The sequence below is a fragment of the Quercus lobata genome, chromosome 5, assembly GCF_001633185.2.
Source record: "Quercus lobata isolate SW786 chromosome 5, ValleyOak3.0 Primary Assembly, whole genome shotgun sequence".
Classification (NCBI taxonomy): Eukaryota; Viridiplantae; Streptophyta; class Magnoliopsida; order Fagales; family Fagaceae; genus Quercus; species Quercus lobata.
Window position 1 is genome coordinate 37641474 of NC_044908.1, and position 133857 is coordinate 37775330.

The window sequence follows — 133857 nt, forward strand, 5'->3', positions numbered from 1 at the left end:
ATAGTGTCCTCTTGAGGAATGGCCTTTTGATCTTATTACCAGAGATATGGGTTCAGAGTTAAGGTACGAGCTTAGGAAGGTGTTAGGCACCCAAAATTGCCCAACCCTAAGGTTAGCTTCATATCATTGTATCTTATGTCTTAACCCTATTAAAGGCACACTCAATACTTGTATCTAACTCACACACCCACTAGCATACATCTATCAAATCAACATGGCATCAAACATCTCTAACCATCTATCTATCATGTTCACAAACAAAGCCTACCATACATCTAACATACATGTCACTAACTCCATGTTATTTATCCAATGCAGCAAGTAAATCACATTAGAAACACAAGCATAGAAAGATCTAAGCAACATGTTCATACTCATTATCAAAGCAAGATCATATCACAAATGCATGAACATTACAAATGCATGACTTACCTTTACCTACCTTGTAGCAACTCAGCACCTATGGCATTATGCATGAGCATATGAATGCATGTTCGTGGCATTCAAGTAATAAAACACATGATGAACCCTAATTCTAACATGTGATAGCAAAGAAGTAAACAAACATGTGAAATAGAGACTTTGAAAGCATAAAAACATAGAAAAACAAAACAGATAAATAAAAATTAGAGTTTTTGGGCAAATTCATGAGCACATACAAACTCCCCTGCGTGCACATAATCAAGCCTACGTGCGCAGGCAAGATTATGCGTATGAAGTTTTCAACCCAAAAACCCTAAAAACAAAACAAATAGGGCAAAACTCTTAAACACAAATTCTAGCAACTTAACATGCTTTTAAAACATACAACTATCTAAACCTAAACTAGATAAACATATTAAAGCATGCTACAACAAGAAAATAAAGCAAACAGAAAGATTAAAGAGCAGAAAAGAAAAGAAAGGAAAAAGAAAAGTTTAAAACCAATACCTCAAAGAAAAGTTCTTCAAGCTTGATTTTTGACCATTCCTCTCAGTTAAATCTATTCATAATTCAATAAAATAGTGATTAGTAATCTTAAACTCAAAGATCAAGGCCAGAAATGCCCTAATCAAAAGAAAATTGACTTGAGAATTTTTTGTGAAAAACTCCCTCTTTGATTCATTATTTCTAGTGAATCTTAGTGTTTTACTGTGGTATTTCTGTGTGTTTTGAAAATATACCATGTAAGGCTACTTATAGTGTGAAAATAGGGGTTTGGAATGATTCTCAGACGATGTGGGATTCGTTCCAAATCTCAACATTAATGCAGAAAACTTGTCTTATATAGTTTTTGGAATTCGCTATGCGTGCGCAAGATCGGGCCTACGCGTGCAAGCTGATTCTTACGTGCGCATAGTAAGGGTTTCCTAGGCCTTATCTTTCCAAAAATAGATTTATTTGCTCATTGAAAGTTATATTTTTCATTTTAACATTTCTTAAGTCAATTTAACATCTGATTGGGCCTTAAACCAACTTTGGGTCTTAAAATTCAACATCATTAGGGAACGAGGGCCTAAGTCATAAAGGGTATAAATGTGGTGACTACAAGCGTTGGGCCATGGAGTAGAGTCTCATTGCTAGGGGGCTACTGTGGACTTGAGGAGGATCACCTCACTTTGGGCTCACCTTGACAGGCTCTGTCCCGATGATGTAAGTTAAGCACATATTGCTTTCACTATTTGCATGCTTCTTAAGGTTCTCTTTCTAACCCCATGTGTTGTTATAGATCATGTGGAGTCCTTGGGCCGGAGCTACCCGTATAGCGGACTTGGGCTTGGAGGCTACTGCCATACTTGCTTCTAGTCTCTCTCAACCTCTTAAGGTCTATGGATTGAGGGTGATCTACTTGGTAGAGAGGGTGTGCTACCAGCTAGCGAGAGAGGACGTGCTTCGGGTCCTCATGGACCCTTTCTTGTTCATGCTTGCTCCTCATTCCATGACAGATGTGGAGTACGATCTATGGAGGTCGAGCATCCCCTTCACGAATTAGGTCACGAATCAGCTAGATTATGACGAGTTCAGTGGGACTCACCTCATGCCTTCCCTCATCGTTTCTGTATGTGTCTGTGGTCTCTTATTTCCTTTAATCAGTCATCATTAGCTTTCTTGTACATTAGTAACACTCAAATGGAACACTTGTGTCAGGAAGGCCCTGCTGCTGGTGCTCTTATTGATCCTCCCCATTTGCCATGATCGGTTTATGCCTATGGCCCTAACGGCTTTACTCGAAGTGTCCTATTAGGTGCAATACAAATGTCACGGGCTACCCTTTCCTTGAAGGCACAAGGGTGATGAGTTCTCTTTCATTCTCGTTCCTTTTCCTTTCTATTCTTACATTCGAACACTTGTTTAAACAACCTTTCCTTCAAACTCATCCTATTGTTTAGGATCATGGAAAGCTTGTTTGGCTTGCGGGAAACGTCAAGCTGGAGCTGACTGAGTACTCCTGACAGTTGTATGGTGGTGGGGATGGTGAGGATGATGATGATGATGATGATGCGCGAGGTTCAAAGTCGACTCTGAGCCATCAACAGAGGAAGAGGCGCTTCCAAAGATCCTGCAGAAAGACAGACACAAACACAGACAGAGCATAGCATAGTGGTTTTTTTTTTCTTTTCTTTGTTGTTTTCATTATTTTTCTCTTTTTAGCATACATGCTTGCACTTTAGATTCGATTTGAGACATTGGGTTGTATTTTAAGAACACCTTTTACATTTATGCTTTTATTTGGGATATGTACTTAAATACAAACTTGTGGGAACTTTATGCCATTATGTTGTTCTTGGAAACTCTGTGCTTGAATTGTGCCTTGAGTAGTTCCTTTAGTCTCTCCCTTGCACCTTCCCATACCATCAAGTTAAAATGGATGAATCTTTTCTCTCAATCCTAATTTTTGCCTAGGTCTTCGACCTAGTAGGATTTCTCTAACTTTTGCCTAGATCACCTTTCAGTTTTCAACCCATCGAGGCTCCTTATATCATCTTTGACTTTTTTTTTCTCTCTTTATCTTTTCCTTTCTCTCACCTCTTCTCTCCCTCTCTCCCCTCTTCCAAACATGGCCATATGAGAGGCTCCAATTGTTTCATCCAACTTTTAGGATATAAGCAATGACTTAGGGTTGTCATGAAATGAGTTCACATAACTGAGAAAGCTAATAAAAAGTCCAATCAAAAGAAAGAAAGATTGATCGGCCATCTTGATATGCCCCAAAATTTACTTTTCTGCACTTTATGGTTCTCGTGTCTTTTCTTATGAATTTAATAAAATATTGGAAAGTTCCACATCTCCTATAGAAACAATTTATCATCTTTTAATTTGAGCAATGAGACAACCACCCATTTATTATCTTTGCTTATTGTCATTATTTTTTTCTTCTCTTTTTTCTTTTCCTTTTCTTTTTGCCATGCCATGTAATTTTTGCCCATGACGTCCTTTGAGAAATTTTGGCCATGCCCATGGTCTTTGCCCCTATCTTTTGCCTAGATCGTCCTTTCAAGTTTTCAACCTAGCGGGGTTCTTTTGCCTCAAGTTTTACCTAGATTGCCCTTTTAGGTTTTCAACCTAGCAGGCTTTTTTCTCTTTTCTTTTCTTATCAAATGTGGTATCTTTGAAGTTTATCCATGTTGATTGGGCTAAGCATCTCTTCCCCATCCAAATATGTAATTTTAATAACACCTTTTGACATGATCTTCTTGATAATAAAAGGACCAGACCATCTTGGTGTTGAAAAAATACATGTTTGTATCGTATACAAAACATACGCAGCGGAAAATTAACTGATTTACTTCATTCACAATTGATAACATGTACTATGTAAATTTCAGAATATAAGAACAAGAGAGTGTACCTTGATACGGTAAAATTCATAACCAAAGATTAATCTTCACTCCAATTCCACTAGTTCCCAAGAAGTGTGGTTTCTCAATCAGTTTATATGTATGTGTTCAAGGGAGAATAAGAGAGTGTCCTACACTCATATACAAACCATTTCATTTTCTTTCAAAATTCTGTATGTTTCTCTCCTTATAATTGATTATCTAATTGGGTTAGCCTTTTGGGGCATTCCAATTGAGCTTTAGTATGTGGGTTGGAGTGGGACCAAAAGAGAACAAATAAGACTCTAGCTCCAATGGGCCTTGGGCTTTTCTGTCAACTCTTGACAAGTCCAAAGTTACCATTAATTATATTTAATACCACTATATAAATATAATTGCACTCTAGGCCTTATTAATAAATTATATCCCAAGACTTTATTATACATTCAACCCCTTCATAAAATATTCATAGTAATACAAAGTCATGAATGTAGACTGTCACTTTGAAGATTACTACATCTTAATCTTTGAGTACCCGGTTTAATCCTTTAAGTTAGTCATCATATATTTATGAAATCCAATTTCGTAAATATATACTTTAGTAACTCCTTTCTAAAGTGGTTAGGCCTAACACTCTGAATAACCAAACCCATTAAACTTATCTCAAGGGAATATTTTATATCTCCGTTAAGAGATTATGAATTTTATCTTGAGAATATATGTTTCATCAACACTAAATGTGGCTGCCTAACATACTGAGATTTTGATCATAATTTTAGATCTCACTCCTGATATATCAAAGCAACTTACACTTCATGATCAGGTCCATTATTCTCTCAGGATTAAGAGTTCATGTAAATAAAAGTTGTGAGATTTATTATTCATTTAACAGTCGTTAGGAGAATAATAAATCTCACAGCGGTCCAGTTCAATATGTCTTAACTCTTAAAACATATCAACTAAAAGTCTCCACTTCCATGATTAAGACAAATCATCTTAGTTGATATGTTATAGTCTTCATAGATAAAATGCCCAATTTCATCACCGACTACGAACTAAAATTCTGAGTTTACAAAGAACTTGTGATTTATATCTTCTGTGACTAAATCACATAAATCACATACTATGCATCTCATGGACTATATGATAATGTCCAAATATTCATGTTACCATTATTTTAGATAATAATAAAACAACTTTATTAATCACAACATTAAAACCATACATAATATCATACATAGCATCATACAATAGGATTTAAGGGCACTAGCCTAACACTTGGCTTCTTTTTTTCCTCTCAAATCAAAAGTTTCATCTCTAAGAACTTTTAGAACCAAGTTCCCTTTTTTAAAGTTTCTAGGTCTCACCTTTTTGTTGAATGCTCTGGCAATCCTCTTTTGGTACCCTTGTGCATGGTATAGTGTCCTAACTCTCTTCTCATCTATCAAAGCAAATTGCTCATATCTTTGTTTCACCCAATCTTCCTCTAGGATTTTGGTTTCTGCTAAGACCCTCAAAGATTGTATCTCCACCTCAATGGGAAGTACCGCTTCACTACCGTAGATTAAAGAGTAGGGGGTTACCCCAGTTGATGCACGGATAGAAGTTTTGTAACCCCATAAGGCAAATAGGAGCTTCTCGACCCAATCTTTGTATGTTACTACCATCTTGACAAGGATGTTCCTGATGTTCTTATCGGCTGCTTTTATGGCCCCATTGGTTTGTGGTCGAAATGGTAAAGACTTGTGATGCTCAATGTTATACAATTCCATGATTGTTCTAACCTTTCTCTCGAAGTGGGAACCATTGTCAAAGATAATCTCTTGGGGTACCCCATACTGACAAATGATATTATTATCTATGAATCAAGCCACATGCTTGGCTTTTAATATAGAGTAAGAGGCCGCTTCCACCCACTTGATGAAGTAGTCAATTGCCACTAGGATGTATTTGTGTCTATTCAAGGCCTGAAGGGTATCCTTCCAATCACATCGATGCCCCGGACTGAGAAAGGCCATGGAGAGGTCATGCTATATAGCTCACTAGATGGCACATGATTCAAATTTGTGAATGTTTAGCAATCGTTGCAACTTTTCACAAAGTCTACACAATTGGTCTCCATCGTATTCTAGTAGTACCCCATCCTTAAGATCTTTTTGGATAACATTCTCCCACTCATATGAGGACCACAAATCCCTTGATGACCATAACTTTCTCAGCTTCTTCTTTCTTTAGAAAATGAAGATGTATACCATTGTAGGATCTCCTATAGAGCTGTCCTCTGCATAAGATGTATGGCATTGCCATTATCCTAAGCGAACGATGCTTTCTCTTGTCGGCACCATTCGGATATACCCCCAACTCCAAGAATTTCATAATGTCATTTTCGACACTCGGCCTCGAAAACGGAGCAAAAAACCACCATGGTCGTGGGCCTTCGTTCGACCACACACCGTGGCAACGCTCCTGCCACGCGTTGGGCCCGTTGGAGGCCCCTTTCTCAGATGATTGGATGTGCGCGTCTGTAGTGTGTGTGGTGTGATTCATGCGGGCCTTGGGTACTCTTTCTCTCGATGGAGGAAGGTAGGTCTACCTTTGGCGTTAATGGTAGGAAACTGGGCCAAATTTTAAGGGATTACCAAAGGTAAGTGGAGCCGCCACCAGTCATTGGGTTTTTATAAGGTGTGATTGGTCAGCTATTTCTAGTTAATTTTATTACCAATCCTAGGCTAAGAAAAATGGCATTTTTCCTAATCAAATGTGGAGAAAAAAAAATCTTGATTCTTAGGTCCGGAAGTTTGGTTACATGTTGGGAATGTGTTAGGCACCCCATAATGCCTGTCCAAGGACAGTCCTTTGTTTTGATAGAACCTTAATTTTTGGAAATTGGCAGTAAAAAACATGGTTTTGGCACTGGCTTTTAGGGCTTTACATGCATAGGGGCTTTGAGGTTTGGCTTTTGAATGGGTATGGACCTAATCTATGCTTTCCTAAGGCATTCGGGCAAAGTACCAGATTTCCACAGCGAAAATCCGGAGACATGTCACCTTACTTTCACGGCGGAAATTAGGTATCGCTTCGCCTTAGGTAACATGGACTGAGACAATCACATCAGAAGGGGCGAACAAATATATATACATGCATCATGCACAATGCAAGCACACAGAGCAGGAAAGTTAATGCCTATATCCCTAGAGCATGGCCTAAAATATAGGTGTAGGAAAGTAAATAGGAGTCGTCATACTCTAGAGATGAGGACGAATGGTACATGGCTTGATATACCTAATACAACCCATCTAAGAGAGAAATGGGGGAAGAAGGAAAGGGGTTTAAAAGAGTACACAACCAAATGGGAGAAGCTAGACCCCTAAACCTATTGAACACAGCCGCTTGGCTTATATCCACATGCTCACATCCTCGCCCCTTTTTGCTTGGGCTTGGGAGACCGTGCCCTAGCTCCATGCGTCCTCGCTCCATGTGTGTATAAGTAAAGGCAAAGACAAGAAACCAGTAGACAAGTAATGGAAGGAAAAGATGCAAAGAGCATATGAAAGAGGTATAGAACAAATAAGCACAATAGACATGGCAAGCAAATAACAAGAAAGCAAGCAAACAAGCAAGAAGGCAAACAAGCAAGAAAGTAAACAAAAGGTGATGTCCGTGAGGGACAAATGTAAGTTTGGATCGAATGCCCATAACTTCATTGTGTTGAAGTATGGACGACACACTAGCAAGCAAGACTCATGCATGGACATGTAAGCAAGCATGTAAAGATGCATAGAAAGCCAACGTGTGGCACAAACAAGCATGGCAAGCATATCATCGCACGGAGCGGAAAGGGGGAAAGGTATGTACGAAGCAACCAGCATCATGGTGATGCATCCCAAATGGTTACATCCAAACAAGGCCTCATAGGCATCAAGTGTAACCATACTGCCATAAACTCGCTAAGGGCGTCAAGCGTGGTAAAGCCTATAACTAGAAAGGTTAACATAAGCATAAAGCATAGAAGCAAACAAGCGTAGACATGTAAATAAGGGTCATCCAAACCCTTTTATGGGGCCAAGGTGTATGGACGATGACAAAGACTATAGGATTTAGATTAGGTTCGAACCAATAGGCCAAAACACAAGAAAATGCAATAAAAGGAACAAAAGGGCTACAATAGCACATGGCATGATAAACATAGCCTAGGTCAAGGCACACAAACATAGCATGGAAAGCACATGCACGGATATAGATCTAAGCATGAAACATGGCATAAAGCATAAAGCGTGTAGATCTAAACATATAAGCATGTACGGATATAGATCTAAGCATGAAACATGGCATAAGGCATAAAAAGCAAGGAGATTTAGGCTAGAAACACAAATAAAGTAAGAAACGTGCTAAGAAAGCAATAAATCATGTTATTCAAGCAAAAAGAGCAAGATAAATGCTACAAAAAGATTTAGAAGGTTAGGGGTGTGGATAGTAGCTAGAAAGCTACATCCACACCCCTAAACCCCAAATCCAAGATGTAGAACCAAGGAGAAGAAGTTGGGTATAAGAACAATACCTTGTATTTTTTGGTGAAGAGAGAAGAATCAAGAGGTTTTAATGTGTTTTTAATGTTTGGAAGAGAGGAAAAACGTGTAGAAGATGAAGGTAGAACATAGGAACTATGGAGACCTCTATTTTTTTTTTTTTTTTTTTTCTGAAGGGTGCCTAGGGCCTTTTATAGCCCCGACATGATTTTCAAGGCGACAACCCTTCAAGGGCCGCCACCTTCAAAAGGCCATGGATTGGGTTAATCTTGACATCCTTGGAAAGATTTTGACTTCCTGTTCTTGAAAAGGTATGGATCTTGAAAATCCAACGGTCATATCAAAAGTTATGGCTCTCGGAAGTTAGAAGTGCATCAATCGATGTGTTATCTTGGTTTTTGTGATATCTCGACCATTCTAACTTCGATTTTAACCCATGAATAGTCGTTGGAATGAGAATTTGATAATCTTCGCAATGAAATTGGTTTCAACTCATTCTGATGGCTAGATCAAAATTAGGGTTTTTGGCCCCACCCAAAGTCAAATTAAGGTCAAACTTAATCCCAAAAATCTCCGAGAAGCTCGGGTTTGATAAAAAAACCATGAAAAGTGTTGTTTTGTGAGGATTTTGACCTCGTTTGACCTTTGGTCAACCCAGGATTGACTACGGGCATTTTGGTCATTTTAGCTAAAAAAGGCACTTTGGGTACTCCGATGTCTGTACGGGTTGCGCCATGTTATTCTGGATGTTCTCGCGGCCCTATGGAGAGAAAATACTTTTTTTGAATTTTTCAAGGTCTGGCACGCAAATCGAGGGCGGACAAAATACGATATCAATAGTTGCCCCTTCTTTATCTGATATCTCGAGTGCAATGAGAGGTGTCAGATAAAGGACGTGATTTTGAATTTTGTTGCCCCCCAAATTTGCGTGCAGAAACTATTCACGGATCGAGACCAGACTTTACCTAACTAGACCGATCGCTACAGCTGCTTCTGAAATATTTTCTAAACACGTCTTTGAACTCTGGGGGAGGAAATGGTTTTTTTTTAGGGTTTGATCGGGTCAACGTTGACTTGGTCAATGCTACACGGCGGCCCATCAAGGTGCACAGGGTTGACCCGGCAGCCCAACAAGGTTATGCTAGGCAGCTAGGCCACCCCAAAGGCCTATAAAAGCCCCCTCTTGCTCATTTTTTACCTCATTTCTCACTTTCCTTTGACTTCCCACTTCTAAAGAATTCTCTGGAGTGATTTTGAGCTTAGAGGGTCTGTCTTTTCAGCTTTAGTCTGTTGTTCAGTCTTTTCAGCACTTGAGGTCAATGTCTATTTTTCTTCTTCTCTCCTTTTTTCTACAAGATGTTAGTAGCAATACTACTAGGGATACATGCTAGTGCTTATTTTATTTTTGGAATTTTCATAAGCGTATATTTTTTTGCCATGATTTATGCCATGTTATCTTAGGAAAATGCACATATTTATATATATATATATATATATATATATATATATATATTTTGATTGTTATTTGAGTGCGTAAATATGTGGGAATTTAAATGCTGAAAATAAAATGCATGATACGGGTAAAGGGACTTACTGGGTAGTTGAGAATAGTGGAAATGTGAGCCTAGGGTGCGGCCGCTAGTTTACTCACTATAGATCAGGAACTTGACTTTTAAGTGAATGTGAGCTTGGGGCGCGGATGCCAGTTTACCCACTGTAGAATGTAAGCCTAGGACGTGGTCGCCAGTTTACCCACTATAGATTAGGAACTTGGAAACTTCTGAGTGACTTGGTAGCTGTGTGATGGCGAGGCATATGGCATGGCCGCTTTCTTAACCTCAAGATGGAATGTTAGCTTAAGGCGTGGCCTCTAGTTTACCCACCATAGATCAGGAACTTGAAAACTTTTGAGTGCATGTGAGCCTAGGGCGCGACCATTAGTTTACCCTCTGTAGATCAAGAACTTGACTTTTGAGTGAATGTAAGCCTGGGGCGTGGCTGCTAGTTTACCCACTGTAGAATGTGAGCCCAGGATGTAGTCGCTAGCTTACCCATTGCAGAATGTGAGCCTAAGTTGTAGTTGCTAGCTTACCCACTATAGAATGTGAACCCAAGGCGTGGTCGCCAGTTTACCCACTGTAGAATGTAAGCCCAGGACATACTCGCAGGCTTACCCACTGTAGAATGTGAGCCCGAGGTGCAGCCGCCGGTTTACCCACTGTAGAATGTGAGTCCAGGACACGGTCGCTGGCTTACCCATTATAGAATGTGAGCCTAGAACACGGCCGCTAGCTTACCCACTGTAGAATGTGAGCCCAAGGTGCGGCTGCCGGTTTACCCATTATAGAATGTGAGCCCATGACGTGGTCGCTGGCTTACCCACTGTAGAATGTGAGCCCAAGGCGCGGCCACCGGTTTACCTACTATAGAATGTGAGTCCAGAACGCAGCCGTTAGCTTACCCACTATAGAATGCTTGTAAGAATTTTCTTTCTTTTGAGATCATATGCTTGATATAGACCTGCATAACATGTTTAGTTTAAAGTGTTAGTTCATCTGTATTGCCCTTTAACCTATGGGCTTACCACTTGTATCTAAATTTCTTATTGTTTTGTAGATCATGTCACAGAGGGCTAGTTCTGTGGGAGACTGGGGGAAGGCTCCCGTTTATGCTACGTCCCATGGGGACTCTTTATCTGATGATGAGACCACTTCGGCTGGCAAGAGGGTGGCTCGAGTTATGCAAAGCCATTTCGACCGTGGGGTTTATGACACCAAGCCCGTCGGCGGTATCCCTATAGAGACCCGATCTAGGAGGAGACATTCAATCGAGATGGCCAGTGTCTCCTCTGAGTCCCACACCATTTCCAATGGGGTTTCCTCACAGCGCGGGCTAGCTACAAGGAGAGGGGCCTCTGGAGGAGTGATGCAAGCCAAGGATCTCCTCATTGACATAAAGGCTGATTTTCTGGGGATGAGGTTTTGCCAGACTTGGGCACTCGAAGGCGCAGTTTGAGACCAAGGTTCCCACCATGTCAATCGAGGCCGAGGCTCATACTGGAGCTGTGGACGACGGCATTAGAGACACTTACCTTCAGCGCGGGCTAAAGGATCATCCTTCCACTCAGGCGTGGAAGGGAGAGCTATGCTGTATTTCTTCTCTTGTCATTTAGATTCCTGTTATATGCATGTGCTAACAAATAGCTTCTGATTCTAAATGCAGGAGCCCGACAAGATCCAGGGTTGGGGTGCTTGGTCCACTTTTCTTCGGCTGTTGTTTGCTTCTAGGACCCACCAGAGGTATTTAGATTTTCTAAAAGAGTAAGGATTCGAGGATTTCTTGTGGATCCCCCTGTGCACCATGAGGCATAGGATCGGGGAGGCTTTGATGCGGTAGTTTCATGCCAAGATAGGCACTTTTCACTTAAGTTGTAGGGAGTATGCAATCCTCCCTCTTGATTAGACGACCATCCTGGGCATCAGATTTGGCGGATACCCGATTCCGACTGATGACTTGAGCTTTGAGGTGGCCTACGAGCTCTTGGGTATCCCTCTCCCATTAACTACAGACACGAGAGGATATTTTGGGCCCATTGCGTCGCCACAGATCCACATTAAGTGGCTATAGGGTAGCATTCCCTGGGGTATGGCACCTACTGATATTCATCTTCGACGGTTCTTCTTGTGTTTTCTCAGTAGTTGCTTCTTTGGCAACAATCAGTCGGTATTTTCCTGCTAGCTGTTGTGGGCCATGAGAGCAGTCTCTAACATTGGGAGATATGACTGGGGGTCCGTCACTTACGGCTTTTTCATTGCTTTCCTGAGGCGAGCTTCCCAACGGGATTTTAAGAGTTTGGAGGGGTGTTGGCAAATTTTGACATGGTGGGCAAATGAGTACATCCCAGCCTTGTAACCACGATTCACGGGTTTGTCTGCGACAGTGTATCCTCAAGCATATGCTTGGGCTTTTTGTACGATCACCAGGGTTGTCCTAGTGTGGCCAGTTACTATCTCTACAGCCTTAAACTGCGTCACTTGGGGTGAGATGGTAGTTTGCCCTTATGATGGCTTGTTGTTGGGGAGACCAGAGCTTACTATTGCCATGGGCTAGTAGAGGATACAACGCTGGTTTTGGGCATTATTGAGTTAGGAGTTTTTTCTGGCAGAAAGGACCTTCCATCAGGTCATACTTGTCTTTAGAGTGTCTAGAGATCCACTTCCTCTTGGCTTGTCATTCGAGTTTGTTGTCTTGGATAACCCAGCTTACGCAACGGGTTCTTTTAATGTCTACATAGATAACAACAGGGATTATGCCACTTGGTTCACCGAGTCCTCCACGGGGCCGATCATTGGAGATGTTCCTGTAAGTGAAGGTAGAGTGTTGGGAGGCATTGTTCATGCTCAGGTGGCCTCCGGAGCAAAGTGGAGATTGCGTGCAGAGGCTCTGCAGGCCAAAGTGACAAAGCTCGAGGCTACTGTTGTTGCTAGGGAGGTACACATGTAGGAGGAGACTGCTCGGGCATTAGCTCGAGAGAAGGAGCTCTGGCAGAGAGATAGGGAGGCTCAAGCTACCATGGCAGAGAGAGAGCAAAGTGAGCTTCAAAGTGAGCTAGCCATGCTTCATGGCTATACCATGATTTTGATGGGAGAGTTACGAGAAGCTCGTATTCCTATTCCGCCTTCACCTCATATTCCAGGCTGGGGGCCTATTATTCCTCCATACGAGCCCGGGTATATGCCAGCTCCTCTAGGTCCACTAGGCGGTTGGACAAGCTCAGACTCAGGGGCTTTCTCAGGACCCAGGGTATACTTCAGGCACTTCAGGTGGTGCGGGTCCTTCCACCGGTCCTTTATCGGCGACGATGATGATGACGATATCGACCAGTATATTAGGGAAGATGATTCTTAGTAGGGTTAGCCTCTATTGTACCATGATGTACCCCCTGCGTGGGCCTGTATGTATTTTTCATGTATCTTGTAGACATTGCCCTATGATGGGCCAGTTATGTATGTATATTATTCATTACCTCTGGATAGGCCTGGACATGTGTGTATTATATTGCCCCACAGTGGGCCTTGATGTATGATATTATCTTTTTGCTTTATGGTGTATGTATGAAGCAATGCCTCTTGTTAGGACTTACATGTATGATTCTGGATAAATCGCCTTTGAGAGGGTTATAGACATATGTGAGAAGTAATGCCTTTTGGTAGGGCTTACATGCATGACTCTAGGGAATCACCTTTGAGAGGGCTGCTGTATCACCATAGAGAAATTTCCTTTGAAAGGGCTGTAAACATATGTGAGAAACAATGCCTTTTGGTAGGGCTTACATGCATGACTCTAGGAAATCGCCTTTGAAAGGGCTGTCGTATCACCATAGAGAAATCACCTTTGAGAGGGCTGTAGACATATGTGAGTAGCAATGCCTTTTGGTAGGGCTTACATGTATGATTCTGGAAATTTCCTTTAAGAGAGCTGCTAATGTGTGTAAGAAACAGAGCCTCTAGGTAGGACTTACATGTATAATTTTGGGTGTCGCCTTTCAAAGGGCAGCTAATGTATGCTTGCATTATCGCATTTTCATCGTGGATGGTGGTTTTGAACCAGCTTGTGTTACATTCATTTGTATTGAACCGCAGCTTCACGAGTTTATCAGTGGATTTTGACAATGATCGTCCCGCTAAAGGGAAGAGAGAATGGAGAGATTGTGGGAAATAAACTGCCCTAGTTTAGGGTTTCATGCGATTCTCGACATGAAAGACATATCCTTAATGGGATGGACCCATTCTTGTATATTGGATAAGAGGGAGGGAACCGCGCGAAGTAAATTGCCCCAGTTTAGGGTTTTGCAAGGTTCCAAGCCTGCAAATTGGATGAAAATAGCCTCGACTTCATAAACCATACCAAATGCTGGTAATGAATGTGTACATTCTGAACTAAATCTCGTTAAACACGCCAAGAGGCGATATGCACTGATTGCTCCTATTATTGCCTGGGCGGGCTTAATGATTCAAAGACAGGCTTCTTGGGGTGACCTTATGGGAAATGACTCCCTCCGTCCTCAAAATAAGTTGAAAAAGCTACCGCATGGCTGAGAACGGGCTCTAGCGTCTTTCTGTTGTGAACTCTGATTACCAGGGCTGAACCAACCCCTGAACCGAGTGAACCGGGCTTTAGAAAATGAGGTTCAAGATATTTTGAGATGCTGAACGAGACACATAAGGTGTTAAAATAGAGGAATCTTTGCTCCAAGGTAGTCAAAAACATGCCAAATAGGAGGATAGTGCTCAGAATACATGGGGTTTTGTTCCTGGGGGGATAAAATGCCCTGGCACGTGTCCCAAGGGTTGACAGCCTTTTAAAGACTGCCGCCTCGATTTGCATGCATAAAAGCTAGGTTCAGCCTAGCCCTAGCTTATTCTAGATCTGTGATTTTTTGAACTCTTCTCCTACCCTTTTCTTCACCCAAAACGTGTAGAAAACACTGTTTTTCATCATTTTTCGCGTAGATTCTCATCGGATCATCTGATTTAGTAGGATCTATTCATGGATGCTCTTGGTGCTCACTCCTACAACACTTTGGTCGAGCTTGAGAGGGAGTCTTACTATGAAAGGAAGCTTAAGAGGTGGTAAAGCTCTTTTTCTTATAGTGATCGAGTGTTCATCCAGCGACTTCTTGGAGATGCTACTGCTCTTCTTCACACCACATTAGATTGGCATTTGTTGGAGGTCATCACCTCTTGTTGGGACCCTGTTTTGAGATGTGTCACCATTAGAGATGTTAATTTGGTGCCTACCTTAGAGAAGTGTGATCGTTTTCTTTCTTTTCCTACCTTTGAGCACCATTTTTGTTCCACCAGTGCCGCCACGCTACCGCAAAAGGCTCACTGATCTGTTGGGCTTCAAGAGGCCCATTGTGGAGGTGCTAACTTGGTATGGTAGTGAATAGGAGGGAGCATGCCCTTTGATTTCCTATATGATCAATTCCACTCATTTGAGTGCCCTGTTGGCTACCGAGATGACTTTGTGGACTTAGAGGAGCAATGGACATCTTACCGGCGTCAGGCCTTCTTGGTGGCCTTTTTTGGTGCGGTGCTGTTTATTTCACCATTAGGAGCTGTTAGTTTTGCCGTTCTCCTTTCGTGAGTGCCCTTCCTCATGGTACCTCTTTCATTCCTGCTCTACTTTCTGAGACCATTAGATCCTTGTCTTTGTGTCGGGAGACTGGTAAGGGTAGGCTAGGTTGCTGTGTTCATATGTTACAACTGTGGTTCTGTAGCCACCTAAGTGTTATTGCTAGGGATCAGCCTGTGGGCTTTATGAATAGGAATAGAGTCTGAGCTACTGTCGTCCTTGATCTTCCTTTTTCTAGGGATATTGAGGGTTGGCTGAGATACTTGTGCAGCCTGAGTCCCACTGACTGGACTTAGAGAGTCAAGTGGGGGTATCACTAGATTTTGTCAATTTACTTGGTATTCCTTTGGTGGGTATCTAGGGGTGCACGGGGTACTTTCTAAGTATGGTCATGCGGCAGTTCAGTGGTATCCAGCATATCCCTCGACTTAGTGATCTCTTTGTTGTCACTTGCAGGTATGGGCTCGTGGATATTGATGTGGCAGTGACAAGGAATGCCTCTGATTTCTGGGAGGCGTGCAAGTCGAGCGCTGACTTCCCTTTTTGATCGGAAGGGACCAGACCCTCCTAGCAGCGAGGTGGAGTGTGTTTATCTAAGATCCTAGGTTGCAGGTTTGAAGGGTGAGGTTACGAATCTTACTCAGAGGTTTGCCGCTTTAGATCATACTTGGGATGAGGAGAGGGCCACATTGAAGGCTGGCAGGGCCAAGGCTAGCAGTAGGGCCAATGGCTTAACATTGGAGCAAGTACAGGCGAGGGCTTACATTCATTCCACTTTTAGCATGGAGTATGGGCGAGAGGGTGATGAGCCTAACGAGCCACAGTTAGCCTTCTGCCACCTTCAGACTGAGCTGGCTGAGAATGAGGAGGCTTTGAGAGTTGCTACTACAAAGGTGGGGCACCTTGTAGGCTTTGCTAGAGGCTAAAAGACAGGATTGTACTTCTGATTCCATGATGGAGAGGGAGCTGGTCCATCTTCGACATTCACATGATAGACTTAGAGAGATTGCCAAAGACCTGGGCTTTGATGCAGCCAGGTTACTTTGTACTTATGCTCATGATGACCCGATTCTTCGTACTGGTTTTAGGAGATTGTGCCAAGCCGTGTCTGATCGCTTGGGCCATGTTTGACTGTTCTTTTCTACTTATTTTGTTTCTACACATGAGCTATGTAGTTAGTATCCCACCATGTATGGAAAGGTCCTTCGTAAATTGCTAGGCAATTGCGTAAGACCTTCCTCTTTTTGTTTAAGTTCTTAAAGCATAGTCTAGTCTGTTAGGCATGCTTAGTAACTGAGAGATGCTTATGATGATATTCAGGATATATTTATGAGATGAGATTTCATGTTTTCGTATTAGAATGCATGAAAGAAACTGAATGGCACAATACAAGCATGTTAATGAATATGCAGGCAAATGCTTTGAAAATGCAAGATTATACAAATAAGTGATAAATGTAAAATCCATGCATATCAATATCTTATTTTTCCAAGGATACATCTTATTCTAGATAGATCTTTTCCTTTTCCCATTGGGGTAAATTTCCCATTGGTATAAGCCAAAACATCTTGAGCAGACCACCGGGTCATGGCAGTATTGTAGATAGAGAGCGATCTCGGAGGTGTCTTCACATCTTGTCGTGGATGTTGGATCCATCTAATTTTTTATCTTGGCTAGAAATTCAAGCAGGCATAACTGATTGATTTTTATTTTAAGACATGACCGAACCAAGATGGCTGCCTACGTACCTCCACTAGGAAGGATCAGGTTATCACATAGTTCAACTGACTTTTGATTGCCTTAATTTTTGCCTAGACCGCTTTTTTGGGTTTTCAATCTAGCAGGCTCTCTCATGCTCTTTCTTTTGCTCTCCTTTTGTGTAGACCGCCCTTTTTGGTTTTCAATCTACCTTTTATATATTCTCTCGCTCTCTTTCTTTTAGCTCTCCTTTTGCGTAGACCACCCCTTCGGGTTTTCGATCTACCTTCTTTTATATATATATATATATATATATATTTTTTTTTTGACATAGAAATATAGAACTGAGGTGCACTGAGAGGCTCCTTCATGCAAAGTACCATATGATGGCGTCAGAATTGGTGGGCATATTAAAGTCATGCCCGTCCATGTTGGCTAGAATCAAGGCTCCTCTGGAAAAGGCCTTCTTTACCACATATGGGCCCTCGTAAGTTAGGGCAAACTTTCCTCTATGATTAGGCATGGCCTGGTTGTGCTTCTTCAAGACTAAATCGCCTTCTTCAAAGAACCTGGGTCTAACTTTCTTGTTAAATGCTCGCTTAACACGGCGTTGGTACAACTGTCCATGGCACATTGCGGTCATGCACTTTTCATCTATCATGTTTAGTTGTTTATATTGGGAGTAGGCCCATTTAGCTTCTAACAACTCTGTCTAAGACAAAATCCTAAGAGACAGGATCTCTACCTCTGCGGGGAGGACGACCTCCATGCCATATACTAGTGAATACGGGGTCACACCCGTGGAAGTATGAAAAGAAGTGTGATATGCACACAAAGCAAATGGCAAGTACTTGTGCCAATCCTTGTATGTGTTTATCATCTTCACCAAGATTTTCTTTATGTTCTTGTTAGTGGCTTCCACTGCACCATTCATCTAAGGGCAATAGGGAACTGAATTTCTATGCTCAATCCTGAACTGTTGGCAGAGTTGTTGGATCATTTTCCTATTTAGGTTCACCCCATTATCTGTAATGAGTTCTCCCGACACGCCGTAGCGAAAAATAATATTATGCTTCAAGAACCAGGCTACCACTACTTGAGTGATGCTTTTGTATGAAGCGACTTTCACCCACTTTGTGAAATAATCAATGGCCACTAAGATGTACTCATGACCATTTGAAACTTTCGAAATCACGGGTCCAATGGCATCCATACCCCAAGCTGAGAAGGGTCATGGTGCTGCTAAAGAGTGCAAAGATTGAGGAGGAGCATTCTTCCTGTCTTGATAGGCTTGGCAACGGTGGCATTTCCTCACATGTTTAATGCAATCACTTTCCATGGTGAGCTAGTAGTAACCAGCTCTCATAATCTTGCGGGCCAACAGGGGTCCATTGGCATGAGTTTCGAGTGAGCCTTCGTGCATCTCCTCCATCAAATGATTAGCCTTGGGGGCATCTACACATCGAAGCAAGGTAGAATTATGGTTCCTTTTGTACAGGACTTCTCCACACAAGAAAAATTGAGAGGCCATGTGCCGGATAAACTTCTTTTCACTATCCATTGCACTGGGTGGGTATTCACTATTCTTGATATAAGCCTTGATATAATGGTACCATGGCTTTCTGTTGGCTTCGACTTCGACATTCATGCATTCTTTGATGTTCATGCCATAGGCTGGAACGCCACGGACTTCTATGTGCAATTGTCGCATATCATCTCCTTTTGATAACTTGACCATGCTAGCCAGAGTAGCCAAGGCGTCTGCCAACTGATTGTGTGCCCAGGGCAAATAGGCAAAGGTGATGTTTCAGAACTTTGAAATCAAGCGGTTAACGCATTTCTGATATGGAATCAACTTGGTGTCTTGGGCTTGCCATTTTTCTTTGATTTGGGAGATGATCAATAGGGAATCTCCAAAAACACTCCAATTATAAGCACCGAACTCCGGGCTACTTGCAGGCCGACTATGCATGCTTCGTATTCCGTGACGTTGTTAGTGTAATCAAAATTCAACTTGACTGAGACAGGGATTTGCTAGCCCTTGGGGGAAACTACGATTGCACCCACTCCATTTTTGGTAGAATTGGCGACTCCATCAAAATAAAGCTTCCAATGCCACGGGTCCATACTATCTAGTTCTAGCTCTAGTGGCATGACATCCTCATTAGGGAAGAGGGATTCTGAAAGCCCTGGATCATTCAACGGCTGGTCCACTAGGTAATCGGCTATGGCCTGGCCCTTGATGGCCTTTCTTGTCATAAACACGATGTCAAACTTAGAGAGCAACATTTGCCAACGGGAAATCTTCCCTGTAAGAGCTAGCTTTTCAAAGATGTACTTAATGGGGTCCATGCAGGAAATGAGCCTGTGGTGCAGTAGAGCATATACTGCCGCAACTTGCATGATGCCCATGCTAGGGCACAACACATCTTTTCAATGGCGATGTAGTTGATCTCACAATTGGTGAACTTCTTACTTAAGTAGTAAATCGCCCTTTTTCTTTCTGGTCGGGCTCAACCACTGGGCCTAACATGCAGCCTATGGAGGTTTCTTGTACTGCTAGGTAAAGGATCAACGGATATCCCAGCGTTGGGGGAACCAGAACAAGAGGGTTCAACAAATATTGCTTGATCTTGCCGAAGGCCGCTTGGCACTTATCTGTCCATTCTATCTTTGTGTCTTTCTTCAAGAGCTTGAACAGTGGATCACATGTGGTGGTTAACTGTGTTATGAAACGAGCTATGTAATTGACTTTGCCTAAGAAGCTGCGAATCTATTTCCCGCTTTGCGGTGTCAACATATCCCGGATAGCTTGGACTTTTGCTGGGTCCACTTCAATTCCTCTTTGGCTGACTATAAAGCCAAGCAATTTCCCTGAACTAGCTCCGAAGACGCACTTGTTAGGGTTTAGTCTCAATCTGTACTTGGTAAGGCGCTTGTACAACTTTCTCAAATCTACCAAATGATCCCTGGCAGTGTGGGATTTGGCAATCATGTTGTCTACGTAGACTTTAATCTCTTTATGCATCATATCATGGAAAAAGGTTACCATGGCTCGCTAATAAGTAGCACCAACATTCTTTAAGCCGGATGGCATGACATCATACGTGTAAGTTCCCCAATGTGTGGTGAATGCTATCTTAGTTTTGTCCTCCTCAACCATCTTTTAATTATAGCCTAAGAATTCGTCCATAAAGGAGAAGAACATGTTGGTAGTGGAATTATCGATCAGGGTATCGATATGTGGCAATGGAAAGTTATCCTTGGGGCTAGCCTAGTTTAAATCCCTGTAGTCGACACACATGCTTACTTTCCCATCTTTCTTAGGCACGGGAACAATGTTGGCAACCCAATCTGAGTAGGCTATCGCAATAAGGAAATTGGCTTTTAATTGCTTTTCTACTTCTTCTTTGATCTTTAAAATGATCTCAGATTTCATCCTTCGAAGGGCTTGCCACACTGGGGGGGCATTCAGGCTTAACTGGAATTCTGTGCATGACAATCTATGTAACTAATCCTGGCATATCTTGGTAGGACCAAGCAAATATCTTTCTGAACTCTTTGAGTAGTGCTATAAGCTCACGTTTCAAGTCCTTAGGAAAGTTTACCCTGATCTTGACGGGTTTTTCATTCTCGCCTTCGTCAGCAAGGTTAACCACTTCAATCTCTTCTTTGTTGGGCTTGGACCTTTCGCTTTCTCTGTTTAAAGCTTCCAAAATATCACAAGGCAAATACGAAATTTCCTCTAATCCTTCAATATCATGCTCTAATTCTATTGTCTCATTCACGTCATCAATATCCTCGTTATGGCAACAAGACGATATACCTGCTTGGGAATTAGAATAGATCCTATAGAACGAAACATATGTAGAGAAATATAAGACAATTTGCACACACATATTCATAGGAAAGAAAATAAAAAGATAAATGCAAGGATTTCCTGAATAATACGCTGGATAATTTCATTAATGGATTATAAATAGGGAATAACAAAGTTCATGCCTAATAATGATAAAAAGGGAAACACTCTTTCTTTTCGGAAAATAAACTGGGGAAATGCAAACAAGGAATGCAGGAAATAGGAAATAAACATGCAAAACAAACTAGATATGTTATTCCAACTCTTTCGGGCAATTGGAGAACCCAACCATATGATGATGGAATACTCCTTACTTAGCCGGTGCAACCACAAAGCAGGGCTCGACGGTCCAATGGCCTACTGTCTCGCTTGGCATACATGGCCTAATAGTAGAAGTCAAATCATCCCTTGGGGATATGATGGCATTCACTGAGAATTCTTCCGGGCACAGACGAATGAGACAAGCCAGATCTAATTCCTCCTCACGTGATTCTTGTACCACTTTTGATCTGATGACCTCAGCGAAAGCCAGAAAAGTGACCCTGATGTAGGGAATAGACATCCCTTGGCCAATGCACTTCCTTTTCTTTCCTCTAGTGACCATGAAAAACATAGGGCCAATTCCAATTGTTAGTTCAATCTCACCTTGCACCTCTCGAAGAGTGCCATCAAAGGCTCTAATGATCATGGTGGTAAGGCAGATAAGAGAGGTATCCATATTCAAATGCTCTATAGTAGACATCGGGCAAATATTCAAGGCCAATCCATTGTTAATTAGTACTCTGGAGATGATCATATCTTCACACTTTACCATAATGTGCATAGGCAAAGTATGCTCTCTACCTTCTGATGGTAGCTCATCATTTGTAAAGGAAATCTGGTTGGTGACCAACACCATTGAAACCATACCCTCAAAGGAAGATTATGTGGCACCTGTAAGAACACACGTCTCTTTTAAGACTTTCAAGAGAGCCTTGTGGTGGACATCGGAGGATAGTAATAGCACCAAGATGGAAATCTGAGTTGGCGACTTGTTTAGTTGCTGAATCACACTGTATTCTGAGTTTCTGATTATTTTCAAGAACTCCTCGTCTTCTTTGATTATGACCTAATTCCTGACGGTTTCAGTTGGACCCTTGCCAATCTCTTTCCTCCTTTTTTCTAGCTCTTCAGAAGTATAGCAGCGGCCACTCCTAGTAAGCCTAGATAGACCCGAAGAGATATTGGAGCAGACCTCCTCTTTTCCAGTTCAAGTGGAGATCAAGGACACACATATTTCCATGGGACACGATGGCTATCTTTATAAGGGAATAGCTTCGGCAAGCGAATGATAACACCTTCTTGAGTTTGCAAATTGGGTGCTATAGAGAACGTCTTCGGATTAATGACTACCAGACTTGGCAAAATGGCTTCAAGGGCTTTTAAGCCGGATACCCCAAAGACTCTTGAGGTAGGCTTCGATAGAATAAGAGGATCGAAACCTCGGATAGCGGGAACAATGGCGATTCCCTCCTGTACTGATAATGAAGCTGGCTCTGCAACTGCAGGCAATGCAAGAACTAGAGGAGTGAATCCTTCGATGGTTGGCAGGGTTTGCCCTTTTCTTGAATTTGATGACCCTGAATCTGTAAGTGATTCTATGATCTCCTTAATGACTACTGAAGAGGAAGGTGCTGAAGTAACCTTACCAAAGCATTTTTGTAGATATTCATCCCAATCCTTCCTTGACCCAACTGATAGCATTGCAACTAGTTCCTAACTGGGTAGCTAAAGGACATAGGCTGGCTGCCATACAATCACCTCTTCGCATAATTTCCTTTTCAATCTAAATAATATCGCAGTTAGCTAGACTCTGAACCTGTGCTCAGAGCACTTTACAATTAAACAAGAAATGCCTGTCTTCACTTTCACAGAATGAGCAAATTCCCTAATCAAATCCTGGGAATGACGATGAGGAGAAATCTGGAACCCTTTCAAGGTGGCTCTTTTGGACCAAGGCTTGGAGCAAAGCCTTCCATGGGAATGACGATGAGGAGAAATCTGGAACCCTTTCTTCCACTGTGATGATGGCATTCACATTCCCTTCCTGATGGGGAGGCAAAGGGTTGGTGATGATATTCGGAGCGGTTGCATTATCGAACTGTATCAACTTGTTGTCGATGAGATCCTGGACACGGTCCCTCAAATGGTAACATTCTTCAAGGGTATGCCCCTCGGCCCCAAAATGGAGTTTACACTTCTTGGACGGATTAAAACCAGGTGATGGAGGGCCTTCTCTACTCCTATAAAACATTGGGGTCTCTAGCTTCCTTTCCAACAAGTAAGCATAGAGATTTGTGTGGGCATGGGTAACGGAGTGTACTTCAGGTTTTCCCTCTTAAGGGGACAAGGTGGGTCTAGCCTCCCTCTTCGATTAAAGGTTCGGTTAGGTACTTAAGTAGACTGAACTTGTTGTTGATAAGGTCTAACAGCCTGGGTTGCATAAGCAGAAGTAATACCCCTAGGCCTTTCTAACGCATTGTCCCCACTCTTCTTCTCTATTCTCATAAGGACCGTTTGGTCGAGAGCTATCTTAGTGTTGAACCTGTAGTATTCCAAGAAAGAGTTGGCCATTTCCCTCTAGCTAAAGTCTTTTCCAATCTCGTATACCATGTGGTCGCGAGGTTGGCCAAACCATCAGGAAAAATTTGGCAAAGCAGAGGGTGATTATCCCCATAAGGAGCCATCTTCCTACAAAACATGCGCAAGTGTGCGCAAAGGTCTCCAGTACCATCATACTTGAAAAACTTTGGTGCATTGAACTTGGGAGGCATAATGACATGAGGGAAGTTAGTCAAACTGTCTAGATCAATGCTTCCATGGGTGCTGGAGCCCTCTATGATTCGAAGTTTTTCAGCCAGGGTTTCCACTTGGCTCTTTACATGGCCATACCTAGATTCGAGGTTCTTGTCCTTAGAAGGATCTGTTTCTTGGTCATTGCCCTGGGGTGGTACATTGTGGCCTTGATCCTGTACTGGTAGGGGCTGATTTTCACTCTCAGTTTGGGGACCTCCCTGACTATGGCCAAAGGAGTTCTATCCTCCTTCTACAACCAGTTGTTGCACTGTGCGCATCAATTTTGACATTTTCTCCTTTTGAAGAGTAATTTCCTGAGCATTTTCCTCATGGTGAGAAGTACCACTAGTAGACATCTCTCTTACGCGAGACCTAGTGACGATGGGATCACGACGTGGTGGTAGCTTAGCCTGTTTCTTTTTAGCAATCTTTTGACCTTGAGAAAGAATGGGAGGTGAATGAAACGGGGTGCATTCGATACATGGAAACACAACACCAAAATCAAGTTAGTTTACGTCCTTGTTATTTAATATGCACCTCCCATTTTCATAAAAATTTGGCTTTACACCCTTGATCGGGTATTTATCATGGTGAGTTTTTACAATGATGCAAGATTAATGCACAAGATTGGAAAGTAACCGAAACTTTCATGACATGCTCAACAATGCAGGAAGGATCCTCCTTTTGATTACATGCTTGTTCAAGATTTGCTTTTACAACACTGGGCTCATCGGCTCCAACGGTGGGCCTTTTACAATACAAGGAAATGCAATCACGAGGAAAAGCTCAGCTTTTGACAATGTGGACTTCTCGGGGAAGCTCTTGGACACTTGGATCTCTTGGGGGAGCCCTTGGATTCTTGACATCTAGGACCTTTGGCAATCTTGCCATCTTGGCAATTTGGATCTTGGACCTTCTTGGCCACTTTGACATCTTACGATCTCTTTGATGATTCAAGCTTCTGGGCAATCTTTTTGGATCTTTTCTAGGAAAGCTCTTGAACTCTTAATGCTTTGGAATTCTTGACAACTTTTCGGCAACTTTTCCTCCAGAACGAAGTTTTGAGTACTTGCCACAAATTTTATCTTTGCACAATTAGGTGACGGAGCCATTTAGTGTATGCACGAATGCCCTTGTAGGGTTGTAAACCCTTAGGGATAGGGTATGACCTTGCATGTATAAGTAATTAGGGTTGCTTTTCCTAGGGGTTCAATCATGGATGCTGTACAAGTAGGATAGAAAGAACTTGGAGTAGAGCACAATTTCTTCGGCGCAAGCAAAAGGGCGCACCTGTTACAAAACACTTTCTCCTGACCTCTAGTCCAGAAGGGTATCCTTTCCTAGGCTCGGATGTTCACTCTTTGGGCTTCACCTAGTCCTGATGGGCCCTGGTCTTGATCTAGTCCTCATGAGTTTGACATAACTAGGCCAACTATATGCAAAGGCTTAACTAGTAGGTTATTCCTATCCTAGGGGGACTCAATCGCCATACCCCTCCCTTCATGGAAATTATAAGGCAGGAAGGATCAAGTGGGCCTTTTCAGCTACTCCTATCCACCCATGGACCCAGAAGTGCCTACAAAGTCAACCCTAGATCAAACTATGGGTAACACTGTCGATGTTTGTGTCTGGGCATCTGTAGATGGGGTGATGAAATCCCCAAAGAGATGTTACTATGCTAGCAGTGCGGAGCTCGGGTTCGACTTAAAAAGGGTGTATATGTCATGCAATCCTTAGTGAAAGGGAAAGACTTTTTCAAAGCACAGCATATACATATATATATATATATATATATATATATATATATGAAAGCATATAAAGGTATAGTGGAAATTAAATTTTGCTACCCTATGTTTTCATGAGAAAGAAAGTTGTAAAGCATGTGAGGAAAGCGGTAAAGCATGTGAGGAAAGTGGTAAAGCCCCATGTGAAAATACCTCAAAGCCACCTTTTCTAGGAAAAGATTTTTTTTGCTCTTTTGAAAATAGTCTACTAGGATATAGTAAAAGCCTTTTTCAAAGGGAAAGCCCCGGAGGCCAATGCCAATTTCTATGTTTTTCAAAGCCAATGTCCAAAGATTATGGTTTTATCGAAAGCTCTAAAGGCCAAACTCTCATCGATCCCTAGCGAAGTCTCTAGTCTGTTGACGCCCGGCCTAAAAAACAAAGTGGAAAACCACTGTCGTCGTAGGCCTTCATTTGACACCCGCTGTGGCAACGCTCCCCCGCGTGCGGGGCTTGTTGGAGGCCCTTCTTTTAGATGATTGGATGTGCACATGTGTAATGTATGTGGCATGGTTCGCGTGGGGCTTCAGGTTCTCTCTCTCTTGGTAGAGGAAGGTAGGTCTACCTTTGGCATTAGTGGCAGGAAACTGGGCCAAATTTTAAGAGATTAAGATAACTAAAGTCGCCACCAATTATTGGGTTTTTCTAAGGTGTGATTGGTCACCTGTTTCTAGTTGATTTTATTACCAATCCTAGGATAAGAAAAATGGCATTTTTCCTAATCTAATGTGGATGGAAAAAAAATCTTGATTCTTAGGTCCGGAAGTTTGGATACGTGTGGGGAAGGTGTTAGGCACCCCACAACGCCTGTCCAAGGACTATCCTTTTTTTTTATTATTATTATTTTTTTTTTATAAAACCTTAATTTTTGAAGATTGGCAGTAAAAAACATAGTTTTAGCATTGGCTTTCGAGGCTTTGCATGCATGGGGGGCTTTAAGGTTTGGCTTTTGAATGGGTGTGGTCCCAATCTATGCTTTCCTAAGGCATTCAAGCAAAGTACCAAATTTCCACGGTGAAAATCTGGTGACATGTCACCTACTTTCGTAGGGGAAATTAGGTATCACTTCACCTTAGGTAACATGGACTGGGACAATCACATCGGAAAGGGTGAGCAGGTATATATATACATACATCATGCACAATGCAAGCACATAGAGCAGGAAAGTAAATGCCTACATCCCTAGAGCATGGCCTAAAATATAGGTGCAGGAAAGTAAACAGGGGTCTCCATACTCTAGAGATGAGGACGAATGGTACATGGCATGATATACCTAATATAACCCATCTAAGAGAGAAATGGGGGAGGAAGGAAGGGGGTTTAAAAGAGTACACAACCAAATGGGAGAAGCTAGACCCATAAACCTATTAAACACAGCCGCTTGGCTCATATTCACATGCTCGCATCCTCGCCCCTTTTTCCTTGCGCTTGGGAGATTGTGCCCTAGCTCCATGTGTCCTCACTCCATGTGTGTACAAGCAAAGGCAAAGACAAGAAACGAGTAGACAAGCAATGGAAGGAAAAGATGCAAAGAGCATATGAAAGAGGTATAGAACAAATAAGCACAATAGAAATGGCAAGCAAATAACAAGAAAGTAAGCAAACAAGCGAGAAGGCAAACAAGCAAGAAAGCAAACAAAAGGTGGTGTTTGTGAGGGACAAATGTAAGTTTGGATCGAATACCCATATCTTCATTGTGTTGAAGCATGGACGACACACTAGCAAGCAAGACTCATGCATGGACATGTAAGCAAGCATGTAAAGATGCATAGAAAGCCAACGGGTGGCACAAACAAGCATGGCAAGCATATCATCGCACGGAGCGAAAAGGGGGAAAGGTATGCATGAAGCAACCAGCATCATGGCGATGCATCCTAAATGGTTACATCCAAACAAGGCCTCACAAGCGTCAGGTGTAACCACACAGCCACAAACCCGCTAAGGGCGTCAAGCGTGGTAAAGCCTATAACTAGAAAGGCTAACACAAGCATAAAGCATAGAAGCAAACAAGCGTAGACATGTAAATAAGGGTGATCCAAACCCTTTTATGTGGGCCAAGGTGTATGGACGATGACAAAGACTATAGGGTCTAGATTAGGTTCGAACCAATAGGCCAAAACACAAGAAAATGCAATAAAAGGAACAAAAAGGCTAAAATAGCACATGGCATGACAATCATAGCCTAGGTCTAGGCTCACAAACATAGCATGGAAAGCACAAGCACATGGAAGATGGCATAAAGCATGTAGGGAACATAGATCCAAGCACACAAGCATGTGAAAATATAGATCTACACATATAGGCATAGAAACATGCATCTAAACATGTAGAAGCCTAGCACATAAACATGAAAGAACATGGATCCAAGCATATAAGAATGTGAAGACAAGGATCTAATCATATAGCATGGAAATAAACACATAAACACATAGATACAAGCAAGGCATAGCTAACAACATCATACAAGCATGTGAGCATGTAACCCTAATATCAACCTAGAACAAAAAGAGGAATAAAGCATAGGAAAACACGGCATAAAGCATAAAGCATGTAGATCTAAACATATAAGCATGTATAGATGTAGATTTAAGCATGAAACATGTCATAAGGCATAAAAAGCAAGGAGATTTAGGCTAGAAACACAAATAAAGCAAGAAACTTGCTAAGAAAGCAATAAATCATGTTATTCAAGCAAAAAGAGTAAGGTAAATGCTAGAAAAAGATTTAGAAGGTTAGGGGTGTGGATAGTAGTTAGAAAGCTACATCCATACCCCTAAACCCCAAATCCAAGATGTAGAAACAAGACGAAGAAGATTGGGTATAAGAACAATACCTTGTATTTTTTAGTGAAGAGAGAAGAATCAAGAGGCTTTAATGTGTTTTTTGTGTTTGGAAGAGAGGAAAAATGTGTAGAAGATGAAGGCAGAACATAGGAACTAAGGAGACCTCTATTTTATTTTTATTTTTTGTCTGAAGGGTGTTGGGGCCTTTTATAGCCCTGGCATGATTTTCAAGGCGATAGCCCTTCAAGGGCCACCAGCTTCAAAAGTACATGGATTGGGTTAATCTTGACATCCCTAGAAAGATTTTGATTTCCTGTTTCTAAAAAGGTATGGATCTTGAAAATCCAACGGTCAGATCAAAAGTTATGGCTCTCGGAAGTTAGTAGTGCATCAATCGATGCGTTATCCTGGTTTTTGTGATATCTCGACCATTCTAACTTTGATTTCAACCCATGCATAGTTGTTGGAATGAGAATTTGATAATCTTTGCAATGGCATTGGTTTCAACCCATTCTAATAGCCAAATCAAAATTAGGGTTTTTGGGCCTATTTAGAGTCAACTTAGGGTCAAACTTGGTCAAAGTGGCCAAAATTTTCTGAGAAGCTCAGGTTTGATATAAAAAAAAAAAAAAATAAACCTATGAAAAGTGTTGTTTTGTGAGGATTTTGATCTCGTTTGACCTTCGGTTGACCTAGTTTGACTAGGGGTATTTTGGTCAGTTTAGCTGAAAAAGGCACTTTGGGTACTTCGATGTCTGAATGGGTTGCGCCACGTCTTTCTAAATGTTCTCACAGTCCTATGGTGAGAAAATAATATATTTTGGGGTCCGGCACACAAATCGAGGGCGGACAAAATACGATATCAACAGTCATAATACCAAGGAACCCCTTCTTCTTATATAACCAAGACTAAAGCTTTGACCTTTTCTTTGTGTACCATCCCATAACTTTGTTCAATCTCTAAGGATCATGTCCACACTCTTTCGGGTATTTCAACCGTGGAAGCTAAGATAGTCAAGGTGTCTACAAACTGATTCTGAATTCTAAGGATGATTGTGTACTTAATTCTATCAAAAGTTTTGTTCAAATCCTCTAGATACTACTAATAAGGTTTTAAGTGCTCTCCTTCACTTTCCACAACCTTTGCACTTGAGCTATTACAAAAGTCGAATCTCCCAAGACCTCGGCTTTTTTTACCCCCAATTCTCGAAGAGCCTCCATTCCGGCAATACAAGCCTCAAATTCTACCATGTCATTGGTTGCCTCGAAATTCAACTTAACTGCTAAGGGTATGTGAGATCCTTTAGGAGTGATAAAGAGTACTCCTATCCCATTTCCATATTAGTTCATAACTCCATCGAAATACGTCTTCCATGCCCCAGGCTCAATATCCAAAATATCCTCGTCCGGAAAATCTTCTCTACCATCTTCTCCCTCTATGGGGTTCTCGACACAAAAATCTGATATGATACTCCCTTTGATAGTTTTCCTCGCCACATACTTCAAATCCAATTCCGCTAGTTAGATCAACCATCTCAATAGTCTTCCATTCAAAGCAGGCATCTCAAACAAGTACTTCAATGGATTCATTCAAGCCACTACCCATATTTGGAAAGGTAGGATAATGTGTCTCAACATTTGTATAGCCTATACGAGAGCAAAGCATGATTTTTCTATGGGTGTGTATGTAGTCTTATAATCATGGAACCTCTTGCTCAAATAATATACGGCCTTCTCATTCTTCTTGTGCAAGCATACTTCCAAGCGCATCCTCTACGATAGAGAGATAGAGGAGTAGTGGTTTTCCGTGCATTAGGGGCATCAAGATAGGTGGATGGAGGAGATATTCTTTAATGAGCTCAAAAGCTTTCTAACATTTATCATTCCATTCATGAGATTCGTTCTTCCTTAGGAGCTTAAAGATGGGCTCACAAGTGGAAGTGAGTTTGGTAATGAATCGGCTGATGTACTGCAATTAGCCCAAAAATCCCTTTATCTCCTTCTCAATTTTGGGTGGAGGCATTTCTAATATGGCTTTAATCTTTGATGGGTCAACTTCTATCCCTCTATCACTTACCAAAAATTCTAACAACTTCCCTACGGTTACTCCAAATGTTCATTTTTGCAAGTTCAATCTCAACCTATACTCCTTGATTCTTTCGAATAATTTCCTCAAGTTAATGATGTGGCCCTCTCTTTTCCTTGGATTTCACAATCATGTCATCGACATACACTTTTACCTCATTGTGTATCATATCATGTAACAAGGCTGTGTCCATTCTTTGGTAGGTCGCACCCACATTCTTGAGCCTAAATGGTATTGCGGTGTAATAAATTCCCCATTCTGTGGTGAAGGTAGTCTTGGTCATATCCCTTGAAGCCATCTTGATTTGGTTGTATCCCGAGAAACAATCCATGAAAGACATCAAGTCACTACCAGTGGTATTATCCACTAAGACATCTATGTGAGGAAGAAGGAAGTCGTCCTTAGGGCAAGCTTTGTTCAAATCCCTAAAATCCACACACATTCTTACCTTCCCATCTTTCTTGGGTACAGGCACAACATTGGCTATGCACTCGGCTTGGTGTACAGGTTTGATTAACCTTACCTTTAATTGCTTGGTGACCTCTTCTTTGATCTTTAGAAGCCATTCGGTTATTATACACCTTAGCTTTTGCTTGACAGGCACCATATGAGCATGAGTGTCAATGTGATGTTGGGCTATCTCGAGATCAATGCCAAGTATATATCTTCATAGGACCATGCCAAAACCTCTTGAAATTTGGTGAGCAATTCTTTGAGATCTTTTCTTTCTTTTTCATTTAAGGTTGAGCCAATTTTAATTAAATGTGGATTTTCAGCATTACCCAAATTAAGAGTTTCAAAAGTTGGTTCCATAGGTTCAATTTTCTTTTCTTATTATTTATTAATTTCATTTTCAAATTCATTTGAATCATTTTAGTACAAAATTTCAATATTATAGGACACATCAAAATAAGCCAAACAAAATTTGTCTTATTAAAAATGTTGAAAAGTACATTAGGACTTGCATTACACACTTTCTTTCCCACATTTTCAGAAAACCCAACTCAAGTCCAATTATTAAGTTGCCCCACAACAGGCACGATAAAGGCAAAAGGATCACTTTGCTCCTCATTGGTGATGCCAAACATGTCCCCCTCCATCTTTAGCATAGCCTCCATTGCTTCAGCATCCATGTAATCCACTCAGTTGACTTCTTCTTGAACTTCCTTGATCACCACTGTGGGCTTCTCCTTGAAGGTGAGCTTCTCGTTGAAGAATATTTCCCAACCCGAATACACCTTTCTATCCTTACCTACCCACAATTCAGGAAAGCCACAAAAAAGGAAGTCTCCCCCTTCCTTCACAAAGTTTCCATTAAAGGTACCAAGGTTCTTCTTGATTCTGTCGCAGCCTTCAAAGAATCTCAAACCATCCTTGGTCAGTTGAGTCTTGAAATTGGGAAATTAGCCACCCCTTTTCCTTCTTTTTCCAAGACCCATACCAAGCATATACCCCATGTTTTTCATCATTGCAATTACCTCATGGCTACAATATAGGATTGAATCCAAAGTATTTTCATCCTTCAATCCATAATCAGCCATGTTCACAAATTCAATGCCACTCATTTGGAGCTTACCTCCTCCTTCCTCAAGTCCACAAATCGGTGCTAAGATCTCACCATCACCGAGCGCTACAGTAATTCCTCCCTTCCAAGGGATCTTCATCTTTTGGTGTAGAGAAGAGGGAATAGTCCCAATGGGGTAAATCCATGCCCTTCCTAAGAGAAGGTTGTAGCTAGGAGTGATGTCCATGACATGAAATTCCACAATTATTTCTATCAGGCCAATCTTGCAAGGTGCTTTGAAAGTACCCATAACTTTCCTTGAAATGCTGTCATATGCCCTAACGGTCAAAGAAGAAGGTATGATTTTTTCCACATCTAATCCAATGGTAAGGGCAATCTTAAAAGGACATACATTCAATGTGGATCCATTATCAATCAACACCATAGGGACCTTGGTGCCCATGCATTCAATGATGATTTGTAAAGGTCTAGTGTGGGTGGCTTCTTCGGGAGGAAGTTGTTCATCGAAAAATGCAAGAATAGGATGAGATGGGGCCTCAACTCCCATGATAGAGTTTCTATAGGCACCTCTTTCCATTCAAAGTATCCAAGAGAGCACTACGATGCTTATGAGAAGCCATAAGCAAGCCTCATACCAACATGAGTTTGAGTCTTCTTCAATTAAGTCAAAACTCGATCTTCTTCCTCTTTCTCTTCCTTCCCTTTAGGTTCCATGGGCTTAGACCCTTCTCCTATGTCCCTACCAAGATGATCCTTCTCCAAAAAGGATGGTTTGTAGTGTTTCCCACTCCTAGTAATATTAGTCACATTGTTCTCTATGACTCTTTTCTTTAGCTCGGCCATTACTTTAGGGAGTATACCCCACACAGCCACCACATTCTTCTAAACATATCTTCTTCATCCCATATTCCTTGGACTTCTACGGTATTAACTTCCATAGTCTCTATCAACTTTGAGCAATCTCATTCAATCTCATCGATTTGTACCCAATTCTAATATGGAGAAGGAGCACCCCCTATGAATGAGAAAGGAAATGCGTGCAAAGTTTGCTTATCATCCAACCCTTTCATTTCAGTGATGCTTAGATACCTCTTAACATGTTGCTTTAGATCTCCAGTTCCATCGAATTTCTTTGCATCTAAAATCTTGAACATTAGGGGTAGTGCAATAGGAGTTTTGGAGCTTATGCCGCTCATGTTATAGAGACAATCATCCATCCCTTCGGCCTTGCGAAAGGTTAGTTGCATTTTCTTCATCTTCTCTCTCATGGCTATGGTTTCCACCTTGAGTTTTTCAAATTTCTTATTCTTTTAATAATCGGCTTTGTCCCTTTCATCCCATTCTTCCCCCTTCTTTCTTATCGAGAACCTCTACACGTGGGGGCTTCTTCAACTTGGCCCCTTCTAGCTTAGTGAGGTGACTCCCTATCTTTTTGAGAGCATCACTTTGTTTTTTCATTGCCTTAAATATCTTTTATACAATTTCATCATTAATTGGAACGGCCATTGTTGGAACTCTTCTTCTTGATGTGTGTCCTCAATCTTGACCAAATGTCTTCCGTTCTTTTCTCGAATCCAAATTGGAGTGGGGACATGTTTTCTTGACTTTGGTGTTGCAATGGTACCTGAAAAGAAGTCCCATTTTTATTAAGTCCATGTCCCAATTAAAGATTCCTTTTATTTTTAGGTGTTTTTAGAAAGTCTTTAAGTCTATTTTAATGAAGGCTCAATCACAAAATCTCTCCCCTTCCTCTCGTGACCCTTGCCCTTTATTTCATTAGGCTTTGGTTCATTTACAACAATGCTCTCATCTTACTCTCATGGGCTTTCATTATAATGTACTTAGAGATTTTCAACCCTTTGTCTCAAATATGAGCTTACAATATATTCATCACCTTTGGGCTCTTGTTTTTTCATTTTATTATCATTTTTTTGAAGTAGCCTATTAGCTAGCATATATTTTAGCCTTCCTCTCAAGGACCATGAAGTTCTTGTCATTTTGGGCCTAGGCATACAACAAAGAGGCACAAGATTAGGGAAATTCATATTGACTTTGTAGGATCTTAGATGCTAAGTTCATAGCATACTTGTTATCCTAAGCCCAAAGTCCTCTTTTTCAAATCAAAAGGGTTTTTTGATTTGGGCTTATGATAGCAATTAGGCTATGGTCTTATGAACCTTTCAAGTTATGACATATCTTTGGATTTAGGGATAAGCCTATTTCATGTGAGAACTTCTTTTCTTTTGTCCCATTTGTCTTAGGGTATGCCATAACTTTAGAGTCATTCTTCCATTTTTTACATATTTTATTTGTCCTTTAGAATTAGGTGATCACAAGATATATGCTTGAACAAATAAGAGATATAAAGGATATCCTCTTTTGATAGGATCTAGGATCTCTCTAAGTGTGGGTACACTCCTTAAAACTAAAAGGATAGATAAGTAGGTCAATCAGAACTAGGTGGGCCATGATTCCAACCGAGGGCCTAAGTGGACTTTTGTGGATTGGTGGCAAACTATTAACATACTCAAAGCCCATCATAGACAATGGCACACATTGTGAGTTGGTGGAAGAACTTCGAAAGACTTGGGCTCGAATGGAGCCTTCCATTTTCCCACTCATCACCAACCAAGGTTAAGGGTCTAAAAACCCATGTGATGTGTGTGCAAACAAGTATTGAATAAGCCTTTATTAAGGTTAAGACATAGGACACATAAGAATTAAACTCACAATCCCTAGTGGAGTTGCCACTATGGACACAAAGGGGGGAGTAACCACTTAATTTTTGCAATGGCCTAGGAACCATATATATAGCGTCCTCTCAATGAGGAACCATTAATCTTACTACCAGCGATATGGGTTTGGAGATAAGGTACAGTCTTAGGAAGGTGTTAGGCACCCAAAACCGCCCAACCCTTCCTCTCATTGTGTCTTATGTCTTAACCCTATTAAAGGCATACTCAAAACTTGTATCTAACTCACACACACACTAGCATACATCTAACAATCAACATGGTATCAAACACCCCTAACCATACATCTATCATGCTTATCAAATAAAGCCTAACATACATCTAATCATTCATTTAGCATGGCTTCTCCTAACATACATCTAATCATGCTTCATCACATCATAAACCCTAGCATACATCTAATCATAGCATCATATCATATCTATCAAAGGCAAAAACATGTGAGTATTATGATCAAAGATAGAAACAAAGCCAATCAAAACATGTCATCATCCAAGGCATCAAGATCACAACTATATCATCAAACCTAACTATGCATGTACATTGAATGCATGACTTACCTATTACTTACCTTGCTGCAACTCAGCACCTATGGCATCATGCATGAGCATGTGAATGCATGTTCATAGCATTAAAACAATAAAACTCTAATTCTAACATGTGAATGCAAACAAGAAATTAAACATGTGAAACAGAAGTTTTGAAAGCATAAAAATACAGAAAAGTGGCTAAACAGAAATGTACATGTGAAAGTAGAAGCGAAAGCAAATAAATAAAAATTAGGGTTTCTAGGCAAGCTCATGCGCACGCATGAACGACCCTACGTGCTGCGCAGGCAAGATTATGTGCACATGGGTCCCTGCCCAAGCACCTTAAAAACATAAAAACATGGCAGAACTCTTAAACACAAATTCTAGCAACCTAACATGCTTTTAAAACATACAACTATCTAAACCTAAACTAAATAGACATATTAAAACATAAAACAAGCAAAAAAACAAACAAAAACAGAATTAAACCTATTTCTAGCCTTCATATTTCTTTGAGAGAGTGGAGGTCGGATTTCTCTTCCAATCTCCCTTAGGACCCATGGCTTCGCGCCAAGTATCATAGGGGACTCGGATTCGAATACTCTTCTTTCTTTTGAGATCTTATCACAGTTTTTTTGCTAATGGCCTCTTGCCACGTGGCAAGTAGGTCCCCTGGAGGAGTGCTTGCAGTTTTTAAGCTAGCAACCCGTTATTCCTGACGAGAGGAAGGAATGGAATAAAGGGCTGACCATATAAAAAGTTCTCCCTTTCCCCTCCCCCCGTAGGGGCAGTCGCGAATTCTTTTTAGATTCTTGGGAACAACTATAACTAAGAAAAAGAAAAAGTTTAGAACTATATCTCAAATAAAAGCTCTTTAAGATTGATTTTTGACCGTTCCCCTCAATCAAATCTATTAACAATTAACCAAAAAAAAAAAGTGATTAGTAATCTTAAACTCAAAGATCAAGGCCAGAAAATGCTTTAATCAAAGAAAACTGACTTGAGAATGTTTTGTGAAAAATTCCCTCTTTGATTCACTATTTCTAGTGAATCATAGTACTTTCCCATAGGATTTCTTTGTCCTCTTGAAAATATACCATGTAAGGCTAGTGTGAAAATAGGAATTCGAAACAACTCCCAGATGATGTGGGATTCATTCCAAACCTCAACATTAATGCAGAAAACTTGTCTTGTTTAGGTTTCTAGAATTAGCTATGCGTGTGCAAGATCAGGCTTGCATATGCAAGCAAAAGGCTGCATGCGTAGGCCGATTATTGTGTACGTATAGTAAAGGTTTCCTTGGCCTTATTTTTCCAAAAAAAGATTTATTTGCTCATTAAAAGTTATATTTTTCATTTTAACATTTCTCAAGTAAATTTAACATCTAATTGAACTCTAAACCAATCTTGAGTCTTAGAATTCAGCATCATTGGAGAACGGGAGCCTGATTCATAAGGGGTACAAAATGCAGTGTCTACAGGTATAACATTGGCTATCCATTCGGCTTGGTGCACAGGCTTAATGAACCCTACTTTCAACTGTTTCATGACCTCTTCTTTGATCTTTAGGAGCCATTCGATTCTCATACGCCTTAACTTTTGCTTAACAAGCACCATGTGAGCATAGGTATCAATGTGATGTTGGGCTATCTCGGGATCGATTCCGAGCAAATCTTCATAGAACCATGCAAACACTTCTTGGAATTCTATGAGGATATCCTTGAAATGTTTTCTTTGTTCTTCATTTAGGGTTGAGCCAATTTTAATTAAATGTTGATTCTCATTATTGCCCAAATTAAGAGTTTCAAAAGTTGGTTCCATAGGTTCAATTTTCTTTTCCAATTGTTTATTAATTTCATTTTTAAATTCATTTGAATCATTTAAGTGCAAAATTTCAATATTATGGGAGATATCACAATAAGCCAAATTAGAATTTATCTTATTGAAAATATTGAAAAGTACATCAGGACTTACGTTACAAATTTTTTTTTCCCCACTCTTAGAAAACTCAACCCAAGTCCAACTATTAAGTTGCCCCCACAGCAAGCACAATGAAGGTAGAAGGATCATTTGGCTCCTTGATGGTGATGGCAAACACATCCCCTTCCATCTTCATCATAGCCTCCTTTGCTTCAGCATCCACGTAATCCATCCAGTTGACTTCTTTTGGAACCTCTTTGATCACGACAGTAGACTTCTCCTTGAAAGTAAGCTTCTCATTGAAAAATATCTCCCATCTTGGATACGCTTTTCCATCTTTGCCTACCCAAAGCTCGGGAAAGCCACAAAAAGGAAAGTCTCCTCCTTCTTTCACAAAGTTTCCATTGAGGGTACTGAGATTCTTCTTGATTCCGTCACAGCCTTTAAAGAATCCCAAACCTTCCTTGGTTAGTTGAGTCTTGAAATTGGGGAATTCAGCCACCCATTTTCCTTCTTTTCTAAGACCCATACTAGGCATATATCTCATGTTCTTCATCATCACAATCACCTCATGACTATAATATAAGACCAAATCCAAAGTATACCTTTCATCCTTCAATCCATAATCAGCCATGTTCACAAACTCGAAGCCACTCATTTGAAGCTCACTTCCTCCCTCTTCAAGTCCATAAATCGGTGCTAGGATTTCACCATCACCAAGCACTATAGCAATTCCTCCCTTCCATGGGATCTTCATCTTTTGGCGTAGAGAGGGGATGGCTCCAATAGGGTGAAGCCATGCCCTTCCTAAGATAAGGTTATAGTTGGGAGTGATATCCATGACGTGGAACTCCATAATTGTTTCCAATGGGCAAACCTTGCAAGGAGCTTTGAAGGTTCCCATAACTTTACTTGAAGTGTTATTATATGCCTAACAGTTAAAGGAGAGAGGATGATAGTCTCCATATCTAAACCAATAGTGAGAGTGGTCCTAAGAGGGCATACATTCAATGTGGATCCGTTATCAATAAGCACCATCAAAACTTTGGCACCTATACACTCAATAGTAATTTACAAAGGTCTAGTGTGAGTGGCTCTTTTGGGAGGAAGGTCTTCAACGAAAAAGGCAAGTAAAGGGTGAAGAGGAGCCTTGATTCCCATGAGAGATAACACTTCTTGGGGTGTAGTTTCTATAGGCACCTCTTTCTCATTCAAAGCATCCAAGAGAGCACTTCAATGTTGTGAGAAGCCATAAGTAAACCCCATACCAATACATGAGCTCAAGTCTTTTTCAATTGAGTTAAAACCTTATCTTCTTCCTCCTTCTCTATCTTTCCTTTAGGTTTCATAAGCTTGGACCCTTCTCCTATATTCCTACCAGGATGGTCTTTTTCTAAGAAAGATGATTTGTACTTTGTAGTGTTTCCCACTCCTTGTGATGTTTGCCACATTGTCTTCTATGACTCTTCTCTTCATCTCAGTTATCCCTTTGGAAAGTATCCCCCAAACAGTCACCACATTCTTCAAAACCTCATCTTCTCCATCCCATATTCCATGGACGTCCACAACATTAACCTCTACAGTCTCTATCAACTTTGACAATCCTATTCAATCTCATCAATTTGCACCCAATTCTGATATGAAGAAGGAGCTTGAAGATAATCTGGCAAAGGGTTCTTCCTAATACTAGGCTTAGTGATTTGGGAGGGTTTCATTGTCTATGAGGTCTTATATCCCGTGTTTGAGGCAGAAGCAATTGTCGGTCTTATGGCCGGAATTTTGGTGGAAGTGGCAATACTCATTGAGGTTCCAAGTGGGGGTACAGGTTTAGGCATAGGTATGGGGTCTAAAGGCTTGATGAATCCTTTGGAAGACAAATTTTCATATGCTTGTGCAAGGGTCATCCCCAGGTCGAAAAATTTTCGACAGGCTTTCTTTATGAAGCTTGGGTAGGCTAAGGTTTGTTGAGGCATGATGACACTTACATTCATGAGATTGGGTGCTTTAGAGGTGGTCACTCCTCCTCCATATGTCCTTTTTATTAGAGGTTTGCTCTTACCCTTCTCCAATTGTCCATTGTTGATGGCGTCCTCTATCCTAGTTCCACAATCACATAACTCTTCAAATGAACTAATAGGTGATGATAAGAACTACTATTATATACCGTAAGCAAATTCTTGATAATCATGTTGATTTGATCTTTCTCGTTTGGCCTATTAACCATCTTAGGTGTCTTTCCCTTCCACCTTGTCATGTATATAGAGAATGTTTCCCCTACTCCTTGCTTAGTGGTCTCCAAAACCCTTAGAGTCGCATCAATCATAGTGTTGAAAATGAATTGATCCACAAAAAACTCCACTAGTTCATTCCACACCTTAGTCTTGCTAGGATCCAAACTATAGTACCACCTTGATGCACCTGCCGTGAGTGAGAGAGGAAATGCTTGCAAAGTTTGCTTCTCATCCAACCCCTTCATTTCAGTGATGCTTAGGTACCTCCTAACATGTTGCTTTGGGTCTCTAGTTCCATCAAACTTTTCCACATCAGAAATCTTGAACTTTGAAAGTAGTGCAATGAGAGTTTTGGAGCCATGTTATAGAGACAATCATTCATCCCTTGGGCCTTGCGAAAGGCGAGTTGCATTTTCTCCATCTTCTCTCTCATGGCTACGATTTCTGCCGTGAGTTTCTTAAATTGCTTGTTCCTTTCATAATCAGCTTTTTCCCTTTCATCCCAATCTTCCACTTCTTCCTTATCGAGAACCTCTACATGTGGGTTTGGCTTTTTCAATTTGGCTTCTTTTAGCTTAGTGAGGTAACTCCCCATCTTTTTGAGAACGTCACTTTGTTTTTCCATTACTTTGAATATCTTTTATGCAATTTCATCACTAATTGGGGTGGTCATTGTTGATTGAGATGATTCCCCTACTTGGAACTCTTCTTGATGTGTGTCCTCAATCTTGACCAAGCGCCTTCCATTCTTTTCTCGAATCCAAATTGGAGTGGGGCCATGTTTTCTTGACTTTGGTGGTGTAATGGTGCTTGAAAAGAAGTCCCTTTTTTACTAAGTCCATGTCCCATTTAAAAAGGTTCTTTCTTTTATTCTTGGATGTTTTTAGAAAAATCTTTAAGTCCATTTTTATGAAGGCCCAATTACAAAGTTGCTCCCTTTCCTCTCATGGACATTGCCTCTTGTTTCATTGGGCTTTGGTCCATTTACAATGATGCTCTCACCTTACTCTCGTAGGCTTTCATTAGAATGTACTTAGAGATTATTAACCCTTTGTCTCAAACATGGGTTTACAATGTATTCATCACCTTTGGGCTCTCCCTTTTTCGCTTCATTATCATTTTTTTTTTTAAAGTAGCCCTTTAGTTAGAATATATTGTAACCTTCCTCTCAAAGTCCATGAAGTTCTCATCATTTCGGGCCTAGGCATGCAACAAAGAGGCCCAAGATTAGGGAAGTTCATTTTTGACTTTGTAAGATTTTGGATGCTAAGTTCATAGCATACTTGTTACCTTCGGCCCAAAGTCCTCTTTTTCAAAAGGGCTTTTTGATTTGAGCTTATGATAGCAATTAGACTATGGTCTTATGAACCTTTCAAGTTAAGATATATCCTTTCATGTGAGAACTTCTTTTCTTTGTCTCATTTGTCTTTAGGGTGTGCCATAACTTTAGGGCCATCCTTCCAATTTTATATCTTTTATTTGTCCTTTAGAATTAGGTGATTACAAGATATATGGTTGAACAAACAAGAGATGTATAAAGGGTATCCTTTTTTGATTAGATCTAGGATCTCTCTAAGTGTGGGTAGGCCTTCCTAAGGCTAAAAGGATAGATAAGTAGGTCACTCACAACTAGGTGGGCCATGATTCTAACCGAGGGCCTAAATGGACCTTTGTGGATTGGTGGCAAACTGTTAATGTACTCAAAACCCATCATAGGCAATGGCACACATTGTGAGTTGGTGGGATGAACTTTGAAAGACTTAGGCCCAAATGGAGCCTTCCATCTTCCCACTCATCACCAATCGAGGTAAAAGGACAAATGAACCATGTAATGTGTGTGCAAACAAGTATTGAATAAGTCTTTATTAAGGTTAAGACATAAGACACATAGGAATTAAACTCATTATTCCCCATTGGAGTCGCCATTTGTGGACACAACGGGTTTTGGAGTCACCACCTAGTTTTTACAATGGCCTAGAAATCATATATATAGCGTCCTCTCGAGGAAGGACCTTTTAATCTTACTACTAGAGATATGAGTTCGGAGTTAAGGTACGATCTTGGGAAGGTATTAGGTGCCCAAAACTGCCTAACCCTAGGGTTGGCTTCCCATTATTGTGTCTTACGTCTTAACCCTATTAAAGGCATGCTCAATATTGTATCTAACTCACATACACACACTAGCATACATCTAATCACTCAACATGGCATCAATCATCCCTAACCATACATCTATCATGGCATACCTTAGCATTCATCTAGCAAACAACCTATCATTCATCTAGCAAACAACCTATCATTCATCTAGCATACATGTCATGGCATCAAGGCATTTCATCACAACACAAACCCTAATCATACATCTAATCATGCTTCAACACATCACAAACTCTAACATACATCTAATCATGCTTCATCATATCACAAACCCTAGCATTATATCATCATATCCATCCAAGGCAGAAACATGGGCATTAAGAGATCCAAACAATCATGTGATAAAGCATAACTCAGTTTAAGAGAGAATTTTAAGAAATTGAAAGTGTCCATTGAGTTAAAATTATTGAGCTAATATATGTTAATTTCATAACCAAAGGTTTGTCAGCAAACCAGTATAAAAGTCTTTTGGACATATGAAACTTGTTAGCTTATTTGGTGTTTAATTTCTCTCTAATTATTCTATGTTTTGGACACATATTTGGTTATTTTTGGAGAAGAAATATATGATTTTTATTTTGTGCACATAAAGTATATGTATTAAATTAGATATATTTGTGGAGAGATATAAGGATGATATATCCTTGGGGATGTATAAAAGAGGACCCAAATGGCTAATAGGTAGTCCATTCATAAAGAATTAATGGCTCATAAAGTACTCATGTAAGGATTACCATACATTATATACATGGAAGGAAGTACTCATTATAATTGAGGGTATTACCGCCATGATTTATGTATTGGATTTTTTATTTAAGGGGGACCATTTCACAACTAGTTGACATGAGTAAGATCATGACTGTGTTAAAGTTAATGATGTTGCACAAGATCAGTAGGCTGAATGCTTTGACTTCAATGGGCTTATGGTTGTAGCGAAGGCCTGCAAGGATGAACGCACTTATCAAAAGGGCGACCGGGGTGAATCGACCAAGTCCTCTCCGATGAATAAGTCAGTTTTTCTCTCCAAAATCAAGTTCCAACTTCTGGGGAGTAATGTTAGAAAAAACCTGCCTTTATTTGATACCGGATGGTCTTTATATAAAGAACCTTGGAACGATTATGGATTTAGTAACTTCCCCCGGATTTGAGGAAATTAGCAAATTCTGACATAACTTCCTCAATAGCTATAGAAGTTACAACCGCTGAGGGAAGTTAAGCATTGGCAAGGAATTTGTGGCAATGAATTCGGGTTTGGTTCCCACTCTAGAATTCCATGGTTCGAATCCTCAAGACATGTGAGTAAATTCATTCTTGAGAATTTTCAAGTGTCATGTGGTCATCCATGCGCTTTGCCTATGGATGACTCCTTTGTCCATAGATGACCTTCTTGAATGTTTGGCCTTTGGCTCACGGACGACCCCTATGGACGAACTAGAGATAACAATTTTTGCTATCCCATCAGTTGCCCCCTTGTCCAGGGGTCGTCCAAGGATATTAACTTACACCTTTATGGTCCTGAACTAAATCTTTTTTTTTTTTTAAATTGGGCCACGTGTCATGATTTTCTTGGTTGACCTGTTGCGTCGATTGCGTTTTTCAAAAGGACTGCCATGTGTCGCTTTCTTAATGGCTGGCGTCGCTTCGCTGACCCTGCTTTTGGGTCCTATAAATAGGTACATTCTCTTTCTTGCCCTTCACCTTGCTCATAATCTCCCTTCTACCATCTCGTCCAAGGGCCTCGTCTAGCTCTCATCTTAGTTCTGTCAGGTATTTCCTCTTCCTTTTTAGGTTTTCGTCTTAATCTTTCTTTATTTTAGTCATGTCTTCATCTAGTAGTAGTTTAGAAAGAGAGATAGAGGAGTGCTAAGACGTTTCTTCTGGGAGTTATGAGAGTGGTAAGGGCAGCATAAGCTACTGTAGTAGTTCCTCAGACGAGGACTATTCATCTGGGGTTCCTGGTATTCCCTTAGAGGAATTCCAGGAGATGCAACGCAGGATGGCCTCTAGAGCTGGGACTAGCTCGTCCAAAGAGCCACCTGGCCCTTCTCAAGACGAGGAGGAAGAAGAGAATGTGATCTAAATTGAAAACCCTTGTAGATAGATACTAGATCCCTAGGGAGTTCAAACCTCGTCTACCCATGGAAGAAGAATGGTGTTGTTCTCCTTCTTCTGGTTTGGGAGTATATACGTCTTACCTTTTAGCTAGCCTTAGATTTCCCCTAAATTCTTTTTGTAGAGGTCTTCTCCATAGGTTGGATATTGGACCTAACCAGCTCAACCACAATGGATGGAGGACGATAGTTGCCATGCAAGTGCAATGGCATAAGGCATTGGAGGGGGACCGTCCTATCTTGGGGGACCATCCTATCATAGTGGATGAATTCCTTTATTGTTATAAGCCTTCAAAGATAAAAAAAAAATCTGCTGGTTTTTACCAGTTTTCGTCCAAAGGCCCTCACTATAGTTTGATAAAGGGCCATAGTTCATCTGACAAGCTTTGGAAGAGAGAATTTTTTTTTTTTTTTTTAATTTCCCGAAATTGGGTTGGTGACCTAGTTGATGTAGGTAATGCCCTTTTCCCACCTTTTACCAGCCCTCTAGGTCGCCTTCGTCCTGAGGGTACGTCTCATTTCCATTTTATTTTATGTTTATTATTATTTATTATTTTTTTATATCTATTTTATAACTTTCAGTCGTCCAACCCTTTTTCTTTACTGATGCAGCTGTTCTTCGTCCACACTTGGACAGATTTTAATTTGGATCGAATTGATCAAGTTCATGACTTCCCTGGGGGAACCTTTCACGATCTAGTGACTTTTAGTTGTCTAGCTGCGTGGGATCTTGGCCCAGTACCTGCTGTTGAGAACCTCGGTCACAAGGAAACCACTCGTCGAAGTAAGCATCGTCTATTCTCCTTATTCTTACTTTTTTCTCTCATATATTTTTTTAACTTTATTTTCCTCGTTGCAGGAATAGTTACCATGAAAGAGAATAGAGAGAAAGTTGCTAGTGGTGATGAAGATACCACTGCACCCACTACCGTCCAGAAACCTACCGTCCAGACAGGGAAGAGAAAGCCTAAGCCTATATCTAGCTCAGTGGATTTGGACTACCTTCCAAGTCGTCGAGGTCCTAAGAAGCAAAAATCTGGGAAGGCTTCTCTTCCCAAGTTTACTCAGACGGTGGACCTGGACGATATTGCGGTTAATGTGGTGCCTGTCCAAATAGTCCCACTCATCCAGACTGATCCTCCCCCTCCAGCCAAAGCTCCTCGCAAGCCTCACTCCTCAGAGTCGTCTGAGCGTCCTCCCAATCTGGTGCTAGACAAAAGTTATGCGTGGAGGACATTCAAAGGAATAATCACTAAGAACAAGGGAAACTCATGCTATAACATGTTAGTGAAAGACTTTGAACGTTCTGCCATTCATGACCTCTTTAAGGTACATAAATTTCACTTGTCTTTGTTTTGTTTTCTTCAAGTTTTGAATAAAATTTCTAACTCTTCTTCATCCATTCATAGGCTATGTCAAAGTTTTACACAAAGTCTTGCCAGGCGAAAGAACTTTATGAGGAAGCCAAAACGGCTAAGGAGAAGGCTAAAGAGTTGAACACTGAAGTTTTATTAAAAAAGGGGGAGGTGATCAAATTGACTAAAGATCTTAGTCGTTTGCAAGGAATTGAGACGAAGCTGAAGAACGAGGTTGAAAAGCTTAAGACAGACGCTGTTGAGAAAGAAACTTGCATTGTCCATCTAGAGGCACAAATTTCTGGGTTTGCCTCGTCCTTGGAGAAAGCTCGTGGAGAAGCCGTAGCAACTTTTAAGAAGTCTGACGAGTATAAGAATCGTCTACACAGCCATTATGTAGCTGGCTACGAGGACTGAGCTGGCGCCAAGGAAGCTTTCCCTGATTTGAACTTTGATACCTCCAAGATCCCCTTCGCCACAGAGAGTTCCTTGCTTGCGACGAGTTCTAAGGACGTCAACATGGTGGACGACTCCAATAACGAAGTAACCTAGGACGATCCAAAGTCTAGAGGCACTCCAACTGATTCAGCCAAGTGAATTTTACTTCTCTTTAAAATTTATCATTTAGCTTCGTTGGAAATGCCCATTGTTTTGGGCTTTACTTTTTCTCTTTTTTTTTTCTTTTTAAAAAAAAAAAATTATCTAAGTACAATTCTCTCGTCCAAGTTTATGGACAAGTTTTATACACTTATTGGCTTTAGATTACTTCTAAGGGTTTTTGGACGGTGGTCGTCTACCCTTCTTTAATTTGAATGAATGAATGTTTTTCATTTTCATCCTTCATTGTGTTTGAACATGTTGAGCTTTATTGAATTTTATCTCATATCGTCCACACTATTTCTGTGGTTTGTGGGATTCGTCCACTTACTAAGGCATTTCATCTCGTCTTGAGCATGTGGACAAATCTTTAATTCATAGAATAAGCCCTTTATGTTTTAGCCTTTTGCCATTCACATGTATGATTCGTCCATGAACGACCTTTCTCTTTTGCCAACTTTACTAATTCATACGTTAGACGACTAGCATTATTCTCCGTTCATCTTCAGGATGATCATTTACTCGTCCTTAGCAATGGATACTCCAGCAATTTCTCGTCCAAGTTTAGGACTGTTTGGCTAGCTAGATTCACCCATGAGTTTGAGATATTTTCGCATGCACTTCTTTCCTCGTCCATTGATTGGATGAATGTACTTTAGGTTTATCTCATCTTGAGCTTAGACGGATATACCTTGGTTCATTTTTCCTTGCTTTATCCTCTTCTTAAGGAAAGTTTATGGACAATACATCCCTGCATCCAAGGATTTTATTCGTCTTTAACTTTTTGCCTTTTGGTGGGTTATCTTGAGTGAAATCACAAAAAATGTGGGATTCTCATATCATCACATGCATTTGAAAACACATTGTTATATATATATATATATATATATATATGGAAATCCAAACTACATAAACATTCATCCACAGGCTTGGCACATGCTTAAAAGCTAGTGATTTAGGGAATTAAAAATACTTACACACAAACTCGTCCATGAATAGCACAAAAGTCAAACACTAATGCACTTTCTAGGGGATTATTAAAATACTTAAAACACACAGTAATAGTAAACAAACAAATGCAAGAAAACAATACATTACTCCACTCGTCCATGAATCTCGTCTGTGGCCACTTTTGTCCAGATTCAGCATTTACTGATAGTACTTCCTTAGGTGCTCAACATTCCAAGGGTGTTCTAGCCTCCGTCCATCCAAAGCTTCTAAGTAGTAGGATCCTTGCCTCTTATAGCTGATAACCCTATAAGGTCCTTCCCAATTTGGCCCCAGTTTCCCATAGGCTGGGTTTCTTGTTGCCAAGGTAACCTTCTTTAGGACGAGATCCCCAATGTTGAAGCGCTTGGGTTTCACCATGGAATCATACTGCCTTGCCATAAGATTTTTGTACCTTGCTGTTTTTTGTTCCGCGTCCATCCTCACCTCGTCTATAAGATCGAGGTTAAGATGAAGCTGTTCTTCGTTTTCTTCAGCTCGATACCTCTTCACCCTGTGGCCGGCCATATGCACTTTTGCAGGTATGACTGCCTCACTTTCATAGGCTAGTTTAAAAGAACTTTCCCTTTGTGGAGGTTCTCATTGTCGTTCTGTAAGCCCTCAAAACACCTGGTAACTCATCCGGCCATACTCCCTTTGCCCCTTCAAGCCGAGTCTTGATGATCTTCAATAAGGATCGGTTTGTTACTTCTGCCTAGCTATTGGCCTGTGGGTGGGAGGGTGAGGAGTAATGATTTTTGATTCCTAGTTGCTCGCAAAAGTCCCTGAAAAGTGTGTTGTCAAATTGTTGTCCATTGTCAGATATTAGCACCCGAGGTACCCCAAACCTGTATACTATGCTTTTCCAGACAAAGTTTTTGACATTTTGTTGTGTAATTTTTGCCAAGAGTTCAGCTTCCACTCATTTGGTGAAATAATTTATTCCTACCACCATAAACTTCATTTGTCTGGTTTCAGTTGGAAAGGGGCCTAAAATATCCAATCTCTATTGTGCAAAAGGCCATGGGGCCATCATTGGGGTAAGGTACTCTGACGGCTGTCTAGGGACATTACTAAATCGTTGACACTGAATACAAATCTTAACATATACTTTAGCATCAGTTTGGATAGTTGGCCAGTAATATCCTACACGGACGATCTTGTGGATGAGTGATCTGGCTCTTGAGTGATTGCCGCATGCCCCTTCATGAACTTCCCTTAATACATAATGCGCCTCGTTCGGAGCTAAACATCTTAAATAAGGCTGAGAAAAACCTCTTTTGTATAGTACTTCGTCCATGAGGACGTACCTGGCTGATCTAACTCTAAGTTTCCTGGCCTCATCTGTCCCTTCTGGAAGCCTTTCGTCCTTCAGGTATGATATTATTGGAGTCATCCAATTTTCTTCACTTTCCACCTGTAGTACTTCTGGAAGATCAATGCTGGGCATATACTAAATTTCATCAAACTCGTCCATTGCTTCATTCGCTGAGGCTTCCTTTGCCAAGGTGTCTACTTCCATGTTCTCTTCCCTTGGGATTTGAACGAAATTGGGTTCCTCAAACTTCTTCATAAGGCGTAGTACCTTATTCAGGTATTTCTTCATTCGTTCTTCCTTGGCTTCACATATTCCATTTACTTGGCCTATGACCAACTGAGAGTCTCCCAAGACGAGTATTGACTGTGCACCCACTAACTTAACCAACTCCAGCCCTTTAAGAAGAGCTTCATACTCAACTTCGTTATTGGTTGTTTGATATTGCAAACGAATCTTGTGCTTCAATTTATCTCCTTCTGGGGATTGCAAAACAACTCATATTCCTCCTGCCTGTTGTGTAGACGACCCATCAACATGGACGACCTATTTTTTATTGTGAACCTCGTCTAAACTATCATATCTTGGAATGAATTCCGCAATGAAATCTGCTAAAGCTTGAGCCTTTATTGCATTTCTTGGAAGGTACCTGACGTCAAATTCACTAAGCTTAACGGCCTATTGAATCAATCTTCCCGCGGCTTCCAACTTGTTCATTGCCTTCTTTAGTGGGTGATCCGTTATGACATTGATGACATGGGCTTAGAAGTAATGTCTCAACTTTCTAGAAGCTGTTATTAGCGCAAAGGCCAACTTTTCCATCAATGGATATCGTCCTTCTGCTCCCCTAAGTGCTCGACTTGTATAATAAATAAGCTTCTACACCTTCCCTTCTTCCCTAATCAATGCTAAACTTACAACATGTGGGGATACTGCCAAGTACAAATACAATTCTTCTCCTTGCACGGACGGGCTTAGCAACGAAGCCTTGGTAAGATAGTCTTTGAGATCCTAGAAGGTCTTCTAACACTTGTCCGTCTATTCGAACGTCTTCTTGAGAATTTTGAAGAAGAGTAAACACTTATCTGTGGCTTTTGAGACAAACCTGTTCAAAGTTGCAACTCTTCTAATGAGGGACTGGACTTCTTTGATATTCTTCGGTGGTTCCATGTTCAATATGGCTTGGATCTTATTCAGGTTCACTTTAATCCCCCTTTGTGAAACCATGAATCCTAGAAACTTTCTCGACAACACCCCGAACGCACATTTACTTGGATTCAGTTTCATTTTGTATCGCCTAAGCATCTCAAAGGTCTCTTAGAGATCTTCCAGGTGCCTTTCTTCATCCAAACTCTTTACAAGCATATCATCCACATACACCTCCACATTTCGCCCTATCTGTGGGCAGAACATGTGATTAACTAATCTTTGATAAGTTGCCCCCACGTTCTTCAAACCAAAAGGCATCACCTTATAGCAAAATAAAACCTGACTAGTAACGAAGGATGTCTTTTCTTGGTCTATCTCGTCCATCTTTATCTGGTTATATCCTGAGAAGACGTCCATGAAACTTAGCAACTGATGATCAGCTGTGGAATCTACCAACTGGTTAATGCGTGGCAAAGGATAACTATCCTTAGGGTAAGCTTTGTTTAAGTTAGTGAAGTTTACACACATCCTCCACTTGCCATTGGCCTTCTTAACCATCACCACATTGGCTAACCAATCTGGGTAATAGACTTCCCGAATGAATTGTATTGTGGTCAACTTCTAAACTTCTTCCTTGATAGCATTATCACACTCTAGAGCAAACACCCTCTTTTTCTGACGAACAGGTTTGGAAAAAGGGTATACATTTAGTCGGTGAGTAATTACACTTGGGTCAATTCCTGGCATGTCTTCATGACTCCATGCAAAAACATCAATATTCTTTCTCAGAAACTGGACGAGGTCTTCTTTCGTTTTCTCCTTCATGCTTGTTCCGATTCTGGTAAATTTTCAGGATCATCTTGTTGTAAGAGAACATCTTCTAGTACCTCCGTGGGCTCTACAACAACTCTTCTTTCTTCAATACTCATTGTCTACACGTGCTCATCCAAAGCCAACATGGCTAAGTAACATTCCCTAGCTGCCAACTGATCTCCTTGCACTTGTCCTATCCTGTACTTCGTAGGGAATTTGACTGAGAGATGGTAGGTAGATGTCACTACCTTCCAACTGTTTAGGGTTGGCCTTCCAATGATGGCATTGTATGAGAACGAACAATCCACCATAAGGAAATTCACTTCCTTGGTTATCTGCTGTGGGTATGATCCCACCACTACAGGTAATGTAATGGTGCCTACAGGCTGCACCTTCATTCCCTAAAATCCTATCAATGGCGAACACATTGGTCGAAGTTGATCTCATCCCAGCTTCATCTGTTGAAAGGTAGGGTAATACAATATATCTGCTGAACTTCCATTATCCACCAACACTCTTCTAGTTGTGTAATCCGCAATGAGTAAAGTAATGACAATTGCATCGCCATGTGGGTGATGGATTCTTTTGATTTCCTCGTCTGCGAAAGAAATAGCTAGCTCATCTATCTCCCTCGTCCTTGGTGATCGTCTAGAGAGTTAGATGTTCTGAACCACTTTGAGATATGTCTTCTTTGACTTAGAAGACTGCCCTGCTGAAGTTCCTCCAATAATAACTCTTATCTCTTCTAGTGGGGGCCGTGATGATTCCTCCACCTTTCCCTTCAATTTCTCATCTTTATGATCACTTCCTACGAAATGCCTTAACTTTCCTTGTCTAATAAGATTCTCTATCTATTGCTTCAAGTCATAACACTCATCCATGTCATGTCCATGATCTCTATGGAAGTGGCAATATTTGTTCTTATTTCACTTGTTGGGGTCTCCCTTCATCTTCTCCAGCCACTTTAAGGAAGGGTCATCTTTGATTTGCATGAGCACCTGATCAAGCGGAGCATTTAAGGGCGTGTAGTTCTGACTTCTTCCTGAGGACGAGCTCGTCTTCCTATTATCTTAATCCTTCTTATCTTTCGTTCGTCCCTTCTTTGGACGAGGACCTTGCTCCGAGTGGCGTGTGGGGTGTGCTTCCATTCTCTCAGCTCTCTTCCTCTTCTTGGCTATGATTGTGTCCTCTGCGTTCATAAAGTTTTGGGCCGAATGGATGAGTTCAGCCATGGATTGAGGCTCCTTCTTATAAAGCTTGTGGATGAATAAATCAGAATTAACCCCATTATGGAAGGCCGCCAAGAGTAGCTTGTCATCCACCTCGTCCATGGTTAGGGCTTCCCTGTTAAAACGAGTGATGAAAGAGCGCAGGCTTTCATTCTCCCCTTGTTCTATGGTTAACAGACTGAACGAAGAATGTTTATGCCTCTGCCCTCCGATGAAATTATTGACAAATAATTTACTTAATTCTTCAAAAGAACTCACCGTATTCGGGGGTATTTTGCTGAACCACACTCTTATCGGTCCTTTGAGAGTGGTGGGGAAGGCTCTACACATAATCTCATCTGGGACTCCTTGAAGGTGCATGGTAGTCTTAAAAGTGGCAATATAATCAAATGGGTCACGTGTTCCATCGTATGAATCCAATGAAGGTATCTTGAACTTCAGAGGCAAAGGGTGACCATTGATGGAAGCCGTGAATGGGGAATCTATTCAGTGGACTAGATCCTCCACTGGATTTGCTCTTCTCATGTTCTCCTTCATCTCCGTCGTAACCTTCCTCATCTGGTCCATCTCCTTCTCCAAATGCGGCACCCTTTTTGATGTGGTACCCCTTGATTAGCTTTCAGGTTCAGCATTTCCCCTATCTTCCTGATTTTGGGATTGACCTTTAGTGTACCCTTCATAGCGTTGCTTCTTCAAATTAATCTCATTGGTCAGTTCTTGATTCTGGCAGGTTAATTCCGCCATGGTGTCTGCCATAGATTGCATGTGTTAAACAAAGGACTGTTGCATCACTGAGGCTGATTGGCAATCACGATGGGGATTGATTGAAGCATCCCTACTTTCCTGATGGCTCGGGCTGGTAGCCCTCGATTTGATTTGAACCATTCAACCTTTTGTTGTAGAAAGACAAATTACAAAGCAATCAGATAACTTCCCACAGACGGTGCCAACTGATGTTGCACAGATCAGTAGGTTGAATGCTTCGACTTCAATAAGCTTATGGTTGTAGCGAAGGCCTGCAAGGATGAAAGTACTTATCAAAAAGGCGACCGAGGTGAACCGGCCAAGTCCTATCCAATGAATAAGTTAGTTTTTCTCTCCAAAATCAAGTTCCAACTTCTGGGGAGTAATGTCAGAAAAAACCTACCTTTATTTGGTATCGGATGGTCTTTATATAGAGAACCTTGGAACGGTTATGGATTTAGTAACTTCCCCCGGATTTGAGGAAATTAGTAAATTCTGACATAACTTCCTCAATAGCTATAGAAGTTACAACCGTTGAGGGAAGTTAAGCATTGGTGAGGAATTTGTGGCGATGAATTTAGGTTTGGTTCCCACTCTAGAATTCCATGGTTCGAATCCTCAAGACATGTGAGTAAATTCATTCTTGAGAATTTCCTAAGTGTCATGTGGTTGTCCGTGCGCTTTGCCTATGGACGACTCCTTTGTCCATAGACGACCTTCTTGAATGTTTGGCCTTTGGCTCATGGACAACCCCTATGGACGAACTAGAGATAACAATTTTTGCTATCCCATCAGTTAATATCATTTATCAAGTAATTTTAATGTCAAGTGGGCCAAGTGGGAGAATGTAAGATTTTGGGAAAACTTTATATGGCCCACATTTAAATGATAAATGAAAACTCATGTCTTAAGGAATTTATTTGTGAAAGACATTATGGTTAATAAACACCTTGAAGTTACAAGTTTTAAACTCCTTGATGGAGGGAGGTTATGGAACAAATCTTAATATAAAAGGGTCCCTAGTCTAGCCTATATATATAGCATGTCTCCATCAAAAGGAAATATGTAAGGTAAAGGCCATAGATTAGAGGACACCTTTTATAAACACTATTATCATATAGTGAGTCTTCTTTTTCTCTAAACACTTAAACAACTATGGTTGAAAGTATATTTATGTTTATTTATTTTTTGCTGCAACTCTAAATTTTATCTTAAAACATATATATATATATATATATATATATATATTTTTTCTTTTCTTTTCTTTTATTACGAAAATATTATTTAGTTGATGTTGAATACCCTTAAGGAAAGGATATTTGCCATCTTATAAGGGACAAAGGTACCATCTTCAAACTTTGGAGTGTGGAAGAATAGATGGAAAATTTTGAAGCAAATGTCATCTTATGACATTTAGGACCAAAGAAACATTATAGTTGCTACTTGTGTTTTGCATAATTTTATTAAAAAAAAGGGATAAGCATGACTTGGACAGACCAAGAAGCAATAGTAGTGGAGAAGGTAGTAGCATATAGGCAAATGTTGAGAATATACAAGATGAGGAGATGAAATTTATTTGTGATAAGATAACTCGGTCCATTTGTGGGTTGTAAACAATATTTTCATTATTTATATTTTGGTTTTTGTTATGGATAAGAACTATATATATATATATATATATATATATATTATAATACGATTGTCTAGTATTGATATTATTGACCATGAACATTTTACTATAATTATTTTCCTAATCATTTTAATATCTTTCTCTTGATGAGTTTTTATTTATTTATTTATTTATTTTAAATTTGATAAACTTCTCTCCATGAATTTCAACAATGACAATATCATTATTGTTGTTATTATTAATGCAATTGTTAAGCTTAATTACATATTTTCAATAAAAATTTATTATAGGAAAAATGGTAAGATAACCTTAACAAAATAGTTAACTCATTTTGTTGGAATTTACACCAAAAACTGCTATTTTTAACAGGACAAAATTTAGCTATAAAATTAGTTGTAATCTAAAGTTACAATCTTATTCAATAAAATAAAAATTATTACATATTTTAAAAATCTAACTGTTGAATTACATGTTCTTTACACTTTTAATGTACATGTCAAATTTTGTGTCAGTCAAATTTTGTGTCAATCAAATATTATTTACTATATGATCTAAGAACTTATATTTTATGCATAATTTTTAGCTACAAAAACTTGCAATTTAAATAATTTATTGATGACATTGTTATTGATTTTTAATTTTCTAGAAATTTTGCAAGTATGGAGGATATAAAAAGAAGTGTAAAGTTGTGATTTACAAATTTGTATTTTGTTGGCTTTTATTCCGTGCCAAATTTGATTGTAATTTTATTCAATCTTTTGTACCTTGCATTTGTTGTGGGAATTTATTATAAGGGTTGTGTGATAGTGAGAGAGAGTGTGAAGACTCAAGCTATTGAAGACTGAAGAGTTTTTGCGGGTATATCGTGACTAAGCATCCCGCGAAAGGAAGCATGTGTTTTGCACATGACTGGAATGCGAAAAGTCAGGCCAAATGGAGACAACTGTGTCTCGCAAGTATCTTGCAGGTAAGACCTTCCCGCTAGACACCCGCGAGACATTTTGTTCTGTCAGCCTGTCCAGTCTGATACACACTTTCTGTGCCTACACTATTTATACCCACATTACCCATAAATGTAAAAGAGAGCTTCAGAGAGAAAACCCTAACTAAAACACTTGAGAGTTAGAAATTGTTCATCCAATAATTCTCTACCCATTTATTTGTGGAATTTTCTCATCTCCTACCTCTCCATTTCCATACCATTGAGAGGTCAAAAGCCCAAACACTTACCACACCTTTTGAGAGTGTCTAGTGAGGTTTTGGTGCTTCTGGGAAACATTGGAAGAAGCCAAGGATGACAGATGCAACATGGAGCTTGTTGTGGAATCCGAAGAGTTAGACAAAACACGGTTCCGAGAAGCCTTGTTGGAGTAGGAGCTTGGAAGGCTTAGGTATAGAGGGTAGATTAGGTTTGGAGGGCCTCTTGCTTACCCATGTATCCCAACTGATTGTCTAGTGGATCGATTACCGCTTGGAGAGTGGCGGAGAGGTTTTTCGCCGAGTTCTTCGGTTTCCTCTTCGATAACACGTCTCGATGTTATCTGTGTTTGCATCTCTCTTTCCTACTCTTGTTCATTTCATTTTACTGCTGTGTTACTTTAAATATGAATTAAAATAGCTCTTTTGCTTGTTTGCTTGCGTTTACACTATTCCGTACTTAGTATTAAGTTAGTGTAAAATCAACCAAGCCGTAATTTGAATTGGGGATCTAAATAAACTCTTATGTTTTCACACTTTTCGAGTTTTCAATTGGTATCAGAGCGGGTACACTCACTGTGGTTTAAATACTTGAGTGTGATCCTAGACCCTTTTGGCTTGCCACGGAAAGTGATATGGTAAAGGCCAACCTGAAGCATAGTAAAGGTGTTTGTGAAAAAGACTCTATAAGCAGTGTTGAAATTTGTTCTAGCAATGAATTTTTAGAGTTATTCAAGTCAAAGAAATATGCTAGAATCTTTATACACATGCTGAAATTACTAGTTCATAAGAATCATGATATTCATAATAGCTTGTGTGAGTCAAACGCCTTAATCGACAAATATAAGAAAAGGAATAGACGTTTGTGTGAAAAACTAGATTTTCTTAAAAGAAAGATTCACTCATCGATGGATGAAGTAAAGAAAAATGAATCCTGCTTTAATGGTCAAGAATGCCTATCTTATGCTTGTCTTTTTGTTCATACCGCATTGAAAGTATTTAATTCATGTTTGTGGTATCTTGACAGTGGTTGTTCAAGACATATGACTGGAGACAAATCTTTGTTCAAAACTCTTAAAGAGAAGGAAGACGGCTTTGTGACATTTGGAGATGGTAGTCACTCACAAGTTCTTGGAAAGGGAACCGTGGATATTCCAGGACTGCCTTTGTTAACTGATGTGCTATACATTAAGGGATTGAAAGTGAACTTGTTAAGTATCACTCAGATTTGTGATGAAGACTTCTTAGTCCAATTCTCAAAGAAAGGATGTCTAATTCTAAATGAAGAAGGAGTTCAGGTTTTGAAGGGACATAGGCCCACTGACAATTGTTATGGGGTCATTCCCAAACGAAGCATAGCATGTCGAAGTGCTCGAGTGAATCTTTTGGAGTTGTGGCATCAAAGACTTGGACATGCTAATTATAAACAAGTGGCAAAAGTCTCAAAACTTGAAGCTGTGATTGGTTTACCAAAGTTTGGAAAAATTGAGAAGAACTTTTGTGGTCCATGTCAATTGGGAAAACAAACAAAGTCAAGCCATCCGAAAGTAAATGTGGTTGCTACTTCTCGCCCTTTGGAGTTATTACATGTGGATTTAATGGGTCCAACAAGGATAGAAAGCATGGGTGGAAAGCGCTATATTATGGTGTTTGTTAATGATTTCTCAAGATATTCTTGGGTGGAATTTCTTAGAGAGAAGTCGGAAGCATATGACAAGATGGAAAGGCTATGCAAAAGGCTGTAGAATGAGAAGGGAGTTCCTATACTTAAAATCAGAAGTGATCGTGGGAAGGAATTTGAAAATGCAAAGTTTGAAGCATTTTACAATGAACACGGCATCAAAAGGGAATTTTCAGCTCCAAAAACTCCACAACAGAATGGAGTGGTTGAAAGAAAGAACCGGGTGATTCAAGAAATGGCAAGAGTAATGTTACTAAATAAAAACATTCCACGGAAGTTTTAGGCTGAAGCAGTGAATACTTCGTGTCACATTGGAAATAGGATTTACTTTCAAGCAGGAACAAAGAAGACCTCATATGAAATTTGGAAAGAAAAGAAGCTGAAGGTGAAATACTTTCGAGTATTTGGAAGCAAGTGTTACATTCTCAATGATAGGGAAAATCCTGGAAAATTTGATGCTAAGAGTGATGAAGGGATTTTCCTAGGGTAGTGAACAAATAGTCGAGCATATAGTGTACAATAAGCGCACTAAGACAGTGATGGAATCAATAAATGTTGTCATCAATGACACTATCTCTAAAAAGGATATTGATGGTGATGGTGATGGTGATGAACTGAATCTTAAGAAAAATGAAGGTGATGACAACATGTCTCAAGGTGAGGATGCTGAGAAAGAATCACCGGACAAGGAGTTTTCACCTCCTATATCAAGAAGGGAGACCAGATCAACTCAAGGACCGTCTAGTCCACTCACCCCTCCTGAAGTTCAACCTCCAATCTCTCGTGATAAGGAACCTTCCACCTCTAAAAGACCATCGTCAAGGGTAATTCTCAATCATCCCTTAAGTAATATCATTGGTGATTTAGATGATGGAATTCGGTTAAGAAAAGGACATGCCTACAGTGCAAATCATGTGACATACAACTGCTATCTTGCTCAATTTGAACCAAAGAAAGTGGAGGAAGCTTTGAAGGATGAGAATTGGGTAGAATCCATGCACCAAGAGTTGCATCAATTTGTTAGAAATGATGTATGGGAGTTGGTACCAAGGCCCAAGGATATACATGTAATCGACATCAAGTGGATCTTCAAGAACAAGACTGATGAAGATGGTGAAATTGTCTGAAACAAGTCTAGATTGGTGGTTCAAGGATATACGCAAGTTGAAGGCATAGACTTTGATGAATCTTTTGCTCCAGTTGCAAGACTAGAGTCAATCCGTATTCTCCTTTCCATAGCATGCATTATGAATTTCAAGTTATATCAAATGGACGTAAAGAGTGCTTTCTTGAACGGGTTTTTAAACGAAGAAGTGTTTGTTGAGCAACTAAAAGGGTTTCAAGATCCTCACTTTCCGGATCATGTGTTAAGACTGAAGAAGGTATTATATGGGCTGAAACAAGCACCAAGAGCTTGGTATGATCGCCTCACCACATACCTTTTGGATCATGGTTTCAAGAAAGGTCAAGCTAATCGAACTTTGTTTGTCAAAAGAGATGAAAAATCTCTCCTTGTTGCATAAGTTTATGTGGAAGACATTGTATTCGGATCCACAATAGATCACCTAACTTATGAATTCTCAGAAGAAATGAAAAGGGAGTTTGAGATAAACATGGTGGGAGAGTTAAACTACTTCCTAAGGCTTCAAGTGAAACAACGGGAAGATGGGATATTTATTTCTAAAGAAAAATATGCCAAAAATCTGGTAAAAAGATTCAGTCTAGACTCTAAGAAACATACTTCCACTCCCATGAGTTCTTCAGCAAAACTGAGTCGTGATGCAGCAGGTGTAGAAGTGGATTCAACACTTTATCGAAGCATGATCGGTAGTTTTCTCTATCTCACTGCTAGCAGACCAAACATTGCTTTCAGTGTAGGAGTATGTGCTCGTTTTCAGGCAGCACCCAAAGAGTCTCACTTGACAGCAATCAAACAAATTATCCGCTACATAAATGGCACATCTGATTATGGAATTTGGTATTCAAGAGACTCGAATGAGTGCCTAGCTGGATATTCTGATGCTAACTGGGCCAGATGCATTGATGATAGGAAAAACACTTCAGGTGGTTACTTTTATCTTGGAAATAATTTAGTGTCAAGGATGAGCAAAAAGCAAAATTCAATTTCTCTATCAATGGCTGAAGCTGAGTACATTGCAGCGACAAGTTGTTGTGCACAATTATTATGGATGAAGAAGCTTCTACATGATTATAGAATCACTCAAGACACTATGTGTGTGTTCTATGACAACACGAGTGCAATAAATTTGTCCAAAAATCCAATCCAACACTCAAAATCAAAGCATATCGAGATCTGGTACCATTTCATTCGAGATATGGTGGTGGAAAAGACTGTGTATTTGGAGTTCATCAACACTGACAACCAGAAGGCAGACATTTTTATCAAACCTCTTAATGGTCCAAGGTTTGAGTCCTTGCATAAGACCATTGGTGTCGATATCATTCCTTGAACTCTATCACTTTTGTGAACCTATTCTGCTCATGTTGCTCATCCAGTGCTTAGGTCTCACTTGCTTTGATATTAGCATTTTTTTTGGTTTACATTTTTTCTGTTGATCTTACTTTTCTTGCTCTATTTTTGAGTGTGTTCAAAATTCAAACACCCATAAAAAATTGAAAAATCTTCAAAAATTTTGATAGCTTGTCTTTGTGTATATCACATGTGAGTTTGGCCTAGTACCTTCGTACTAATGGCGTAGTGCATTTACGAGCTTAGCTTGTTTCTATATGCACGTCTATCTGTGTGGAAGAAATCTTGAAAACCATGCGTGATTGTTGTAAATAGATCTTCAAGCTTGTCATAAATGATTGGTCAATTGTCTTAATGGTCTTGATACTTGCATAGACTTGTGCCGATATCTCTTCCCACGTTATTTTTTATGTTTTTGCAATTGAGCTCTCCAAATGTAAATCTCAAAGTGAAAAAGAGATATTAAGCTGTAAAAGCCTGTCACACATACTAGTATTTGACTAGGAAAAAGGGAAAGCGACTTTTGTATTGAAATGTATGGTGCTGAAAAAGCTAAAGGCTAATCCTCAATGTTGAAATATAAAAAATTTCATGCACCAATCTAAAAAAGAGATGTATTTATCCAAAAAGGATCAAATGTCCTAATTTATGCAGAAGCCAAATGAAAAGCTTCTAAGTTGTGTAATCAATTTGTGGGAGGTCATATATGTTCATTTCTATAATTGAGATTGATCACTTGACTTAGTATTAGTTGTGTATGACTTGATTGAATTGATCATTAAAGTTTCACTCTGATCTAAGGACTATTTCACACTTGATACTCACCCACAACACACAAGACTTTAACTCAATGAATGCTTATCTCATTTGTGTGATTGTACATGTTCAAATGTGATGTGTATGCTCAAGTACTTGATGATCAAACCCAAAAAGATTTTTGAGTGTTTTATTTGTTTTTTAAAGTGATTTTATACTTTCGTGCTTTTAGTTTTTGTTCAAAATGCAATTTTGTGTTTTTCATCAAAAATTGGTTTAGAGGCTGTTTCACGAGAAGCTCGCGACTTAGAGCTTCCCGCAAAATGTGCTTGAGGGAAATCAAAAGTCATTTTTTTCATATAGAAACTCTTGCTACTACCTCGCGGGTATTTCGCGACTAACCTCTTCTCGCGAAATGGTTTTTAGGCAAAAACTGAATTTTTCTCAAAATCACACAGAAACTTTCACGACTGTCTCGCGCCTAATTCGTGACTAATAGCTTCTCCCGAAAGTATTTGTGCTTCAGTGGCTCTTTTCGCGACTGTTTTGCGACTAAATCGCTACTGCCTAACCCGCAAAAAATGCGTGTTTTCAATTTTTATGTAGCAGATGTGACATCTTTTCAAAACTCATACCTTCCCTCGCATTGCCTCTCTCGAACCTGTCTCAACCTAAAATCAATTTTCTCTCAAACCCCATCAATTCCAAGCTTGTTTTCTGTGATTTTAACTTTAAGGTATGTTTTCTAAAACATTTTTCCTTTTGTTTTTCATAGATTATGCAGAAAATTAGTTAGGGTTCTCAAAATTGGGGATTTTTCGAAAATGGGTTGGGGTTCTTGATTTTAGTGAAATTTTTTTCCAAAATCTTATTTGGGCTTAGTCCCAATTGATGTTTGTGTATCAATGCTGGCCCTATGTGGCAATTTGAACTTGTATTGAGGCATGTTTCATCATGTTCATGCATTTTTCATGGTGTTTAAAAGCTCCGCTGTGAAAGGAGGCAGCAACAAAGGAAACGAGCATGTGATTGATGTTGATAATCTCTCTCCAAAGCCAAAGAGGACTCAATCATCAATAGAAATTTTTTATCAGAACTATTTCAGATCTTATGCTGCATCTCAAAACTTTGAGAAGTACTTTATGGAAGCTCCACTATTGGTTGAAAGAGCTGTTGACCAGCTATCCCTACGTGACACCAATATTCCCATATGGTTTGCCACAAAGGATTGGAACTTTCTTCTATCAACTCTTGAGGATGCTTACGAGAACATGATGAGAGAATTTTATGCCAATGCCACTATTGACGGTGAGGAGATCAAATGTTGGGTTAGAGGAAAAAGTTTCTCAGTATCATCGATTTACTTGGCAGAAATCCTACACATCAACCGGCCAATACTCCCCATACCGTTGGTATATGATGAGTTGAATCCGGATAAAGAGATTCTTAGAGAAGCCTTAGGAAATAATCTGGAATTTTCCTCCAATGGGAAGTCAATAAGTGTGGCATCTCTTTCTCCTGAACTAAGACTACTTACAACAATCATGTGTAGCAACCTCTATCCTCTGTCAAGCATTGGGTTCATGAATCTCGGTCGAGCACTATTCTTGCATGATTTAATCTCACAGATTTTGAAGCTCAAAGGTGTTTATCCCCTAGAAAATGAGCACCCCTATCCAAGGCCAAGTCCAATTTCTATTCGCACTCTCCATGCAAGCATAAGTCACACTAAAAAGAATCCTAAGCAAGAAATTCTTGCTACTCAGGGAAGTTCAAGTTCTACATCACATGTTTATGATGAACGGCTAGACAGCATCTTGGATACTCTCCAAGAGATTACTACCAAGATATCCGGACTAGCTACCATCATGTACTCCCAACAAAATCGTTTTGACACCAAGTTCACATCTCTTCAGACTCAACTGGACCAAATTCAGAGGAAGCTAGAGGAACATGAAGACTAGCTATCCCGTGACAAAAAGGGGGAGAAGGTGTCGTTGTTAGGGGGAGTGTAGTGATAGGGGGAGAAGAAGACAGTAACTAATGTTTGGTTTACTTGTGCTTATATTTAGCTTCTACAACTACTGGTTTATGTTTATACTTAGCTTCTACAACTACTGTTTTATGTTTATGCTTTTACTGCTTTTGTTTTAAAACCTCAGCACATGTTATTTTAGTTAATTTCAGTGTTTATTCAGTAGATTGTGTTTGTGACTTTCTCAATGCTCGTGTAGCATTTTCTGTGTAGTTCTAGATATTGCTAATATGTCTTGAGTACTTCACACTTGTGCCCTTAGTAGGATTGTTCCTAGATGCATATACTTCGTGTATTTTGCATTGGTTGTGTGATTGGACATGCAAGTAATCATAAGTGATTGCTTCGTTGTACATGTCCGGATGAATATTTACTTGTTATATGTTCATTGGAGTCATTCTTTAATGACTACCCTTATTTGATCAAGTGTTTGTTTGCATGATATCTATTGTTTACATACTTGATCACATTATGCTTGCTCTTGTTCATACCCTGTGTTCAACTTGTCATAAGCTTAATGAAAATTTTGTTTATGTGCGAATGTTTCAGGTTACAGGTATAAACTACAAGTGCTTCACAGTTTCTAGATTAGGTGTGAGTGAGTTTTGCCATTGTTTTCAAACTCACGTTTAAGTCTAGAGTCTGTTGTTAGGGGTTTTGTTACAGAATAGCCAAATGGGGAGATTGTAAAGTTGTGATTTACAAATTTGTATTTTGTTGGCTTTTATTCTGTGTCAAATTTGATTGTAATTTTATTCAATCTTTTGTACCCTGTATTTGTTGTGGGAATTTATTATAAGGGTTGTGTGATAGTGAGAGAGAGTGTGAAGACTCAAGCTATTGAAGACTGAAGAGTTTTCGCGGGTATATCGCGACTAAGCATCCCGCGAAAGGAAGCATGTGCCTTGCACATGACTGTAATGCGAAGAGTCAGGCCAGATGGAGACAGCTGTGTCTCGTGAGTATCTCGCGGGTAAGGCCTTTCTGCGAGACACCCGCGAGACATTCTGTTCTGCCAGCCTGTCCAGTCTGATACACACTTTCTGTGCCTACACTATTTATACACACATTACCCACAAATATAAAAGAGAGTTTCAAAGAGAAAACCCTAGCTAAAACACTTGAGAGTTAGAAATTGTTCATGCAAAAATTCTCTACACATTTGTTTGTGGAATTTCCTTATCTCCTACCTCTCCATTTCCATACCATTGAGAGGTCAAAAGCCCAAACACTTACTACACCTTTTGAGAGTGTCTAGTGAGGTTTTGGTGCTGCTGGGAAATATTGGAAGAAGCCAAGGATGACAGATGCAACATAGAGCTTGTTGCGGGATTCGGAGAGTTAGATAAGACACGGTTCCGAGAAGCCTTGTTGGAGTAGGAGTTTGGAGGACTTAGGTACAGAGGGTAGATTAGGCTTGGAGAGTCTCTTATTTACCCATGTATCCCAACTGATTGTCTAGTGGATCGATTACTGCTTGGAGGGTCGCGAAGAGGTTTTTCGCCAAGTTCTTCGGTTTCCTTTTCGATAACACGTCTCGGTGTTATCTGTGTTTACATCTCCTTTCCCTACTCTTGTTCATTTCATTTTACTACTGTGTTGCTTTAAATATGAATTAGAGTAGCTTTCTTGCTTGTTTGCTTGCGTTTACACTATTCCGCACTTAGTATTAAGTTAGTGTAAAATCAACCAAGCCGTAATTTGAATTGGGGGTCTAAATAAGCTCTTGTGTTTTCACACTTTTCAAGCTTTCAAAAAGATATAATCTAATGGTGGATTTGTCAAAATTTACCTCCAATAAAAAAATATTAAGTAATGTGGTAACCTAAGGCTACAACCAAGTTTGTAACTAAACTTTATCTTTTTTAAAATGGACAAAATTTAGTTACAAAATTGGTTGCAATTTAAGGCTACAACTTTACTCAATAAAATAAACATTACTACATATTTTGAAAATCTAACCGATGAATTGCATGTTCTTTATGCTCTTAATACACATATCAAATTTTGTATCAATTAGATATTATTTATTATATGATATATAAGTTTATATTTTAAGCATAATTTATAATTACAAAAACTTGCAATTTAAACAATTTATTGATAACATAGTTATTAATGTTTAATTTTCTAGAAATTTTGCAGGTATAGAGAATATAAGAAAAATATGTAATTTAATGGTGGATTTGTCAAAATCGCTTTCAATAAAAAGATAATTGAGTAAGATTGTAGACCAATTATGTAGCTAAATTTTATCCTTTTAAAATAATTTATCCAAATGTTTAGGGGGTGTTTGGCATATACGCTTAAAAATATGTGTTTTGTTATTTGAAAACATGTGTGAAAATATATGTGGGTGAAAAAGTATATGAAAATACGTATAATGTTGTTTAAAAATTAAAAACATGTATTTGAGTGGGTGTACCAAACGAGACCTTAGTATGCGTTTGGATAGCAGATTGCGTTTTAACGTCCGGCTCTTTGCCATTTATTTTGTTTTTGACCAGCACCTCCTACACTGTTTTTTTGACCAATGCCTCTTGCGTTATTCATAGGACATGACAGTATCATGTGAGTATAAACAATAATTAAAAATTATTTTTTATTATTTTTAATTTTTAATTTTCAGCCAAATAAACACTATCCAAGCACGATAAGTTTGCGGCTTAAAAAAAAAATTTTCAATTTTCACCGAACTCTTTACTTGTGATTTTTAAAATGGTGTTTAAATGGACTTTTTGAAACAGCTTATCAAACAGTCTTACAAAATTACAATACTCTTTCTCTCTCCAATCATAACAACCGGCCACCGCAAGACCCAACCAACCCAACTGACCCACAAGTTCGAGAGAGAGGCGAGGAGTTGTTGTTGGGGAAGCTCTTCTTCGGAAGGAGTTCAAAATCTTCACCGGAAATTGAAATGGCTGAAGAGCACCTCGATGTCCTCACCAAGTCGGGCCACAAAACTGGCATTTCCAAACCCAGGCACGCACGCCCCTTCTCAATCTCGTTTGTGGGTGGGTAAATAATAATAATTGGCTAAATTAATTAATTAATATTGGTCCGTATTGTATTATTGTATATGTATTTAGGGGAGATGTTCATCGAGATGGAGATTACCATCGAGCAGTTCACATGTGGATTTTTGCCGAAAATACTCAACAACTGCTTCTCCAGCGACGTGCTGACTGCAAAGATTCATGGCCAGGGTTATGGGATATATCCAGTGCTGGTCACATATCTGCTGGCGATTCATCGCTTGTAACAGCTCGGTAAAACTATTTTATACTCTTGGCCTTTAGAATTTCTTTTTTCTTTTTGATGAGTAATAATGTTTCGTTGAAAAAGTAAATAATGAAATAGGACCTAAGTACACAGGCCATGTACAAACGAGTCCATCAAAATTTTACTTAAATCCTCTAAAGACACAAGAGAATGGCTACTATAAGCAGCCAACCACTCAAACATAAACGTGATAGGATGATTTTAGATTGTCTGATTCATAGTTTTTGGTTAAGCCTTGTTCCACTAAATATTTCAGAACCTACCTGTTCACAAGTCAGCCTTCTTAGGGGATATATCAATTGATGAACGTGAATCTCTTGTTTCTTTAGTGAGGGCATGTGTGATGTATGGGATTGCTTGATGCTGGATGTAAGCTTGAATGGGATCTGATACCAAATTTTATGTAGGACTTAAGAATTTAGCACTCTCTTGATGAGGGTTTTGAGTAAGGATTGATGTTTAATGGTCTTGGTAAAGAAATATTGAATCTTGAGTATGTTGATGGCTGTTTGGTGTTGAAATAATGAATAGAACTTTAAATAAGATAGATGAAACACTAGGTAATTACACCTAGGCTTTCCTAAGCAATCACACATAGGTTGGAGAAGGAAATCACACCCTTAAATCTTAAAAGAAGCTGCTAAACTTAATTAGAATCAATCTCACTATGAATGACTAGGACTCTAACTAATCTATTCCTCAAATGACTAGGTTTACTAAAAACAAACAAAAAAGGGCTTAAGAACTTCTAAACGAATTAGGAAAGGACTCAAAATATAAAATAAAACTCCTGGCTCCCTAGGGCAGCCCTTTACAGCCCATTCCAGAAAATCTGGAAATTACTAAAATACCCTATTTTATGAAAAATTTATTAATACTAAACTAACAACTTTCTAACCTTAATAACCTAGGGCTTGTGTGAATTGAGGGGGGAGGGAGGGGAGTGGAGGGGAGTAGAGTAGAGTTGGCTGAAAATAGGTTACTCTACTCTCCCTCCCTCCCCCTCAATCCAAATGGACCAATAATATTAAGACTCAATAATAACTAAAATAACTTATGAAAGGTGATAAGAAGGCCCTGCATCAAAACTAGACCACAATTCTAAAATTTTTGTGTATTTAATCTTGTTTATTTTCGAACTCTTCTTTATGGTCTCCATTAGTGCTTTTGTCTACAGATATTTGGTAGGTGAGATTTTGCAATAATAGTTAGGTTAAAATGCACTTTACACAAATTATAAAAAAGATGCACTTTACACCTTCTAAGTTTGGGATTGCTTCTAAATCAGTCCCTTAGCTTTAAAACTTGTAATTTATACTATCAAATATTACAATGATATCAATGTGTCTCTTCTGTCATCTCCCTTTACAATTTTTCAGTTAATACATGCAAAACAATGTCGTTTTTACAAGAAAATAGAAAAAATTTTGTAAAAATACATAGTAAGGAAAAATAACAAATTAATCTTTTTTTTTTTTTCACAAGTACCATATTTACTTATTTGTTATCTCAACATTGTGACTTGTCTTAACTAATAGATAACTAGAAGGCTTCTAAATTGATAAAATTATCTCTAGTTACTTTTGTACTGCAAAAAAGCTTGAGTCATACATTAGCAGAGCAAAAGAAGATGAAGCAATTGTAGGAGAAAGAGGTTGATTTTTTTTGTTTTTGGTTTTGGTTTTGGTTTTTGGCACAATAAGGGAACTTTGCCTAGGTGGGCTTTGAACTTGAGCTCACCCCCTTGACCAGTGAAGCTTGTTTCATGTTCATGCAGACATAGAGGAGTTGTCATTCTTGAAGTCATTTGTGAAAAAGTTTTCATTTCGTCTTCATACCCTTCCCATTCCCTCTCTCTAAGGATTGCTTCTTGAACTGCCTATGTAGAGCATACTTATTTCTAATTAAGTAATTTATATTTCCTACTTCCGCCAAGTTGTTCCCTTCTTTTTCTTAATACAGATATTATCTACAGCTTGATGAATTAGGCCTATCATTGAAATCATGTATGGTATGCTTTCAGGAGGGAACTTCAAGAAGAGCTCGGTATAGTCCTTCCAAAGGATGCATTTGAAATGATATTCATATTTCTTCAGGAGTGGTTAGTAGATCAAAACCCTTCTTCCTGTGGTGGCATATAAATTCCTTTGTGTAACAGATTTGATAGTGAAACCATCTTCTCTTACTGATGAAACTTATTATTAGTTATGCAATTTTGTTGTTGTTTTCATTTGGAGCCATATATATATATATATATATATATATATTAAAGAAACTTGTTTTTAGTATAAAATGGTCTGTTTTTGTTTCATGGCTTACTAAGCAGCCTATAATTCCCTTGAAAGGTTTTTTTTTTGGAAAGGGACCATTCAGGCAACTAGTTATATCTATAACTATAGGGGGTGTTGAATATGACGAGAGGGTTCACAAAGCAAAGAAAGCTTGTTAGGCCTAGAAAGCTAGGTTTTGTTCTTCATATCTTACACTAAAATGCATTCATAAGCAAAAGTATAACCTAAGAGTAATGTTTACTCCTAAAAATGGGTTTGTGGTAAACGAATAAAGGAGGCAAGTTCTAAACTATAGTAAAAACTATTTTGATGCCTTCTTTTTGGAATAATATAGTCCATATTTTCAAAGTTATGAGTCCTCTTGTTTGAGTTCTTTGTGTTGTTGATAACGAGAGAAAATCAGCTATGTGTTACATATACAAGGAGATGATAGAGCCAAAGAAGTCATATGAAAATTTTTAATGAAATGAAGAAAGATTTGTATATGTTTTAAAATCATTGATGAGAGATAGGAAGGCCAACCACATTGGTCTTTGCATGCAGTTGTCATTTCTTGAATCCAAAGTTTTCCTATAACAATTTGTTAGGAGAGGACATACTATAGTGAATTGGTGTTGCATGTGCCAGTGTAGTGGGGAAGGGATGGACCACCTTTTGATTCATTGCACGGAGGCTTATCATTTGTGGTGTTTTGTTTTAAAATCTTTTGGTATTTATTGGGTCTTACTAGAGAGGGCGAGAGATCTTTTATTTGGTTGGAGGAATTGGATGGGAAAGCACTCGTCGAACATTTGGAATATGGTTTCGCTATGTTTGATGTGGATTATTTAGTGAGAGCAGAATAGGAGAATGTTTGAGGATACGGAGAGAACAAGGTACTGGCTTCTAGCTTATTTTGTTGGTACTTTGTTTGATTGGTGTCGCACTTGGGGACTCACAAATAGAGATTCCATTCCAATGTTTATTGAATCTCTATCTTTTTGTACACAACCTTTTGTATTTTTTGTAATTCTTTAGGCTACTTCATGTCTTTTTGCATGAAGTAGTCTCTTTTCAATAAAGTTTTATTACCTATAAAAAATGGGGGGAAAACAGTCCTTACATTGAGTTTGATGAAGAAATTACTTCAGATTTGTATCTTTGTATAAAAAGACTAGTTCCAAGTCATGAGATTCAAGATAAGATCACTCTTGAACTATCAATGTATAACTGCAACCTCATATTTGTGACATATAGTAGCAGAAACTTGCCCATTTAAAATTTTCTACTGATAAAAATAGTCATATAGATACTTTATGTTAGGACATATGTGATTCACTTATTAGGAACATATGTCACTATTTTATGTAATTAGCTAATCCTTTGACAAAATGTACTTTACTTGTATTTGGGTAGATCTAGGATGTGTTTAATATTTCAAAAAACAAGAGTTCAAGTCTAGTATTGAAACCATGCAAATCTGTCCAAGAAACAATTGGAGAAGTGTTGATTCATTAAAGTTCGACAGCTGCTCAACAGATAGTTATCTATCGAGGTCTCGACAGCTAGCTCGACAACTATATCTATCGAGCTTTACGAAATTAAGATTTCCAGATCTGGTTTTTGGCCCATGCTTATGTATTTGTGTGGGTTTCATTTCTCACAATCCTAGACATATATAAGGCTTATTTTAGAGGCAGTCACATAAGAGATACAAGGAGAACATATGCAAAAGGTGACCGATGCCTTATTCTCTCTGAAAGAAGCTACTGCGTCTTTGCACCTTAGGGTTTTGTAACCAAGTTCTTCTTAATCTTCATTGTTGATGAAGTGAAAAATTTTGCAGCTAACATCTTCTTCAAGTTGGTGTGTTAGTCACATATTGGGAGTCGTGCATCATTGGTTAGTCACGTACTGGGATCCGTGCAAAAAGGGTGGCATTCATATATTGAAGAGTTCAGAGGTTCTAAAGCGTAGAAGGTTTCTGCTGTAAGTTCATTTACGGGGATTGTAGGGTCTAGGGACAAAGGTTTTGTACAAGATTTGAAACTTCTCTTTACTACAGTGGATTGCTTTTCGGGAAGGTTTCCCCCCAGGTTTTTTACTGTGAAACTAGTTTGTTTCATTGGTTTTCCTAGGCCATCATATCTGGTCTTATTTATTTTTTCCGCTGCATAATTTTGACATGATATTGATGTTTGTTTGTTTTAACAAGTTTATTCATAATAAATCTAATTAACAACTTGGATTTAATACTTTTTAATTCTGTCAACCGGGATCTAAATTTCCCAATACTTTAAGAGTGGTGATGTATTTGATGCAGTTCATTTTTAATGCTAGTCATTTACTAGTGCTTATGTTTGATAAGTAGATCCTTTCACTTGTAACAAAAAGTTAGTTGATAGATTGTTAGTGATAAGTGCAATAGCCTATTAGTTAGTTAGAGATGTTTGTTAGGTTTTGGCTAATCACATCGCAATCGCATGGTAGGTTCTTGTAACTATCTTTCTAGCTAATTTGCGGCTTGTCTATGTATATAAATAAGTGAGTCTGCCTTCATTGTAACTAGTTGAATTTGAATCCAAGAAATCTACCTATGAGGTATTATTCCAAGAGTGTATCTCTTGAAGAGCTAGTTCATTCTTTCTTTTTTCTAAGCAACTTAGCTTTCTAAAACATCTTTTCTTTTCACCATTTTTCCTCCACTATAATTTGGTATTAGAGCTTGAGATCCTTAGGATTCAAGTTTGTTTGCAATTTGTTTCTTCATTTTCTACCATCAAGAACCTATCAAGATCCTATCTTGATTTCATTTTCTTATTCTCTACTAGTGAGCCTAAGAATTTGTGAAGATGGCACCAATAGTTTACAATAGAAGGAAGAAGAAAGCTTTTGTAGCACATGAACCTGAGGTGCAAGTTCATCCTAGGCAGCAGCCGCGACCACACCAAGAAGGAGAACTCCAAGTGATATTGAAGCAGACTATGAGCTGCTAAGGGGGCAGCTTGCTGCCTTGACCGAGGAAGTGAGAAGAAACCAACGTTATCATCCTAGAAATGATGATGAACCTACTGAAGATGCTGAAATTGATAGTCATAGCAACTTTAGTAACCCAATTGGCCAGCCTAGAGGAGGTGTTCTAAGTCTGGTGCCTAGTCCTCCAAGGGAAGAACCAAAATGGGAATCAAACTTCAAGATTGAGTTACCTAAGTTCTATGGTAGCTTGAATCATGAAGAATTCATAGATTGGCTTAACCAAGTAGAAAGAATCTTTGATTTCCATGAGGTACTAGATTCAAAGAAGGTGAAATTGATCTCTATCAAGCTGAGAGGGAGAGTTTCAGCCTAGTGGGAACAGCTCTAAGTTCAAAGAGTTAGGAGGGGTGAAAGAAAGATCCAAGATTGGTGTAAGATGAAGCAGAAAATAACCAGTTTCAGCCTTTCAATTATATGCAGTCCTTGTACAAACAACTGCATAATTTGAAGCAACACGGTAGTGTGGAAGAGTATATAGAGGCATTTTATCAACTGGTAGCGCAAGTAGACCTGAATGAGAGTGAAGATCAAATGACTGCAAGGTTCTTGAGTGGTCTTAAACCATCAATTCAAGATGCCTTATCATTGCACCAACTGTGGTATGTTTTTGAAGCTTACAATAGAGCCTTGATGTTTGAGAGGCAACTTGCAAGAAAGGCTTTTGTGCAGTTCCAAGCTTAGTGGTAGTAGAAGTACCCAAGTCAGCACTCAAGGAAGGGCAACTACTAATAGTGCACAACCTTTCAAGATTGATAGTGTAGGCATGCCTTCAACTTCTGGTATAGTTAAACCAGTCCCTAAATCAGCATAAAGCTTTACATTTAAGTGCTACAAGTGTGGAGAAGTTGGGCACAAGGCCACAAATTGCAAGAAAGGGGGAGTTATTGCTCAAAGCAAGGATAAAGCTTTGATGATTGAAGGTTGTGAAGACCAGGAAGATGAAGAATTTCCAATATATGAAGAAGAAGAAGAAGAAATGTGTGATAGTGTATTGATAATTGAAGACAATAGAGGAGGGGAATGCATTCAAGAACCCGTATATGATCAATACGTGGAAGAAGAAGTAAATGCTCATATAGAGGAAGAAGAGGATTTATCATTAGTAAGAAACGTCTTTCAAGTTCCAAAGAAAGAAATGTAGAATGACAAGTGGCTTAGAAGAAGTAGTTACAAGAATATGGTGTCACAAGAAGTTTTTAACAATCTTGAATAGAATCAAGACCAGCCCCAACCACAAAAGCTATCTTGCTTCAAGAAAGGAGGTGAAGTTAGAGATTCTAGAAAGTGCTTAGTGTTCTTAATTAATGACTTTCAAGATTATGTTCTTTGTGATGTGACAACCATGGATGTTTGCCATCTCTTACTTGGGTGTGAAAGAATATGTCCATATCAAACCATTTCGGGTGGAAGGAGCAACACATCAAGCTTATGCAAGAAAGGAGATTGTTACACATTGCAACCAACGAAGGGGAAAGCTAGTCCCAAACCAATGGTCAAAATGAAGAAGGTTGGATGCAAGAGCATCTACATGGCTGCTTACACTTGCGGCCTTGACACACAGCAGCAACAGACCTTAATCTCTAGCATGATACAGCAGCTTAATACAGCAACTAATGAGAATGCAGATCAATGGAACTACTAGATCATATGCATATCTCCAACAGTTTCAATGTGCATCACTTGCTACCCTGTCATGCACCAAATCATCTTACAACTAGCCACACTTGAGGACAAGTGTGTTCCAAAGAGGCACAGTCCTGATGTAGTTCATTTTTAAAGCTAGTCGTTTACTAGTGTTTATGTTGTATGATAAGTAGATTCTTTCACTTGTAACAGAAAGTTAGTTAGTTGATAGATTATTAGTGATATGTGCAATAGCCTATTAGTTAGTTAGAGATGTTTGTTAGGCTTTAGCCAATCACATCGTAGCCACATGGTAGGTTCTTGTAATTAACTTTCTAGCTAATCAGCGGCTTGCCTATGTATCTATAAATAAGTGAGGCTGTCCTCATTATAAGTAGTTGAATTTGAATCCAAGAAATCTATGAGGTATTATTCCAAAAGTGTGTCTCTTGAAGAGCTAGTTCATTCTTTCTATTCTCTAAGCAACTTAGCTTTCTAAAACATCTTTCCTTTTCACCATTTTTCTTCCATTAGTATCCCTGCTTGACATGGTGCGATTCTGACTTCGCCAGATGCATGTCAAACAATCTTAAACACATCTAGACTTTTTAGTGTCAAACACTTTCGAACATGGATATGTGGCTGACATCTGCTGGCACTTCTCTGTGAGAGGTAAACATTTGCACCTCCAATGAGGGAAAAAAAATGATTATAACAATTGAGAAGAGTGTATCATGTCAGTTATAATTTTATTAATGGATAAAAAGAGGGTTCCAGTTGATAGAAGAAGAAAGCTGTGTATATTAACATGCCTAAGCTTCACTGTACATGTGTACATGTGCACAGTGTGCATATGTGTGGCTAATTTTAACAACACATGATACATTAGTGTTTTAATTATTAGAAAAGTGTTATATGTATATGTATATATGAATGAAATATCTGTTTTCAAATATCATTTCTATGTATATATTACTTTTTTGTAATCAGCAAGGACCTTAATCTGCTTTTACTTAAGTGACGTTCGGTTTACATTCTGAAAGTGCAGTGTCATAAATGATGGAAAATACATCAATAATGAATTTAATGATGTATACCTTGTCACAACTCTAGATCCGATCCCTCTGGAGGCCTTCACTCTTCAGGTAAGAAGTTTAATGATTATTGTCTGATGAAGTTTCAAATCAGTTGATGTTGTATTTTTTTTTCTTTTGTCCTTACGCAAATTCATGCATCATAATTTGTTTCTCAAGTCTTTATGCCTCATTCAAGTATTTTGGCTTCTCTAGTTAGATTTGTTGGTTATATTTAGGGATAAGCATATTGTAATGATTGTTGTTCATTCCGATGAAACAGTCAATCAGTATTACGTTGCAGCTGTATACTTTGTATGCTGGTGACACAGTGGATTACATGACACATATACAAGTATACAACTGCCACATGGATGTTATGGGTAAATCTGGTTTTCTTAGATTCAGCATTATATACAGGTAATATTAACATGAATCCTATGGATAAGCAAGAGAGACCCATCAATGGTAGAATGCAGCTTTGACATTGTTTTTGGGGTGGACTGAACTGACTTGGTTTAGTCCGTCTTGACTTGAGGATATTATGTCTTAATAATTGGTGTGAGGCCCATCTTGTCTATAGTCATTGATTGGGCATTAAAGATGGTATTGGATTTCAAGTAAGTTGAAAATATGCAAGTGTTTGTATATTATGTATGTTAGCTCCCAAAATATGTAGCATGGAAGCTGATATATATTTTCCTTGATATCTCAAAGTCAACTTAGTCATTTCATGACATTGTCCATATGTGTGTGACTGTGTATTGAATGGAAGAAAACAGAGTCAAAGAAAGGACATAATTCACTATTTATTTCAAACACAGTAATTCTTTCGTCTAGTAAGCATGTTGGTTTTTTAGATAAAGTGATTTTGCAATAATATTCAGTGATACTTTTCTCCATTCTAAAAGTGATTTCTAGACCTCTATCTTTTGCCTGGTGATCATATATAGAAAAGGACATGCTTTAACAAGCAAATTCAGCTTTCTGTCATTTCACATGCATAATTTGATGGCCAGAGAATCTGATTGCATGTCTTTGCTCTCTCTCTAATGATAGGAATCAGAAGTCTCTGCTGTTAAATACATTTCTTATGAGGAGTATAGAAGCTTACTTGCTAAAGAAGATCCTGATTATGTTCCCTATGATGTAAATGGACAATATGGTCGGCTTTTTGACATAATTGAACAGAGGTATGTTTTATAATCCCTATGGTTCCTAGCTCATGTCAAGATATAGGCTTTTTTTTTTTTTTTTTTTTTTTTTTTTTGGAGGGGGGGTTGGGGGGGCTGTAAGAAATAAGTTGATTGAGAAACCAGTGTATCCAATATATTGGCTGATAAATTCCTATTTTTATCTCTTCTGAATTTTCAAATTTCTTTTTTTTTTTCCTGGTATTTTTACTGATATTTCATTTGAATATTGCAATATTTTGGCCATTGTAGATCTGGCCAATATCTAAAAGTGGAGAGAATTTAAACATGGGAGAAATCTGTCATTTATGTGAAAAAGACATTGTAGTTATTCATTTTGTGCTTATTCTAGTTATTTAAATTTTATTAAAGGTACAAGGAAAACACTGATGCACGAAGTTTGGCTCTACAGAAGCAACTCCATCGTTATGCTTCTGTTACACTCAATGCAGAGGTTGTTAATTTTTTTGGAGTTTGTTACATCTATTATTCTGCTGCTATTATTGAAAGCATATTAGTTTGCCATTATTTCCTTCAATCTGTTGTTTTCATTAAATTGGGATAAGCTATGCTTCTTATGCAATATCATGTTTACTATTTTGTTTGACCATGAACCTTTTAGCTGACAATTACCAACTTGATACATGTTTAGACTTAAAGGGATCCTGAAGCTATTTAGTCTGACAGCAGATGTCAATATGTTGTTTAAAATATTCATTGAATTATATCCTTACATGGTTCATGCCATTCAACAAAAAAAGTAATAAGTGTAAACTAACAAAGATAATTATTAGGGTAAATTTCACTAACTACTCCTAAGGTTTGGGCAAATACCAAATAGGTCCAAAATATTTTAAAATTGACTAATTCAGTCCTTAAACGACTTATAGAGCCGTTATTTTTTTTTAGTTTCTCTCACTCTCTCTCAAACCTTTCTACTCTCTCATCTCTTTGTCTTCTCTCTTTGACTCTCTAATCCCTCTCACTCTCAAACCTCTCTCTTCTCTTTTACTCTCTCATCCCTCACTCTTCTCTCTTACTCTCTCATCCCTCTCTTCTCTCTCACGTGGTCTTTGCGGCGGCGCCGTGGTCGGGGTAAGTGGTGGTTCATGGGTTTTGGTGTGGGTTTAGTGGTGGTGGTCCGTGGGTTTTGGTTTGTGGGTTTTAGTGTGGATTGGCGTTGGAGTCCTTACCTTCTCTCTCTCGTCGTCTTGTGGCGGCGCCATAGTGTGGGTTAGTGGTGGTTCGTGGTGTGGATTGGCGTTGGAGGGTTTGGGTTTTCTCTCTCTTGGTGTTTTGTGGCGATGCCGTCTGGAATTACAAACTCAATTAGTGGAATTGGCATGTCAACAATTTTGACCTCATCAAGCTTTGGATCTTCATTCACTGTAGGGGATTCTTCAAGCATAGAAGCTTCTTGCTGTTTAGGCTCTATAGTAGACTCTTCAAGTTGCATGAGATGGTACTTGATTTCCCTTCATTTGAGTAGCCAAGGCTTCAACCATTTTTATTAGATTTCCTAAGTCTTGGCGTATGGCAAATACTTCATGAGTGAGCTTTGCATTGTTGCACTGCCTCATACTTGTTCTTAGATCTTGTAAATTGCCATGAGAAGGTTGTTGTAGATCCTTGTGAAAATACTGTGGGAAATATTTAATACAAAGATCTTCTTTCATTCTTTCCCAAGTAATTTGAGACCAATGGCATCTAAAGTGAAGGCTCTCATAATGATTCCAGTAATCTAAAGCTCTACCAGCAACTCTTGTTTTGGCATACCACATCTTTTGTTTGGCATTTGATAAATGCACTTGTGCAAAGAATTGTTCCACCTCAAATATCCAACGTTTGAAAGTCTATGGCTCTTGATTTTTATATCCATAAAAAATAGGTGGCTGGGGTACTACCATGGTTCTCTAAAAATAAAAAATAAAAACTTCAGCAAAGAATTTTAAAAAGAACCTGGATTGCTAAATTTGCTGCTTAGAGTCATCCTGTGCTTCATGGGGTGTGGTCTTGTTGTGGTCTAGGCTTCACAGTGTGTGGTCTTGATTTCAGGCAGTTGGGTTAATGACTTACTGTGCTTTAATGGGAAACATGACAAAGATTTTTTTTTTTTTTTTTTTTGGGGAAATTGGATCTGTTTGGCTGTGTGGGTTGTGGTTTGATGGGGTGAGAAACACTGCAGAGATTATTATTATTATTTTTTTAATTTATTTATTTTTTATGAAAGTGGATCTACATGCTCTGATACCAAATTGATGCAGGAAAATAAATAGAAAAATAAAAGAACAAGAACTTGGAATCAACACCAAGCCTAAGCCTTAGGAATCAGCACTTAAGGACCCTTAGGAATCAGCACCTAAGGCATTAGAGTCAGCACCTAACAACTGGAAAAATATTCAATCTGAATTTTCATTAGTCACGCCTATTCTAAAAATACAAATAAACTAGTCTCTTATATAGAGCTAGAACTGGAAAATAAAGAGATAAAGATAACATACTAAAACTAATCCTAACTAAACTCAAATACTAATCCCTATCTAATCTCAAATCTAATCTCTATCCAAATAAAAGTCTACAATTATCCAATTTCCTATATAAATACAAAAATCTGAAAATATAAATTCTAAAATAATTTTGGCTTTGCTCTTGCATTAGTGGTGATGGTGGAATTGGTGGTGGATGAAGAGGAGATGGGAGTTATAGTGGTTGGGGGTTTCTCATGCTTCCAAGCAACATTTTGTTGGTAGGAATTGGAATGATTAATGATCTACCATTTGTTTTAGTAAAATCTACTAACAGTCCTAGCTAATTTGCAGAATACTGAGAGAACTAGGTCATCATTGCTCTGTCAGTTGGCATATGGGTGGAATCATGGTCTGTTGTAATCTGAGGGGTGAATATTATGGGGATTTTATTTTTTATTTATTTATTTTTTCTGGCTGTGGTCTGTTTGAAAAAGGAAACAGGTAAATATTTAACGGGTAGGAGTAATGTAGTGACCAAGGAAATTGTTGGCATTGTGGCCTTATAACGTTTATGCATCCCTCATACTTTGGAGAATGCAATTTGCCCATATTTATAGTGCATAGCCGGTCATTTATAATTGAAATTAATTTGAAAGTTAATAGAAATTACAAATTTAGAGAAAAAATATGTTAAAATCTATCAAAAAAAGAAAAAATATGTTAAAATCAAAATGAAATAGAGAAAATTTAGAGAAGGCAGAAGCAAAGAAAGAGAGGGAGAACACAAGGGAAATACATGGTTTGAATTGATGGCATACATCACTGGGACAAGGACAAGAGTCCGTAGGGCTACATTTTCCCGTACACTTTTCTTTGAAAATACAAAACAATAGAATCCATATTCATAATGGCATTACATACACAAATCAATAATAACTTGAATTTGAATTGCATATTGTTGCCTTAATGGCTTAATCCCATGATTTTCTCTAACAATTAATCCCATGATTTCTGATGACCAGGCTGGCTGGCTGGTGAGGCCTTTTGATGAAGTAGAATTTTTGGGGTAGTTAAAGATTTTGAGGGGGACAAAGCTCCTGGCCCATATGGTTTCCCTATGACTTTTTTCTAGACTTGCTGGGATGTTATCAAATCAGATCACCTAGAGATTTTTCAGGTTTTTTTGAGGGAGGTCAGTTCAAAAAAAGCTTAAATGCAACCTTTATTTCTTTGATTCCTAAAAACTGAGATGCAGTAGAGGTGAAAGATTTTTGGCCTATTAGTTTGATAGGGGGGTTTAAAAAATTATTGCTAAAGTCTTGGTTAAAACGATAGAAGAGATGATTGGGGATGTCATTTCGAAGACTCAGAATGCCTTCATTAAGAATAGGCAGATTTTGGATTTTGTTCTCATTACAAATGAGTGCCTAGATAGTAGTCTGAAATCAGGAGTTCTGGAGGTGTTGTGCAAGCTAGATGTGGAGAAGGCTTACGATCATATGAACTAGGGTTTCCTAATTTCTATGCTCGAGCAAATCGGTTTTCCAGAAAATGGAGAAAATGGATACTTTTTCTGTATATCCATGGTAAATTCTTAGTTTTAATTAATGGAGCTCCTTGTGGCTTCTTTGAGAATTATAGAGGTTTACGTCAGGGTGACCCTTTGTACTTGTTGTTTGTTATTGTTATGGAGGCAGTTAGCAAAATGATGGATAAGATAGTGAGGGAAGGTCGTTTGTTTGGTTTTAGTGTGGGTACTTCCGCAGATGATCACTTATAGGTAACTCATCTTCTCTATGCAGATAATACATTGGTTATTTGCAATGCTGATCTTGACCAACTGTTGTTTCTGTGCTTGATTTTGAACTAGTTCTTGTGGGAGGGGTTCCAAATTTTGAGTTGCTAGTAGATGCTTTGGGTTGCAAGCAGGGCACTTCCTATGAAATATTTAGGCCTTCCATTGGGTGCAAAATGTAAAGATAAGGCAATCTGGAATCCCATCATTGAGAAGGTGGAAAAGAGGTTAGCAGGATGGAAACGGATGTCTCTCTCCAAAGGGGGTAAACGTACTCTTAAAAAAGTACTTTATCCAATTTACCTTCTAATCTCCTTTCCCTTTTCCCAAGTCCGATGGATATAGCAAACCGTATGGAAGAACTAAAACGAAATTTTCTTTGGAGTGGTTTGAGAGATGATTCAAAATGTCACTTGGCGAATTGGTCTAAGGTTTGCTCTCCTATCCATTCTGGGGGTTTAGCAATTTGAAATTTGAGACATTTTAATGAAGCGCTAATAGGAAAATGGTTGTGGAGATTTGGGTCTGAGAGAGAAGCGTTATGGAGAAGGGTTATAAGGGTTAAATATGGAAGTAAGGAGGGAGGTTGGTGCTCTAATGCTGTTCCAAGCTCCTATAGGGTGAGTTTATGGAAGACTATTAGTAGTGGCTGGTCTACTTTTTCTTGCTACATTCAGCTTGAGATTGGAGATGGCACTTGTGTGAAATTTTGGCATGATGTCTAGTGTGGGGATAATCCTTTGAGAGTGTGTCTTCCATAATTATTCAAAATTAGTAGAGTTAAGGAGGCTTATGTGGCTGATCTCATGTAGTTCCCTAATGGGGTTCTTTATTGGGACTTGGAGGTCTTGCGAGCAATTTAGGATTGGGAATTGGAACTTTGTCTATTTTTATGGATGTTATTTATGGAGTCTCGTTGAGGTGTATTGGTGAAGATAAAATGTGTTGGACACCTATTAAGAGTAGGGGCTTTGATGTGAGCAATTATTATCAGACTTTGTTGGGTTTAAGTATTTTAGTCCTTCCCTTGGAGAAGTATTTGGAAGCAAAAGTTTCCTTCCAGAATTGCGTTTTTTGTTTGGATTGTAGCTTTGGGAACTATTTGATTATTGATAATTTACGGAAGAGGAAGGTGTTATATGTGCAAAAGTAATGGAGAGTCAGTAGATCATCTTTTATTACATTGTCCTCTTGTTTTTGAGTTGTGGTCTATGGTGTTCACCTTGTTTGGTATATATTGGGCAATGCCAAAGATTGTGGTTGAGCTCCTAGCATGTTGACAAGGTAATTTGGTCACCATCGTAATGGTGTTATCTAGATGGTTGTCCCTCATTGTTTGATGTGGTGCATTTGGCGGGAGAGAAACAACCAGTGTTATAAAAATTCTGAAAGGACCGACTTAAAACTTTTCTTCTTTTAAACATTATCAGATTAGATGTCTATTATAGAAAGTCATTCTATTTTTTCGGTTTATGATTTGATGGATGCTTGTAATTTGTGTATTTGATTGTTTAGGTCACCTACTATATACTTGGGTGACTCCTTTTTATGACTTTACTAAAATTTTCTTTACATGAAAAAAAAATCCCATAATTTTCTCTTGAAATCATTGTCTTGATTTGGTCTTCAATGAATTATACAACAAACAACCATTTTCATATTAGCACTGTACCTTTGTCAATTGCGAGTACTGTTAAATCTAATCTTATTCCAAAATTTAGCATACTAGTCTTTTGATGTCTTTTCACCCCCAATATTGCAGTTGTTTTCTGCCTTGTGTGTATTCTGAATTGAAAGTAAATTCTCTAATAGGTATTATTAATTTTAACTTGATGCAGTTGACAGGGGTAACAGATGCAGACAGGGAAGCTTTGGTTTTGCTTGTCAAGGCAGCAACAATTATGGATGAAATATTTAACCTGCAGGTTGTGTGTATATGTTTATAAACAGAAAATACTCACAACACACGTTTATGCTTGTAACACATCTAAGTGCCTGAACATGGTTATCATGTTTATCTGGCGTACTTCATTACTAGCTCTGATTTGCATATGATGGAATTCAGAAAGAGTTTTTTTCCCCCTTGATCCAAATAGTTTTTCAAGAATTTATTTGATTGTCATTAACCTAAAAGAATAAATGTGTATGGTAGTTGAGGATAAATCACAATGCAATATAATACAATTAGAAGCTTATGTACCAGAATACATCTCACCTTAAAATGTGTGTGTGTGTATAAGAGACCATTGTAGTTGCATCTTACTAAAATTAGTTTTCCATTGTTTATTTATTTATTTTGTTTTCATACAGGTTTGGTATAGTAATCCAGTTCTAAGAGATTGGTTGAAGGAGCATGCTGATGCATCAGAGTTAGACAAGTTAAAATGGATGTATTATGTGATTAATAAAAGTCCATGGTAAGTCTTCCTTAAAGTGGCACTCTATAAGGTTTGTGAGTAATTGATTTTGAACAACGTACTCCAATATCAAAATAAGACGCTAGGCAACCAAAACGGACGTGATAAGAAAGTTGAAGAACAGAAAATAAAAATATAGATAACCTAGAGTCCACCTAGGTTTGCTTAGTGTCAGCACCAAGCAAGAGAGAACACAAGGTTGGCTAGAGTAAGCACCACACCATTGGAAAATTCCAAGAGAAAATTTTATTAACCAATCAAGCTTGTCTCCATAGGATTACAATGGTGAACTTATATAGACTACCAGGAAAGCCAACTTATTGAATTGCAAAAATAAGCTTGATTATACAAATTAGATAAACATACAAAATAACCTGATTAACTAAAATTAAAAAATTATTTTACATTGATAACACCCCTGAGCTAGGATTAGTCACATATGAGGCCTGGCTACCTCTAATAAGCCATAGATTGCTCTGTTCTTCTTTCTTTAGAGGAGGTGTTTTCCTCTGTTTTTCATTCTTTCATTGAATCTAAATCTTTTGAGTTTGTTGTTGAGGAGGGGAGATCTTTCTTCTTGTTACATATCTATGAACGACGGCGGATTTCATTACGTTCTGTTTGTATGGGGAAGGAGATTGCTATGAGAATTTTGAATCACATTGAGGATTTGGTTTCTAAGCAATCTCCGGGTCAGTTTGCAAGAACAGTTAGGGAGGGCGACAAAGTTTTTATTTTGCAACTGAGGTCCAACGCCCATGGTTCCTTTTTGATGCTATCTGAATTACATAAAGGCAAACATAAGGGGTCCAAAGTTGTTCCAGAGGGGAAGATGGGTAGTGGCTAGAGAGGATTTGGCATCCATATGAGGGAGACGATTGTTCCTCTAAGACAGGCACCTATGAAGCACGGGTGCGTTTCGAGACTCGGGTGAGGGTGTGGGTGCGGGTGCGGGTGCGAGACTCGGTAATTTTTGAAAAAGGTGGGTGCGGGTGCGGTGGGACTCGGTGATTAAAAAATTATTAAAAATATTTTTATCTTTTGTGATGCATCCGAGGAACAATTATTACATATTCGTATGGTTCTAATTTTCTTTGAAGCTATCACAGGACTGAAAGTAAATGTTGGCAAGAGTGAGATTGTGCCGGTTGGTGAGGTTGGGAATTTGGATGCCTTAGCTCGTATTTTATGTTGTAAGATAGGCTGTTTACCCATGTCTTATTTAGGTATGCTTTTGGGGGCACATTATATGGATTCCTCAATATGGAACCCTATCATTGAACGGATGGAAAAAAGGCTTGCAGGTTGGAAGCAGTTATATTTGTCAAAAGGGGGTAGACTTACTTTATTGAAGAGTACCCTATCAAGTCTTCCTACATACTATTTATCTTTGTTCACTATTCCATAACATGTGGCGGACAGATTAGAGAGGATTCAGAGGAATTTCCTTTGGGGGAGATCTAATGATGTTTTTAAATTCTCACTTGTTGCTTGGGAGAAAGTTGTGTGGCCCGTGGAGGTAGGTGGCTTGGGGATCCGGAAGATTGGGCTATTTAACCAAGCTTTGCTTGGGAAGTGGCTATGGCGATTTGGGAATGAGGTCACACATTTATGGAGGCAAGTTATAGCTTCCAAATATGGGGAGGCCAGTGGGGGATGGTGTACTAGAGTTGTTAGAGGGACACATGGATGTGGTATGTGGAAGAACATTAGGAAGGGGGTTGAAAGCTTTTTTGGTCATGTGTTGTATGCAGCGGGTGAGGGTTTTCGTATCAGATTTTGGTATGACCCTTGGAGTAGCCCTACTGCCCTGAAGGATTTATATCCGGCTATGTTTGCTATTGCTATGGATAAGTCAGCTATGATTTCTGATATGGTTGACTATGCACCGGATGGGGGTGGTAGAAGCTGGAACTTACGTTTCCGTCGTGCTTTTCAGGATTGGGAGACAGGGATCTTTTATGATTTTTTTGCGCATATCTCATCCAAACTACCTAGAGGGGGTGATGACACCATGATATGGCAATTGAATCGTAGTGGTGTTTTTGATGTGCGCTCTTTCTATTTCTCATTGCTAGCAGCCCCATTGGTGTCTTTTCCTTGGAAGAGCATATGGTGTGTTAAGGTCCCTAAAAGGGTGGCTTTCTTTTTATGGACAGCTGCTAGGGGTGGGATTCTTACTATAGACAACCTTGTTAAGAAGCATTTACCTCTTGTTAATTGGTGCTGCCTTTGTCGATGTGAAGAGGAAATTGTGGATCACTTATTGATCCATTGTAAGTATGCTCATACCTTGTGGAGTGAAGTCCTTCGTTTGTTTGGGGTTCAGTGGGTGATGCCAAAGAACGTTGTTTCTCTTCTCTCTGCATGGTGGAATTGGTTAGGGAGTCACACTTCAAATGTGTGGAATATGGTTCCAGCGTGTCTTATGTGGTTAATTTGGAAGGAGCGCAATGCCCGAACTTTTGAGGAAACTGAGAGACTTGTAGATTGTGTGAAGTCTTTGCTGCTTAGGACTTTGTTTGAGTGGTCTCGTATTTGGGGGTTTACGCATTGTCATTCTTTGTTTGATTTTCTTAATTCTGCTAGTCTTTCTTATTGATTGGTTTGTATTTTTATCAGTGCAGTGAGTTTACTATTGTAAATCCATTGTACTTCTATTATCAATAAATTTGTTATTACCTATCAAAAAAAAAAAAATTCAAATAAATGGTAGAATTTATTATTAAAAAACAATTATTTATGATTTGTTTTTAATAAAATCAATACTTTTGGTAGTTGTAAACAAAAAAACCACGTTTCAAGTAGGTTCCTTTACTGTTTCGGCCGGAATCGGCATGTTTCGGTGGCCGTTTCGGCCGTATTGGTTCCCGTTTCCGCCGGAATCGGCCCATTTTGGCCCGAATCGACGCAAATCTGGCCGAGTTGACGCAAATCGGCGTGAATCAAAAAAAAAAGAAGGGAGAGTCGGCTAGTCGGACGCCGGACGTTGCGTCAGACTCCGGTGTGGCGACCTTGGAGCCGCGTTGGTGCTTTCTAGACAGGCACCCTCTGTATCCAAAAAGGTGTCCCTAAGGCAGTCTCGATGGCAGGGGCAGTGGTAGAACCACGGAAGCACGATGGTGAATTGGCACCTCCCCATGCACAAAGTGTTTGGGAGTCTGAGGGGGGGGGGGGGAAGGGTTCGAGTTACGAGATTAGCAGCATGTAATTATCTCTAAAAAAAAGGAATTAAAGGAAAGGAGAAAATCTCAAAAATTCAAAATTTAAACAATAGAATTTCTGGTGGGGATAGTGTGTCGCTCGAAGGAAAGCTTGAGAAATTACAGGCTCAAATTGGGGCAAACATTACGGCTGCCATTATTAATAGCCTTGCGAGTAGAGGTATCAAAGATACACTGACCCTAGATATTTATTTACATATTGAGCATGGGAAGGAAGGAAGGTGGGGTGTGATTTCATCTAACATAAGTGAGGTGGGTTCAAACTCTAATCAATATATGGGGACAAAGAATACTGGGTCAAATTCTTTGGGGCTGTCAAAAGAAAATGGGCTAAAACCCAAAGTGCATTCAGTGCATAATGTTATTGGGCCAAAACCCAAACTTTTTTCAGTGCCTAAAGATATTGGGCCGAAGCCCAATTTGTCGGTTTGGAAGCCTGTTAACTCGAAATAGGATGGGATGGCTTCCAAACCCAAAACCCAGCATCAAGACTCTATTAAGAGGTCAGCAGCGTGTCCCCAACCCATTCTAACCCAGTCGAGCGTGTCACTCCCCACTCTGTCGTAGCTGGAAATTGGTTCGGCAGCTTCGGTCTCTCCATCTACTGGTGTTCCTACTTCAAGTCTTCATCAAGCAAGCTCTAGCAAGTCTCATCAACCCCCCTGTAGGTCCAATTATGAAGGAGGTGGCTCCTAGCCATACTTCGCCCCAGGTGTTTGCATTAGGGTCAGATTTAGAGGAGGGTGAGATTTCTTTGGAAGTGTCATCTCAAAGCTTGGAGCCTAGCGTACTTGTTTCCAATGATGGGTTACAAAATCAGCATCTATCACTTAGGAATTTTGTTGGTGATATGGGAAAAGTATGAGGCAATTCTAAAGATTGGGTACTTGAGCTTCGTGATGGGAGGCAGATTGTAATTCCTCTCACTCTTTATCGGTCTTCGGATTCAGTCTCGAACTACTCAATCTCAAAAAGTGAAGCTATCCCAAGTACAAATTTTTTTCTTGGTGATGGGCTTATTATTAGTTAGGCTGATGAGTGTGATGGTGTGGTGGATTTTGCTTCTACTCGTTTGGATTTGGAGTGTGCGTCGTCGGTTATGGCTCTGTTGGCAATGGAAATTCTAGCGGGATCTGAGAGTAACCCGATGAAGGTGGTTGAGGGGAACCCAGTGGAGGGTGGGGGTCCAGAAAAAGTTGATAGTAGTCAGTTATCGTTATGGGTAATCAACAGGATTAAAGCTTTCAGGAAATCAGTGGAGACTTCTTCGGAAGGTTTTGAAGAACATTACAGATTTGTTTTTAGCTTTAGAAGCTAAAAATAAAAATTTATAAAAAAAGAAGCAAGTTGCATGAAGAAGGCTCACAGAAGAAAATGGAGAAGGTAGGGCAGAAAAGCCACTGGGAATTGTAAATTTTGGTGAGTACTTGGAGTGGTGAAAATGAGTCAGATAAGGGAAGAAGTGTCAGTAGGGATTGGGTTGCTGTGTTTCATCAATGAATTTGAAAATTATTTTGTGGAATGTTAGAGGATTGAATGACCAAGAAAAAAGGCTTCAGGTTAGAAACTTGATTAGAAATTGGAAGTCAATATCTTCTGTCTTTAGGAAACTAAATTGGAGCTCATAACTAGAGGAATTATTCGTAGTCTGTGGGGTGGTCAACATGTGGACTGGGTATATTTAGGTTCTGTGGGTGCTTCTGGAGGGGTGCTTGTGATGTGAGATAGAAGGGTCGTGGTGATTTTGGAGGAAGCAGTGGGGCGTTTCTCAACTTTTTGTAGGTTTAAAAATGTGGTTGATCAATTTGAATGAGCATTTACTGGAGTGTATGGGCCTAATTCTGATAGGGACAGAAGGTTATTATGGGATGAGTTATCTGTCTTGTGCAGTTGGTGGAATATTCCTTGGTGTGTGGGAGGAGACTTTAATGTTGTGTGGTTAACATATGAACATTTGGGCTCTGTCTTTTTTACCCAGGCTATGCATCAGTTCTCAGATTTTATCTCCAAACATGGTTTGATTGATCTACCATTAGAAAGGGGGAGCATCACTTGGTCAAACTCTCGTGAGGTTGTTCCAAGGTTAAGGTTGGATAGATTTCCCGTGACAGCAAATTGGGAGATTAAGTTTCCTTCTATTTGTCAAAAAATGTTGTCTAGGTTGTCATCCGAAGGTCAAGGTTGGATAGATTTCTTGTGACAGCAAATTGGGAGATTAAGTTTCCTTTTGTTTGTCAAAAGTGGTTGTTTAGATTGTTCTCAGACCGTTTTCCGATTCTTCTAGAGGGAGGTAATTTCCATAAAGGAAGAAGGCCTTTTCGGTTTGAGAATATGTGGCTAAAGGATGAAAGTTTTGTAGAAAAAATATGCTCTTGGTGTGAGTCCTATCATTTTCATGGAGCCCCTAGTTTTATTTTAGCAAGTAAATTGAAGGCTTTGAAGGTTGATCTCAAGAGGTGGAATACGGAGGAGTTTGGTAATGTAGAAGAAAAGGGGAAGTTGTGGAGTGATCTTAGGGTATTTGAGAATGTTGAGGAAAGTCGTGTTCTTTTATGGTAGAGGTAGAGGAAAAGTTGGATAAGGAAAGAATCAACTGAGAGAAGAAATTTGTTGGAGGCAAAAATCAAGAGTGGTTTGCATTAAAGAAGGAGAGATCGTGTGGCCAACTCTCACAGAAGGTTTTATTCTATTGATAAGCTTATGGTGGATGGGGTGTTGTCTTCAAACTAGGGATCCATTGCAAAGTGAATTACTCGTTTTTATAGACAGCTTTACTCTAAAAATAAGGTTCATCGCCCTGTTCTAGATGATGTGGAGTTTGGAAGAATTTCTGAGGAAGATGCTAGCTGGTTGGATAGACCTTTTGAGGAGGATGAGGTATTTGGGGTGGTTAGTGGTTTCAATGGCGATAAGTTACCAGGTCCAGATGGTTCCTCAATGGTTTTTTTTCAATCTTGTTGAAGCATTTTGAAAACAGATGTTATGGCAGTACTTCATAATTTCCATGAGCAAGTTGTGTTTGAAAGGAGTCTTAATGTCTCTTTCCTTGCCCTCATTCCTAAGAAACCTGATGCTATGGATGTGAAGGATTTTCACCCTATTAGTTTGGTGGGAGGGATGTATAAGATTATTTCTAAGGTTTTAGCTAGTTGTTTGCGTAGGGTGGCGCATAGTCTTATTTCAGACTCATGGAACACCTTTGTTAAAGGTAAACATAATTAATTGCTTTTGAATGTATAGACAGTAGGTTGAAGTCAAGGGCGCCAGGGGTTATTTGCTAGTTGGATATTAAGAAAGCCTTTGATCATGTGAATTGGAATTTTCTTATGTACCTACTTAGGCGGTGTGGCTTCACAGAAAAATGGAGAAGGTGGATTATGTGGAGTATATCAGCTGTCAAATTTTCTGTTATGCTAAATGGTACCTCGATTGATTTATTTGGAATCACTAGGGGTGTTCGTCAAGGGGACCCACTATCTCCACTCCTTTTTGATATTGTCATAGAGGCTTTGAGTTGTATGTTGGATGCAACTGCTATTTTGGGATAATTTTTGAGCTTCTAAGTAGGTAATGTAGCTGGTACATTGCTTACAATGTCCCATCTATTATTTGCAGATGATACACTTATTTTTTGTGATGCTCTTAATTCACACCATTTAGCTGCTTTGCGTGGGATTTTTGCTAGATTTGAAGTGGTGTCAAGGCTAAAAATAATTTGTTGAAGTCAGAATTGTAACTGATTGGTAATGTGCCTAATATGGAGGATTTAGTGGAGATTTTGGATTGTAGGCAGTTTTCGCTTCCTTTGAAATACTTAAGCCTTCCGTTGGGTGCTACACATAAAGAGGAGACAATTTGAAACCCTATTTTGGAGAAGATGGAGGGGTCTAGCTGGATGGAAGAAGATGCATTTATCTAAGGGGTGCAAAATAAATCTTATTAGTACTCTATCCTACTTTCCTACTTATTTCCTTTCTCTTTCTTGTTCCAGTTAAGGTGGCTAATCGTATGGAGAAACTACAAATAGACTTTCTTTGGAGTGGTGTTGATGCTCCTAAGATTTCTCTAGTGGAATGGGCTAAGGTTTGTATGTCAATACAGAATGGAGGCTTAGGGATTCAACGGCTGAGACGATTTAATTCTGCTTTGTTAGGCAAATGGTTATGGAGATATGAAACGGAGAGAGATGCCCTTTAGGGGAAGGTTATTGAGGCAAAATATGGGGATGGAGGGGGTGGATGGTGCACCAAACTAGTGTCAGGAAATTATGGTGTTAGTGTGTGGAAATCCATTAGAAGTGGTTGGCTGGAATTTTCTAAATGCCTTCGGTTTGATGTGGGTGATGGTACTAGAGTAAAGTTTTGGGAGCATGAATGGTGTAAGAATTGTTCTCTTAAGGTAGCATTTCGAGAATTGTGCAGTATTAGTCGGAATAAGGAGTCTTTAGTGTCAGAGGTCAGTTCTTTGATGGGTAGTTGCATTGGGACATTCAGTTTCTTCGTCTTCTATAGGATCGGGAGGAAGCATCGTTCAATTTGTTTTGAGATGTGCTTTATTCCACAAATGTGTAGGGTGTTGGAGTTGACAGACTTTGCTAGAAACTAGCATTGAGTAGAGGTTTTGAGGTTTGAGGTTTCTATCACTTATTATCTCCTTCTTCTGTCATTGATTTCCCTTGGAAAATGGTGTGGAAATTGAAAGTTCCTTCTAAAGTAGTGTTCTTTTCTTGAACTGCTGCCTTAGGTAAGATCTTAGCTATGGATAATCTTTAGAAAAGACATATTGCAATGATAAAGTGGTGTTTTTTGTGTAAAAGGTGTGGGGAATCGGTGGATCACTTTCTCCTTCATTGTCCTATAGCTTATGAGTTATGGTCCATGGTTTTTTGTTTGTTTGGTATTCATTGGGTTATGCCATATAAAGTTAGCGAGTTGCTAGCTTCTTGGCAAGGCAAGTTTGGTAGGCATTGAAATATAGATTTATGGAGGTTTGTGCCGCATTGTTAGTTTTGGTGCTTATGGCAAGAGTGGAATGCTAGATGCTTTAAGGATTGTGAACGGTCTATTCTTGACATTAAATCTTTCTTTTTCCGTACTCTCCTTGATTGGAGTGTATTTTTGCCTTTTTATATTTGTTTTTCTCTCTCCAATCTTATTGATCGTTGTAATCTGGGCTTTTAATTTGTGTCACGCTAGTACACTTCCAGTGTACTAGGTTGGTTTTTTCAAATAAAATTTCTTACCTTACTTATTAAAAAAAAAAAAAAACCTGATTAACGAATAAGACAATTGACCAATTAAAATACACTTGCTTGTAAAATTACACAATACTAAATCAGAATAAAATTTTCTTAATTCTTCCCACATTAGTTTGCTTATTTTCTGTGAAATGCAGCAGAACTCATTGTTTATTTATTTATTTTTTGGGTACTCAAGTTGAAAATTTTTATTATGCATATGAAAATTTAGAATAAAAATCATCAAATTAAGTTTTTTTTTATAGGGTTGAGTAATGTAAGTTGTGAAATATAATTTCACATAATTTAATTCATTTTAAAAAAAAAGACATGTTCTAAAAAAATACTCACTGTAGATCTTGGACCCATTGTCTCACCCTCCACTCCATGTTAACATCTTTCTTTATCAATAGGTCTTGCCTTGATGAGGATGAGGCATTTTTGACAACCGCAGATTCAGCCATAAAGTTGCTTCCTGAAGCCACACAACAAGTTACTGGGTGGAAGGGTCTTGAATATAGAGCTGCTTTTCCTATGCTGAAGCCCCCTGGTGCAAACTTCTATCCACCAGACATGGATAAAAGGGTATTTGTTGGTGAAGTTTATCATATGAATAAAAAAAAAATTTACATACATGAATACAAATAGGTTTCTCTTGTCTAGGAATTTGAATTATGGAAGGACAGTCTAACAAAGGATAAACAAGATGCAACTGGCTTTTTCAATGTTATCAAAAGGCATAGTGAATTTGGTCTGGAATCATTTCTCTCTAATGATACAGCTGACGTGACAAATCGTTTTGTTGATTCCACTCATGATCTATGTATTGTTCCTTTCTCCCAAGAGTATAATCCTTTCCTCAAAAAAGCTGCTGAATTATTGTGTAAAGCAGGGGACCTGACCAGTTCATCTAGGTAATATGTTTGCAGGTTTTTGTTGGTAGTTTATTGGTTAAGAATATGCTAATTTCTATTGTGCTTGCAAATCTTTGCTGAATCTTTCTTGCCTTTTGTAGTTTGAAAAGATTGCTGCATAGCAAAGCCAATGCTTTCCTATCGAATGATTATTATGATTCGGAAATAGCTTGGATGGAGTTGGTTAGTATTTAGTATGTGGTTTTACCTTCATAATTCTGTTAACATAAAGCATTTGGTGATGGCACAAAATTATACACACAATGGAATGATATCTATTTGTTGTTTTTTTCCCTTTGAAAAAAAAAAAAAAAGAATATTTGGTTTTTTTTTTTTTTTTTTTTTTTTTTTTTTACATTAGACAGTCTCGAAAAATGTAAAAGATTTTTGCACCTGTTAAGTCTCTCTCTCTCTCTCTCTCTCTCTCTCTCTCTCTCTCTCACACACACACACACACACACACACTTGCACTATAGTTCATCCTTTTATTCTTTTGAATAGATTGCATTGGTTCTTAACCAGTTTATTGGTGACTTTATAAAGTTTCTCTTTGAACTTTATTGATACCTGTTATGAGTTTAGTTTAAAACTAGGGGTAAAACAGTAATATGCTAGGGTTGACTTATCAAACCCTAAACACTATGATCTTAACATGTTATCAACTACCGCACACCCTTGATGCGATGGTCACTCTACAAGTATAAATGTTTGTGGGGTGTGGTGGGCAAGAGTCGGGATTCAAGTCTCTAGGAGGGAACTTCACACACATGTACACTTTGATTAAGCTAGAGTAAAAATTTTATCTTGTAAAAAAAAAAACATGGTATCAGAGCACCCAACCCACTGCCATTAACACTTCAACCACCACCCACTGCTATCATTGCTGCCAACCACCATAATAGTTGACCCCTAGCTTCGACGACCCTAAGCTACGCTTTGACAACACCATAACACTCGATCCCTAGCTCTGACGACTTCAACTTAGTGGTTGGAGGAGTTGCCTAGAGCCAGTGATCTCTCTCGTGTCTCGTGACACCAAATCGATGTCGCTTGACTGCGAGAGAGGCACGGTTTAACTCGCCCTCCTCTAACGACCCACCCTAGCCCACTCATTGACCCTCGCTCCGCCGCGTCAATGCCCTAGTGCCACCGCTGAAGTTTTCTAAACAGGGTTTCAGCCATGGATTGATTTGGTTTGATTTTCTTATTTTTTCTTCCCTACATTTTGATCCTCTGTTTAGGCAGCCTTGAGTTGATTTGTTGATTGATGTTTGTTGGTGGATTGGGCATGTTACTGTTGGTATGGATTGATTGCTGCCTTGATTGGAGTTGTGTGTTGCTATTGGATTTGCTGACTGGTTGGAGCATATTGGCGTTAAATTTGTTAGTGTGGTTCTCTTTTGTTTTTTTTTTAGGGTTCAATAGCATATTTATTTAGAGTTTGTTCTTAAGATTGCTATTATGGAGACCAAAGATAGTGTTCAGCCCCCTAATTATTTCTTATCTCCTGAAATGTTATCTATTACTTCCATTTGTCTTAATGGAAGTAATTATGCTCGGTGGGCCCACGCAGTTGAAGTGTTTCTTCTTGGCAGAAAGAAGTTTGATTACGTGATTAATGAACCCCGTGTATTTATGGACTCTAAATTTGGTGATTGGGGAGCTAAAGATGCTCAAGTTAGGAGTTGCTTGTGGAATAGCATGGAGTCTAAGATCAGTTGTAGTTTGGTTTTCTTACCAACTGCTAAACTTGTTTGGGAAAAGGCCAAGGAACTTTACTCTGGTGTTAACAAATTGAAGTGGATTTATGATCTTCATCAAAATTATTTCTCCTTGAGTCTGAGTGATTTGTCTTTGGAAGACTATCATAACAAGTTTAAGAGTGTATGTGATGAACTCAATATTTATCAACCCATCTCCTCTAATGTTAAAACAATGAAGAAACAATGAGATTTTATGCACGTTGCTCGCTTCCTCTCTGGATTACCTAAAAGTTTGAATCCAGTGAAGTCACAAATTTTAGCTAGTCCAGACCTCCCTTCATTGAGTGAATTTTTTGGTAGACTTAGACAAGCCACATTATCTAACTCTAGTACTGCCCTTTCCCCCAGCACTGATGCACTACCTTCTAGTGATAAATTTGCCTTTGCCACTTATATGGGGAGTAATAGAGGTGGTCGTGGAGGTCGAGGTCGTGGAGGTCGAGGTCGTGGGGGCCGTGGTAGTGAACAAGGGGGTTGTGGTAGAGGACATGGGCTTCGTAAGTGCACTTATTGTCATGTTGAGAATCATATAGTAGACTTCTGTTGGGAGTTGTATGGAAAACCGACTCACCAAGCTAGTTTTCAAGTTGAAGAACCGCCTTCACAATCACTTCCACCAACATCTAGAGTAGTCTCTATACTTGAGGAAGTATACAATCACCTCCTATCTTTGCATTCTAACTCCATTGGGTCTAGTTCTATTGCTACTTTGGCTCAACAAGGTACTTCCACTGCTTGTCTTGCCACTCAGGACCCTTGGGTCCTTGACTCAAGTGCTACTGATCATATGATAGTACCTCAGGCTTACTCTTTGACATTGAGCACTCTAGTAGTCTTCCCAATGTTACATTGGCAGATGGCTCAGCCACTACAGTTTCTGGTTTGGACACTACCAATTTCAGTCCTAATCTTTCTCTCTCTTCTGTCTTATATATTCCTGATTTTCTTTTTAATCTTTTGTCAATTAGTAAGCTTACTAAACTTTTGAATTGCACTGCCATTTTTTTATCCACTCATTGTATCTTTTAGGATCTCAAGATGAGGAAGATTATTGGTGGAGGGCATGAAGTTGATAGACTTTATTACTTGGATTGGCATGGTTCTTCTAGTTTAGTGGCTTCTCATTTGTCTATCTCGCCTCTTCATCATCGTCACCTTGGTCATCCATCTCTCCAGAATTTGAAGTCGTTAGTCCCGTCGTATCATCAAATTGAGTCCTTACAATATGAAGCATGGCAATTGGGTAAACACCATAGGGTGCCTTTTGCCTCTAGGCGTGAGAGTCATGTTAGTAATCCTTTTCATTTAGTTCATTATGATATTTGGGTTCCAATAAACATTGCCTCATTGTTGGGATTTAGATATTTTGTCACTTTTGTTGGTGATTATTCTAGAATCACCTATCTTTATCTTATGAAGAAAGGTCTAAATTGTACTAAATTTTCAAATCATTTTTATATGGAAAGAAAGACTCAATTATTACTTCCTATTTTTTGGTATAATAATGCTCATGAATATTTTCATACATCTTTGTCTCAATTTTTTGATGATCATGGTATAATTCACCAATCTGCATGCCCCCATACTCCACAACAAAATGGTGTTGCTGAACATAAAATGCGTCATTTGTTAGAGGGCACTCATGCCTTAATGTTTCATATGCGTGTTCCCAAATCATATTGGAGTGATGCTATTCTCACTACGTGTCACCTGATTAATTGTATGCCTTCCACTATTCTAGGTGGTCAGATCCCTTATTCTTTGCTCTTTCCTGATGCACCTTTGTTTCCTTTACCTCCTAAGATCTTTGGTTGTGTGTGCTATGTTCTTATCTTAGGTCTAGGGAGTGACAAACTTGATCCTAGATCCATTAAATGTGTTTTTCTTAGGTATTCTAGTACTCAAAAGGGATATCGATGTTACTCACCTACTCTCCGTAGTCATTTCATTAGTGCTAATGTAACATTTGATGAATCTCAATCCTATTTCTCTCCTTCGATTGCTAGTGACAGTTCTCCTCTTTGTCTTCCTCTCATGCCACCTATGTTTCTTATTGAATCTCCTTAGAAACCACTCCAAGTGTATCGTCGTCGCCAAAAACCTCCAACAGAGACTTCTTCCCTGCCAAGTGATCTGCCTCCTGATCTTGCCTCTCTTCCAATTGCTTTGCTCAAAGGTATGCATTCTTGTATCTCTCATCCTATCTTTTAGTTGTCTCTTTTGGTCATTTTTCTTCATCTCTCCATGCTTTTACCACATCCTTGAATTCTACTGTTGTTCCTATGTCTGTCCAAGAGGCTATGTCCATCTCTGGTTGGAAGTCTACTATGGAGGTAGAAATGTCTATCCTATCCGAAAATGTTACTTGGTCTTTAGTTTATTGTCTTCCAGGGAAAGCTACTGTTGGTTGTCGTTGGGTGTATACTGTGAAGTATTTGCCTGATGATTCTATTGAGCGTTTGAAAGCTCGCTTGGTTGCCAAAGGGTATACCCAGACATACGATGTTGACTATGCCGAGACATTCTCACTTGTTGCTAAAATTTCTTCTATTCAGATTTTGATCTCCTTGGCTGCTAATTTGGGCTGGCCATTATTTCAGATAGATGTTAAAAATACCTTCTTGAATGGCAATTTGAAGGAAGATGTGTATATGGAGCAACCACCTGGGTTTATTGGGTTTGTTGGTCAAGGGGGGTTTGGAAAAGTAAGTAGGTTGCATAAGGCCATCTATGGTCTTAAACAATCTCCCAGAGTTTGATTTGGTAAATTCAGTGAAGTAGTGTTAACGTTTGGATTACGATGTTGCCACTCTGATCACTCTATGTTTTCTCATACCTCTGCAAGAGGAAAGATTTTGTTGATAGTATATATTGATGATATTATAATCATTGGTGATGACAAGAAGGATATTATAATCACTCCTTTCGAACTAAGGATCTGGGTAAACTTCATTATATATTGGGTATTGAGGTAGCCCGATTTAAAGAAGGCATCGGTTTATCACAAAGGAAGTATGTGTTGGATATTTTGGAAGAAATTGGCTTGTTAGGATTTAAACCAATGGAGACTCCTATGGATCCTAATGTCAAATTGTATGAAGATTAGGGGGAGCTGTTATCTAATCCTGAGAGACACTGTCATCTAGTTGGTAAACTAAATTATCTCACAATTACTCACCTAGATATATCATTTGCAATTAGTGTTTTGAGCCATTATATGAAAGATCCTCGCCATCCACATTGGGAAGCAATTATTCGAATTGTGGGGTATCTTAAAGCACATCTAGGCCGTGATCTTTTGTATAAAGCTAAGGGTTACCTATAGGTAGAAGCCTACACTAATTGATTAGGCTAGATCGCTGTTAGATAGAAAATCCACTACTAGGTATTGCACTTTTTTGGGAGGAAACCTAATTACTTGGAGAAGTAAGAAACAAACTGTTGTTGCCAGATCTAGTGCAAAGGTTGAGTATAGAGCCATGGCACACACATCATGTGAGCTTATGTTGATTAACCATTTACTTGAGGAATTAAGATTTATTGTGAAACTGCCTATGATTATGCATTGTGATAATTAAGTATCAATTTACATTGCCTCCAATTCTGTGTTCCATGAGCGAACCAAGCATATTGAAGTAGATTATCATATTACTCGGGAGAAAGTAAAAAGATGGTGTAATTGCTACTCCATATGTTTCTACAAGAGTCCAAATTGCTGATATGTTTACCAAATTTTTATGTTAGACTCGTTTGGGTTTATTATGTAACAAGCTAGGATTGTATGATATATACTCTCCAGCTTGAGGGGGAGTGTTATGAGTTTAAACTAGGGGTAAAACAGTAATGTCATTGTACTCCTTTATATATAAATAATATTTTGTGTTAGGGTTGACTTATCAAACCCTAAACACTTTCATCTTAACAACAATACCAATTAAATTCCTTTTAATGATTTAGTGCTTAGTTGATTTCAAAATTTTCAAATTAATAAAGGTGTGCAATTTCTTCTTCTGGAAGGTGTCTGTAAATCAAACGCCTTTGGAATTTCAGCCCATAAATAATGCTTTGAGATTTGAACTAATAGTTCAGTACACAGGTAAAAGATTTCATATTTTTTGGATAATGATAAATTTGTATCCATCATGCAGCAAACAAAAAGTTGAATGTACTTTTTGTTGGCCCACTTTTGGATAGCTCAAGATTTTAGGATTGATGGTTTCTAACATGCTATCAAAGTTAAGTCATACACTAGTTATCCTGAAAATTGAACCCAGGGGGAAGATGAGAGTATGTGATTTGACAATGGATGGGGTCCTAGACTCCTATATAGAGCCAGATGATGCTTATCAAATAAAAAAAAGAGAGAGCCAGATGACAAAGAACATAGGTGAAGCTGACCAATATAGCTAGATATATTTTTTTGATAGATATAAACAATGATATGCCTTCATTTGCAATTAAAATACTTGCAAGATGACTAATTAACTAATTTAAACAATTAATTTTAGTATGTATTGTTTGGAAGCCTATCTTGCTGTCACTAATTTATGGCCTTTCTCAGGAAAGAAAACTATCAACGAATTTTTTCCTATAGAAGATTCTTTTAGCCTTTATCAACTAAGATTGGGGCCTTCTACTAGTTCTTGTATTCTGTATCATATTCAAATATGGTCTTAACATTTATCTAATAATTAATATTGTTCAAGCCCCGGTGGAGATGGTGTCTAAACCAATATTGCGGCACCTTTTTTTTTTCTTTTTTCTTTTAATATTTGAGAATTAGTTACATTACATATTAAAAAGGTAGAAAATGTGAATTATTATGATTAACATAACTCAGTATACGAACATATTGGTTGATTGAACTCACAAATATTTAATTATTTTAACTAACTTAACAGCTTTATTATTATTTTGTATATTTTTTATTATTTCATTTGCTTTTTTGTTTTGCTAATTTTTGTTTTAATTGTTGCTAAAAACAACTAAACTTGAGCAGAAATTCCATATCCCAAATAAGTTAATAAGTTATTTATATCCTGCTAAGTGGTTACCCAAAAATTTTATTAAAATTCAAACACTAAGGAAATAAAACCATTTATTGTTGAATACAAATAAATAATAAAAATTAAATAATTCATTAAAACTTTTGCTTAGGTGTAAGGTTAAATATCAATTCATTAAAACATCTGCATATGTGGAAGGTTAAATGAATAGTAACTATTTCCCTTTCAAAAAAAGAAAAAGAAAAAAAGAAACATGGCATGAAAAGGTGAGGTGGAAGGCTAAATGAAAAAATTCTTAAAGAATGCACCATATGGTAGAACCTTATGCTCTTACACATTAGGTTTCTTCTTTTATTTAGTAGGAGCTATTATTTACAATTCCGTTGAGCTTTTCAGGATTGGGAGCTGGAAAAGTTTTTTTTTTTTTTTTTTTTTTTTTTTTGAGCTTCTTTATTCCTCTATGCTGAGATGTGGGGGGATGATAATCTGACTTGGAAGTTGACTAAGACTAGTGTATTTGATGTGCACTCTTACTATAAGTTGTTGTCTAGTCCTCTCACTGATGAGTTTCCTTGGGAGTGCATTTGGTGTGCAAAGGTGCCTAATCAAGTGTCTTTCTTTTTATGGATAGCAACTAGGGATGGGATACTCATCATTGATAATCTTGTTAAGAGAGGTCAGTCCCTGGTTAATAGGTGTTACTTATGTTGTTGTGATGGAGAATTTGTGGATCATCTTCTACTTCACTGTAATTTTTTTCATGCCTTATGGAATGAAGTTTTTGAGGTGTTTGGGATTCAATGGGTAATGTCGAAGACAGTTAGCTCTCTTCTCTTTGCTTGGAGAAATTGGTTTGGAAAGCACCTATCAACCATATGGAATATGGTCCCAACATGTATAATGTGGTTTGTTTGGCTGGAACATAAAATACCCGCATTTTTGAAGACAATGAGAGACCCTTAGACCTCTTGAAGTGCCCGTTTGGTTCAGCATTTTGGGCAAAAAGTCACGGTAGTGTTTTCAAACTGGGGTTTTAGGGGAAACCTTAACTCAAATCATGAATTTTATTTGTTTTTTTTAATCCCCTTGTTTAGTTTCTTGTTTGAAGATCGTGCACTTCTATTTTACCTTTTGTTGATTTTAACCATTCATTTTATCCAGTTTATCAAAGATTAAAAAAATAAATTAAAAATAAAAATAAAATAAAAAATAAAATCTGATAGGCTAGGCTGAGGAGAAAGCACAAAAGGAATGTGTTTCTATTAGCAGTTATCAAGCTACAAGAGTTTAGTCAAGTCATCTGATTGAACTTCTACATGCATTTTAAGTTATAAAATGAATTTATATGTGGATATAGGAAACAAAGAAGTATAAAGATACAGAAAATTCAGAAGCTCAGTTGTTGATACTCCATTGTAGCTATTCTCTGAATAGTAACTGGTTCTGCAATTGCTATTTCGCTTTTTTGAAACAGCTCTTTGTAAGAGCTTTTTGGTTTCACTATTAATGGTACTTTAAATATTCCCAACTGTTAAGAACTAACAATTTTTCACTGATCTTTTATGTTTTTTTTTTTGTTGTAGGACTCTAAGTTAGATGTTACTATCGGTCCCTATGAGACATATGAAGATGCACTTTTTGGGTACAAGGTATTATTTACAGGGATCTGTTGAGTTTTCTTTCATGCTCATCATCTTTAATTGTAGTGTAAGATTGAGATGGTTTATGAACATTAATCTGGTACAGTGCATATGCCAATCCCCTTTAGGCATCTCCACCCAAAAGAATGGGGATGAAAGTAAAACTGCCTGAAACATGAAATCTGCATTACAAGCCAAATATTTGTGGAGCGAAACATGTGAACTTCAGCACTTACTTGATATTGGTTTGCCTTGTAGTCTCAAATTATTCAATATCCCATTGACTCATTTGTGTAGATGAGAAAGGACCTTTGCACATTGAGGATGTATTGCATGATAGATGGTCCGTTTCATGCTTTCTCTATCCTAGAGGACTTAAGGAAATCTAACTTTACAAAACTGTACAAGTGTGTATATGCATCACTACTTCAAAGGAAATATTTTCCTGATGTGTTGTGATAGCTGAAGAGATGAACCTTTGTTATATTCTTTTTGATAAGTAATAATGCATTAATTAAGCACAAAGGGGCGCAACCCATGTACACTAGATATGCACAACAGGTAGTATTCTTATTAATTTTCTGACGATGGGTGAAATGACTGCTTAAGCAAGGATATTGTTACAGTTTCTGAGGCAAATGGTGAGAGCAGTATACAACAAAATGTAAACTTTCTAGAAAGCATTAATCCTGCTTTATATTTTTTCTGAAGCAGGAATATATTGCTATTCTTCCCATTCTTTGTTCACTGTACTATGTAGCACATTTTTGCATCTAATTGCAGGCAACATTTGAAGCATTTATTGGAGTTCAGGATGACAAAGCAACTGCTCAACTTAAACTCTTTGGCGATAATTTAAGGGTACTCTTGTATATTTGTTTTTCACTATAGATCCTCTATTTCTTTTCTCTCTTTTTTTTCACTTTTTCTTTCTCCACCCAATCGGTTGAAGTTGTAACCTCATAAACCCAACCCACAAGGGGTTGAACCATGGCTTGGACCTCATCAAATAGGGTAAATTCCAGTTGGCCAAAAGGGACAGTGGCCTACATAGTTGTAAGAGCTTTCATTTCCTCCCTATATTTCTGCTTCTGTCAATTACTGAAAGGATTTTTATTGTTATAGATTCTGGAACAAAATCTCCCGATGGACAGCATGTACAAATCTGAAGATGTGATTGCAGCTCCTATTCGTGTTATTCAGCTTCTTTATAATGCAGGGGTGAGCTTTAGAATGTTTGAAAAAATTATTTCTTAATGGTTGTATTACTTGCCCAAATTTATTATTTTATATTCCATGATAATACAACTAGAAAACTAAAAAAAAAAAAAAAAAAATCAAGCATGAGTAGTTAAAATGAAAGTTATTGTCAGACATCTACAGTGCATAATGAGAAGCTCATTCTTTTATAATATATAATGAAGATCTTTTTTTTTTTTTTTTTTTGATAGGTAAGTATAAAACTTCTATTCAAATTAGAAAAAAATTACAACCACAGTACACAGGGACTGAACAGAGGGTAATAAAGATCAAAGCAGAGTACAAAAGTCTAAAATTTCCAGAAAATTAGAAAATGAATGGCTACTCAATGCAGCCATCCAGTCAAAAAGAGTGCGGAGCAATAACAACTTAGTTGAGTCGCAAGATATGAAGATTTAGGATTAAGTGAGAATAATGAGGAAGAGAAGAAAAGAGAGAGACATAGAAAATAAAGAAAAGGTTGAGGGCATAACTCATCAAGCCCACACCTTAGCATATATTTATATTAGGGTTTATATCATGATTACAAAAATGCCCTTATTAACATGCCAATTCTTGGAAGACAATCGCAAAAAGAAGTCATGAGCTAAAGGCTTGGTGAAAATATCGCCCAATTTATCATCCTTATGAACAAAGTGCGTGACAATTTGTTTCTTCATCAATAAATCCCAAATGAAGTGACAATCAACTTCAATATGTTTGGTATGATCATGGAACACGGGATTGTTAGCAATAAAAATGGTGGTCTGATTGTCACAATACCTCTGCATAGGAATAGGAATATCAACACCAAAGTCATGAAGGAGAGATGGAACCCATAACATCTTAGAAGCAGTATGAGCCATAGCTCGATACTCAGCTTCAACACTAGAACAAGCAACAACATTCTGCATTTTATTGCGCCAAGTAACAAGATTGCCAGTAACAAATGTACAATAGCTAGAGGTGGACTAATGATTAGAAAGACTACCAGCCCAGTCAGTATCACTAAAACCAGTGACATACAGAGGAAACAACTTTTACAAAAGTCCTAGTCCAAGAGCTCCCTTCAGATAACGCAAGGTACGAAAAGTGAGGATGGCGAGCAGCATGCATAAACTGACTAACTATACCAACTACAAAAATAAAAGTAATGCTAGGACGATTCATAGTATGGTAACTTCCCAATGAAGCGGCGGTATCAACCAACATCTTCAAGTCAGCGATACCAACGGATTCAATTCTAGAGATAATAATGTCATCCACATAAACAATCAAAATAATAGTGCCAGTGTAAGAGTGACGAACAAAGACATAATGATTAGAAATAGATCGCTAGAAACCATATCCAAGTACAACGGCACTAAATCGATCAAACCATGCATAAGGAGATTGCTTCAAACCATACAATGCACTTCGTAATCGACAAACAAGATGCTCACTACCAAAAACAACATATCCAAGGAGTTGATCCATGTATAGTTCCTACCAAAGTTCTCCATGAAGACAGGCATTCTTGATATCAAGTTGATACAAAGGCCAAGAACAACAGATAGTAGGATCCGAACCAAATTCAAATGTGCCATAGGAGAGAATGTCCCTTTGGCAATCAACCATGCCTTATGGCACTTAACAAACCATCAAAGAGGTATTTGAAAATGTATACCCAATGACAACCTACTGTTTTTTTGTTTCCTAGAGGGAAGAGTAGTGAGCTCCCAAGTCTAATTCTTATAAAAAGCACTAATTTCCTCATCAATAGCATGTTTCTATCCGAATGAATACAAGACTTGCTTATAAGATGAGGGAATAGAAATAGAGGAAATTGTACAAGCAAATGAATGTAGGCAAGGTGAAACACGATTATAGGACAAAAAAATGATCAATCAGGTGCTGAGTACAAGTACGTTTACCTTGTCCTAAAGCAATAGGCAAATCATTAGTCAATGGGAGAGAGTTTACCTCATCCTAAAGCAATCGGCAAATCATTAGTCAATGGGAGAGAGGCAGATGAAGCATGAACCTTAGATGAAGAAGATGTTGCATTGGTGCTATATGACACAACACGCCTATCTCGAGATCATCGATAAACATATAAGGGAGGATTAGTAGTATGCGAAGCCAATGGTCTTGAAGGAGGAGGAGATAAAGGTATTGGAATTGTAGGAGACGGGATGGAAACCTCTCCCTCATGATTGGAGATGAGATCAGGTGATAAACACTGACTAGGTGGAGAGGAAATGGGGCGGACTCTATAAGGTAACATTAGCACTCACAAAATAGCAACAGAATTCAGTACTATAATAAATGAGCTATGACGACTTCTCCTGCTTTGGAGTGTAAAATAATCTCTGCACCATGCAGGAAACATGTTCACCCTCTTCATCTGCAATTTCAGAATCTAGTAAATCATCATCACCATAATCCTATTCTCCTAATTCTCCACCATGCTCATCCTAATCTGCAAGATGTACAAGGCTTATATGCTAGACGTACACTTGAATTATGACCAGGCTCACCAGACTAGTAGCAACGGTTTGCAATAGATCTGGTATGAGGGTTCTTAGCAGCATCCCTATTATACCCCACTAGTCTACCTTGGAATAGTACTATTGCCACCTTCAGTTCCTCACCTCCCTACAACTGATAAATAAACTAGAACTTCCACATGTTTCTCATCTTCAAAATTATTTCAAGGCAATTCAAAAGGAACTTGCCTGGAATTTACAGTTCGATTTGGTTGAGGCACCATTAACCTTCTTGCATTTAATGCTAAATTACAAGCCTCATCTACTCTCCAAATAGGTTGCAAGCCCATCTTCTCATGAATTGAGAATTTTAGGCCTTTAATATTTCGCATTCTCTGCTGCACCTCCATCTCTGATAAATCACAACATGCTGCCAGGCAAAGAAATTCCTGTGTATTCAGCAACAAATCGAACACTCTACATACAATTTTGATATTGCTGAAATAGATATTGCGCATAGTTAGAGGCAAAAATCTACCCTTCAATAAATTTTTCATCCTCCCCCATGTCCTCACTACCCCCCCTTTCCTTGCCACCGACAATTATTCTGTACATGATCCCACCAAGCAGAAGCTCCACCTTTTTTTCATTGGTATGCGACAAGTTTGACCTGCTTCCCATTTGATACATCCATCATCGGAAAAAAATTTCAACTTCGTAGATCTAATCAAGGACGGACTTGATATCAAGATCCCCATTGAAACTAGGAATATCAACCTTTAGACAATAATCCCTAGCCTCCCTATTACGCCGTGCCTCCCTTCAATACCTTCCATCTTCATCATCAGAATCATCCTCATAGGCTGATGGCATTCAGTGATTGACAGGACCCCGCCGATCACCAACTGGACCATGAGCATTGAACCCAAGACCATTGTATATGTTGCCTTCATGGTTCCTATTGCCGTTATGCCCCATAGTCACCAACATAGCATGAATCTCTTGGATACTCTGTTGCTGAGCCTAGAGTGCATCCCAAAGGGCATGTAGCCCTTTCTCTCCTTCAACACGGTTGTTATGCTCACCCTGGTTGTTTTCCATACCAAATCGATGAAAAGCTTTGATACTGCTTAACATAGAACAAAAACACAATAGGCTAGATATTGTTCATGGCTTAACAAAGCCTTGACAGATCAAGAAAAAATAAGCCTGAATCCACTAGAAATTTGAGAATTCTTTAAGAAGTATTTTATTTCAATCTACTAAATACCAGTCTAGAAAAGTAGAGGCAACTTCCTTGGTGTATTAGGGGCGACTTCAATATATTTTGATTTCCTAGTGAAGGATTTGCTAGTGGAAATTCTTCTCCGGCTATGTGAGATTTTTCCAAAAATTTGTTGTTTATTGTTACTGGTCAAAAACATAAATATATTTATGTACGTGCATATAATATAATCCCAGCTTGGAACATATGGTCTCTAAGCGACTCCTACATAAGGCCTTGGTAAAGACATTAACAAGTTGGTCTTCAGACTTCACAGGCAATGTAGTATCTCATTCAGTATTTACTCATTCCTCATATACAAATTCTGATTGATCTATTCTTTCAAGCCTTTCTTGAGGGCTTTTAACTTCTTAGCTAGATTTTAAACATCTTCACTCAGTCATGGTTAAAATGATTTTATGGAATAAATTTACAACTGGGACTACTTTAATTTCCTTTATGTTTATTGCTATTCCTAACTTCATATTCTTTAGTTCCAACTATAGTTTGTTTCATGTTTATTTTTATTCTTTTTTCACTTAGATAGTTATGATGTAAGTGTATCATTAAATGTGCTAAATGTCGATAAGATTAAATTCTGCCTCAGGATGTAAAGGGTCCTCAAACTGTTGCTTTCAATTTACCAAATGATGAGCGCATAGTAAATGATCGAGGAACATCAATGGTCATGCTTAAGAATGTTTCGGAGGCTAAGTACAATCCTTTTCCTTGAATATTCTACGATCATCATGCTTATTTACGGTCTTATGTGTAATCTTATTTTGATGAATTGATCTCCATTATTGCTTCCTTTTTTGAAATTTAAATTTTAAAAAAATAACTGGGATTTTTTTTTTTTAAATTGTGGCATTACTATCCTCAGGTTCAAACATATTCTTCAGCCAATATCTGATGTTTGTATTACAAAGGAACAACAAGAACTTGTAGATTTTGAATCATTCTTCACTCACACAATTTGCCATGAGTGCTGCCATGGGATCGGGCCCCATACCATAACACTTCCAAATGGTCAAAAGTCTACAGTCAGACTGGTTAGATGAATTTTCTTTTTTTTTTATTTCTTTCTTTTGTTTGGTTTCACCTTTTTTACTTTGGCTTTGCACCTAGTTCATTCCAGTCTTGGAACTTGTTTAGATAGTATATTCTCTCCTATAGTACAATAGAACTTCTGTACAAACTAAGTTTCCATTCATATAATGTTCTATGCCAATAAAAAATTTACTTGTCATAGTTGTTTTCATTGGTAGTTGCATAAGCATAAATCAAGATTTGATTACTTATATAGTTCAATCTATTACTTAACCCCAGAAACTGCAATTAATGTCAAGCAGTAAAAAGTTCCTGAAAATAAAACTTTGTTAATTATTAGATGAGTTATCAACTTAATGTATATGTCAAAAACTATGTTGGCTGCATTCCTATGTTTGCAGGGTGAAGCCAGCCAATTTGGTCACTTGGTAGAAGCTTACATGTAAAATTTGGAGTTTTATTTATTTATTTTTAAGTATTATCACAAGATAATTGAATGTTGCAGTCATCTGGAAAAGAAAAAAGTTCAAAAACTTTATTATGGTTTCTTACAATTTTTTTTTTTTGGATAATTTAAGGAAATTTTATTCATAGTCTTAAGAAGGAGTCACCCAAGTATACAGGAAGTATACAGCAGGGGACCAAAACAATAAAAGATGAGGATTAAGGGAAAAAATGATGAGGAGTCACCCAACTTTATTATGGTTTCTTACAATAATTTCTTGATCGGTAAAGAAGTATTTTATTAAATGGGAAAAAAATGGGGTCCAAGTACAAAGGTAGAGTATACTACAGAACACTCCGAACAATAAAAAAATAAGAGAAACAAGTTAACAAAGAGACATGCTATCTAGAAGGATAACAATTCATAACTACAGCAGGGAAATACGAGAAAGCCTGATTCCAAGCAAATAAAGTGCACACTAACTGCAACTTAAGCTGATCCACCAAGTTCTTTATCTTCAAAGATGAGCGAATTCCTTTCTCTCCAAACAGTCCACATCAAACAAAAAGAAATCACACTCTAGACAAACAACCTACCCCTATCCTTTTTAGCATGTAGACCAACTGGTGCGGACACAAGCCCCCGATCATACACATGTATGGGAGAAAGAGCAAAAAGAAGACGGCCCAACCAATGGCCTTATGGATGGAGCCTACTAGTTTTTGGGCTTGAAGATTAAGCAAGCCCGAGCATTTAATAATTAGGGTTTTTTTTATGCATCTTGTTGTTTGCTATTTAAGCACTTTTTCTGATTATTGTAAGACAACTTTGAGAATTATAATAAACATGGGTTTCTTTTACACTAGTGCTGACTCCAGTTTTGCTTGGTGCTGATTCCAAGCAACCCTTAGGTGTTGATTCCTAGGATTTATCCTTTGTTTTGTTGTTGATTAATTATCCCATTGAAATAGTGTGGTTGTCCTACAACAGTTTTGGTATCAGAGCCAGGTTTCCGATCCAAGCAACACAACCGTAGACAACCACTTGAAGAAGCCAGCAACCCCTTCCAAGCTAGTGACCATCATCGGTGCTCGCCTTTGATCACTGGACCCACAAACCAAAAAAAAAAAAAAAAAGTCACCCACGCAAGACCCATCAGCCCACTAGCCACCGAGACCCATCATCAACCTTGACCGCCGTTGCTGAGGTCATCGAACCACTGCCGATACCAAGACCTGAGACAAACAGCCACCATTCTTCCATGTTTCGTGCCGCCGCTGTCTTCCCCGTTTTCGTGCCGCCACCAGTCGTCGACCCCTAGTGCCAGTCAAAGTCCATTGCAAAGAGTTTTTCATTTTAAGTCTCTTTAATACTGTATTTGAGTAGTGTATTTTATATTTCGCATAAAATAAAAATAATAAATTTGACCAAGCAGTAGAAGAGCCCAGACCCATGACAGACTAGCCCAAGCCCAAGAGCATGTCATCCAAGTGGGCTTCTGTTACAAGGATCAGGCTTTCTTTCTTTGTTTCTTTGGTAGACTCAATTTGTCATTTTCAAATACATCACTAGTTTCTTAACGTGCATGCCCCACCATTGGCTTATTTAATTTACCTTTGCTTTGTTAGCTAATTGCTATGTTGGCCATCTATTTCTTTCAATACCCATTATAAAAATATAAAAATAAATAAATAAATAAAAAGTTATCTGTTTCCTTTGATTAGCCAAAGCCAAAGCCAAAGCCAAAAAAAAAAAAAAAGGTGGCCTTTGAAGAATCTAATTCTCTTTATTAACTGTTGAGCTTTTTATTTTGTGGAAGTTTCAATTCATTTGGGCTATCTCTCAATATTGTGAACACTGCCACTACTTGACTGCAATTTATTCCTTTGATTCATTGATTTAGTCTCTGTATGCACTTTTGCTTGACCTTGATTGTATATTGAGAATTGGTTACTCGAATTTTTGGGAATCTCAACTACATTCATAAATATAGTGGTGCATGCATCTACGTAGTGGTTGCATCATGTCAAACGTTGAACATCAATCCACTTCTGAGCCTAAGGCTTCCTTAGAGCAAACCATAGAAAGCCTAGCAAAAACAGTCCATGCTTTACTGGAAAGGGTAGAGTGAGTTGAAGCATCTCAAAAAGAGACTATTAACCATGAAGGAGATAACATGCTTTGACAAAATCATCATGGTTACTTTAATAGGGCTCCAAACTTTGAACATAATCACTATAATCACAATGGCCCCAGGGATTATGATGATAAGATGTCCAAGGAAAGATAGAAGCACCCACCTTTGATGGTTGCCTAGACCCATGGGTTTTCATTGATTGGGTACGTTAGATGGAGAAATTCTTTTACTATTACCATTGGGCTGAGGATAAGAAAGTGAGGTGGTATGCCAGGATGAAGTTAATTGGAAGAGCCGACATTTTCTAGAAGGACCTTGAGGATACCCTTAGGCGACGAGGTGAACCCCCTATTACTGATTGGCTTGAGATGAAGGATGCACTCTCGAGGGATTATTTTCCTCCAACTTATAGGAGCTCCCTTCTTGAGGAATGAGATCGCCTAAAGCAAGGCACTACTCCTGTGGTTGAATATATAGAGAAATTCAAGGAGTTCAAGAGGCAAATTCGAATAGTCGAGGAACAAGTTGTCACACTCAATAGGTTCAAGAAAGGTTTAAATGCTAACCTACTAGGCGAGATTATCACTCGAGGAGCCACTACCTTAAACCAAACATATGACCTTGCTAGGAATTGTGAATTAGCATCCAAATCTATCTTTTGGCGACGTTTTGAGCTTCGGAGTATCTCTACCAACCCTCAACCTTTTGGTAGCAAATCTAGACTTGCCTTACCCCCTCCTAAGGTCAACCCTAATAGCACCCCAATAGGAAAAGAGGACAAGGGAAAAGGTGTGGTCAATGAGCCTTCAAGATTAGGTTCTCGCCTCTAATGTTTCAAATGCAATGGGGTTGGACGTATTGCAGCTAAATGTCCCTTTAGAACCCTTGTCATTCAAGAGGATGATGAAAAGGTAGAAGATATTGAGGAGCTTGTGTATGACCCAAATGTTGAAGAAATCCAAGATGTTGAAGCAGAATGGGAAGATGATCCTAGCTATCTTGCGTGCATTAGAGCCATCTCTCCCCAAGTTGATGATTTCAAGGACATCTTTGGTGTCCCCAAAGTGAATGTGGTAAGATGTGCATTGGTAGAACAGAGAGACATTGATGATTGGTGAAGGAGTGCCATCTTCCAAACTTACACCAAGTGTGGGGACAAAACTTGCAAGGTTATTATAGATGGTGGGAGTTGTATTCATGCGGTGTCCTCTAACATTGTTTCCCGCCTAGGCTTGAAATTGATCACACACCCTAATCCATATAAAGTGTCTTGGGTAGATACCTCCTCCATAGCCATAAAAGAAAGATGTGTTGTCCCACTTCAATTCCTCACCTACAAGGTTGAAATGTGGTGTGACGTGATTCCCATGGATGTAGGGCATATTATCTTTGGTAGACCTTGGCTTTATGATTTGGAGGTCACCCTTCATGGGCGATCCAATTCTTGTTCATTCGTGTTTGAAGGTAAGAAAATTGTGCTCAATCCTTTGAAACCCAAGGCAATCAACATGAGCAAGAAGAAAGAAGTAGCAAAGGTAAAAGGTTTGAACATCATAAGCTCAAAGGCATTTGAAAGGGTAGCGATTCAAGAATCAGTTGTGTTTGCCTTAGTTGCCAAGGAACTTCATGGGGAGGCCCAAGAGGAGCAACTTGAAGAAGTGAAGTCAATGTTCCGGGAATTTAAAGGTGAGTTCCCTAAGGAACTCCCCGATCATTTACCACCCATGCGTGACATACAATACGCCATAGATTTGTGCCTGGAGCAACCCTACCAAACTTGCCTCACTATAGGATGAACCCTACAGAGCATGTTGAGTTGCAAAGGCAAGTAGATGAACTAATTAGAAAGGGATTTGTTTGTGAAAGTATGAGTCCTTGTGTAGTCCTTGCACTCTTGACTCCAAAGAAATATGGAACTTGGAGGATGTGTGTTGATAGTTGTGCCATCAATAAGATCACTGTGAAATATCGTTTCCCTATCCCTCGGTTGGATGACATGTTGGATATGATGGCTGGAGCAACAATCTTCTCAAAGATAGACTTGAAAAATGGATATCATCAAATTAGGGTTCGTCCTAGCGATGAGTGGAAAACTGCCTTCAAGACGAAAGATGGTTTATATGAGTGGATGGTTATGCCTTTTGGATTGTCTAATGCTCCTAATACGTTTATGAGAGTGATGACTCAAGTGCTCAAGCCTTTTATAGGAAAATTTTTGGTTATGTACTTTGATGACATCCTCATCTATAGCAAATTTAGGGAGCAACACTTAACCACCTAACTCAAGTTTGTACTACCCTTAAGAAAGAGAGTTTATATGGCAATTTCAAGAAGTGCTCTTTCTTTACCAATAAAGTCATTTTCCTAGGTTTCATAGTATCCTTAAAGGGAGTTTCTGCCGACCCCAAAAGGTTCAAGCAATTGTGGATTGGCCCGAGCCCAAAAATATCCATGAAATTCGAAGCATTCATGGGCTTGCTTCCTTTTATCACCCATTCATCAAAGGGCTTAATACCATTATGTCTCCCATCACTGACTGCGTGAAATAAGGGGAGTTTAATTGGACAAAAGCTGCTGCTAAGGCTTTCAATGAAGTAAAACAAAAGATGACTGAGGCACCTATCATGCGTCTCTCTGATTTTACCAAGCCTTTTGAAGTAGAATGTGATGCCTCAAGTCTTGGCATAGGTGGAGTACTTAGTCAAGAACACCACCCAATTGCTTATTTTAGTGAGAAATTGAATGATACTAAGCAAAAGTACTCCACATATGACAAAGAATTTTATGCCATTATTCGAGCTCTTTGCGTTGGCGCCATTACCTGTTGTCTCCAAAATTTGTTATCTATTTTGATCATGAAGCCTTGCGCTATCTCCATTCCTAGAAGAAGCTAAATTTTAGGCATGATAGTTGGGTTGAATTTCTGCAGCGCTACTCCTTTGTGGGGAAACATAGGGCGGGAGTTGAGAATAAGGCTGCTGATGCGCTAAGTCGAAGGGTATCTTTGCTATCGAGTGTTAAGGTTACTAGGTTTGAACAACTCAAGGATGATTATAAGTCATGCCCAGATTTTGGAGAGCTCTACATTAGGAGCTCTACACTAGCCTAAGTAATGCCTCACAGCTAATCCCGAATGATGATACTCTTCAAGATGGTTACTTGTTCAAAGCCAACAAGTTATGTATCCCTTGGTCTTCAGTGAAAGATTTCCTAGTTTGGGAGACACATGCAGGAGGCCTTGCAGGTCATTTTGACTGAGACAAAATAATTGAGGAAGTGGAACGTCAATTCTATTGGCCTGGTCTTAAAAGGGGTGTTACCAAGATAGTTGGTCAATGTCGTATATGTCAACTAGCCAAACATCGCAAGCAAAACACTGGCTTGTATACACCCTACCTGTGCCAGATCGCCCATGGAAGGATGTGAGTATGGACTCTGTGTTAGGATTGCCCCCCACCTTTAGGAAGCATGATTCTATTCTAGTAGTTGTTGATCGCTTCTCTAAGATGGCTCCTTTCCTACCATGTTCTAAGATCTCTAATACTTCTAAGATTGCAAAGCTCTACTTTGATAAGATTGTCAAACTTTATGGTCTTCCCAAAACCATAGTATCTAATAGGGATGTTTGCTTCATGAGTTATTTTTGGAAGACTTTGTGGCATTTAGTAGGCACCAAATTGAAATTTTCCACTGTGTTTCATCCATGAACTAATGGTCAAACTGAGGTGGTTAATTGCAGTCTAGGCAACTTCCTTCGGTGTCTAGTGGGTGAAGACAATCGGAATTAGGATTCAATTCTTCCTACAGCCCAACTTGCAAACAATAGCTCTATCAATAGGTCTATAAGCGCTAGTCCTTTTGAGTTTGTGCATGGGTATACACCTAGGAAGCCCTTAGATCTTTTGCCCATGTCTCCACATGTTAGAATTTCTGAATCTGTTGAGACATTTGCACGACCTATTCATGATTTGCATAATGAGATTTTCAATAAAATTCAAGTAAGTACTTCTTAATATAAAATTCATGTTGACAATCATCGACGTCATGCAGAATTTCAAGTAGGAGATTATGTCATGATTTGGATTCGACCTGAATGGTTTCCCTCTGGAAACGTTAAGAAATTGCAAGCTCGTAGTGCCGAACCATTCAAGGTATTGAAATGAATAGGCCCAAATGCATATGTCATTGACCTTCCTCATGATTATGGTATTAGCTCCTCCTTTAATATAGAGGATCTAGTTGCTTATAAAAGCCCCACAGTTATTCCTGATACCCTTTTTCATGAGCCTTTGCTTGATCCTATTGATGACCCTATCCCTACCCCTTTACCCTTAAATCTACCCTATGCACATAAAGAATCTATTGATGCTATTTTAGATGAACAGATTGTTTCTACCATGGATGGAGGAGTTCACCATTTCCTAGTTTGTTGGCGAGGGCGACCAAATTTTGATTGCACATGGATTACTCAAGATGAGCTACATCAACTAGATCCTGACTTGCTTGAGTACTATAAAAGCTCTTCAGATTTCCACTCGATAGGGTCGAGTTCTTCTCACCCGGGGGGAGTTGGTGCGAATATAAGGTACAAGCCCCCAATTATACGCATGTATGGGAGGAAGAGCAAAAAGAAGACGGCCTAATCTGTGGCCTTATGGATGGAGCCTGATTGGGCTTGAAGATTAAACAAGCTCGAGCATTTAATAATTAGGGTTTTTTTTATACATCTTGTTATTTGCTATTTAAGAAATTTTTTTAATTATTGTAAGACTGCTTTGAGAATTATAATAAACGTGTGTTTCTTTTACACTGGTGTCGACTCCAGTTTTGCTTGGTTCTGATTCCAAGCAACCCTTAGGTGCTAACTCCTAGGGTTTATCCTTTGTTTTGTTGTTGATTAATTATCCCATTGAAATAGTGTGGTTGTCCTACGTCACCAACCCAACTCGACATAAAATTTGACACTTGTCTAGGCATCACCCAATTATACAAAGAAGACACCACAGAAACCGCATAGCGATCTAGCTACCTGAAAATGGATAAATAAATGGTCAATTGTCTCCCTATTAGAATTAAACATACTGCACCAGTCAAGGATAACAATACCCCACTTCAGTATATTATATGTTGTTAAAATCTTGCCTTCCAGGTCATCCTATTCTCCAGAGACTGGCGTAATCCAAAAATAAAATCCCAGAATTCCAATTTCCAATCATGCATAGCTCAAATAAATACTAGGTGCCAGGGAAGTCAACTAATGCAGTCAAATAATTAGCCACCTTTGCCTCTTTGTCTCTAGCAATTAGGAAAATTCCGGATAACGATCCCTGAAAAGCTAATCACCCCACCAATGTCCATGCCAAAACTGAATTTTACCCTTATTATCCGTACCCTCATTTTTCACAAAATTTGCAAACTTTGCCCAACCCTTACTATACTTCCAAAGGTTAATTCCATATGTCCTTCCTGCGGGAGCTATACACCAACCACCCTACAAAATTACATACTTAGAATATCTGCATCCAGAGTGCTAAAAAAGATAGTGAATTAGCACACCAAAGAGATAATTTCGCTACTATAACACACCATTTAACAATACTCCCTACATCTCATCTCTTATTTTAAGATACCAACCCATTAAAATAACCTTAAAAAGCTCACCACCAACAAGAAGGGAAAAAAAAACACTACAACCAAAATCTAGATCAACCGTGACCTGCCAAATCAAACTACAGATCAACTGAAAACTACCATAACCCAGATCAAACTCCATTGTGACCTAGCAAACTCACAACCCAGAATGAGGAACGATGGCGCTCGAACCCAAGGAACGAATCAAACCAAACCATGATCTAGAGAGAGGGTGAGTTCCGATCTAGAGAGACCACAATCTAGAGAAAGGGTGAGTTTCAATGGTGGCAGTGGCGATGGCAGTAAGAGGTTAAGATTGAGGGTTGGTTTGAGAGAGGAGAGGGATAAGAGTGTGATGGAGGAAAAATGATGAAAACGAAATATGCTTTAGATAGCTAAGTTGCTTAGAGAAAAGAAAGAATGAACTAGCTCTTCAAGAAACACATTCTTGGAATAATACCTCATAGGTAGATTTCTTGGATTCAAATTCAACTAGTTACAATGAGGACAGCTTGCTTATTTATAGTTACATAAGCAAACTGCTAAGTTACAAGAACCCACCATGTGGCTGCCATGTGATTAGCCAAAGCCTAACTAACTAATAGGCTATTGCACTTATCACTAACAACCTATCAGCTAACTAATTTTCTGTTACAAGTGATAAAAGCTATTAAAAGTAAATGGAAACTACTTATTATACAACATAAGCTAGTTACAGCTAGCTTTAAAAATGAACTGCATCGGAGTGAAGTCAGACAGAGGCGAGAGTAGAGAGTGATAAAAAATATATTTAGTATTTAGCATTTGAGCTACAGTTGCTAGTAGCAGACTATTGTAGTACAATGCCAAATTTTTTAGGTTTAGCAAACCTTTTGTAGCAAGTTTTTTGGTGTTTGGTTTGAGAAAGGAGAGGGATGAGAAAGTAAGATTCAGATAAACAGAGGCAAGAGTAGAGAGTGATAAAAAATTTATTTAGCATTTGAGCTACAGCTACTAGTAGCAGACTGTTGTAGTACAATGCCAAATTTTTTTAGGTTTAGCACACCGGTTGTAGCAGGTTTTTTGCTGTTTGGTGTGCTAAAATAGCATTTTGGATGTTTTAATACACCCAAAGCTAATACTCTTAGTTGTGATCACTTTATGCCATAAGTTATCTGTACCCACCCCAAAACGCCATAGCCGTTTCCCCAACAGTGATGGATTAAAAATCATCAAGCTCCTAATCCCCAAACCTAGAAATGGGATAACAAACAGAGTTCCAATTAACAAGATAGAATTTGAACTTATCTGCTAAGCCAGCCCAAGGGTTTTCTTCTAATAATTTAGATTGCTCATATCTAGAATATGATTTGATTTAATATGAATTTGGGATTTCTTGAACCAAACAGCCTAATAGGTTTTAAGGTTGAGCTGCTTCTTTATCATCTCATATTTAATGATGGAACTTGAAAGGAAACAAGTTTCAGCTTATGGAATTTTTCTTGATTGAAACTCAATTTTCATTTTGTTAGAAAAAATTCTTGACAAAAATGTCCACTTTCATTAGAATGTGTATTTGCAGCTAGAAATAGTATTCAATTTCCTCATCCCATTTTGACTATCTATCAAAGAGCTCATCAAACCCTTTTTTCTTTTTCTTTTTCTTTTTTTGCATATTTTGTTACATTTAGATTGAAACCAATTGAATTTATTTTATAAATTACCAGTTATTCCAAAAACTTAAACTATTAGGAACTGGTAAATCTTTTAATAATTTTTCTAACACTTCTCCTCACGTGTGGGATCAGGATCCCATTAAAAAGTGAGGCTCAACACATGAGATTTTTAACTGTTTAAATAGAAGATAGTGCGGAGATAGGGTTCAAACTCCAAACTACCTACTCTGATACCATGATAAAGTACTAATTGTCCCAAAAGTTTAAACTATTAAGAAAACTTAAATCTAAGCACTTAACCATTATTCTAACAATGTTCAATTCCAAATCGTGTACTAGTTCTTTGACATCCATGTGCTAGGTCTTGTAGGATTCTTCTTGTATGTTCTCACTTTATGTGAAATGTAGGTGAGAAGTTTACAAAATGGATGAATGATTGTCACTGTATGTGATATGTCTAAGTAAAAATTTTTCATTGTTTTATCTTTTGGTGTTCAGTTGTCTATTAGGACTGTTGTGATTTATGCTAACTATAATTTGTCCCCCATTTTAAAATTGTTTGCCACATTGTTTGTATTTGGTCTTTATGCTCAAATGTTTTGCAACTTTAACATGGTTGGGTCAAAAGTGAATCCTCTACGATTCCATCAGCTTTAACACGACTTTTCTAGGCATTGTCTGAACAAGTTATATAAATTTTGGACAACAGAGCCAAATTTCACTTCAATCTTGAAATTGCATGCTTGTCTCACACATGCATATGTGAAAAATAAGACATTCTTTTATATTGAACTAATTCCATATCCATCTTCATCACCAAAGCTTATGGCCAAATTTACCACCCAAACCCACCACTATAAATCAAGACAAATGACCATTGTCACCGGTGCGATCCTGTTCAAGTCAAGTCCATAAAAGCATCCCTTGAACTTCTCCATTAAATCCAGAACCATCTGACAAGCACTCCCATCAATTTCATTCCAACACAATTAACTCAATCACCTATTCACAACCATTGCCTTCTAGCCATTATTTCTACCTCCCGGGTTTGGGGGGGTGAGATTGGAGATGAAAGAAAGTGTTAATAAAGTGGACAATATGATATTTGAGTTCCAAAGTCATTTGGTATCTTGCTTTTTCTTTCCCTCTCATGTCATAGACTGATTACATACATTTGTAAACTTGACCTTAAATTAGACAAATTATCTAAATTTTGTATGAAGTAGTCAGATGCCAGTCACATACCAATTTTTGTCCATCAAGGCTGACGTTTTTTTGTATAAGTACCATCAAGGCTGACATACACTGAAGAAGGGTCAAAATCAACTGCAGTGACATAAGGTTTAGCATTATTGCAGTTAACAACACTCGGACCTAATTAAAACAGTAGAACTTTGATAGTGATAAATGTACTTTACTGACATTTTCCCCCAGCCTACCCACTTTTTCTTTTTGTTTTTAGAAAATAAAATTCTTTTGTCTGATCTATTTTCTTCTGATCTAATATACTTATTTAAGAATAAGAAAATGAAGAAGAAGAGCTTTGATTTAATTTCTTTTCTGTTTTCATCCTTTTTTTTCCCTATTAGTGTTAATTTTTATTAAATAAGCAGCTCTGTTTTCCTTGATTTATATTTTACCATTTGATACAGGAACTGCAGGAACTCCACTCTGCTTTGGAAGAAGCAAAAGCTGACATAGTTGGCCTTTGGGCACTACGGTTTTTAATCTGCCAGGTCATTCACTGGTTTTATGGGATGCTTTGAGCATGTTTTAGTCAATGCAATTACTGCTTAAAGTGCATGTATCAACAGGATTTGCTTAATGATTATGTATATCATTGATTTAGGTGTTGCTTACACTTACAGTTAATGTTCTGTCGCATTAACTTTTTAAGTATGATTTCTTTTGCATTGAAGGATGATAAATCTTGTAATTTAATCACAAAATATTAAATAATATAGGTTACTATGGTTAGCTTAGTTGGTTAAATCTCTTATAATAGTACAAGAGGCTACTAATCGAATTGCACCTATACTTGGGAATGGGTGCTTTAAGAGGAGGGACAGGGCTACAAATGCCTGTAGACCATAGGTAACGGGCCTCCAATGAACTAAGAGAAAAAATAATGATATAATAACATGTCTTTTTGCCAATAGCATTTGGGCTAATGGTACTTCCACCCCTTATAAAGGAAGTGTTTGGTTAGGTCATGTTCAAATGAATCAAATCTCATGTGGTGTGTGAAAGTTCTTACCAAAGAATAAATATATTGTCTTCTGTAGCAATTAATCTCAGAAGCTTTATATTGATTGTGGGAAGCTTTGGCTGATGTCCTTGCATAACTCTTATGAGTCCAGGATTTACTTTCCAAGAGTTTGTTGAAGTCCATGTATATTTCCTTCCTTGCTGGATGCTTCCGCTCAGTACGTTTTGGCTTACAGGAAGCTCATGGGTAAGCTAGCTATTCATTCTATGATCCCTGTTTAGTGTTGTCACCAGGCACCTTATGCACTTTTCTTGTCTTCAGGAAAGGACAAGCACTGCAATTTAACTGGTTGTATGACAAAGGAGCCTTCATCCTGCATCCTGATGAAACATTTTCTGTTGACTTTTCTAGGGTATATGATACTTCCTCTTCAAAGTTTCTCTTCTGTTCTTATTTCTTAGCCATATGTTTCTCTTCTTTTCTTATTGCTTAGCCATAAAGTTTGTTCTACTTTTGAAAGGTCGAAGGTGCAGTTGAAAGCCTGAGTAGGGAGATCCTCACTATACAGGCAAAAGGTGACAAAGAAGCTGCAAATCTACTTCTTCAGAAATATGGTAAAATGACACAACCATTAAAGATTGCTTTGCAGAAATTAGAGAAAATTCAGGTATGAGCCATAACAATCTGTTCATTTTACATGTAGGAGTTTTTGTTGGTTCATCTGACTCCTAATACAGCTTTTTATCAATAATTGACCATATTTTTTTTCCTTTTGAAAGTTCAAATGGTATATAAGATGTTGAAAATTTTCACTGCCTCAAAGATAAAGCTCATCTTGCTTTGTGATTTTAGTCTAAGAATCTCCCTTTTTATTCTTAGGAGAAATCACCTTTTAAACCCTATACTTTTAAGGATGATTTCAAATCTGACCCTGAAGTTTAAAAAGTTTTATTTAAAACCTCAGTTTATCAATCAGTGCAAAAATCCCCTTCTGTCCATTTTTCCTTTTGACAACATGTTTATACATGGGTGAAAAAATGACTTTGTTTTAGAAAGCATTATAATGTAATAAAATTGTGCCAAATAACTTAAAACTGCAATCGTTTTGGGCTTAATAAACAAACATTACAATTAAGTCCCTCCACCTATCTGGCTATTCTCCTTTACTTCCTCTCTTCTTCCACCCTCCCACCCCCAACCCACTTTTTTTTCTCCTCTAGCCATCCACTCTTTCTTTTTCTCTCAGCTGCTCACCTCCTTTCTGTTGTTCTCTTCTTTCTCTCCCTCACATTCTTTTTTCAAGTTTAGGCAGTGTTTATTGGTTTAAAAAGGGGCAACAACTTGGCTCTTTTCTGGATAAATTGAGGGGTGTGTCTTGGCCGAGGAGCAACTTCTCATACAGCAACAACCCAATTTTTTGCTTGGGTGTCAATTGGCAGCTTGTGGTGGTTTGGGTACTGGTTGTGTGATTTTTTGGGTTGCAGTGGTGATAGTCTGAGTGAGAAAAGGAAGTTCAGGTCCAGGTTTATTGAATCTGAGAGAGAGGAGAGGGAGAGGGAGTTTTCAGTGAGGTTTGTAGGGCTTTGGAGATGGCAGATTCGGTGATTTTGGTAGTCATGGTGGATTTGATGTGGCAGTTGTGTTTGTGTTGGTGACCATGTGAGTGTGCTTGGGCTTTTTGGCTTTTTGATGTGGTGTTTTCAGGTGGCTGTTTGTGTTTGTGTTTGTGATGATGGCCGTGTGAGTGTACGTGTTTGTTTGACACCAACGTTTTCTATTTAGCTTTTTAGTTTATTTACTTATGTAGAGTTTCTCAAAGTCTCATTTTTTTTTTCTAGATACAACTATAATTTAAGCAATTTCCAGTAAATGAGCAAATAATCTTCAGTAGAAAGTTACATCTAGGTACGCCCTAGGTATTGTAGGAATATTTGAGCCTGAATGTGATGGAAGTACTCATTTCTAATAGTACAAACTTTTGGGACAATTTGTTGTGAATGTCAAGACATAACCAAAATGCAACATGAAAAATAAAGAACACGAAATTAAGAGATAGTAACCCAGGAGTCAGCACTTCGGCTTTTTTGCAATCAGTACCAGGTAAAAGATAACCTCTAGGTGTCGGTGCTGGGCTATTGGAAGAGTTGTAAAAGAAATTTAATTCATCATCAAAAATATTCAATCTCCATTGGAGTACAATATTATATGCTTAGATTGACTATTAGGATTGAACCTAATTTTAACTGACATAGGAAATTTTAATTCTAATTGTGTAAGGAAACCTTCTAAACGACTTGGGAAATACCAGTTATTGAATTACAAAATCACCTCGACTCTAGACAATTGTCTAAAAATATTAATAATCGAATTAGCCACTAAGATCTAAAATAAAGATACAATTGGCCACATTTTTAATACAATTGATTTCCAAAAATAAATAAAACTAATCTAATATAAATAAATTGTTGCACTTCCTGTATCAAAATGTATGGGCTAAGAGACAGATATCCGTCACATGGTTTGAGAAAGGGTAATGTAAACTTAGACAGAACGAGGGAGATCATAAATATTTTAGCGAAAGAAATCATTACTAAAATCATCTTTGGTATAAGGTATAAGAATAGTTTTCTTTTGCAATTAGTTTGCACAAATTTTTACTCACCTTTTTACTTATCAAAAAAAAAAGTTTGCACAAATTTTTAATGAAAATGTTGGTGCTAAAAAATATTGTCAAAAATGTGTACAGAACTTATATATTATATGTGTGGGGTGAATGAAACAGAAGTACTTGTTTATACAAATGGTCCCAACTGTATATTTCCCCATCCCAAGGAAGGGGCAGGATTCCGTTATAGATCTATAGAACGTCAATCTAAAGATTTCAACAGCAAAGTTAGCTATACATTCATTGTATAATTGAGTATGTTTTCTTTGATAGAGATACTGCTACGACAAGGACATAAGAAGGATGTATACCTAGTGACCTATCTTGAGATCTGGATATTAATGGACAAAAAAACATTTTGGTAGTGCAGTTTTATTCTAATAATTATTACTGTAATTGTGAGGTTTTTTTTTTTATCATTTTTATTTTAGGCGGTATAAGAGAAATTTTGAAGTTATTTTCCTTCACCAATATTCTCATTTGCTGAAATGTCATAAATATAGCATGTAATATCTTTTTATTGTATCCAGGACTTACTGTAATTTTCTCTTGTATCTTAGGTTCCTGTGGATATAGCTCCCATATTTCCTATTGCCAACAAAATATTGGAGTGAAGGCACTGGACTTTTCAACTGTCATCCTTTCCATCTTTCAAAGAGCAGTCTGAGAATCAACTGGACTTCTCTCTCTCTCTCTCTCGCGTTAATGCACATGAGATTTAGAATAACGTATGATGACAATTATTCATCACCTCTTCCTCTCTCTCTTGTGTTAGGACTCATAAGATTTAGAATAATATATAATGACAATTATTCATCAAATAGCTTAAATGTTCTTAATTTGCAAAATACAATATAACTAATCTGGTCCTTTTTCAGCTCAATTTGTTTGAAATTATCATTAAAGAGGATTTTAACATCTAGCTAGCTAGCTAGCCTGTAGGTTGCAACATACTCTATAGATCTGATACAACTATGTGTGAATTTGCCTTATGAGCTGTTGCTAAGGTTAATCAGGACTTTATAATGGAGCAAATAGGGACTAGATACAGTTTTTCTTTTTTCTTTTTTCTTTTTCTTTTTGCTAATGAGGGTGTCCAAAATTTGTTGAACTTCTAACCATTTTCCAGGTGTGTGTAGTTTCCCTGTCCTACTTGATAGTACGCTTCTCATGAAATCCACATCATCAATCCATGTCAAATTGGGAGCGTAAAAAAAAAGGGCTACTTTCTCTCTCATTTTCCGCTCTGTATTTCAAAAACAATCCCATGTGTTCTCTGTCGACTCCAACTCCACTACCTAGCATCGCTGGTACAGCCACTCAATAAGTTTTCTCTCATTTTTTTTTTTGTTGAATCTTTTTTTAATAAGCTCTGTTCGGTTGCTGGGAAACAAAGCAAAATAAGCTTTTTTTGTGGGATTTATGGGTTTTTTTAAATCTGAGTCTCTTCCAAAAACTATGGGGTTTAAGGGTTGTACAGGTTGTTTTGATACCACCAGACTCGTTTCATTTGCATGAGAATGTCGTTTCTACTTTTTGTACCCTCTATATTTCTCCTATTGGAATAATGATTAGAAAAAAGAAGCAAGAATCTATTTATTACTGAGGTGTATCTCATTTTCACATTTTGAGTCTTTCTTTGATGGGTTTAGGGTTTAGGGTTTTGTCTTGCATTTAAGTTGATTTCTATATTTTAAATTTTATTTAGCATTGAACTCTAATTCAATAGGCACTTCATTCAAAAAATTACTGTGTTTCTAAATTAAGTTTTTCTAATTTCTACTTTTGTTTTTTTTAAAATAAGTTTTAATTTACCTTAAATAAAGTGATACATGTTGAAGGAAAGTTGAATACTAATTTCCAAATTTGATTTCCAAATTAAACTTTACATTGATTCCCCTTTTTCATTGAAGCTATTCCTTGCTTTGTCTTTTCCGTGATGTCAGGAACCACAATAGCTTCTTATGGAAGAGGGACTTATAAAAAATTGAAATCTCAAGTTGTTATGAAAAATTGATGATTAATGAGTGGCCTTGCCAAGGGCTAGCCACGTTTGCATCACAAATTAAGCAATGATTTATTTTTTTTTCAAATTAAGCAAGGTTTTATTTGTTTTTTCCCAAATGATAGCAAGGCCATTCAACCAAATAATCATCTGAAAGTGATAGATAAAAGTAAAATAAAAAATAGGCTAAAATCCAAAATTGACCCTCTAAGTTTCACATTGTCATTTTAGTCCTCAAAGTTTTAGTTTTGTCATTTCAGTTCTCTAAATTTCAATTTTTGTCAATTTAGTATTTCGTTAGGTTTCAGTTAAGTGGTGCAATTAAGTAAGCCAAAGCTACACCGTTTGGGGTTTTTTTATTTATTATTTATTTTGTAATTAAAAAAAATCAAAAACTGTTATTAAAACCATTAAAAAAAATGTTATTAAAAAATAAAAGAAAACAATTCTACCCCTAAAAAATAAAAACTAACCGATACCCTAGATCCACCCGATTAACTAAGAATTGTGGGGAGAAAGAAAGGGGGAAAGAGTGGGAAAAAATTACAAATTAACACCAATTCTCAAGCAATTTCGTTAGTTAGCATTATTTCTAAACTATTTGTGAAACTAACATTTCAAGTGTGTAAGACTCGATTTTGGTGTGCTAAATTGAGTATAATGAAGTCGATTTCAAGTTTTCAAGGACCTCAAAATCGAGCCTATAGAGCTTTAGTTCAATATTGCAAAAAGAAAAATTTGACTAAGTGAAGAAGAAGAAGTGAAGAAGAAGAAAGAAGAAAAAGAGGAAGAATCTGACGGAGAAGATGGAGGATCTGACCGAAGAAGAGGAACCCCAAAATCAAAAAAATTTATAAAAAAAAAATACCTAGAAGAATTTGACTAAGTGAAGAAGAAGAATTTGACGGTAGCTTGATTTCTGGGTTCTGAGTCAACATCTAAGCCGCAATCACGGCATTGATCAAGTGCTTGGGTTTGTTGATTTCGCTGTTTCTTCGATGTTCTTCGTTGTTTTTGGTTTTGTTGAGTGAGTACTGAAATCGAGTTTGTAAGGCTCGATTTCAATTTGACAAAAAACAAGTCTGATGGACTTGAGTTTAGCATTCCAAAATCAAATTTATTATGCTTGAGATGTTAGTTTCTTATATAGTTTTGAAAACGTGCTAACTAATGAAACTATTTGAAAATCAATTTAAAAAAAAAAAAAAAAAAAAAAAAAACCCAAGAGAGAAACTGCAAGATCGGACCGTGGGAGAAAAATCAAGATAGAGAACTCACCCTCAAGCCGAGACATCGCATGTTGAATTGTCGAATAAGCCTGATTCACAATCTCGGAATCAAACCTCACCGATAGCTCGTCCATCAAATTCAAAATCTCATCAATCATCGACAAATACTCATCGGCCTCATCACCCGAGTCCTCCCAATTCAACGACCTCCTCGAACCTTCCAAACTCGAATCCCACCATAAAATCACCTTCTCCGCCAAAGCGAAGCTGTCCTCCTCGCTCTTCAACAAATCGTTGCCGTTGATCAAACTCATGATATACGCGAGCCGATTATCAATCTCGGTCTCTCCCCTGCTGATCCCCAACTCTCTTCTCTCTTCCCCTCCCTTTTTCCCCCAATTTTCTTAGTTTGGGCATACAGATTCATCAAGTTTGGGCATAATTGTTTGTTTCTTTTTTTTTAATAACATTTTTTATTTTGTTTTAAATTTTAATTACGAAATTAAAAAAAATAATAATAATAATAGAGGGAGAGCCAAATGGTGTCGTTTTGGCTTTATTTAACGGCACCACTTAACTGAAGCCTAACGGAATACTGAGAGTCTGTTGAAATACCACTTATTTTGTTGAAATTGAAAATTTTTTGCTGAAAGTACTATAGATAAAGGTAAAAGTTAGCTAAAATAGTATAGTGGAACCCATGAATAGTAGCAAAAATAAGCTGAATAGTGAAATAATTTTCATTTTTCATTGGTATCCAAATGGAGGCTAAATTAATAAAAATTAAAATTTAGATAACTGAAATAACAAAACTGAAACTTAGAAGACTTAAATGATAAAAGATAAAACTTAGAGGATCAATTTTGAATTTTAAATGGTTAATAGCAAGGCTGACCTTAGCATTAATTGTCAACATTAAACTAAAAATATAATTTCAATGTTTCAAAATTTATTTAAAGAAATGTTTAATGGTTTATGCATAAAATAGTATCAAAGGGGGGTTAAGGAGGGCACGCAATTGAACAAATGGGTCACTGAAAAAAACAAAGAAAATAAGGAATTATGTTTACAAAATAAATTAATGGCAGATTAGGGCAAAACCCTAGTTCACCTACGGCTACAAGGGATAGAGAGGCATAGAAAGAAGTAAATAAAGCAAGAAATCAAAATTCAAAGCTCACATTTCAACATATTCTTTCTAAAGCTCCAAGCAACCCGCGAGTGGAGCATGGGACTAACACATAAGAGTTCAAATTTTAGTTGAGAGAGCAACTTTTGATATGACTTGTGAGACATTTGTCTCGCAGTTCATCCGCGAGTGGCTCAATAATGTAGGAAATTTAGTTATTTAAATCACCTGTAGTACCTCTCTCATTCTTGCTATATATACATCTCATTCCCACAAATTTTGACTTAAAGACATCAAGGGGTACTTTGAAAGTAAAAATTGCGCATTTCATTGTGAGAGTCAAACACCTTAGTTTCTCTACATTCTTTCCTCGCACCAATGCCATACCTTTAAGAGGTGATTTACCCAAACCCAAATGCAAACTTCACTTTACTTGAGTGTTAAGAGTGATTAGAGTTGGAAAGCATTGGAGCATAACCATTTTCAGTCAGTAAGGATTAAAGGAGCAATCAGACTCAGTTGTGGGATCCTAAAAGCTAATTGAAGACAAGACTCTAAGATGTCTATTGGTAGCTAAAGTTTAGAAGGCTCAAGTACATTGGGCAGCTTAAACTTGGAGAGTCTTTGTGTATTCTTGTAGTCTAACTCATTTAGTATTAAATCATTTTCAGCTCAAAGGGCTGCAAAGAGGTTTTTAAGTGTAGTTATTCAATTTTCCTTTTTTTTTTTTTTTTTTTTTGATTACTCAATTTTCCTGTTTGATAACACATCAAGTATTATCTTGGGTTTACATGTCTTTTACATTTTGCCATTAACTTTAATTGCATTGCTCAATTATGTTTATCCATGCAATTGTTGAGTAGTATGGTTGATTACGTATATTTTGCTTTAATTGTGTTTAACCTTAAATCAATCAAGCCTTGATTGAAATTGGGAGGTCTAAATCAACACTTATTTGAGAAAATTTCTAAGACCACATAAAATGGCACAAAATTGTCAAACACTTATTTGCCTACAATATTGTCAAATACTTTGAAACTTGATTTTCTTAATTCATATTTTATTTTTAAAAAATTGTATAATACTAGAATACTATAACATATTATAATATTTACCATTAAAAGTAGATTTTATTTTTTAAACTAATTAAATTTGAAATATTTAAATAATAATTTAAAGCACAAAATACTTTTATATCTTAACATTACATAAATTTAAGCAATCTTCCAACACACTTCCTTAACCACTCTATTCTCATATCCAAATATGAAGACCTCAATTGCAAACACCCAATTCATTATCTTAATGAAAATAAAGAAATCATTTGTAATTATCAACATAAAAAGAACATGATTAAACAAAGAGAAATAGGCTAAAAACACATCCAATTATCAAAATTTAATTGTCTTTATTTGAGCTTCCGTATCATTTTTAATTGGCTAAATACAATGTTGGAGCTATGTAGGTGTCGCTAAAAGGTTGAAGGTAAATGATAGCATTTTTTTTTTCTGAGTGTATCTGAGATGGGATGGCATGAATAGCTATGAGCATGCATATATAAAGGAGAAGAAATTAAAAGGGCAAATGGAAATGTTAAGAGTTTTTTGTGTGTGAGAAAGATGAAAAGTCTTGAAACATTGAATCAAATGAAACAAATAGTAGTCTTAAAACATTGGATGAAAAATGTAACAAAAGTAGTCTTGAAACATTGAACCAAAAAAAATAAAGAGTCTCCATTTTTAATTCTCTTCATAGACAGCGCCACATGGCAGAACCTCATACTCTCTCGCATGAGATCTCTACTTATACACACACACACACACATACACTTGCCTCATCACATGTGCTTTGCACATGCAATAAGGCTCTTTTTTTGTTTTTATGTCTAGTGTCATAATTCTCCTTTTTTTAAAAAAAAAATTTTGAATAAGTTTATTTTGAAGACATGGATTAGTAGAAGAGTGTTCTATTTTGTAGGCATTTTAAGTGGAGTTGGAGATATATTTTTATCAGATTGTCCTCAAATTTTTTCCCTGTTAAATTTAAGGTTTAGGGGATATTTCTGAACCACGTAAAAGTTCAGTCCAAAGAGAAGAATCATCTATACTATTTAAGGGGTTTCTCCTGTTTGGACTGAACATTTTTTTGGTTCCAAAATACCCCTACACACTCCTAGGTTTAAGTAGAGACAAACTAAAGAATAACCTGGTAAACATACATTTCTAACTCTCTACAACATTCCCTGCAAAATATGATCACTTTTTTGTTGGTTTCTAAATTCAATCTAAATTTTAAATTAATTCAATCAACAATTTTAAAATCCTGCTTCTCAAAAAACATTTTTTAAAAAAAAGTTTTAAAATCTTTTTTTTAACAATTTGTTTAGTAGAGGATTCTAATAGCCCACTGCCCACTAACCAGAACCTCTCCTAAATTCTAATTGTGGTTTTTCTTTCTCCTTTAAAAAAAAAAAACACATTTTTTAAAACAATTTGTTTAGCATAGGATTCTAATAGCCCACTAATCACAACTTCTCCTAAACTCACTATCTCTAATTTATATATCTCACACAATTTCTAAAAAGAAAAATAGATCTCATACACACTTAACACATCTTTTTCCTAAAAGTTAGTATACATTATCTCTATTTTAAAATATCTCACACGTCAGTTTCTTTGCACAGTTTTTTATATTGTCTCCCCATTTATTCCCACCCTCATTTCTCTCTGTTGCTAAAACAGTGTTCCACAAAAGGAATCAAATTTTGTCTTTGGTTTTTTTTTTTTTTTGACAAATTTATAATAGTGGTTGTTTTAACTATGGTTTTTTTTTCCTTCCTTTTTTTTAAATTTAATTTTTATGAACAGGTTGTGAGTGGGTTTGCGTTACCATTGGAGTCTAATACAATACACCATCATCAAAATTCAAGAAGAAGAAACTCTATTTATAAAAGCAAAAAACTTCTTTATCACAGCTACTAGCAATCTATCTTTTGATGAGGATTTCACAATTTGCGGTTGGTTTTTGATGAATATTGATATGTTACTTTTACAAAAGCATTCACATCATGTTATCAAGTTTTGATATTTATTCTTTGTTAGGACTGTGTTATTTTAAACATTATGAAGTTTTAACATTTATTCTCAGTAGCTAAATTGACGCCTCCCCATGCACAAAGTACTTGGAGATCTTGGGGAGAAAGGGTTCGAGTTATGGGATTAGCAGTATGTTGTAATTATTTCTCAAAAAAAAAAACATTTATTCTTGGTAGGACAGTGTTTTATTTATTTTTTATTTATTACTGTGTAGGGCTGCAATGATTAATGAGATTGAATATCTTACTTAATTACGAAGTACCAACGGTGCAATACCAATGTTGCCTCCTATTTAATGTTTGCTGCTTTTCTTGTTTTTAATCCTTACTCTCTCTCTCTTTTTTTTCTTTTTTTTTTTTTGGTCTCTTTTTTAGGGTCACATATCAACAATTTTGTTGGATTGCATACTGGACATATTAGATGAGTTCGGGTGAGAGACTTTACAAAAAATATTGTACGATTCAAGGCACATATAAAGTAGTAGTTGGTTGTTTAAGATCTTTTTTGTATAAAAAAAATTAAATAAATAAATTATCCTACCTATGTCTTTATTTATCAATTTGTGTAATTCTACATTGGATTCAATTTACTGTTTTTTGGAATGGTAATGTACATATCATTATTAATTGAAACTCCTATAGTTTAACTTTATTTTTCTCAATCACATCTCTTCCATATGAAATTAATCATCCCTAACAATTGTTGTGCCTTTCACTACAACTTCTTTTCATTTTTTTTACAAGAAAATTCATTTTTAAAATTAAAAGATAATATTGCTCACATGCGAGCCTTTCCCAACAAAAAAAAAAATTAAAACCATTTATTTATTTTTTATTATTATTATTTGCTTTCTTAGGCATTTGAAACTTTTGTTATGGATGTGTACTTAATGGCTACATTTTAGGACTAAGTGGCTACCTTTTAGGATTTAAAAAAAAAAAAAAAAAAAAAAAAAAAAAAAAAAAAAAAAAAACCTTGGTGAGAGCCTGAGAGGCGTTCTCATAAAAAAATAGTTTTCAATTTTTTTTGTTTTTGTATTTTTGGGCAATTCAAACTTTTGCCATAGATGTGTACTAAGTGGCTATATTTTAGGACTAAGTGGCTACCTTTTAGGATTAAAAAAAAACCTTGATAACTGTGGGGGGGTCCGAGGATCGAGGAGGATCGAATTAAAGATTAGATTGCCTAACCCACATCCAAGGATATAAACGCATTCCGAGGATCTCGCTCATCCGAGGATGGAAGCGTAATTAAAGCAATAGGCATTTTGTAATGTTCTGGGATGAGGAGAGGGAGTAGCAGTGGATCGAGGAAGTTTCTTGGAAGGAACAATTTCCTCCTCCACATTGAATGCCCTGTACCAACCTTATCAATTGCATTAATGAGGAAATGACCCCTAAAGAGTAACTGTATAGCTATCAACCCTTTCTACCACCTTCAGCAGAGTATTGATGGGACAAGTGTCCTTAAGAACGCTTGGAGGCATACAAATGGAGGGCTAGGATGCAAGTAAGAGGGATATAAAAGGAGGGGAGGGCCTCCCAAAAAAGGGGGCTAAGCATTCTGGGTAAGAAATTAGAGAAAAGAGAAAGTGAATAGTGCTTTGTTTGATGTAAAATTCTAACTTCATATATAAGAACTAAACCTCAAACCTTCCCGAGGAGAACTCTTTTCCTCATTACCAACTTATGTTATGCCTTTCTGTTTTCCTAGGCTCTTCGATCTTTAAGTCAACCTTATAGTGAAATTGCAATTGAATTATTTGCCCACTCTCTAAAGAAATTTTATTGTTGGGCTTGATTTAGAGGACAAGGCATCGTTGTTCTGAGTGGACTTGGGCCTTTAATTTCAAAGCACTTACAATAACTATCATTATTTAAAAAAAAAAAAAAAAAATTCACAATCGTGAGCCTTTCCCATATTAAAAAAAAAAATTAATACTATTTAATTCTTTTTCCTTTTTAGGCATTTGAAATTTTTATGCTAGAATTGTGATAGTTTTAAAAAATAAATTACTTTCGGGCTTGGGTTCAAAAAAAAAAATTATGTGGCTTGATATTAAACTTTGAGAATAGGTAGCCTTCTCAAACGGTATTATTGGTGTTTTAATTTTTTTTTTTTTTAAGTAATTGAAACTTTTGCTTTTATAATTGTGCTAGTTTATAAGAAAAACAAATAACTTCTAGGTCCGGGATCAAAAAAATAATAAATGCACCAAAATACAAAAAATAAAAAATAAAAATTTATGTGGCTTGATTTTAACTTTGAGAATAGGTGGACTTTTCAAATGGTTAATGATGTTTAAAAAATTTTGACACAATTTTAAAGATAACTTCACAACTTCCATTACACACACACACACACACACACACACACACAAAAACCTTCATAACATGAGAGCCTTTCGTGTAAAAAAAATTAATACTATTTAATATTTAGGGTAGGGAAATTTCAATCAATTGAGCTATAAGTAATACTAACTTCTAGGCACACGCTCATGCACATGCTCAGAAACTCTTCTACTTTTTTAGTAAAGGTTAATGATTTGCATCAATTATAATTTGGAATTATTACATTTTCCAATCACTAAAAAAAACTACGGATGTGATGAACAAATATTTCACACAAATGCATGATACTCTCATCACACCCCTAAGGTTTTTTCTTCTTTTAATTGAAAAATGTAGTAATCATAAATTATAATTTATGCAAATTATTAACCTTTACTAAAAAAATAGAAAAACATCTGAGCATAAGCATGAGTGTGTGCTTAGAGGCTAGTTTTATAGATAGTATAGATATTGACGTGCACTTTCATAAACCTAACAAGGTTTATTGATAGTCAAAATGCAAAATTCACCCTCTAAGTTTCACCACTTTTTATTTTAGTGTTCTAAATTTGCATTATGTCATCTCAATCCTCTAAGTTTTAATTCACCTCAATTCAGTCTTCCATTAAAATTCCATCCATTCTTACTGTTAATTTAATATACAATATTTATTTTGGTATTTATTTTTTAATTTTAAAAAATGTCAATTAAAAAAACCCGAAAATTAAAATAACAAACCACATGTGAGGCTGTAAATGAACAAAGCCGATAATGAATAACTCGAGCTCAACTCGATAAAAAGCTTGTTCATGTTTGTTTATTTATAAATAAGCAAAATTTGATCTTTAGGTTTAGGCTTGTTTGCAAAAAAAAAAATTGTTTACGAACAAGCTCGTGAGCTATTAGGCTTGATACAAAACAATTTAAGCATAGATTCATTTATAAGCTTATATGTGTTAGCTAAATATACTCATTACAAATATTTTAATAATGACATGATCAACATGGGACAACTACCCATTACCTTAATTTTTTCCTTCCCTCTAAATTGATGTTGATGACTCTTTTTCATGCCACATGGCATTATTTCATTGGCAACCCATGCCATATCAACATATTATTGAATTTTAGGTAAATCTCCTTTAAAGTCCAAAATAAGCTTATATCTCATCTAACTACATGAATTGGGCTCACATAACCCACAAGATCCTTCAAGAGGCGGATTCATGGTCCACATTTCCTCTTCATCAATTGGGATCATAATCCACGACATCATCAACATCAACATATGGATCGGGCTCAATCAATGAATCAAAGCTCATGGCCCATACTACATCTCTCATATTCATGGAAAGTAGCTTCTCCAACAAAAGCCCATATTTATACAAAATGACAACAAAGCCCAAGGTATGTCATCTCATCTTCGGCTCATGATCCAAGCTCATGAGTCTCTTCAGGAAAATTTTTGGGAGTCGTGGTTTGGAGGGCTAAGAGGTATGTTCAATAAAACTCCAGCAGTTTAAAGTTGATAAAAGAAATATGTTGCTTGGCGTGTCTTCTTCAACTCCCTTAACTTTGATGAGTCAATGTGTAGCTAGTAACATAGAGTAAGCCTTTCTTATCACATAGCACTTGAAATGATAAAACTCTCCATTGCTCTTTTTTTAAAACTTAATATTCACCATATGACAAACACTTAATAACTCCAGCCATCTAAATGCTGACAAAATAACTATTCATTCAATCTCCAATTGTTCTTATACAAATTTGGAAACCTAATCTTATTATTTCACATAAACTGCATTATTATTTTCAGCTAAAATCCAACTCAAACACATGGCTAAATCTAATTGACTATCTTCAATCTTCAAATATAAAATATTCATAATATCTTTAATACCCAACTGTCATCTGCCATAATTAGACCAAATATTCCCCTGCCAATTGTTAGAGCAGAGCATTAAATGCTCTTCTTGCTCACCAAGATTAAGTCACAACACAATAAGACCTTGACTAGATCTCTAAAACTTCATTAACTATCAATCAATCATTTTATTACTTACTAAAAATGTATTGTAATAGAATCTTAAACCAAAAATATAAATACTCAAAAAGGGAAACCTTTCCAGCAGAACCCCAGTAATGTGTTCAACACTTGACACCTAGTTGATAGTGACATCACTAGCCATAAATAATGCTCAAATCCCAACAACTAACTGCTATACCCAAAATAGCGAGATACCCTTAAAAGAGATCTTACTATTTTTAAACAAATCCATGAAATAAATGCTAAATATTCTCTCTAGCAACCTGTCATCATCTAACTGACCTCATCTACTTTAGCCACAAGTAACAACTATCTTATGACAACTGTGACAGCTTTTTCAGACAACTATGACATTTTCTTTAGACAACTATTTCAAAATCGAGGGGATAGTTAACCCAGCAGCCTTAACATTATTGAATTTCCTTATTTAGCTAAAAACCAAAACCAACCAAAGAAACTATCTTTTTCTTGCTAAAGTCCTTCCATTTTTTGTTGGTCTTTCCTCCGGCTAATATTACCCAAAGCAGCAAAAACCTCATAAAGCTAAACATGCCATTTTCGGCCAAATCCTAAGATGAATTTTCCGAAAATTTATTACTGATTAAGACATATTTTGACTAAAATTCTTTGCTAAATACCCCCCTTAAACTCAGCTATAAATAGATCCTTCATCAACACACCAAAACACACCAATAAAAAAGAATAACTCTCTCATAAACTTCTCTATTTTCCCTATTCCTCTAATTATCTTCTGAAGCTATCAATGAGATTCTAAGCTTTTGAGTTCTTAGTTTCCAAATTAGAATCTAAGCTCTTCAACTCTTAGCTCATAAATGCCTATCATATCACTACTCATAAGCCTTTGTCCATCCTCTAGCAGAAAATCTCAGCAACATTGCTAAATAAACTACAATACCATTACTCTTCTTATGCTTATTCTCTCACTCTCCACATTCAAAAAATGCATCTATCTTGTTGCCCATATCCTCTAGACACATCTCCCTCTTCACTTCTCTTACAAAACCTCCTCTTACAAAATATTTCCTCTTGGAAAGCAACACAAGCTATTACTATAATCTCTCCAGCAGCTCTAATATCATTCATTTACCATCTTATACATCTCTCATACATCTCTCATACATCTTACAAATTATATCTCTCACAATGTATCCATACATATTTCTCATATATATTACAAACTCATCTCTCACCAAATACCCATACTTATTACTCATAAATTACAAATGTTACATCCCAAGAAACATCTATATCTTTTACCATCTCCATACTCCTCAAGAGATATCAAACACTTGTACTAAAAGCCCTTCTCATGGAAGACTTATCTCCTAATACTAAAGCCCTTCACCTAGAAGGCACAAATACTTCTTACAAAAACCCTTCTCATAGAAGGCACAAACCTATCTTACAAAAGCTGCTCTTCCCTTGGAAGGCAATACTATTTATAACTTCACAATAACTAAATGAGCATTATTAAGGGGAAATTCATTTAAGTGCATGATAAAGGGGACAAACTTGACCAACCTCTACACACAGTTGGACATACTTTCTCTCCCTCTAGTTGAACCCATTTTTTCCCTTCAATCTTAAAGTTATTATGACAAATTGACTCTCTACCGCTGGAGTCATCCTGTTGGAATGCTATCAACTCACTGATGCTATATAACTTGAGCTACAAACCATACATAGATAAGTCACCACATTTCCATGTCTATAAATTTACTTTATTGAATACATGATTACTTCACCTACAAAGCTATTATATTAAACACATATTATTTATTTATTCAACCATTATCACGATTCTTAGATTTTGGGCTTTAACAATTTTGTAAGCCTAAAAATACGTTGGAAGCCACTGGATTACTTGGCCCAATGTTGAGTTCTCGACACAACTCCCCATACAAACTCGAGTCTAGCAAAGTCACCCCCTAGTGGACAACACGTGATTGCACACCAAAAAACGGCCCCCAACAACTGACCAAGAACCACTTTAGATTATAATTACATTTAAAAATAAATTAATTAATTAAGTTGGCCACATATGATCCTTCACTATCAATTATCTAAGGTAAAGTTATGAAATATATTAGTATTTTCTTATTCATAATAGTTATAAATAATATTTTTCTAATTCTTTGCCATTTAACGTAAATGTAAAAAATTGTATTTGAGCAATTGTTGAAATTGTAGACAAGGAATGATGAATGAATTAATTTAATTATGTAAAATTTTAATTTGAATAATGACTAATCATAAGTTGAACTAGATGCATGATAAAATGAATATACTATTTTATTTTTTATTTTTTCTTAATTTTATAGATTCAAGCATTGATAATGTAATTTTTTTAGATCTTAACCTCAAAAGCTTGACCTAAGCTTGAGTTTGAGTTTGATATTAAGCTTGAGCTTGGCTTGACTAATTAATCAAACCAAGCCAAGCCAAGTTCAAACTTTTTGGTTTTCTCACGAGCTTGAGCTCAAGCTCAAACACTATTCTTAGGCTTGTCATAAGCTCAAGCCAAGTTTGAGTTTTTGACTTTTCCTAACGAGCCAAACTTAAACATGCACTACTCGACAAACCTC

At 37.8% G+C, this 133857-nt stretch overlaps 1 protein-coding gene across 3 annotated transcripts; it reads left to right on the plus strand.

Annotated features, from left to right (window-relative positions):
* The first annotated feature begins 64419 nt into the window (after window positions 1-64419).
* On the plus strand, window positions 64420-121018 carry LOC115992249 (nudix hydrolase 3). Of its 3 annotated transcripts, none has more exons than XR_004092451.1 (22): window positions 64458-64695; window positions 64803-64982; window positions 67019-67096; window positions 72973-73069; window positions 74057-74190; window positions 74563-74644; window positions 80292-80378; window positions 80764-80870; window positions 89744-89915; window positions 89994-90244; window positions 90346-90427; window positions 98597-98662; window positions 99437-99514; window positions 99779-99874; window positions 104232-104338; window positions 104508-104676; window positions 116195-116278; window positions 116903-116997; window positions 117073-117163; window positions 117272-117418; window positions 119977-120144; window positions 120546-121018. XR_004092451.1 is itself a non-coding variant. In XM_031116347.1 (21 exons), the coding sequence occupies exons 1-21, from the start codon at window positions 64631-64633 to the stop codon at window positions 120028-120030; spliced, it is 2322 nt and encodes a 773-aa protein (XP_030972207.1). In that variant the 5' UTR covers window positions 64420-64630; the 3' UTR covers window positions 120031-120400. The 3 variants fall into 3 exon arrangements, 1 of the variants encoding a protein (XP_030972207.1); XR_004092452.1 differs by having other exon boundaries at window positions 120556-121018; XM_031116347.1 differs by lacking the exon at window positions 120546-121018 and having other exon boundaries at window positions 64420-64695; window positions 119977-120400.
* Window positions 121019-133857: the final 12839 nt, after the last annotated feature.

Coding starts and splice junctions, on each gene's coding strand:
- LOC115992249 (XM_031116347.1), top strand. CDS start 64,631: ATGGCTGAAGAGCACCTCGATGTCCTCACCAAGTCGGGCCACAAAACT. Junction 90,428..98,596: donor AAATAGCTTGGATGGAGTTG/GTTAGTATTTAG, acceptor TTTTTGTTGTAG/GACTCTAAGTTAGATGTTAC. Junction 104,339..104,507: donor AAGAATGTTTCGGAGGCTAA/GTACAATCCTTT, acceptor TACTATCCTCAG/GTTCAAACATATTCTTCAGC.